We start from the raw sequence: 144,179 nt of genomic DNA, 5'->3' as shown, positions 1-144,179 counted from the left end.
CATCATGCCACCCTCCCGTTTTCCTCATCTTCCCCTCGATCTCCACGCATTCCTCTTGTTCTTTTAGTGTGCCTCTTTTCTTCTTGTATTTCTTTAATTATCCTTGTATTCCCTTTGATATCATTGTACTCTGTTTTCCTTGCATTCTCTTTGTTCTCTTTGTAGTCCCCTTGTTATCCCATTTTCTCGTCTTCTCTATATTCTTCTTGTATTCCTCTGTTCTCCTTGTATTTACCCTGTTATGATATTCCGTTTTCTCTCTTTTCATTTCCCTTGTTATCCATACCTTCCTCTTTTTCTTGTATGCACCTTGTTCTCCATGTCTTCCCGCATTTCTCCTTCTAATTCCCTTGTTTCCCTTGTATTTCCCTAGATCTCCTTGTACTTCACTTGTCTCCTTGTATTGCTACTCTCGTTCTTCATGCATTTCCCTTATCATTGTATTCCGCTCGTTCCTCTTGTTTTCTTCTCGTTTCCGTTATATTCCCCTTGTTAGCCTTGTAGTCTCATCGATCTACTTGTCTTCCCTTGTTTTCATTGTATTCATCTTTTTGTCCTTATATTCCGCTTGTTGTCTTTGTATTCCTCTTGTTCTCCTTGTATTCCGCTTGTTCTCCTTATATTCTGCTTGTTCTCCTTGTATTCATCTTGTTCTTGTATTCCTCTTATTCTCCTTGTATTCCTGTGTTATCCTTGTATTAATTTTGTTCTCCTTGCATTCTTCTTGTTCTCCTTGTATTCTTTTTTGTTCTCCTTGTATTCCTCTTGTTCTCCTTGTATTCCTCTTATTCTCCTTGTATTCCTGTGTTATCCTTGTATTCTTCTTGTTCTCCTTGTATTCCTCTTGTTCTCCTTGTATTCATCTTGTTCTCCTTGTATTCCTGTTGTTCTCCTTGTATTCCTCTTATTCTCCTTGTATTCCTGTGTTATCCTTGTATTAATTTTGTTCTCCTTGTATTCATCTTGTTCTCCTTGTATTCCTCTTATTCTCCTTGTATTCCTGTGTTATTCTTGTATTAATTTTGTTCTCCTTGTATTCATCTTGTTCTCCTTGTATTCCTCTTATTCTCCTTGTATTCCTGTGTTATCCTTGTATTAATTTTCTTCTTATATTCATCTTGTTGTCCTTGTATTCCTCTTATTCTCCTTGTATTTCTGTGTCATCCTTTTATTAATTTTGTTCTCCTTGTATTCATCTTGTTCTCCTTGTATTCCTGTTGTTCTCCTTGTGTTCATCTTGTTCTCATTGCATTCATCTTGTTCTTCTTGCATTCCTCTTGTTCTCCTTGTATTCCTCTTGTTCTCCTTGTATTCCTCTTGTTCTCCTTGTACTGCTTTTTTCTCCTTGTATTCCTCTTGTTCTCCTTGTATTTCTCTTGTTCTCCTTGTATCCCTCTTGTTCTCCTTGTATTCCGCTTGTTCTCCTTGTATTCCCCTTTTTCTCCTTGTATTTCTCTTGTTCTCCTTGTATTCCTCTTGTTCTCCTTGTATTCCTCTTGTTCTCCTTGTATCCCTCTTGTTCTCCTTGTATTCCACTTGTCCCCCTTGTATTCCACTTGTCCCCCATGTATTCTATTCTCCTTGTTAACCATGAATTCGCCTTGTTCTCGTATTCCTTTTGTTTTCTCCTCGTTCTCCTTGTATTCTCCTCATTCTTCTTGCATTCTTGCTAGACAAGTGACGTCAGATGTCAATAATTCCGTAACATTTTATCCACCTAACCCTCGAGCATAAACGTTTCACTTTAAAAATAAACATTTGTTCCAAACTCTAGTATATGATTACCATAATGTAATTAAAAAAATCAATGTTGTAAAACGTGATAGTGTACATCAAAATGCCACGAGAAAATCTGCTCTTCCTTTAAGAATCTAAATGCTCTATTCCTTTTTGTTGAAAATTCGTCATCTGCCTTAGCTACGACCGGATTGTATTCCTTAATCGTCTCTTCCCATGACGTTTGCAGGCTTCGTGGAATGGAATGCGTTGTGCCGGTGTAATCCAACCTTTCAGCTGGCTGCGGTAATTAATATGTCAGTAATCCATAGCAACGCAGATCAAATTCGAGAGGCGGATGCAGCTCGGATCCTCCCCCTACATTATCCTGCCTTCTACCACTTCCCTCAGAATCTAATCTGCTTACATGATTAATTAATACTAGACATCGTGGCACAGTGGATATCACTACCGTCCTGTATCCTCGAGAATCACAGTTCGAAACCCTGCACAGTTAACCAATAACGTAATCGTAACTCCAGGCTGTGCCAGAATAATGTCTAAATTTTCGAATATCATCTCAAGACGAAAGCTGAAGTCGCGGCCATTCCTCGTCACAGAAATTCCACCATATGTCTGTCTTCTATACAGGGTGATTCTGAAGGAAAGGACTATACGTTGGGGGTGATAGTATGGGCTATTCTAAAAGAAAAGCATTATATAAACATAAGTCTTATTGTCAATGGTTTGCGAGAAAAAACATTTGAAAATAGCTGGCATGAATCTTTTTTTTTTCTTCCGCGGTAAGTGCTCATATTGATGTAGACGCAACCAAAACGATATTAGGTTGCACTATTGCCTTTAGGTTTGTTTCTACAGCAGTATCCAACGTTTCCAACAGTCATGAGCATGCGCACATCAACTTTATTGTTCGTGCAGCAATAACTTAAACTCTGACTTCTTGCTGATTAAAGTCAGGCGTTCTTATAGCATTTCAAACTGTCACCAAACCATTTTCTGACGGTCAGAAAAATTTGCGAATCAAGCGCAAACCAATCTCAAATCATATTGACGCATGCGCATTAAGATAGTTATGCTGTACACACACACACACACATATATATACGAATTTATAAATTATTTTACAGTACAAGAGCGTTTGTGCAGGGAAGGTTTGAAATTCGCTGATCATGCGCTATAGTTGAGAATGATAAGTTTTCAAACAGTTGTCAAATCATCACAAACTTGCTGCTCCACGGAGTGTTCAGTTGCTCGGCTCTGCTCTAGTGATTTCAGTATTACGACGGCGTTACTGTGGAAAGAATAATTCGATCAGAAAACTAATTTATCGATAAGATGTCACAATAACTGCATGGCCATTTGCATTCCCAAAAAAATTGGACCTATTATTATACCGAACGTCAATATCCTGCGCTAAATTGTCATCTTGTGCCTATGACTCACATTGCCGGGAATTCGTTAGAGACTCTAAGAATTATGTTGAGACATATCGTAGAATCATTTCCCTCTTCGGTGAAATCTCTTGGCCAGTCTATTCACTTAATTTGAGTGCTTGTAACTTTTTTGTCTTGGGGGTATTTAAAAGCAAAGTCTTTGAAACTCGTGCGGCAAACTTAAATACTCTGATGCATAGAACGAGGCGACAAATTGAAGAAATTCCTCTACCCATGATACTACGCGTCATGAAAAATGTCATGCATCGGATGAAGAATTGCATCAGTGTCAATGGACGACACATGGTGGGCGTTATTTTCAAGAATATGCCCTAGTTTAATTCATAGGTCTTCAACAAATGTTAATGTAAGTTTCCTGAATAGTGAAGATTTCACAATCACGAGTTCATTCTTCCTCACCCGGTATCATTTATCATTAGATATATTATGTAGGCTACAGCCTAATGTGTTTAATATTCAGAAAATAGTAAAATTTTTTGTTGTTCTATATAACGTCCAAATTTCACGACAGGATCTCTGCGAGGGGAGTATGGTCCTTGCGGGGTAAGAGGAGAGAGTAAGCCAGTAACTCAGCGTTCTTCAAGGAGCAGGTGGATGGGAGTGATGCCATTGGCCGGCTGGGACAAACAAGGCTCAGTCATTGGCCGGCCGCTTCCATGTCGGGGAGAGGTTATAAGAGTGGGGGAAACTCGCATTCCTTGCTCGGATCCTCTCGTGAAATGCGTACAGTACACTTTTAACACACATAATCACTGATTAACTTTACCGTTGTTAAATTTTTAGAAAATTACCTGGCTGACTAGTTTCGAAGTGTTATTCTTCATTGTCCAAATCCCTTGGACAATGAATAATAACATTTCGTAATTTCCTAAAACTTTAACACGATAAAGAAGTTGTAAAGTTAATTAGTGAAAGTGTTTGGTCTCCAGGTAGGCCTATTCTTATATTATTGCAGTATCAATACATAATTTCGAGTCACGGATAGACAGTGAGTAGGCCTATATTTGTACTGCCAGTGTAAGCCCTATTGACTGGCATTGTTTTTACGTGAGATTCGAGTAGCCCACGTGCTTAGTACACGTCACCGAAATCCTATCTCGTTTCCGAATGTTTTTGGTATCGAAAAACTCCGGATATGATCTTACCTGAAGGTATTTCGAAGCCTCTAAGCGCCGGCCGGCACCGCAAGAAGATGGGGGAGAAAAAAACGACAAGAAAAAGATTTAATGCCGATGTTAGAACTTTAAAGAGCTAGATATCATACAATAACAACAACAATAATAATAATACTAATAATAATAATAATAATAATATACGTAAAGTAAATTGTAATTCCGTACTATGGGTATTTTTGGAAGACTGACACATCCAAATTGAAGGACATTGGACGTAAATGATTCACCACAATATGCGGAAATCCCACAACATGTCCTGTTTTAAATGTTAACAGGAAGTGCAGAGATTATATAGTGAAAGAGGCAATTAAGAGTAACGACAAATTAAGCCAAGTTGTTAATTCAACAACAGTGACACGATGGGAATAGGGAAAAAGAGGAATCAGATTAGAGAAACTGTATTACTCTGAGAAAACCTACTCCACTATAGCTTTATCCAACTCAGGAGATCCGGGCAAAAATTCCAGTCCTTCTGTTCAAATATCATGAGTTGACTGACTGACTGACTGACTGACCAACTAAAAAACGAACAATCGACTAAACGACAGAGTGACTAACATACTAATGACCGACCGATTAACTAGCTGACAGACCGATCAATTAAATGATCGAGTTGCTAACCGACAGATTAAATAGCTGACAGACAGATCGATTAAATGATCGGGTTACTAACCGACTTATGACCGACTGACCGATTAAATAGCTGACAGACCGATCGATTAAATGATCGAGTGACTAACCGACTAATGACCGATTGATTAAATAGCTGACAGACCGATCGATTAAATGATCGAGTGACTAACTGACTAATGCCGACCGATTAAATAGCTGACAGACCGATCGATTAAATGATTGAGTGACTAACCGACTATTGACCGACTGATTAAATATGACAGACCGATCGATTAAATGATCCAGTGACTAACCGACTGATCAAATAGCTGACATACCGATCGATTAAACGATCGAGTGACTAACCGATCGAGTAAATGATCGGGAGACTAACCGACTAATGACCGACCGACTAATGACCGACCGACTAAATGGCTGATATACCGATCGATTAAATGATCGAGTGCCTAACCGCCTAATGACAGACCAATCGATTAAATGATCGAGTGACTAACCGACTAATGATCGACGGATTAAAAGCTGACACACCAGTCGATTAAATGATCGAGTTACTAATGGACTATTGACTGATCGATTAAATAGCTGACAGACCGATAGATTAAATGATCGAGTGGCTAATCGACTAATGACCGACCGATTAAATAGCTGACAAACCGATCGATTAAACGATCTAGTGACTAACCGACTACTGACCGACCGATTAAATAGCTGACAGATCGATCGATTAAATGATCGACAGACTAATTGACCGTCTGCCACAATTACTCGTACTAATCAACCAACTATAACCAACTAACCGACTGACTGACCCACCGATCGACTAAATGACAGACTGAATGACAAACGACTGAATAACCGATCTACTAATGAACTAAGAGAGTGACCGACTGAATGACTGACTCATCAGAGTTACACTCTCTGATTAAATATTTGAACAAGTGCATTAGGAATCATTATGCATGTATGTTGCACCCTCGGACTTGACTACTTATACTGACAGTCTCTAAGTTTCAAGTACGCAAGTAGTTATTTCCATCGTAACCTGAAGCCAAGTCGTCTCTGAATTCTCTCGCTATCTGCGGTGTTCTGCTGTGCTAGTGTTGCGGTTTTCTCGGAATTCTGAACATTCGTCGCACTGGAATTATTAAATATACAGGAGTCGGAGTGGCTTCCATTAACAGTAACTAGCAGTGCTGGAAGACAATCACAAATAGGTACATTATCACGTGGGAGTAAACACATTTACGGCGTATGAAGTCTCTCTCAAATGTTCATTAGACTACTATAGCAATGCGATGTATTCTTAGCCATATAGTGTTGGCTTCACATTTGGTCAGCTAATACAGCTTAATGCAAGATAAGTAAGAAAGAAGAAATTATGAAATAAAAGCAGACGGGGAAAGAATGAAAAAATAAGAGATTAAACAGAAAGAAAAAAATTAAGTCGGCCTAAAAAGGAAGAGCGAGAAGGGAAAAGGGAGGAAGAGAAAGAAGATTAAAGGAATGAGAAAAACATAAGAAAGGCAAGGGAGGTAAATAATCAACAAAGAAGGAAAGAAGGATGAAGTAAAGAAAGAAATAAGGAAGGAAGGAGGCAGAAAAAACAGAAAAATAAAATGAAAGAGAGAAATGTAAAAAAGGATATAGGAAGAAATAGACCTAAAGAAAATAAGAAAGAAAGAAAGAAAAGAATAATAAAAGAATAACGACAACCGTGTAAAAAAGGACACACTGAAGAAAATACGAAGAGAAGAAATTAAGACAGGAAAAAGGAAAATTAGGGAAGGAAAAAGGAAAATAAGACAGGAAGAGGAAGAAATGTAAGAAAAAGGAACTAAAAATCAAAAGGAAGAAGGAGAAATAAGAGAGGAAGGAGGAGAAAATTAAAAAGGGAGAAACAACCAAATTTCAAATGAAAAAGGAAAAACTAAGAAAAGGAGAAGGGAAAAATAAAAACGGAAAGAAAATATAAGATAGGAGAAAGGAAAAATACATGGAAATGAAAAATTATAAAAGGGTAAAATATAAAGAAAAACTAAGAAAAGAGGAGAAAGAAAAATGAAGAAGAAAATAACATGGAAAGAAGAAAAATAAGAAACGAAGGAAACCATAAGAAGGAAATAAAAAATAAGCACAAAGAAGTAATAAATAAGAAAAATAAAAAATATGAATGGAAAGAAGAAAAAATAAGAAAGTTAGCAAGAAAAATATAAAAGGAAGAAAAAAGTAAGAAAAGAAGGAAAAGATAAGAAGCAAGAAAATAAGAAATTCAGAAGAAAAAATAAGAAAGAATGGAATTAAAATAAGGAAGGAGGAATGAAAAATAACTAAATAAGAAGAAAAATAATAAAGAAATATTGGTGAAATAAAAAGGGGGAAAAAATAAAGGATAGGAAAAACAATAAGAAAGGAAGGTACAACAAATTAAGGAAGTAAGCCGGAAAAAATAAGAATGGACGAAAATGTAAGAAAGAAAAAAAAATAAGAAAGGATGAAAAAAGAAGAGAGTTGGAAACGTGAAAGCGGAAAATATGAATGAACAATATACATTATTTTAATGTACCGAAGTACATATGATATTTCCATGCAGATATTCTGCGTCATCATACGATGAAAGAGTCATGGAACGGAGAAAAATTCTCAGGCGCCGGGATTTGAACCCGGGTTTTCAGCTCTACGTGCTGATGCTTTATTCACTAGGCCACAACGGATACCCACCCCGGCGTCGGACAGAATCGTCTCAGATTAAGTTCCAACTCTTGGGTTCCCTCTAGTGGCCGCCCTCTGCACTACGTCATAGATATCTATGAACGTAGGACTGAAGTCCACACATGTGCTGAGGTGCACTCGCTATGAGTGACTAGTTGGCCGGGATCCGACGAAATAAGCGCCGTCTTAAATCACGAAGTGATTTACGCATATCATATATATTATTTTAATGTACCGAAGTACATATGATATTTCCATGCAGATATTCTGCGTCATCATACGATGAAAGAGTAATGGAACGGAGAAAAATTCTCTCCGGCGCCGTATGAATGAACAAGCAAAGAAAAGATAGAGCATAAAGACACAGAAGTAGGAAGCAATAGAGAATAAGAACGGGAGAAATAAGAATATTAAGAAAAGAAGAAACGAGAAGAGAGAGAAGCAATAAATCATATATTGAAATAGAATTTAATGAAAGAGAAGAAACCAGGGAGAGGTAAAAATCAAGTGACATCTAAGAAAGATGGAAATAAAAATATTATACGCAATGAAAGAATTAGAGTACCGGTGAAGAAAAAAATCTTTCGTCTGTGTCCGCAACGCAACGTCCTGGACGCAATGCATTTGCACATAACATTTCCTTGATTCCATTACGCGGCCGCAAATGAACCGACCTTATAGCATCTGTTTCTAAATAACGTTACTCATCGCGCACATTACTAATGCAAGGCGCCTTCTTGTTAAATTATGCCATGCTTGTGTTTCACGGTAAACAGGTCGAAGTTTTATAAGGCCATGGAAATCAGTAGCGCGAATAGAAAGCTCAATCCAATCGTTCTGGAAATCGATTTCGCCTACACTTCTCCCCGTGACTTTGGAGGCGTATAAGGGTGAAAGGAGGTCGAGCTTTATGCTTCCTTTGTAATCGTAATATTTTAACGCAGCTGTCCTCCGTATTCCTTCAACGAGACAAAAGCTGTGGCCCTGAGCCATGCTGACCACATAGTCAGGTACTCCTAACACTTGTGAATATCTCATTCTGGATCATAAACCTCAAAAGAAAATAAGAACGAGCCAGACCAAAGAATACAATCCTTCCGAAGCACCTGAAATTGCACTATTTTTTTTTATAGAACAGTGTTTCTCAATTATTTTAATGATGAGAATCCTCTTTTTTCTCACGTTAGTATAGTTCGACCTACTAGCCTAAGGTGTAGAGTAGAATGTAGACCATAGTAATGTGATATTTTTAATCAAAGATAATTTAATTATATTTTATATAAGGCAAAATATTTAGAAGTTCAAATTTTCATAGAACAACTTTTTAAAAGTAGGTATTATTATTATTATTATTATTATTATTATTATTATTATTATTATTTATTTATTTATTTATTTATTTACCGGAGCGTCCTTAAATCAGAGGCTGCCACTAGACAAAGCACAAAAAAAAACAAAACAAAAAAAAAACAAATAGAAAATGAAAGATAACGGAGTAAGAAAACTGACAGACAAGTAAACAAACAAACATTATGTTCGCGGACACCCTTAATTTTGCAGTCAACGTAAGACCAAAGGACGTCCTATGTATCCCTGTAATCTTATTAGGAAATTTGAGAGGCTGGAAGCGTAAAATCGTCCCACTCATATGGTTAATATCGGCAAGTCAAAGAGTTATTGTTGGCTGTACCGCAAACAAATACTCGCGTATCTCCCTTGCAACACCGACCAATTGTTTTAAGTTATTACAAGTCATCCGATATGCGACAATCAGCTAAGGTGAAGAGATGACCTGAATACTGACCTCGAACCGCTCTCTCCAATACTCAAAATAACTGTCTATAAATGATGATTGGCGCGGCGAATAAGAAACACGCGGGTAAAGTAGCAAACATGTGGTGAGCGGTGTAAGGTTGACTATCAAATGACTGCCACACGTTAACCGTTTGAAATGATTATAGTAGGATGAAGGGATATGTTTTCACCCAGGAAATTCTAAACATTAAGCTTATAGCATGTGATATAGACATAGAGGATTTTAAATTAAGCTATGCATTTTATTTCCATTTTAACGTAATATTATTATTGGTAACGAATGGTCGTCCAAGAGATTCTTTGGTGGACCTTATGACGGAATCCTGTAATGCAGCTGCGAACAATGGAAGTGCCACTAAACGCTAAAAAAAAACGTAACATAAGCGTACAGGCAGTGCTAGCGTTTTTGGCGCGTGTCCTTGATTAAAAAGCCAGTCAGTGAGCGCTTATTGTCAGCGAAGCTGAGAACGGTGCCACCCAAATATACGTCAGCAATCTGCCAATCATAATTGTCAGTCTTATTGCCTACTGATTGCGTCAAAGGCAAGACATTCGCACTTTGCGTTTCTGGGATGTGTCCTTGAGTACACCATAGATCATATATACCCAGATTGTTCGGCGTTATAGGCGTTGACGGTAACAACTTTTGTCATGTAGGGCTCTGAGTTCTGCATTCACGACTGGCCTACGCCTGTGTTCATTATACAACTGAGTAGGCCATGAAAATTATAGCGCTCCTTGGCAACGGTTTGTTGTTATTTGATTTGTATCTTTCTTACTAGAAATAAAACTGTTCCTGAGTTTGATTTACTTATTATATTGTATTCACACTACAATATTGGTGGCCCCGACGTGATGGAAATAGCGAACATACACAAAGATACAAATCAAATAACAATCTGTTGCCGAGGAGAGCTATAGGCTAATTTTCATGGCCCACTCCGTTGTTTAATGAACACAGGCGTAGGCTAGTCGTCAATGCAGAACTCAGAGCCCTACAGTCAGGTTTACTATGCTGCCATCTAGTTGTTACATAAGGAGTCACGTCATAACTCCCATTTGAATTGCATTAGCGGCTGTACTGCCATCTCGTGTTCGTTTACGGCGAACGGGTGGCGATCCAGGCGGTTGTTCTCTTCAAAAAAGTGCAACCGATTTTAACATAGGAATGATCAATCTATATGTGATCTGGGAGTACACTGTCCACTCAGTGGCATCTGATGCTACTTCGGCTGGGAGTGGTACTATCTCCTAAACAGATGTGTCGTCAGCAATCTGTCAATCACAGTTGTCAGCTTTCTCGTCCACAGACTGTGGCAAAGATAAGATACTGCTCTCAAGGTTCCCATTACTTGTTTCACGCGCCAGAAACGGCGGCTTTGGTTATACTGCATAAACATTTAGGTTTATCGACAAGAAACTTACATTTAGCCTAAAAAATTAAAAGTAAATTGAGTTGCCTCGTCGTTCAAATTTGTTATTTTTTATTTATTTATTTATTTATTTATTTATTTATTTATTTATTTATTTTTTTTTTTTTTGCCATTCGAAGTTAACTTGTAGCTTATTGAATTTTATGAGCACACGTCAATCTCTGCACTGTTTAAATGGCTTTGACTTTGCAAGTTCGAATATGTCTTATTCATAACAGGACAATCACAATTATCGTCTTTGGATGTCGAATTCCGAACTTTGGGCATTCGAAACGATGGTATTGTAAAGGTAAGCATAACTTAAACACTATTTCCAGATAAGTACTTCGGCTCTGAGATTTCTTGAAACTTACTATTGTACTAATTTTACTCCTTCAAACAATTAAGCTCACTTACGAGAACTTCTCTTATTCTATCTTTGCCGTATAGCTATTTCAAAGTTTGCTGGTCAAACTTAGAACTCTGACTAGGCCTACAACAGCTGAGTTACCCTAAGTTTAACTTCAGATTCTCTAAAATACACCATGACCTTCTCCTGGAAGTTACCAATATTGAGTTTGTACATTGACCTAAGCATAACGGTCAACTTAGCGTCCCTATCTTCTTAACAGTTGGATATAATGCCTATTTCCGCAAATATCTCGCTAATAGTTTTGAAGCGAATTGTACAGGGACATCACTTTATTTTTACTTGCATTTTTATTGCACCTGCGTTTCTGAATGTACTTGACTCCAACCCCTTTCACTAATGTTCTTGCTCCCGTCAGCCACACAAACTTACGGCCGCTGTAGCAAACGAAGTCTGCTAGCAGTGAAGTAAATAGTACAGAGTATAGTGTGTTTCAGAAATATGGTTGCGTTTTCCATAGAAGGGAGAGCCTATATTATTGAAGCTTATTTCCAAGGGCAGGTATTTATGGAGATTAAATTTATCATTTGTGTTTTTTAATATTGGTGTTAGCGGAGATTGTTCGAGATTGATTTGTACTCTTGTTGGATATTAATGGAAATTTTGGAAAATAGAACTATTTTGAAATTGGAGTATTAACTCAGTATGAATATTACTTTCCAAATAATTAAAATTAAAGATTCATTGGATTCTGGTAAAGGTGCGGTATGGCCAATAGACAATATTTGTTGGATAGAGACTGTATTTAACACACATTAATTAAAAACGGAAAAAAAACTTGCAGCCCTCAAATAATACTTTCAAGTTATTAGTGAAATGTTGAATTCTCCGTCTTTTGAGTTCACTAATGTAATTAGAACACCTGGAATAGCATGTAATGTAGCCTACTTGAATGTGCAACAAATTCAAATGAAAAAAAATGTACGAAAAAAGAACTCAGAATATGAAATTCGCTATAAAACGACCCAATAATAATAATTCGCGAATGTGTTCATATTTCGCTATTAGAACTATATTTCGCGATTTGTCGTGATTGTTTTATCCCATATTATTAATCAGAATCACTTAATTCGTAAAGATTAGTAAAAATCTATTGTATATCTAGCCTATTAGGCCTATGGCGTGATATTCGAGATCTCCATAAATACCCGCCCTGCTTATTTCGCACAGGTAGTGTGTATAGCATGACTTTATTTGTGTGGACTGAGCAGAAGTGAAGATTAGAGTTACCGAAAGTACGGTAATATGCTGAATAAAGTAGCCATTTATAATGAATAAAACCGCCTGAGGAGTTGAGTTTGTGGAGAAAAAATGTTACTACTCTACTGTATTTTGATAAAATACCTTAAAAGTAATGATCAAACTGAAAATCCTAATATCGTATTTCCCTGCAACATAAATGGATACACTACTTTTCTCTCCTCCTATAACTAGTAAAATGATTTGTTTACATATTGCATTAGTAACACCAAACTCCTGTAATGGAAGGGGGTAACAGTGTTTCCGAGTATAGCCAGGTTAATGTTAAAAATGTTGGTAAAAATAAAATGATGTCCCTGTACGTTCTGCGAAAACATTACTCTTTGTATCGAAACGAGTTTACACATTCTCCGAAAAAAAATTCTCTCACTATATTGTGACAAGACATTTATCCTATTGTATCGAAACAAATGAACCGATGCGTTAAAATTTAACTGAGCAAGCCTTCATGAACAAGCTGCTGAAAAGAGAGAAGAGTGTTTGACAATATTAGGGTCTATGATTGGATTGTAATTGAATCGCCAGGACAAAAGCTGTAATCGTTCAGCACAGTCTGTCGAGAAGCGCTATCAAACACCGCGCGTACCGACAGAATCTTTATAATAATTATATCCTGGCTTCATTATCTAAAAACTACACTATACCCGTATTAAAACACACATAATATATAGACCCTATTATACACGTAAGCCAGCGGTGACCAAAGCGGGTGTCGTGATTACATCGTGTAATCACAGACATTCAAATGGGTACGAGGAGTTTCCTGTACATTGGTGTGTGTTTCATTCACGTACTGAAGACAAGCAGTGGTGGTATCATGTCGCTCTACAAACTCTGTCTCTACAAGCAGTAAGAGATGGTTTCGTAAAGAATGAAGAGAACTTCTTTGTTGTTCTTCGGACAAAATATAATACTGTATGTTTACTTTGCTCAACGGTGCAATTAGGAGTAAGTTATATAGAAACATTAATTGCCACGCTGAATAATGTATTATTATTATTATTATTATTATTATTATTATTATTATTATTATTGACCACTAAGTATGTGTTTCTATAATTCTCCTGTACGTGCATGAATATTGATATTTTTAGACCTTCTACCTAGAATGATGAAATTATTAGGTTTTATCTCAATTTTAATCTTCTTAATCTTTAGATGAGAGTAACTAAATATTAGTTATTAATTTAATAATAATATTGTAGAAAAACTGATTCAATATTATGTATCAACGAACTGTTAAACGCCAGGAATTGACATGTCTTAAATCATAGCCCGGAAGAGAAAGATGAGATAAATAAAATGTAAGGAAGTCAGTTACTTAATGGGGTTTGAAATATCTCGTGCTTTGAAGCCTTTTAACAGAACAGAATTTCTCAAAAGAGTAATGATTAAAATAGCTTAAATAACTTGTCCATAAGAAGTTTTTAATTTTTAAAAACTACGAATTTTTCCTCCAAGTATCGAGAGAAGAATTTAGAAAATTCATGATTATATTCAAGAGGAAAGTTAAAAAAAGAAGCAAGAAAAATGGTATATAATTCACTAACTCTTGATGACAGCAGTGACATTACTGATAAGTTACAGCAAAGCTTGAGATTTTTATCCGCAGGATTGATCAAGATGTTAGTACAGGAACCACCACTGGTTGTAGTTTTCATTCCAAGTACCTTTCCTCCGTCTCCTTACTTCGTAGGCTGTCTGTCGCATGTAATCACTGCAGTTCGAGTTTTGGTCACCTCTGACGTAAGCTCACATGCATTATAGCAAAACACAGTCGTAAGAAAAATCAAAATGATCAAGAAACAAGAGACGCAGTGATTTGCCTACTCTCAATAAGTTATTATCAAACATATGATTCTGTGCCTTTGAAATTAAAGAAAACTAAGCAAACGGGGAGCCGGCAGATGTTCTGAAGGCTTTACCATAGATTTCAAACTTAATATGTAGATAGCTAACAGGTTATCTCAGAAGCTTTATGGACTAAGGCCGTGGATTAACTGTTCCGCCATTTGTCTAGCGGGAAAGACTGATATGGATACATAAGTGTTCTACCCATAGACAGGTCTTTCATTGCAAACCCAGCATTCTCCAATCTTAATGAACTATTAATTTTTATACCTGTACACAAGGTAGGTTTTCTTCACCTGACATAATTAGGAACATTAAATCCAGACGTTTGAGATGGGCAGAGCATGTAGCACGTACGGGCGAAACCAGAAATGCAGATAGAGTGTTAGTTGGGAGACCGGAGGGAAAAAGACCTTTGGGGAGGCCGAGACGTAGATGGGAGGATAATATTAAAATAGATTCGAGGGAGGTGGGATATGATGATAGACAGTGGATTAATCTTGCACAGGATAGGGACCGATGGCGGGCTTGTGTGAGGGCGGGCTTGTGTGAGGGCGGCCATGAACCTGCGGGTTCCTTAAAAGCCATTTGTAAGTATAAGTTGTAAGTACATAAGGTAGGTCAGTTGTAGCCAAGGTCTCAAGGTCAGCTGCAGTTTGTAAGGCGACATTGCTTACTAAATGACTCGAAGCAAGCCGAAGTTCCGATAGCACTCTCTTTCATTAAATCGTAACACATTAATGTAAATTCTTTTTGAATGTTTGGCATCCTTTTATATCATAAATTAATAGTACTGTATAACAACTTTCAATAGTGTAAATTCAACTCTTGGATAACAACAAAATAGCGACATAGGTTGCTCAATCTATTTAATCTGGCTGTGTATAACGTCACAGCGACACGAATAACCCCGAAGACAGCTGTCTTTGGCTGTGTTCTTACGTGTAATTTCGGTGACTATTACACTTCTACTACGTCATGTAGAATAGAATGTTTTATTTTCACTGGCAGAGTTAACCCTTAAAAGCCTGAATTATTTTTCGTCAAGTTTTTCTTTTATTTCGTTATAGACTGATTAAATGGATGTAATTGAACACAACAATACTTTTGTTTTCAATTGTTGAAGCGAATATGTGGAATTACAGGGCGTTACCATATGGTAACTCTAGGTCATTATGTTGTCAAATCCTAAAGAATGAGTTGTTGCCTTATAATAACATCTTTCAAGCAATTTATTAAACTTAACTGAACTTTAGCATACAAATAATATATTCATCATTCATTCAGTATTCTGCCCAAGGTCAGATCTTTCACTGCAAACCCAGCATTCTCCAATGTTTCCTATCTTCTGACTTTCTGTCTGTCTTCTCGTATGATCCATATATCTTCATGTCGTCTATCATCTGATATCTTCTTCTGCTCCGAACTCTTTACCATTCACTCCCGTTCACCATTCCTTCCAGTGCATCCTTCAATAGGCAGTATCTTCTCAGCCAGTGACCCAACTAATTCCTCTTCCTCTTGCTAATCAGTTTCAGCATCATTCTTTCTTCACCCACTCTTTCCAATACGGCTTCAATTCTTATTGTCTGTCCACTTAACATGTTCCATTCTTCTCCTTATTCACATTTCAAATGCATCTATTCGTTTCTTTTCACTTCGTCGTAATGTCCACGTTTCTGCCCTACACAATACCACACTCCATACAAATAATACAAAAATAAGAAAATTACTTTCACAATACCTGAAGAAATATACATAATAGAATTATTGTCGCAATATACTCGTATGAACAAAACACATTTTCGAAACATAACGTTTACATTTTTTTTTTTTTTTTTTTTTTGTGATTTTCACATATTTCGGTAGTAAGGTAAAACATTTCTTATGATATGACAAAAAACATGAGCTACATAAAATTTTGAGGAAGCTGTAACTTATGTCGGAAGAGCATTCTCACTAGCACATCGCTGTCTTTTGTTTCCGGATATCGGAATCACCAATGTTCCATTCTATTGTATTTTATATAATCAGATGTTCTGCGAGTGACGTCCAGAAAGTAAGTTTACCCGGAGCCGTTTACAGAAAGAAAACACAGTTTCATGAAAAGATTTATTGGAACAGATACAGCAATTGTTTAACTATTTTTCAACATATTTCCCACCGGAACTGAGAGATTTGTCACAACGTGGGAACAACTTTTGTCCCACGTAGAAGTCTCCCGCCTGGAATCGGAACCAGTGTGTGACAGGCGTTTGCACCTCTCTGTTGATACCACAGTAACAAAAAGTCTCAATTCAGGTGGAAATATGTTGAAAAATAGCTCAACAATTCCTGTGTCTGTTCGAATAAATCTTTCCATAAAATTGCATTTTATTTCTGCAAACGACCCCATGGAAAGTTCCTTTTTGGACACGTCTCGTAGCTCCAATATCGCTGTATTTGGAAGTAGACGGTCACCCCTTGCCTCTTGGGGTGCTCCCGACTTCTTCAAATCTCCCATTTGAATTCTAATTCATTCAATGGTGAGCCAGATCTTCTACTTGGCTGCCAAGCACTTTGTATAGCTACATCTAACAACCATGTGAAAATGGGCTAAAACAGTTTTTACATAGGCGAATTTTTATAAAGAAAACAAAATTTGTCACATCTCTGTCTTTAAAAGTCACTCTCTGGAGAAATCGATTGAACTGTTATAATATACTGTTTTATCCACCTACGTTTCCCTGATGGCACCATTTCCATACATTGCAATGTTAACGGTATCATTCTCTTTCTATCACAGATGACTCTTCAACTTCCTCTTCTTCTATAAAAGGAATATCATCTGGTGCACCTATTCTGTCGCTATTAACAAAAATAACCCCAGCTTCAGTACTCGGTTTCCTTCCACTTAGGTTGTCGAACTTGCCACCCTCTACATCTTCAGAGTTCTTGTCAGATACAAAGTTAGGCTTTGGTGGCTGTATGTAGAATGCTCTAATTTTTCGTTTTCTAATTCCAAAAGCATCTCATGCACTTTCACGCACCTGTTTGTAACATTCATTTTGTTACTTGTACTTTCTTGCAACTCCTCCATCTTACTGTTAGTAGCAAGAGAGCACAAAAAATGAGTGACAACATGTTAGTCTAGCGTTACCATATGGTAACGTAAGAAACAATGTATTATATCCACAACAATGTTACGGATTGTAAACTTGTGTTTGATGTACATGAATACTCAATCAACAATAAGTAAAATACCACAACAAACATTACAATCAAATTAATCAAAGTAACAAAAAAATTATCTTACTTCTTGTTGCTCTCCAAAATTGCTGCTGAGAAAGCAACATCTAAATCGCGCAGCTGCTCTTGCCCAACTGGTATAATAAATTTGTAATTTCATAATGTAATAAGAAAGAACCAATCATGTAGCTTGGATTCACAAAGAAAAATTCCAGTTTTATTAATTAAGAACGTGTATGAAGCAAGTTATATTGCTTTCTGCACTGCGTTACCATATGGCAAAGCTAGGTTAAAATGGGTTAAGGTCGTAAGGCCTTCTCTTCCACTCAACCAGCCTTAATCAATACAATACATATTTAAATTACGAACATTTGCACTAAACTTAAAAGATTCTCCAGCAATATTCTTCAGTTAAATTTTAATGACTAGTACATGTTTATTTAAATTTAGATAAACCTATAAGATACTGTAATGTAATAACTTAATTTATGAGCTAACTTAATTCAATAAATTATAATTAAGTTCAGATAGCTAGTAAAATGATGAGAATTAATTTAATATAAGTTTACTAGAACTATGTTAGGCCTATAGGGGGCAAAAATATAAATCTAAAATATATTGATATAATGAGAATATTAATGTAATGAAATTTTGCCATTAGAGATTTTGTATTCTATGTAGAGAAATTAATGATAATAATAATAATAATGGACAGATGTTAGTTTCATTATAAATAACAAATATTAATCAGTAATTAATCCGTTAAATAAGAATTTGTGTAATTTTTACTTAAATGAAATTATTGTCCAACAACCCCTTACATCACTCGGAAGCGAGTTCCAATATCTAGCAAATAAAACTGTATAGGATGAAGAATATAAAGATGTCTTGTGGTAGGGAATAATGAGTAAATTGTTATGATGAGACCTGGTATTTAGCTGATGATATGCGGATAAATTTTGAACACGAGAAGCCAAATAGATTGGGGTAGCGGTGCGCAGAATTTGAAATAAGAGAATGCAGGGCTCGTCGGTCACTTAGCCTTACCAAGACAGATTTTGGAAAGACGGGGAAACATGATCAAACTTACGAATATTGCAAATATAACGGACGCACGCATTATGCACACGTTATAGCTTGCTGCTCAAATTTGCATTTAGGTTACTTAATATAATATCGCAGTAATCGAAGTGTGGCATCACGAGTGTTTGTACAAGGATTAATTTTAATTTATCAGGAAGAAAGTGCTTCAGTCGCTTTAATGAGTGAATAATAGAAAATAATTTTTTAGAAGTGTGATTCACTTGTTTATTCCATTCCAAGTGACAATCCATATAAATGCCAAGGTTTGACCAATAAAACGGCACGAAAAGACGTGTTTCGGCTGTTTATCTCTACAATTTTTTCACTTCCCTAGCGTTTGTTTCTTTGCCAACATTTCAAACTGCAAATTCTTTACAGTGCACTACAATAAAACATGCTTTGCGATCGTCATTTGTTTACCGCATAGATATTCGACTGAAAATGGCGGCTCCGTTCAAACGTTTTGGTGAAGGTAACAATAGTAAAATAGAATTTCAGTAAGTCAATTAATATCTATTTTACTGTGCTAGAGTATTACTTCATTTCTGCTAATCTTTATAACATACTTTCTTCTGTTCTTATCACCTCCCTACCATTTGTTTCGTTGTTTGCCAACATTTCAAACTGTAAATTCTTTACGGTACTATAAAACATGCTTTGCGATAGTCATTTGTTTACCACATAGTCAACTGAAAATGACGGCTCCGTTGAAACGTTTTGGTGAAGCTAACATTAGTGAAATAGAATTTTAGTAAGTCAATATTTTATTGTATTAGAGTACTTTATTTCTTATAATCTTTATATGGGCCTACTTTCTTCTAATCGTGTAGTAGTCAATTAAATCCCACTCGAGTTTTGATTTTCTCTAGATAAATCAAAACTTCTAGTGAGATTACTGTTGTAATCAAGTTCCACTGAAAACAGAATGGACGTGAAAAAAAAATAATGGGTTAGTTAGGGCACTTAGGGCTAATTTGTTGTTTTAAACGACTGATATCTTATTTATACTCATAACTTATAATATTATTTTATATTATTTCATATTATATTCTTGAAATAGTCTTAACAATAATTAACATTCGTGCTGTGCGCAGCTCGTGAATTTATCACCGGATGAACGGTATGTATAATTACAGAAGAAAATCTGCCAGAAGTCGAACTCTTGCATTTGGATAATTAAAAGAGCAATATTAAGAACTTATGTGTAGAGAGGAGGAAAAACTTTCAGAATTTGACTTCGCTACTAGAGGATTTCGTTTATTGTTACCATGGAGACTCCTAAGCGTTTTCGTATTTACATTAAAGCAGGACCTCCTATATTACTGGACCTGACACTGTAAGCGGAAGTAAACTAACATGGTGGACAATAGAGTGGTTAACGCAACTGTGAAAGTATACTTACTTCATGTGAATGTTTATTGTGTTTCTTGTATCATTTGCCTCTGGTATAATCGTTGAAGGGTTTATAAGTTAGTATATAATAATAGAATTGTGACATTATAATTAATATACATTGTTTTCGTAGAGATCAAAGCTTGAAAGTGTTATGTTGTTAATCTTAAAAGCCTCACACGTGTAGTGTCCCAGGTTGCAAATCGAATTACAATAAAGAAAGTCCGTTTGTACATGTATTTTTGTTTCCAAAAGATATAGATTTAAGGGATAAGTGGACAAGAAGCATTCATCGTGAACATTTTACCCCAACCCAATAACTCAGTGGTAAGAAAACTAGCAGTGAAGTGCAGCAAGATTTTGGCCAACTTATTTATTAATAATTACTGAAAGGTCCAAAATAAAAAGCAGGTATTGAAAGACAAAAATAAAACCCACCGAAAGTGTTTCAAGTTCAAAAAATAGGCTGCTGTGCTCTCCAAGCCGTGAATTCTTCATCGTTTTTAGTTTACAGCCTATCTAATCCCTTGTGTAGGCCTTTGCATAAGTGGATATTACAGTGATAAGCTATAGTGAATAGTGTCATTTCATTCTGAATTAACATTAGTGGATACAGTGAGAAATTACAGTGCTGTGCTCTCCAAGCTGTGAATTCTTCATCGTTTTTAGTTTACAGCTTATCTAATCCCTTGTGTAGGCCTATGCATAAGTGGATATTACAGTGATAAGCTATAGTGAATAGTGTCATTTCATTCTGAATTAACATTAGTGGATACAGTGAGAAATTACAGTGCTGTGCTCTCCAAGCTGTGAATTCTTCATCGTTTTTAGTTTACAGCCTATCTAATCCCTTGTGTAGGCCTATGCATAAGTGGATATTACAGTGATAAGCTATAGTGAATAGTGTCATTTCATTCTGAATTAACATTAGTGGATACAGTGAGAAATTACAGTGCTGTGCTCTCCAAGCTGTGAATTCTTCATCGTTTTTAGTTACCAGCCTATCTAATCCCTTGTGTAGGCCTATGCATAAGTGGATATTACAGTGATAAGCTATAGTGAATAGTGTCATTTCATTCTGAATTTACATTAGTGGATACAGTGAGAAATTACAATGCTGTGCTCTCCAAGCTGTGAATTCTTCATCGTTTTTAGTTTACAGACTATCTAATCCCTTGTGTAGGCCTATGTATAAGTGGATATTACAGTGATAAGCTATAGTGAATAGTGTCATTTCACTCTAAATCAACATCAGTGGATATAGTGAGAAACCACAGTGAATAGTGTCATTGCATTCTGAATCAGCATCAGTGGATATAGTGAGAAACCACAGTGAATTGTGTCATTGCATTCTGAATCAGCATCAGTGGATATAGTGAGAAACCACAGTGAATAGTGTCACTGCATTCTGAATCAGCATCAGTGGATATAGTGAGAAACCACAGTGAATTGTGTCATTGCATTCTGAATCAGCATCAGTGGATATAGTGAGAAACCACAGTGAATAGTGTCATTGCATTCTGAATCAACATCAGTGGATATAGTGAGAAACCACAGTGAATAGTGTCATTGCATTCTGAATCAACATCAGTGGATATAGTGAGAAACCACAGTGAATAGTGTCATTGCATTCTGAATCAACATCAGTGGATATAGTGAGAAACCACAGTGAATAGTGTCATTGCATTCTGAATCAGCATCAGTGGATATAGTGAGAAACCATAGTGAATAGTGTCATTGCATTCTGAATCAACATCAGTGGATATAGTGAGAAACCACAGTGAATAGTGTCATTGCATTCTGAATCAGCATCAGTGGATATAGTGAGAAACCACAGTGAATTGTGTCATTGCATTCTGAATCAGCATCAGTGGATATAGTGAGAAACCACAGTGAATAGTGTCATTGCATTCTGAATCAGCATCAGTGGATATAGTGAGAAACCACAGTGAATAGTGTCATTGCATTCTGAATCAACATCAGTGGATACAGTGAGAAACCACAGTGAATAGTGTCATTGCATTCTGAATCAACATCAGTGGATATAGTGATAAACCTCAGTGAATAGTGTCATTGCATTCTGAATCAGCATCAGTGGATATAGTGAGAAACCACAGTGAATAGTGTCATTGCATTCTGAATCAACATCAGTGGATATAGTGAGAAACCACAGTGAATAGTGTCATTGCATTCTGAATCAACATCAGTGGATATAGTGAGAAACCACAGTGAATTGTGTCATTTCATTCTGAATCAGCGTCAGTGGATATAGTGAGAAACCACAGTGAATAGTGTCATTGCATTCTGAATCAGCATCAGTGGATATAGTGAGAAACCACAGTGAATAGTGTCATTGCATTCTGAATCAACATCAGTGGATATAGTGAGAAACCACAGTGAATAGTGTCATTGCATTCTGAATCAGCATCAGTGGATATAGTGAGAAACTACAGTGAATAGTGTCATTGCATTCTGAATCAACATCAGTGGATATAGTGAGAAACTACAGTGAATAGTGTCATTTCATTCTGAATCAGCATCAGTGGATATAGTGAGAAACCACAGTGAATAGTGTCATTTCATTCTGAATCAACATCAGTGGATATAGTGAGAAACTACAGTGAATAGTGTCATTTCATTCTAAATCAACATCAGTGGGCACAGTGTTAAACTGTACGTAGTGAATAGCTAGTTTTATTTTTAATCAATCTCAGTGAATACAGTGACAGAGTTTAGTGACTAGGAAGACAGGACTCCATATTATATAATTTCCAGTTGCTGATGAAATCTATTTGTATAATCCAGGTAAGATTTCCTAAATCCTGAAGTAGCAGCTATTCAGTATTGTACTACTGTCTTCTATTTCCTCACAAATCTGAATTTTACAGGAGTTAATTGGGCATTTGCCAATATTCATATATAAAAACATATAGGCCTAGGCCTAATATAATATCGTATTGAAGCTTTTAATCAGTTGTTTTCTTTTATTATTGGTGTATGTAGGCATATTTTTATGTTACTGATTGTACTATGTTCATTTATGTAGGTAAGGACTTTATTATCAATTGTTTCATTGAGAATTTTGTTAAAATAATCTCATCGATGCCGTATTTATTTTAACTCATTGCAATCTACGAAATCCCTCTCCCGGCCGCCATCTTGGATGCCAGTGTCAGCTCCGGTAATATAGGAGGACCTGATTAAAGAGACACACCTGCTTCAGGCATCTCGCTGAAAACATAATACAATATTGCAATAGTAATATGCGTTACATGAGCGGTATGTTGAAGTTTTCACGTTCGAGGAAAAGTTTGAAAAAGCGAAACGTAGTTGAGTTTTTTTAATTTCCGAGAATTGAAAGAAAACATACCGCTCGTGTATCATACATTATTTTGTGCGAAGATCGTTTATTACATACCTGAAAGAGGAATTTCTAATTAGTTGCAATGAAATCTTCATCTTGATTTCTGTTCAATGACGGCAAATTTGCAAAACAAAAATATCTATCTTCAACATTGTTGCTTTAAAATGTTTTCTGTGTTTACTATACTCCAGCAGGCCGTGATATACGTCTGTCTTCCCCCCCCCCACCCCCAGTCTATGATGAGTCTGGAATCTTGTTGATTTTGTTATCACGGCTTCCTTAATGTTAATTGCATCACGAATGCAGTAACTTTAGTGGAGTTGTAGAGTTTACTTAATTTTTGCAAATATTTAAAAACAATAATTAACAGTACAATTTAGGTGAAATTGCAGTGGTAAGTTTCCAATTTATAATTATTACTATATTGAAGGTCTCTAAAAATGATATGTTAAAAGCCTAAAGTAGTAAAATCAATATGTCACTTAAGCGGTAAGAAGAGGGATATTGTTGTGTGTGTTAGGTTGGGAATACTGAATGTGGAATTTTAGACTTACCGCGGATTGGTTTTGTGCGGAAACCAAGCAAATACGCACGATCTCGCACAAACAGTGTTTTCTGGCTCTTGAGAATTTTACTATTTCTTGCGGCTAATCTAAGTATTACATTATATGTATTCTGTATATTGTAATCAAGTTCCTAGACGTAAGCTTAGTCCCACGTGACGCTGGACGGTGGTTGTTGACAACAAAGGGGCAACTGTCACAGCTGTTCACTTGCCTTTTGTCATCTAATGGACTTAACTACTGGCTGTAACAAAGGTCGTAGTGTTAACAGATTTTCACACCTGCTGTCAATCACACCAGACAGCATTACCTTCCTTCTACTTTTCTTACGGCCTGACAACTGGACAGACAATTGAATCTAATGCCTCACTGAATACTTTTTTCAGAGAATTCACAGAAAGGTAAAGATTTTAGTTCTATAATAGCTGTGGGTATTAACAAAGGAGCGACACTGATTTAGGGACTGGACAATGCTGTTCATATAGAAACGCGGTAAAATAGTTTCGTTATTGAGTATTTATCACCTTCCTGTTAATGTCCCAGTAATATTAATACAATAGAATAATAATGAACTTAAATTAAACTCATTATTATTATTATTATTATTATTATTATTATTATTATTAAATTAAATTCATTATTATTCTATTTTATTAATATTATTACTATTAAATTAAACTCATTATTATTCTATTTTATTAATATTATTACTATTAAATTAAAACTCATTATTATTCTATTTTATTAATATTATTACCACTAAATTAAGCTCATTATTATTCTATTTTATTAATATTGTTTCTATTAAATTAAGCTCATTATTATTCTACTTTATTAATATTATTACTATTAAATTAAACTCATTATTATTATTATTATATTTTATGAATATTATTATTATTAAATTAAACTCATTATTATTATACTTTATTAATATTATTACTATTAAATTAAGCTCATTATTATTCTATTTTATTAATATTATTTCTATTAAATTGAACTCATTATTATTCTATTTTGTTAATATTATTACTATTAATTAAACTTATTATTATTCTATTTTATTAATATCATTACTATTAAATTAAGCTTATTATTGTTTCATTTTATCAATATTATTACTATTAAATTTAACTCATTATTATGCTATTTTATTAATATTATTACTATTAAATTAAACTCATTATTATTCTATTTTATTAATGTTATTACTATTAAATTAAACTCATTCTATTTTATTAATATTACTGTATTATAATATTATAGAACTCGCGTTACTGAATGCGCGCTGGTTCGAGTCCTCATGGGGGAAGAAATTTTCTCATGGAATTTCGGCCAGTGTATGGGACCGATGCTCACCCAGCATCGTGATGCACTTGGGGAGCTACGATAGGTATCGAAATCCGGTTGCGAATACCAGCTGTAACGGCTGAGGGGATCATCGTGCTAACCACACGATACTTCCATTCTGGTTGGATGATCGTCCACCTCTGCTTCGGCATGTGGACGTGAGGCCAGCAACCGGCTGGTCGGTCTAGGCCCTTCACGGGCTGTAGCGCCACGGATTATTATTATTATTATTATTATTATTATTATTATTATTATTATTATTATAAATAACAAAACACTGAATGAATGAATGAATGAATGAATGAATGAATGAATGAATGAATGAATGAATGAATGAATGAATGAATGAACAGGCGGACGGATTAGGTTGTGGAAATGAAGAAAAGTTTATGCAGACTAAACTTACGTCAAGGAACTTTAATACAATATACCCATTACGCATAATATAAAACCTAGGTTAGCCGCAAGAAAAGTTAAAATTAGTGGGTTTTCAGTGATGAGCGACATGCAATATCCTAATGAAACACGAAAAAATATCAGACAATCGTAATAGCTTGTACTACATAATCAGGGTTACCATACGTCCCGGTTTTCCGGGATTCTCACCGCTTTTGTGTCCACTGTCCTGGTGTCCCGACAAATTCGTTCGGGACGGTCAGATGTCCCGATTTTGAGTTGGTTTACAACTTCTTTGTATTTTAAGGTTACTACAATATACTGTATCTATTTAGCCGAATTTGTTTAAAACATTAAATAGTGATATAGACGTGATATAATGATATAGAAGAGACATTGACTTACCTAAAAACAAAAACAAAAAAAAAAAAAACTGCAGCTTTCAAAATCTGAAGTGTTTGATCAGTTTGTTTGCTTGAAAATCTGAGTACAAACTTGAGTGTTCATGAATGGAACAGTGGAAAAGTTCAAGACAAGTGGCTTAAATTTTTTGAGACTGTAAACCATAGGCCTACAGAACAGTGTTCAGAATTATTGGAAATCGACACAAACACAAAAGAAAGAACACTCACCAAATCGCTGACAAGCAAACATTCTCATGGGGGCAGATAAAAAAAAAGTTGATTTTTTTCTTCCACCGTGTTAATAATGTCAATACAAGTCCTTTTACAAATTTTGGCCACTCCACTGCAATTACAAGGCCGTCCGGAATGTGATTTCCCGTGGGGCCATTTACAGAAAAAAAACACAATTTCATGGAAAGATTTATTGGAACAGATACAGCAATTGTTGCGCTATTTTTCAAACATATTCCCCACCAGAATTGAGACATTTGTCATACTGTGGGATCAACAGAAAGGTACATAACACGACACAAGGATACAAATATTGATCCCATGGTATAACAGATGTCTCAATTTCAGTGGGTAATATGTTGAAAAATACACCAACAATTGTTGTAATAATAAGTAATTTATTTAACGACGCTCGCAACTGCCGAAGTTATATCAGCGTCGCCGGTGTGCCGGAATTTTGTCCCGCAGGAGTTCTTTTACATGCCAGTAAATCTACTGACATGAGCCTGTCGCACACTTAAATGCCATCTACCTGGCCGGGGATCGAACCCGCAACCTCGGGCATAGAAGGCCAGCGCTATACCAACTGCGCCAACCAGGTCGACCAATTGCTGTATCTGTTTCAATAAATTTTTCCATGAAATTGTGTTTTTTTTTGTAAACGGACCCAGGGAAATCATTTTCTGGACGGCTTCGTAATTGCGGTGGAGTGGCCAAAATTTGTATAATCACTTGTTTTGATATTATTAACATGGTGGAAGAAAAAATTTAACTTTTTATCTACCCCTATGAGAATGTTTGCTTTTGAGTGGAAAACAAATATCCACTATGCAATCGGAAATCGAAATCTGGTCCACTGGGTTTGAAACTACATGAACACTAAACTTTTTTATCAACAGCTAAGCATCGCCGGAAATTTCTCGAGTAAACCGTTTTCATGCGAGGTTCTATTTAGACATGGAAATGCAGAACTAAATGTAGTTCCTCTTCTATGGTTGAAATTCAATTAAGGCCACAAGACTGCAACGTGTTAGCTGCGGTCCCCACTTCAACACTGCGCGTCAGCGCTAATTGGTACACCTCAGTTAAGTAACAACGAATTGACTGTCAGTCAACGTGGAAGTGCATGTGGCTTATACAAATTACAGAGTAAATCCATTCAGTTCAATTCCGCGTACAGTATCGATACGAATATCACTCAAAAGTAACAGGCCTACTTCTTTTTAATATGAAATAGGATACTAGTGGAACGAGGTCAGGTCTTTATAGCCTACAAGTACAGATTCAGATTTATACAGTGAAACCTGTTCAAGACGGAAGTGACATGGTCCTAATTTTTTTTCCGTTGTGGACAGGTTTCCGTATTATTCAAGAGTGACATTAAAATGGAATATTTTGTCATTCATATACATGAAAAACAAAATGGCATGCCGCAAACTGCAAGAAGTACAAAATATTCCATTTAACACTCATCACATTAAATCAGCTTTCTGTCGCTCATTACGTTGGTGAATCATCTTGATTAAAATCTCATTTTCTGTATAAATATTATCATATCTCATTCTATTTAATATCTAACATTATACTCTGATACTGTACTGCATATCACTGCACATTATTAATTAAATGGACTAGGAGCCATCTATTAGAAGCCTTGAATTCTGGTTTATCTAATTTCTTTCCCAGTTCAATAGCTTGCTTTGAAGAATAGATCCAGAAATTGGCTTGTTCTTTGAAAGGTCATGAAGAACCCACTCCCACAACAGTTCATTTATTTTCACATAAACAGTTGCTTTCTGGTTCCTTTTGTGTCACCAATATTGGCCGCACGCAACTCACTCATTATGATCTTTATTTTTTAAAGTGTCACACCTGAGTTTTCCACAACTGTAGGCCTACTTCTATATTATTTCACATAGACTTTGTTTCTAATTTTCCTTTATTTCGATAACTTTTACTTCATCACTTAATGTTAATGCCACATTTTATGCAACTTTTTTTTTTACCTGAAAATCACTACGCTTGCGCTCTGTTTAGCTACGACAGTATACGGGTGTGAAGCATTGAAAATCTTTGAAGGGACTCGTCTGCCTAGTCAACAGGGTAATAAAATTTATGACCGACAGGCCAACACACCCTCGTACCCTCTAGAATTTTGCAAAGAAAACTTGTTTTTATCTTAGTGACCTACATATTTCGTATATTCCTTGAAATTACACGCTGTTTGAAAATATAGTTACAAAATATAGTGTGTCCAAAATATTGTTTCCGTTTTGAACAGTAGCAGACAGTTTCCGTTTCCGCGTTGGACAGTTTCTGTTTTATTCAGGAAAAATTACACATAATACATACAAATTTCACCTGGACCAATAAATTATTCCGAAATTGACAGGATTCCGGATTAGCCTATTCAGGTTCCGATTTGAAGAGGTTTCACTGTATTTTCCTATTTAGGCTATAGAGTTTCTCGTAATTATAATAGATATATTTTGGGTGTTAAACACTTCAAAGACTTCTAAGATAATGTTTTTAACATTATATAGCTCATATCTCATTGTATTGTATTCTATTGTATAAAGATTATTTATGTAACTAGCCATATCCGTGCACTTGGCTGCATTTGTTAGAAATAAATATAAAGTAATTACATGCTGCAATTAAAATAGAACATTTGGTCCAGGGAACATCCGTGTTTGATAGAAGGATAAATCGTTTAATATGTTACCTAATTGAAATTGTATTTAAATAATTAAAATACGATCTTTTGGTCCAGAGAGCACTCATTTCCTGCAAGGATAATTCCTTTAACATGTTTCTTAATTGTTGTTACGGTACTTGCATATAATTAAAATATGATCATTTGGTTCAGAGAACATCCGTTTTTATTGCAAGAATAATTCGTTTAACATTTTTCTAAATTAGTCTTGAATGCATCCTTTAATAAATCACTCCAAATTAATGTCAATATAGAGTGGATTGTGTACGAAGATAATTTTTATGTCAACCTCACTCAGCTTTTTTTTTTTGTTAAGTTTATTTATACACGCTATAACATATGTGGTCATATTGCGTGTTTAGCAAGTGTGAATATATCAGTAGACCGTTTTTACTCTTGTTGAGTTCCTGTTTCTGTAAGTGTGTTGTAGATGGCTTGTGTTCACGTAACTGATTATGGATTTTGATTAATTTTATCGTATCTGTAATTGAGGCGGTGATGAATCATGACATGTAAATGTCCAGTCTGACATTTGCCTTTATGACTAAGGGAAACCATGAAAAACTCCAGTCAGATTGGTCGGCCACAGAATTTGAACCAGTGACCTCCTGAATACGAGTCTCAAATTCTACCGTCTGAGCCAACTCGCTCGGGTGTGCATAATTTTATGTAAATAAAGAAAATAAAAATGAATATGACATAAATATTATTTTAATAAACACAGGAAACGAATATCGGTAAATTATGAGTGCAGAAACGCCATTTCGTGACACTTTTTAAAATAACTCAGCTCCAGTGAGCTCAACGGTATTATGCTTATTTGTTATGTTCTTTTTGCTTCAGTCAAAATACTCGTCTTTACGACAAAGCTCTTAAAAATACTATTATGTTCTGTGGACAAAAAGAAACTTGTGTATAAAATTAGAATTTTTATGTGGACCAAGTAAAGTTGTTATAATTAAGTTATACAATATTTCGACAGAATATTAAGTTTTCTGTGCGTAAAGATCTATTTTCATGTTATCTCAGTCCTCATATTATGTAGAATTACATCCATCTAGACAAACTACAAATTTCAAATGGTGAAGGAATTATCCAAACCGGTTAATTAGCTTCTGAGATTACTTCTCTGTAACTTATATTAATATTGACACACGTCAAGGCCGCCTTAAATAGACGGAGTCATTTGTTTTTGTTTCATTATAGCCATCGTCGTCGTTCCTGCAATAACTCCTATGTGACATCGATTTTCAGATTTTTGCTCTTAAATAACTTAAATAGTGATACATACATACATACATACATACATACATACATACATACATACATACATACATATATAATAAATAATATATCATATACAATAAAAAAATACTTACTTACTTACAAATGGCTTTCAAGGAACCCGAAGGTTCATTGCCGTCCTCACATAAGCCCGTCATCGGTCCCTATCCTGTGCAAGATTAATCCAGTCTCTATCAACATATCCCACCTCCCTCAAATCCATTTTAATATTATCCTCCCATACAGCAAATAATAAAATCTCCTAAATGTAATTATGTTTCTTTCTTTCGAAAATGTAAGAATTCACGATCTCCTTTGTACCACTGCCATAGAGTGAATAAATATGTTTTTTCTTCCTACTGAAAATTTTTATATTTTGCACATAGGAGTTATGGAACAACGACACTATAATCTGATGCGGCGGTGAAAATGTATTGTATTGTTATTTTAAAACTGTTTTATATCCTTAAATATCAGAGAAGTTACGAGTAATATTCCCTACTTTTTGAACACTCTGCATAGAGCTATATTGTTTGAAGTTTTCTGTAATGAATAAGGAAAATGATGAGAAATACCATATTTACTAAAAATAATGTCGTCGACATGCAAATGCAAGGTCAACAGTTACGTGAATAGATCTAGGCCTATGTAAAATCCCACATCTGCATAATTTGTCATTGACAGTGACGAATTTGTGTGGATAAGAATAATGACCTTGAAAGGCTTCAGCAGTATTGGTTATTTTCATCTATGTTGTTTCGTAAGTACACAAAATTCCTCAGTAATGATCCGAGTTCTTGTATTTGTATTTTAAGTTTAAGCAGAGAAGAGCTGATTCGTCATCAAAGAAGAACTAGCTCATTTAACAGCAACTGTGACGCAATATTTAAGAACAGTGAATAATGGTACGTGAGTTACTCGCCTGCGAAGTGACGATTCCTTTCGTTACGATCGACATAAAGACATTAATAATTATTATGCACGTCTGTCTGAAGATTTTCACAAAAGTAAGACGAAAATCTTACTATCTAAGGAAGGGACAGTGTCGTCGAAACGCTAAGTTAGTTGTTACTTAACGTTGCTTTTCAACGAAAGTAACATTTCCAGGATGATTCGATAATAAAAAAATTGTGAACTGACAATAGTGAAGGAAACCGTAATAATTGGATAAAATCTGATACGTAATATATAGCTGTGCCGAGAAGAAACCCAGTCTGTAGGCGCAAAGGAAAAAGGAACGAAGAAAAAGGACGAACTGGAAAGCAAAGAGAACATACTAATCGGGAAGAGGAAACGGAGGAGTAGAAGAAGGGAAGAAAAGATGAAGACGTAAAAGAAAAGACTGAGAAAGAGAAAAAGATTAAGGTCGAAGAAGTAGGAAAGGAGAAGAATAATAAGAAAATACCATTGGAGAAAGAGTAGAAAGAAGAAAATACGAGTAGGAGAACGAAAAGAAGAATAAGAAAAGACAAGTCCAAGAAAGAGGAGGATAAGAAGAGAGGAGTAGGAGGAAGAAAAGGCGAGTAGCAGAAAGAGAAGAATAAGAAAAGTGGAGTAGGAGGAAGAAGAGAAGAAAATACGACTAACGGAACGAACTCAAGAGAAAATACGAGTACTAGGAGACGAGAAGAAGAAAGAGAGAAAGAGAAACAGAAGAAGAAAATATGAAAAGGAAAAGAGAAGAAGAAAATACGAGTAAGAGAGAGAAAAATATGAATAGGAGAGAGAGAAGAAGAAAAGACGGGTAGGAAAACAAACAGAAGAATAAGAAAAGACCAGTAGAACAAGAGAAGAAGAAGAAAAAACGAGTAGGAGAAAGAAGAAAAAAGGTGAGTAGGAGAAAGAGAAGAAGAAAAAGAAGAAAATATCAGTAGGATAAAGAGAAGAAGAATAAGGAAAGACCAGTAGAACGAAGAGAAAATAAAAGACGAATAAGAGGAAGAGAAGAAGAAAAATGAGTAGGAAAAAGACAAGAAGAAAAAAATGTGAGTAGGAGAAAGAGAAGAAAAGAAAATATCAGTAGAATAAAGAAAAGAAGAATAAGAAAAGACTAGTAGGACGAAGAGAAGAAGAAAGACGAGTAAGAGAAAGAGAAGAAGAAAAATGAGTAGGAAAACAAACAGAAGAATAAGAAAAGATCATTAGGAGAAAGAGGACAAGAAGATAAGACGAGTAGGAGAAAGGGGAGGAGAGAAGATGAATAGGAGAAAGAGAAGAATAAGAAAGAACGAGAAGGAGAACGAACAGAAGAATAAGAAAAGGCGAGTAGGAGGAAGAGGAGAAAAAGGTGAGACGAGTAGGAGAAATAGGAGGAGAGAAGATGAATAGGAGAAAGAGAAGAATAAGTAAGGACGAGTAGGGGAACGAACAGAAGAATAAGAAAAAGGGAGTAGGAGAAAGAGGAGAAAAAGGTAAGACGAGTAGGAGAAAGAGAAGGAGAGAAGATGAATAGGAAAAAAGAAAGAATAAGAAAGGACGAGTAGGAGAACAAACGGAAGAATAAGAAAAGGCGAGTAGGAGGAAGAGGAGGAGAGAAGATGAATAGGAGAAAGAGAAGAATAAGAAAGGACGAGTAGGAGAACGAACAGAAGAATAAGAAAAGGCGAGTAGGAGAAAGAGGAGGAGAGAAGATGAATAGGAGAAAAGGAAGAATAAGAAAGGACGAGTAGGAGAACGAACAGAAGAATAAGAAAAGACGAGTAGGAGGAAGAGGAGAAAAAGGTAAGACGAGTAGGAGAAAGAGGAGGAGAGAAGATGGATAGGATAAAGAGAAGAATAAGTAAGGACGAGTAGGGGAACGAACAGAAGAATAAGAAAAAGAGAGTAGGAGAAAGAGGAGGAAAAGATAAGACGAGTAGGAGAAAGAGGAGAAGAGAAGATAAATAGGAGAAAAGGAAGAATAAGAAAGGACAAGTAGGAGAACGAAGAGGAGACAAATTAAATATATCTAAAACACAAGCGATCTTATTTAGCAGAAGAAATAAATTCAATAGACCGGGTATAAATCACACGAAGTTAGCTATAAATGGATCACAAATCGAGTGGAAAACCTCAGTTAAATACCTCGGAGTAACACTAGACAGACGGCTCACTTTTTCTGAACATATACTACAAAAACTCAGACTAGCCAATGCTAGAATGGTGGAGCTTTATCTAATATTAAATAAAAGCAGACATCTAAACATACATACAGCTCTAACTTTGTATAAAACATTAATTAGGTCAGTAATACTATATGCTTGCCCTGCTTGGGGACATGCACCTATTACAGTCCGTAAAAAATTACAAGTTTTCCAAAACAAAATTTTAAGATTCATCACAGGATTTCCTAGAGTAACTCCTGTTAGATTGATTCATGAAGAACTAGAAATTTCGACCATTCAAGAATATATTTCAAATCAAGCCTTCTGCACGTACACCAAGTCGTACAGCAGCACAAACCCACTAATTTCTTCACTAGGAAATTACAATCCTGCATTAGATAAACATAAAAGACCTAGCTTGGAACGACAACGTACAAGACGAATACCAACTTGAACTCTAAACAACCATTTGACTCCTTAGACATACATGCCAATTAATGCACTAATAATTTTATTTCTCTGTTCCAGGGTCATCACGTTATTGGCTGCATAGATGCTTTGAATTCTTTGTAACGAATTAATATGTATTTTAATGTTTGAGTACTTCAAATGATGATTAAACAACAACCTCCCACCACAACATATTCATGACCCCATTGTAGCCAATTGGCTTGTCGTCAGCACGACACCTCATCCTGCTCAAGGTTTTTCCGTGGTTTTCCTTGAGTAATAAGACAAATGTCGGGATGAGCCCTAAAAGAAACGGGCCACGGACCACTTCCCTTCCCCCACTCTTTCTCTTCTACTATCAAAAAGAACTTGCTAATTTCTTAGATAATAAACCTGTATTATGATAATAGGGGAAAATAATTATACTGTAAGTTCACAGGGCTAACGGCTTCGAAGCTGGGTACCTGGTTCTAATGAAGTGCACTGGAAGCAATTTAAAACATGGGGGCATGAGATAGTTACTCTGCCTGCCATAAAAATTCACTTCAATTAATCCCCAAGGTAAAAAAAAAAAACGAAGAGGAGAATAAGAAAAGGCGAGTAGGAGGAAGAGGAGAAAAAGGTAAGACGAGTAGGAGAAAGAGGAGGAGAGAAGATGAATAGGAGAAAGAGAAGAATAAGTAAGGACGAGTAGGGGAACGAACAGAAGAATAAGAAAAAGGGAGTAGGAGAAAGAGGAGAAAAAGGTAAGACGAGTAGGAGAAAGAGGAGGAGAGAAGATGAATAGGAGAAAAGGAAGAATAAGAAAGGACGAGTAGGAGAACGAACAGAAGAATAAGAAAAGGCGAGTAGGAGGAAGAGAGAAGATGAATAGTAGAAAGAGAAGAATAAGAAAGGACGAGTAGGAGAACGAACAGAAGAATAAGAAAAGGCGAGTAGGAGGAAGAGGAGGAGAGAAGATGAATAGGAGAAAGAGAAGAATAAGAAAGGACGAGTAGGAGAACGAACAGAAGAATAAGAAAAGGCGAGTAGGAGGAAGAGGAGGAGAGAAGATGAATAGGAGAAAGAGAAGAATAAGAAAGGACGAGCAGGAGAACGAACAGAAGAATAAGAAAAGGCGAGTAGGAGAAAGAGGAGTAAAAGGTAAGACGAGTAGGAGAAAGAGGAGGAGAGTAACTGAAGATGAGTACCAGAAAGAAGAGCATAAGAAAAGCGAAGAGAAAGAGAGAGTGGAAGAAAGCGACAAGAATGTGAAAAGGAGAAAAGTAGGATAAAGAAGAGGTAATGAAAGGTATTATACTAAAACAGACGAATAATAAGGATGAGAAGAATTTGGGTACTTCACGACGAGAAGGAAAAGAAATGGAGGAGAAGATAATAAAAGAAGCGAGCAAAGAAAGCAAGGTTCGCTAAACCTGTTTCGATTATTTTTGCGGCCGAGTTGGGATGGGTTCAGTTCTAACAAAGCCAAGGGACTACACGAAAACTATGTAGGTCATCTTTTGCACGTACATTTGTAATGATTCTATTTTCTCTTTTCTAACTGCCTCCTTTGCTGTTTCTTCTCTGCATTTGTTGTTGCCTATATATGTGTTTACCCAACTTGTGTATGTAAATTCATGTTTTTATCAGGGACTAAAAACCTGTCGTCGTCGTAATAATTTCACAAACTCTTCTAGGAAATACAAGTAATCATCGTGCACATAACTGCGCAATCCCCGTCTTGTATTCTTGATTTCTGCAGCTCGAAGGCTCTCTCTGCAATGTATAATTAGTTCTCAGAGAACAAAAATGATCATGGACCTTGTGGAATAAATCTCACGACACAATACTTTAAGATACGAAGGTAAGCGACCAGGCTACAATGTACAGCAATGGTTAGGGCCTAGTTTGAGAGCCGAAAATATTGTGTTAATATTCTTCGTAGGTCTTGTACAGTCAACGCATTGGATTGTTGGAGAATGTAAACGCGTCGTAGCCTCTTCCCTTCCCCTACGGGCCAACTACACGGAAGGTAAAGAACGTCATTACGTCTGAGGACAGCAGGTCTAATAAAACATGAAGTCTAATAAAAACAAAGTCCAATAATAACTCGGGTCTGAAAGAAAAATGTCTAATGCCTAAATGTCTAAATAAAATTTACGTCTAATGTGTAAATGTCTAAATAAAATTTACGTCTAATGTGTAAATGTCTAATGCCTAAATGTCTAAATAAAGTTTACGTCTAATGTGTAAATGTCTAAATAATATTTACGTCTAATGTGCAAATTTCTAAATAAAATTTACGTCTAATGTGTAAATGTCTAAATAAAATTTAAGTCTAATGTGTAAATTTCTATATAAAATGTATGTATAAATTTCAAATAATTTTAGAGAGAGAGAGAGAGAGAGAAATAAATCGTGCGACCTTAATTAAGGATGACCACGAGGATCCAGAAATTAATAGTAAATAAATATAATTATTAAATTGAATATTGTTATAAAAATGTAATAAGGACCATTGATTATCAATTATAAAATAAAATCTTAGAAGATGACCTTAAAATTATACTTATAAATAAAATATTTTTATTTAAAATTAGCATATCCTTAATTAAGACTTTGTGAATGGTATAAATGAAATTGTATAATCTGCAGGGAATCTTTAAGAATTTTCGAGATGATTTTTTTTGAATTTCAAAAGATGGTATTGATAATTGTTTTAAAAAATTATATGTAAATTTTGGTAACAAACTCCGAGCACCAAAACTTAAACCTGTCACTGACCAATTGAAGAGAGGGATGTTATACTTGCCACTAAGTTACGGAAAACAAGGCTTATAAATGGCCCTCTTTTCATGATCAACCTGATGAGCTTGGTTGAAATCTCTCTCCATGCGTATAGTTGGATCTATGATAATAGCCTTAATAAATAATAATAATAATAATAATAATAATAATAATAATAATAATAACTAAAAAGTTTATATTGTTACGATAATGACCATACGTTTCCTTAGTAATACGGTATACCTTACCAGTTTCAGAACATTTTTAACAAAATGAATACATATACTATTAATTCGCCTAAAGGTAAAAAAATTATTGTTCATAATTTCGATTACCACTTAAGAGTCCAAAGAACTATAAATAGTGTTATTTTTCGTTGCTCAACTATTTCAACATTAGGCCTACTGTATTTTACTCCTGAGCTATATTTTTTTTTTAAATTTAGTAGGTTATTTTACTACGCTTTAGCAACATCTCTGGTTATTAAGCGTCTGAATGAGATGAAGATGATAATGCTAGTGCAATGAATCCAGGGCCCAACACCAAAAGTTACCCAGCATTTGCTCATATTGGGTTGAGGGAAAACCCCGGAAAAACCTCAACCAGGTAACTTGCCCCGACTGGGAATCGAACCCGGGCCATCTGGTTTCGCGGCCAGACTCGCTAGCCGTTACTCCACAGGTGTGGACCCCTGAGTTATATGTAATGAACAATAATATGCAGGTATAACACATGTATTATTGTTATAATTTAGGCATAATAATATAAGACGTCATTGCAAGTTAGACTATGTAGTATGAGACATTTTTGTAAATTGGACTAGGTTGTATTAGACTTTGTTCCACAGACAAAATGTCATTAGACTTAAAATCCTTAGACCTACTGACCTCTAACCGATGTTGAATACCGTTTACATTCTCCAACTGTTCACTGCGCTGACTGTATGTTTACTTACTGTCAATGCGAAGCCCTGTTTTCTTAGGTGGGGTGGTAATATTCGCCCAACAAATAAAGAGATCCAGTGATGGATAGATTCACAAGTTACCTTTCTTCCCCAACTCAAGTATACTCTTTTCGCTGTAAGAAAAATCCTAATGTAAACACAAGCACGTGGCTGTCATACCCGTGATTGGCTCACATTCGAAACTCTCACACGACGCAGGAAAATATAGCCCGTATTTGAAAACTATAATCTTGTATTATATGAAAATAAAAAATTAAATTCTAGTTGTTAAATACAATGAAACATATAACTTCACTCATATGCAAAACGATATGTAAAAGAAAAGCTACTTTTATATTTTGTTGTGTACTATGAACGCGGATGAATACAAACAGTAATACCGAGGTAGTCTGTTCTTGTAACAAGGTGGCGTCACTTGAGCTTGTAGTTGTTCACGTTGTAAGCACGTGGTACTGAAGTATAGATCCTGCATCCTCGGTGTGATTGGTTATTAAACTTAAGAGTAGAAACCCTCTCAAAAGCGGAGAAAAACAAATAGTCTTAAATGTATATAATAAGTTAAATGAGTTTTAATCACAGTTATTATAAAGTAAATGTTTCCTAAGCAAATGAATGCATAGTAGTGAGGTTAGACCTACTTGACGAGTAACGGGAAATGTTTAACATGAAACAGAATGTACAACAGTAGGCGGGAATATGTACTGAGAATCTATGGCGTCTATCAGCGGCCAATGAAGCCTCACTTCAGTCACGTGCTATTGTTTATTTTAGGATTTTTCGTACAGTGAAAAGATTATAGTGACACATCCGTCAGCTTCCTTCACTTCTATATAACACTAGAACTGACATAAAGTTAGGCAGTAAGAACCATATTATTGTTCGCCTAAGAAATAAAGACAATCGTTGAACATTTTCAGCGGTTCGAGAGAGTGAAACTAGTATATTGAGAATAAGTTGTAGAAAGCGGTCAATAGGGAAGAAATCCGGTAGCGGGATATAGTAGGCCACTTCAAAAACGATATTGCTATTAAAAAGCTCAAGAACGGATAGGCGGACTGTCATTAAAGTATGTTCAAGTCTAGAAGAGACGTAAAATGAACAAAGCATTGACTGCTTGGGGATGAAGCAAAAGCGGAAGATTTATTATTATTATTATTATTATTATTATTATTATTATTATTATTATTATTTAGCCGCCACGGTGGTCTAGTGACTAGAGCGCTGGACTTATAATCCTATGGTTCCCCTGTGGCATCCTAAAAAATCTGCATAATTATCTCGTCTCATCGCGGGTGTAGTGTAGACCAGCCTCCTGTGGCACGCTCTGGGCTATGACTGTCGGTAAATGGGCTTCATAGGGATGAATGACGAAAAGTCAAGTACCCGCCATTAGTAAAAATTATTATTATTATTATTATTATTATTATTATTATTATTATTATTATTATTACTAGTCCCGCATCGTAGCGTCGTGGTCTAAGACATTATGCCTATACTACGTTCCGCAATGTCTGATAGGCGATGTAAACATTTCCGACAAGCGAAGGGAGAGGGATAATTGTTATTCAACCAATGGCAGAGGTCACATCCCACGTTTATCTTGAAGTTGGGCGGTCCGGAGCGTTCTACCTCAGCCCAACATAAAGACAAGCCTGAAATGTGACCTCCTGAGTCCTGAGACATTTGTTGTTTTATTTTTTAAATTCAATATAATTCTACGCTTCAAAAAAAATCACTAACATGAAGAAAAATGCTGAAAAAATTCTGCAGGTTACAATTATGGCACAAATGCAGGTATATGTATTATACCCTAGATCATTTATGTAACAGGTCGGCCTTATAGGCTTTGACGTTAACAACTTTTGTCAGGTTTACTACGCTGCCATCTAGTTGTAACATAAGGAGTCACGTCATAATTCCCATTTGAATTGCATTAGCGACTGTACTGCCAACTCGTGTTCGTTTACGGCAGACGGGTGGCGATCCTGGCGGTTGTTCTTTCAAAGTGCTGCCGATTTTAACATAGTGATGAGCTATCTGTTACATATATGATCTAGGATTATACTATACTTCAGATCTCTGCACATACGAGTACATCTTATATCACAATCACGTATGAAGTATGGTATAGTATACTACACTTTCAGAACTCAGGAGGTTATGTCGCCTGTCAGACATTATGGAACGTAGTGTAGATCTCGCGTTACGGAGTGCGCGCTAATTTGAGCCCTGTTGGGGAAGGAATTATCGCTTGAAATTTCGGCCAGTGTAATAGAACAGGTGCCCACCCAAAATTGTGATGAATTTGGGGAGCTGCGGTAGGTAACAAAATCCGGTTATGGAAACTAGCTATAATACGAGTAACTGGGAGGATCATCGTGCTAAGCACACGATATCTTCATTCTGCTTGGATGATCGTTCACCTCTACTGAAGCATGTGGACGTGAGGCCAGCAGCCGGCGCATATTGGTATGTAGCCATTTGTGACTCTGCTTTTTACGCAATTATGTTGAAAAATCCTGTTCTGAGCTTAGGTCTCCCAGTCGGATTGAATTCAACCCGTATGACAGAATGACATGAACATGCAACTTGTTCCAACCAGGATTCGATCTGAGACCGTTAGTTTCGCAGTCAGAGTCGCTGCCCACTATTCCAAAGCAGTAGCCTACCCCTGTTATAATTATTTTGATAAATAAATAAACTTTTATTTTCAGCACCGCAGATTTTTTTTGCCAGATGTATTTTCAGCCAAATGCATGTTCAATTATCCTTGTTAGAACATTAGCAGGCTAAAGTGAAAAACACGTAGGTTTTATGTGCAATTAGTCGTGAAAGTATTGAAATAGAATTATTTCAGTGGATTTAATGTTTTCCCAAGCACTTAATAAGTACAAAGCTGTTACAATTAATTAGCTCAAACCATCTGCGTCAAATAAGCCTGTCGGACTATATAAAAAATCAACAGCTTATGCAGAAAGCTGATAATTCCGCTTAACGCTAACAATTCGTAGGTGTAAAGATTATACAAAATTTAAATCCAACAAATACCCTAACATTTGCAGATACGCATTTGATCTACTTTTCCGAACGAATTAAGAAATACTACGTCAATGAAAATATTATTCCTGTATTTGTTCGCCCTCATTAACCACGAATTCACAAAATACAGCATAATAATGCTATGGATGTCACTTTTAACTTAGAGAGATGTATGGAAATTAATAGACTGGAAATTAATAGACTAAGGCAGTGGTTCCCAACCTCTTTTGACTGACGACACACTTTACTGAATGCCCACGATATCGCGACACACTTCTTATTATTAATAATAATAATAATAATAATAATAATAATAATAATAATAATAATAATAATAATCAGTACTTTTCTTCTGGAGAAAAAAGCGAATATTTTATAACGGACGGGGAGATGATTACTATTCACTGACTGGAATGGAACAACTGGATAATACCCACGGCAGAGCAATGTCGATAGTCGACGTTACTCCCAGGCCACTAGTCACCGAGTCGTACCGAGCCGTGCCAAACAAAACACAATCGAAATGGTGGTAGTAAAATTCGCGACTATATTCTTAAATAATTCACTGCATTAGTCAAGTGCAAGACTTCTGGCTTCTGTTGCATTCAAACAATTATAAAATACGATAATTTGGTCCAGGAAGCATCCGTTTTTGATGCAAAGATAATTTGTTTGGCTTGTTTCTTAAATAAACTTACGAAATGGCGTTCCTGTGCTTAACATTTAATAAAAAAAAAAGAAATATAGCAAAACTGTTTTGTCCCGAGACTCTCATCTAAGTCACGTAATAAGTCACATAATCTACTTCAATATATTTGCGTCTACACCTGTGGAGTAACGGTCAGCGCGTCTGGCCACGAAACCAGGTGGCCCGGGTTCGAATCCCGGTTGGGGCAAGTTACCTGGTTGAGGTTTTTTTCCGGGGTTTTCCCTCAACCCAATACGAGCAAATGCTGGGTAACTTTCGGTGCTGGACCCCGGACTCATTTCACCGGCATTATCACCTTCATATCATTCAGACGCTAAATAACCTAGATGTTGACACAGCGTCGTAAAATAACCCAATAAAAAACATATATATATATATATATATATATATTTGCGCAAATATATCTTGTAGCTAACAGTGGTGCTATCTCTCAGTAATGTTCAGAACGAAGGAGGTAGAGAGAGAAAATAAACAAATTTCTCCCTCCAACGACGCCACACTCCAACGTCGTGTTCTTATGTTGGCGAGATTGTGTATTTACTTAAATTTGGTGCTAAACGTAACGGCACGGTTCAAAGTTACCGTGGGAATTCTCCAGTTTAGCGGTCGTTTTTTTAACCTCGTTTTCGTCCAACTAAGACTTTCAAGATCTAAACTGAATTCAAAGAAACATTATATTTAGAACATAGTTATTCACACATATTTCGGTTCCATGATGAAAAATGCAACAAAAACGTACCGGAACGCCGTTAACATGCAGTCGAAAGCTCTAAAAGAACAAGCAGCAACTTGAGTGGCATTAGAAAAAAAAACAACAAAGGTAATTATGTGTAAAAAATTCCAACCTATCTATACTGGATGTCTGACAAAAATTTTTATTATCGTTTTTTAAATTAATGTGAAGTCTGCGCCTGGTGGGTTGCACAGAGTTTCTCTATACCTGGCCTTATGGTGGAAAAACTGAACTGAGCATTGTTGCAGGTTTTCACGTTTCATTGGTACAGTCTGTCTCAAAATAAAATGTACCATATCAAAAACTTCGTTGCAAATAAAAAATACGTTGTAAAGAGACTTTCTGGATGGCATACAATTTATTTTTCCAATTCCAAAATTTCGCTTCATACTCCTGGACTAAGGGGCAAAAAAGTAACGGGGGATGTCCCTTGGATTGCATGAAGCGTTTTTATTCTTTGTGTGGAATTAAGTTCACAGATTTTGCATATTGTTTGTCCCACAGCCTGTCACACACATTACAAATGTAACCAGACTTATTCTCAATAAAAATCTTCACTAAAATAACCAAATAGTTACTTATGTATTAAGGGAGGTAAGTAGCTTTTACTAGTCGAGGATGAGTTTGAGCCCGAGCGATAACGAGGACTACAATTAAGTAGTCCGAGACTAATAAATTCTATTTTACTCATAAATTGCATATAATGTTTTTCCACTTTCACATTTTACGTAATACAAATATATTTTTCCCCACTACTTAAAGAAGGTTTTGTTTAGTCCCTCTCACAAGCAAACATTCTGATAGGGGCAGATAAAAAAGTTAAATCTTTTCTTTCCACCATGTTAATAATGTCAAAAGAAGTGCTTACACAAATTTTGGCTACTCGACCGCAATTACGAGGCCGTCCGGAAAGTGATTTTCCCTGAGGCCGTTTACAAAAAAAGCACAATTGCATGGAAAGATTTATTGAAACAGATACAGCAATTGTTGCACTATTTGTCAACATATCCCCCACTGGAATTGAGACATTATTTTGTCATACCTGGATTCAATTTTTGTATCCTTGTGTCATAGAAGTCAGCCGCCTTGGATCGGAACCAGCGTTTGACAACCGTCTGCACCTCTCTGTCGATCCCATGATATGACAAATGTCACAATTCCGGTGGGGAATATGTTGAGAAATAGCTAAAAAATTGCTGTGTCTGTTCCAATAAATTTTTTGAATCAAATTGTTTTATTTCTGTTAACAGCCCCTGGCGAACTTACTTTTTTACGGCCCTTGTAATTGCGGTCGAGTAGCCAAAATTTGTATAAGAACTTTTTTGATATTATTAACATGGTGAAAGAAAAAAAATAACATTTTTATCTGCCCCCATCAGAATGTTTGTTTGTTAGCAACCTAAACAATGACTTTAATGCAAGAATGAATAAAATTTGTTTTATTCAATGCTGATATTTTATTAACTCCTAGAAATGCATTTAAAATGTAAAGCAATTACTAAACTAAACACAACAAAACGAACTAGACGACAAGCAAGAGCTCTTACATTTTTTCCAATTTTTCTGAAAGGTACGCCAATATGATTTCTTCGTCAACGTTCCTACTTTCTTATATTCTTTCTGATAAACAGATGCAGATTTCTGCGGAACGAAAATATTGTTAAAATAAATGTATTTAAATGTGAGCATTCACAATTAAGGAGAAGCTTGTCGGAGCCCGGGAACGGGAACGTGAAAATTAATTGTGAGTGCTCACATTTAAATACATTTTAACATTTCCGTTCTCGTTCTCGTTGTCGTTTCCGTTCCCTGTTTATTGTGGACCAGCCTTAACAGATTTGGAAACCAACTCCACTACAGTCATCCAGGAAGACCCACAAAAAGATAGCGGGGCCAGTTCTGATGCAATTCTGATTAGAGTTGAACAGTATTGTGAAGGTTGATGAAGATGCTGATTTCTGAGTCAATATTCATCAGACAGTAACAAAATACCGGGTGACAAGAATGATTCTACCTGAGATAGAGGACATATTTGGTGATCTTGAACTGTGCTATGTTGCAATACTAACTTCTAAGTCACCACAATCAGATATGCTGAAAATGTTTATCTCACGAAAAACTCGAAATGGATGACTTGCAGCATACCACTACTTTCTCTATTTATTTCTTATATCGAGAAAGTAAATCGAACATCCCTACCTCAAGAGGGGTTTAAAGCTGCGCCTTCAACATGCCGTACAAAAGTCTAAATCGAGTCTAATTAACATGTCACTGCATAGTGGAGTGTGTAAACGACGTAACGGTGTGTTGTGTGCTTTCCGCGTTCAGTCCACACGCCACAGCTGAGTTCCGCTTCCTGAATGAATACAGTAATTACTGGAAGAGACGCCCACTGGATGACTAACGATCACAACAGCGTTCATCACCGAGCTGTGCCTCGTTCGGGGAACGATCACCACACAGCTCCGATACACATCATCACCCCTTCCCTGGGAATAGGCTACCATAGAAAGGAAGTAGTCAACAATACTGGCAAGTACTACGAGATTTGTGACAGCCTGTACAGAATAATTTCAAGGAAAAATTGTTCCGGGGCCGGGTATCGATCCCGAGACCCTTCGCTTAGCGCACGAATGCTCTACCGACTGAGCTACCCCAGGAACTATACACGACACCGTCACAATTCTTCCTTTATATCCACACAACTCAAATGGGCTGACAAGACGCCAGAACCCAACTCTGAGTGCACACAAATTCTGTGTGATTTAGATCCCATTCACAATGAAAATTAAACATAACCGTAACATAAACACAGAAGTTTGCGCCCAGGCTACCAAATGGGATAATTCACAATGATTCACATAAGCACAGACATAAACATTACCGTAAGACGTTAACATGAAAGTTTGCAAACTCCAAACTTTTGTGCTTATGCTTACGTGATTTGCAGAAAGAACACAATCGTGGAGCGCTGAAGTATACGACAGAATATGAGGAAACGGCGTCGTTGTTATGTTTCCATGATTACCAAGTATGTTTGCGGTTATGTTTATGTTCCCATCGTGAATGATCTTGATTTTACCGAAACGTTTATATTCTTAAGTTAACGCTTGCGTTATGTTTAATTTTCATTGTGAATGAGCCTTTAATCTGCTTTACAGGGAGCTACTATCTGAAAGCAAGATTTGCATAATATATTCGTTACTGGAGGTACGTTAACAGGAAGCCACAATTTAAGTTATAACCTGCTTTACAGGGAGCTACTACCTGAAAGCCAGATTTGCATAAAGCCTGTACAGTATTATACGGGACTCACCTCACCGGCTCTGTGAAGAATGCAAAAGGAATGCATCATCTGTTACTCCAAGGCTACTTGAAACCACGCCCATATTCACCAGCTTCCGAACTGATAACGTTTACAGTACAATCTTCATCTGCTAGATGAACATGGAGAACGCTGAAAGTGCCTTAATTACTTAATTCTAGATTTTCCATGGAAAGCAATGAATGTGCCAAGGCGAATAACTTGGGAAAGGCTGTAAGTATCAAAAAGGTTTCTTTGTAGCTCAAAAGGCATCTGTTAGATGACCAACTGAATGTTCCAAGGGTGCCTAGCAGTGTTGGAGAGAATGTTGTAACCTGTTTCCCGCTCGTGCACACATCACACTAGTGCATTAAGTGCATCATGTAATGTACAAATCTGGCTTTCAGGTATAGCTCCCTATAAAGCTGACTTGAATAATTTCAAGGGAAAAATTGTTCCAGGGCCAGATCGAACCCGGGACCTTTGGCTGAACGCACCAACGCTCTACCGACTGATCTACCCAGAAACTACACCAGACCCCGGCTCAATTATTCTCCTTATATCCATATACCTCAAGTCGGTTGACAGAACCTCAGAGCTAGGCATTAAGAGCACACTTTCTGTGTGACTTAAATTTGCGGTTTTCTGTTAACGAACAATATCGTATATTATACATTAGGTATTGTATTATGACTCAAAAACTCCGAGTAAACGATTCACGGAAAGCCATATTCAACATACAAAGGGTCAGGGGTTGCTCAGAAGCAATCACTGACAAAGTTGGAACCATTATTATTGCACTGAGTAGTAGAGTATAATGAAATAACACAATATTATAATAATTATTTATTTTATTAAGCAAGGATATTTTAATAGTAAGTTATTATTATTATTATTATTATTATTATTATATCATCATCATCATAATCACGTTTCTTTCGGTAAACTGAGGGCTGACATGTGCCAATTATGCGATAAGCTGAATATGAAGATAAAAACCACCTTAGTTGAAGGACCTATTTACCATGGTTGAATTTTTTGATGTGAAATACAGGGGATTTTATACCTTTTTATATCAGTGATATTAATTACCCTGTAAGAATTTTGAGTGTGGTGACGTAAAGCACATTTAGACTTTTCTTGGCAGTGTAGCATAGCACATTCAGTGTTTTCTTTGCAGTTCAGCATAGCACATTCAGCGTTTTCTTAGCACTACAGCATACCGCATTCGGCGTTTTCTTGACAATGCAGCATAACACATTCCTCTTTTCCAAAATGTTCATTTTTATACGAGAATGCATCCTAAAATTAATGTGATTTTGAGACTTTAAGTTAGGTGTTAAAAGTGATGTGAAACTATAAGAATTTCTATTTTAATTACATAAAAATTATTTGTATAATTAATTTTTATGTTTTTTTTTTTTCGTGTTTCGCGATAATTTAATATTTTGCACTTCCAGCGTTTCCCATTTCCAATCTTCAATTTAAAAAAAAACACATTTGAAATGGCTGGAACATTTCTTTAGAGTTCATAATGATAAGACACTCAAAGCATTGGAAGGTGAACCAAGAGGAAGGGAAACCAGTCCAAGTGAAATATGGTTGGATGGGGTTGAGTATGATTAAAAAATGGATATCAGAAGGTGGAGGAAAGAAGCTGAGGACAGGAAGACTGGAATGACAAGGCAGCCAAGGTTCTTACTCTAGTGCTACGGAGTGAATGAGTGAGGTAAAAGATAGAGCTGTGGGACATGCGCAACCAAGCCTCAGCTCTTCCTAATCGAATCTGCGTGGACGACTTCCCTTAACTGTATTAGAGTGAGGTCAGTCCGAATCTTATTAGGTCGGCTGCAAGCAAGGGTTCCGGTAGAGAGGACTTACAATACTAACTGTATTTACAGATCCGGCCCGCAAAAGCGAATGAGAACTTAATGATATTAGCTGAATATATGTCGAGGAGCATGATGTTCCCTGACGTCACGGAGTGCAATGGTTTTACAGTTTAATTTATAAGCCTATTGATTTACAGAATAACTTGTACTCTGTGAATAGGCTATCTAGTCCTCACGAGAACAAACATGAGAAGGTCTATTAAAGAAAAAAGAAGTCTGATACTTGAAACAGAGGTCGAACGGTTCATTAGTCTAGGCTCCTGAGCGAAGATGTAAATGACAAAAATATGATTTGACACACAGAGGTCGAAACAGCTCTGCGTTGTAAGCTGTACAGATCTCGTATTTTATCTCTGCCTCTGTGCATCGTCATATTTGCGGTGGAAAGGAAAGGAAATGGAGAAAAGTTGTAATGCTTTTCAATATGCTGACGCCCACGTTGTAAGATAAGCCACTTGAAATTTAACGGCCACTGACCGACAAAGATATAATCCGAGATCAGTAAGTGAAATGACGACGTCCTGACACTTAAAGTCAAGGTCGAAAGAGTTCAGTGACGAAACGAGTGATGTTCTGATATTTAAAACCCAAGTCCGAAACAGCCAAGTGTCAAGGGAAGTGACATGAAGATACAGTATTTTGACACTTAAAACCGAAATCGAAATAAACCACTGGCATGAGTCCTAAACTTAAGAAAAGTGTCATAAAATGCTTTGCTACAATTAAAAACAAAGCCAAAATAGGCCAGTGGCATGAGTGATGAAGTGAAGTGATATAAAAATGGTATGGCACTTAGAACCAAGGTCGAAACAGGCCAGTGGCGTAAGCCTTGAAATATAGAGAAGCGATGTATGGATATCATTAGGCTTAAAGACCTAAAATGAAGAGAAGTGACAAAAATTATCTGACACTTAAAACCGATGTCAAAATAGTTAACGGTGGTTTATGTCTTCATGTATGGTTTGAGACTTAAAAGTGAGGTCAGAAGAGACCAGTCGGAGGTAAAAAAAAAAAGAAGTGACATGATGATGCGCTGACACTTAAAAACTGAAGTCGAAAGAGATCAGTGCCATAAGCCTGAAATGAAGAGAAGCGACGTGAAGATTTTATGACACTCAAAAACGAGGTCAAAATAGTTGAGTGGTCTATGCTTGATGTATGGTTTGACACTTATAATCGAAGTCGGGAGAGACTAGTCTGAAGTAAAAAGAAGTGACATGAAGATGTAGCCCTAATGATACTTCAAAACTGACGTCGAAGCACGCAAGTTCCGGTACACTTGAGACCGAGGTCAAAACAGATCTAAGTAAGTTATATTCTGATGTGAAATGAAGAAAATGATCAAAACAGGCCAATAGTCTATATTCTAAAGTGAAATGATAAATGAAGATCCGACACTCGAAACCGAAATCAAAACAGATCAGTGGTCTATACACTAAAACGAAAAGAAGAATATGGTGTGCTACCCAAACCGACGTCAAAACAGACCAGTGGTCTATATTTTAAAGTGATATGAAGATGTTCTGACACTCAAAACCAAGGTCGAAAATGTGCAGTGACGTAAGCTCTGAAGTGAAGTCGTCAAGTCAAGACAAGAAACACGCTAATGGTCTATACTTTAAAGTGAAATGAAGATGTTCCGACACTCAAATCTAAAGGCTGGTTCACAATAAACCGGGAACGAGAAGCAGAGGACGTGAATATGAAATTTTTTTATTCACAATAAACCGAGAACGTAGACGACTATGCGTATCGATATGTATGTCAATAACGATATGTAAAGTTGATATTACGCATTCTGATGTTATTTGTGTATAACTGACGAATGGCGTTCTCTTATGAGTACAAGGCAGCCAACATAAACACAGGTTAACTAACTTCGAAATTTCAACTGAAACATTTCATTAGGTACGGTACTATAAATATGCCCATGCATCTTTATTATCACAACCTATTTTAAGTCTACCATTACGTAAAATAATTAGAGAAGAAACATTTGTAATAGAACAAAAACGAACACAACAGTAGTTATTGAATTGAAGCATGAATATGTAGTGTGTAACACAACCAATACAGTAATAAAATATGATTCACTTCCGATCGGGGTTCAAAGATGAAAGCCACGTATTCTCCGTCATTTTCTCATCTTTATACGAGGCGCGATGCTTATCGTAAACGTGAGGATTTGCCTCAACACTCAATATTAGAATCTCATCAAATAAAACTTGCTCCATGATGCACAGCACAGAACAATATAATGCATAGGTTATGTCACGGTCTTCTTGCTACAAAATATACGACGACAAAATAGCTGTTAGATGGCAACAGAATGAATCTAGTGGGCTGTGATCGGAAACGTGAACGCCAAAGTTGAAACTTGGCCAACTCTCCGTTCCCGATCCCGGGCTCCGGCAAGCTTTTCGTTAATTGTGAATGCTCACATTTAAATGTATATATTTTAACAATTTTACCGTTTTCGTTTTCGTTCCGATTCTCGTTTCCAGTTTATTGTGAACCAGCCTTAAGAGTCCAATGTTGTATAGTCCGAAGTGAAATAGAGATGATGCGACACCGAATGAGAGGTCGAAAATGTACAGTGACGTAAGTAAAGTGAAATCAAGTCAAGTCAAGTGAAGAAACAGGTCTATATTTTAAAGTGAAATGAAAATGTTCCGACATTCAAATCTAAGAGCCCTATGTTCTATACTCTGAAGTTAAGTGGAGATAATGTGACGCCCAAAACAATACGTTGAAAATGTACAGTGACGTAAGTCATCCAATGAAGTTATCAAGTAAAGACAAGTGAAGAAGACAGTCTGACACTCAAATTCTTGGTTTGAAGGCGGTAAGTGAAGGAAACAAAGAAAATTTGGCAGGTAACTTAAAACTATGATAAAAAAATACCTGGTACCTGAACTTTGAATTGAAGCAGAACAAATCAGATAATGAAAGAAGAGCACGGAAACCAGGAAAAAAACAGAAACAGGAGTCGGATCCCCTTTGGAGAACAGGTTAATGTCCTCGAGCCAGCAAGGTGATCGCGGACAACAGGTTGCTAATTAATACGCCGGTCTAAATGAGAAATTGTGCAAGCAATAAGGCAAGGACATTCTCAGCAAACCTGTCCGCAAGAAAAAGCTGGACGGGTCTCTAGCTTTGTGTGTTGGGTTACCTGAAATACCCAACCTCTCTTCCCTCTCCCCGTCCCCACTAGTCTGCGGCTGGGTTTCTATGTAATTATTTACTCCAGGACAGGTCTCTGGTGTTCCTGGAAGTGCACCAACACCGCTTTATAAAAGTGCCAAACAGTCTATCCCTTCCTTGACTTCCTGCAACCATTCTTCTGTTATATTAGGTTACACAATAATCAATGCAATGTAAGCCGTTGATAAGATTATTAATTGTTATATTTTATCTTCACGAAATCAAGATAAATTGGCTCGTAATATTTAGTTTAGAAAAAAAAGTTTGAATTACTGAGACAGACATACATAGGCCTACACAGGTGGCCTAAAGTAACATATTAACATTTAATGTATCAGACATAACATCAAACTGCCCTCTTAACTACTACTACTACTACTACTACTACTACTACTACTACTTCTTCTTCTTCTTCTTCTTCTTCTTCTTCTTCTTCTTCTTCCTCCTCACTTCGGCACAGAGACTACAATGTGTTCATAATATGTGCGTCCGTTTCGTCTGCAATATTCGCCGGGCTGATCATGTAACACCATCCTTCGAAATGTTGTCCTGGCTCCGTCTAGAAAATCGTGGGAAAATCCACTGTCTTTCCCTCCTCTTTCACATATTGCATTTCTTCACTCCTGTCTATTTTAAGACTCGTTTTCAAAATTTATCCACTTACCATAACCTAGACACACGATCACAACACTCCTCAATATTATCCATTCCCTCCCACCGAACATCCTCATATTCATCTTCCTTCACTGTGGCTGTTCCTCGGCTTTGGAATTCCCTACCGAGTAATGTCAGGGACTGCCAGACATCAAACCAATTTAAGAATAGACTAACGAAACATTTTTCTAACAATTCTTCTTAAGATATCACAGAATAAATACTTAAATTATCTCATTATTATTACTATTATTAATATTATTATTATTTATTATTATTATTTATTATTATTATTGTTATTATTACTATTATTATTATTATTATTATTATTATTATTATTACTATTTCCTACCAATGTTTATTGTCTCACTATCATTACTTATCGAATTTTCATGTTGTTTTATGGTCTAGATATTAATGTAATAACTATGTAACCAATTGAATAGCTGCCTAGAATAACGTTGTAAGTGAGTTTTTACAGTTCGTCAGGAAATTAAAAATATGTTCATTTCATACTAACATTGTTAAATATTACAAAATATGACAGTGTGAGGTCTGTATTAATACTTCAGTAAGTATTCACACCATTTATATATATATATATATATATATATATATATATATATATATTGCCTTCAACTTCCAGATAACACAACTTTTCGAACATTTATAGTAGAAAACATTGTAAGTCAGTCCAGAAGAACAACGTTGTAAAGCAAAGAAACTTAAATACTGTCCATATTTTCTGGTAAATTCTTTATGGTTGTTACATTTGAGTACATTAAATAATAATAATAATAATAATAATAATAATAATAATAATAATAATAATAATAATAATGACAAATTTATATCATAAGAACTTGACACAAATTACGCAACTTAAGATTGTATGTTTAGGCATACAGGTATCAATATTACACACACAAGAATCCCTTTTTTTTCCTTATATTGTTATTAGGTTATGGTAGAATTCAGAGTAACTATGACCAAGAGGAAGAAAACTTGACATTACAATCAGATCATTTTTTTCTCTCTTTTGTGATTGGAATAGAGTCATGATAAAGACGAGGTAAGTTATCATGTGAAATATGATTTAATGTCTTATTTTTCTGCACGTTTGCTCGTTTTTTTAGAGAATACACTATCCATGGTAACAATATATCGTGGAATTTCCGCATTTTCAGAGACATAGGATCGTCTAGACTTAACTGAAACCAGGCAGCTGTTGTTATCTTGAGGTCTGGATCATTCTTTATTGTTTCTCTGGTAGCCCTATATCCCTAAAGTATTCTTGTTGCATAAGAACAACCTCAAATGGTTTGCTTGGTCTTTCTTAGCAATAACTTCTACCCATGTGAAAAACTACAAGTATGATTGTCCGCCATTTTATTTGCGTTACAACGTTATTCAGCTCGGCAACACAATCAAAATACTGCAGCTCTCGAAGTAGTGTGAATATCAGCAAGAATGATGGCAGCTCATGGTGCAAGATGTGCGATATAACATTTTTCAGCCGAAAACTCATTTTGGTCGAAAACGGACTCACAACGTTATTCTAGGCAGCCATTCAATTATATTAAATTAGAATTAGAGTCTGGCTGGACGGAAGAGAAGGCCTATTGGCCTTAGCTCTGCCAGATTAAATAATAATAATAATAATAATAATAATAATAATAATAATAATAATAATAATAATAATAATATCTTAAGGGAAAGGGTATTAATGCCTATCTTGTCTTCATCTGATTTTTTCATGCTCCTGCGTAGTCTCCACTCATCTCTTTATGTTAATTACAGCGAAGTAAATTATCTTGTATAGCCATCTTCGTTTTATATCGTCGTTTTTATGAAACCTCCAATGTGACAGTACAGAAAATAATTTTTCAGAAGAAAAAAAAATTAATTAAATAGCAATAGAGCTACACTGATCCTCGATGATGTCATTTATGTTCACCATACTCACTAACGTTTTGTACCAAATTATTTCATTTTCTTAAGTACGCCCATTGATTTTTAATTAATTATTTCTTCATCTTAAAAAATTATTTTCTGTACTGTCACCTAGGACATTTCATAAAAACAACAACGGTGATATATATTGTTTTAATGTACCGAAGTACATGTTATATTTCCATGCAGATATTCTGCGTCACCATACGATGAAAGAGTAATGGAACGGAGAAGAATTCTCTCCGGCGCCGGGATTTGAACCCGGGTTTTCAGCTCTACGTGCTGATGCTTTATCCACTAAGCCACACCGGATACAACTCCGACGCCGGTTAGAATCGTCTCAGATTAAGCTCCAACTCTTGGGTTCCCTCTAGTGGCCGCCTCTGCACTACGTCATCACTACGTCATAGATGTCTATGAACGCAGGACCGAAGTCCACACATGTGCTGAGGTGCACTCGATATGAGTGACTAGTTGGCCGGGATCCGACGGAATAAGCGCCCTCTTAAATTACGAAGTGATTTTACGCATATCATATATATTATTTTAATGCACCGAAGTACATGTGATATTTCCATGCAGATATTCTGCGTCATCATACGATGAAAGAGTAATGGAACGGAGAAAAATTCTCTCCGGCGCCGGGATTTGAACCCGGGTTTTCAGCTCTACGTGCTGATGCTTTATCCACTAAGCCACATCGGATACAACTCCGACGCCGGTTAGAATCGTCTCAGATTAAGCTCCAACTCTTGGGTTCCCTCTAGTGGCCGCCCTCTGCACTACGTCATAGATGTCTATGAACGCAGGACCGAAGTCCACACATGTGCTGAGGTGCACTCGATATGAGTGACTAGTTGGCCGGGATCCGACGGAATAAGCGCCGTCTTAAATCACGAAGTGATTTTACGCATATCGTATATATTATTTTAATGTACCGAAGTACATGTGATATTTCCATGCAGATATTCTGCGTCATCATACGATGAAAGAGTAATGGAACGGTGTGGCTTAGTGGATAAAGCATCAGCACGTAGAGCTGAAAACCCGGGTTCAAATCCCGGCGCCGGAGAGAATTTTTCTCCGTTCCATTACTCTTTCATTGAACAACGGTGATATTTTTTTTATTATCTTTTAACTTTCCCAAGGAACTGTATTTCCGCACACTGTTATTGTGGGCCTCTATGGCCTATAATAGGGACAACTGGCGTTTGAATAGCTCAGTTGGTAAAGCAACTGAGTATGGACTATAGGTGCCAAAATTTCCAGAAAAACGCCACGGTACGCTCAGCCCTCTGTCAAGTCAGTACTGGGTCTTTTTCGCAGGTTAAAGGGTGATCAGTGAGTGGTTTATATTTTTAATATATTTTTTTCTTAAAGGTAACACTGCATTTTGTGCAATGGAGCATTAGTAATGCCCTACTCTAATTTGTTCATTTTCGTAAAAAAATATACAATTTCTTCACTGTTCAAACGTTAATAAAATATTAATACTGCTTTACATATAATTCTCTCGCAATAAAACTATGTTAAATACAGCCAACCAAATGCTCCACTTCACAACAGAGATATTAATGAATAAGTATCCCAAGTTTCATCACTCTAGATTTAAGGAGTTAGGTACAGCTTACAACAGTATAATTTTTGGAAATATTCAACATTTTTTTTCCTCCATTATTGTATCTTGTACAGTATTGGCAAAAAAAAAAAAACCGGACCGATTCATGTAGTTGATTTCAGAACCATGTTCACTCCTGAGCACGATAGACTGGTAACTAAGACTTTCGTGGTTTCAATACTGCCTGGGAAGGAATTTTTTTTTATTCCTTGTTCAAATTTATTCCCAATACTTTTCGATTACAGCGATATTTTACTACTTAATTAACTTATTATTCCCAGAATATGAATTTTACCACCAATCGAAAAGTATTGGGAATAAATTTGAATAAAGAACAAAAAAAGTTTCCTTCCCAGGCAAGATTCGAACCACGAAAGTCTTAGTTACCAGTCTATCGTGCTCTGGAATGAACAAGGCTCTGAAATCAGCTACAAGGGTCGGTCCGGTTTTTTGCCACTACTGCACAATAATTAAAATTGGTATGTGTAAAACACTGACCTTCTGCTATATGAAAAAATGTTTTTACGATTTATTATTTTTTTTTTTTCAAAATTCAAAATGTGCAGTTCACTGTGCAGTGATGAAGCGTTTCCCTCATAACTCATAAACTTGTTAACTTTTTCATGTTATTTCTCTTTTATTTTATTGCTGAAACTCATGTTTACAATATCACACTCTTTCAGTTACATTCCTTAATAAATAACTTTTTTTTTTATTTTGTGTTAGAAGAAAATATTGATATTTGACCATTTTGTAAAATGAATTTATTTTTTTACCAAACAATCTGTCAAAGATAGAAAAGTAATCTTGCATCATATTGTAAATACGACATGCATTAATACACACAAGAAATTTCATCACAGAATGTTGGCTAGCTTTTCAGTTATATGGGAAATACTTCATCACTGCACAGTGAACTGAATTTTGAAAAAAAAAAAAAAATGTAAATAATTTTTTTAAATCGTAAAAATATTTTTCTCATATAGCAGAAGGACAGGGTTTTTACACATACTAATTTTCATTATTGTACAAGATACAGTAATAAAGGGGGAAAAAAAATGTTGAATATTCCCAAACTTCTACTGCTGTAAGCTGTACCTAACCCCTTAAACGCTGAGAAATAAAACGAATAGGCCTACTTGTCCTTGAAAATATAGAAAATTTATTTCTTGAAATAATTAAATTTAACATTTTGGTAACACATAACTCGTACATTAACACAACTTCTACTGATTATATAACATTATACTTATAATGATGATATTAAGACTATTACACTTTTACTACGTCACACTACTTTTGACCAATAAAACGGTACGAAAGGACATCTTTCAACCAATCATGGCTGCTTATTGCACAATTTTATCGCGTCCCTAGCATTTGTTTAATTTTATCGCGTTCCTAGCATTTGTTTATTTTTATCACTATCCTAACATTTGTTTCTTAGTTTGCCAACATTTCAAACTGCACTGGTCTGGACGTCAAAAAACATAAAATTACAAACCACTCCAGTCGATGCACAGCACTTTCAAATATGACTCACATTGGCATTCAAGAACAAGAATTAATAAAGATCACTGGTCATATATGAAGAGCACCATTCGGAAATCCTGAATAAGTTGAGGGATACACCATGTACATCAACGAGTTCACTTCTTTTACGCACACGTCCAATATAACATCAACTGAACCACCAACCACTAAAACATTCAACTTTGAAAATTGTACTTGCAATAATTTTTTTCTTTTAAAATTATTCTTGTTTATTTTTTATTTCATCATCGTTAATTAAAACGTTTCTTGTTTATTTCATCATCCCTAATTAAAACTTTTCTAACACTTATTTATATTATTTAGATTATGTTTGTTATAGCTTCTGCTATATGATATTATGTATAGTCACGTATCAGAGATTGTTTAATACTAAGATTTATTGAAAATCATCCGTCAAGTGACGTTGATTACTGGGATTCGGATGATTGAAGTGGAATGCAAATGTTTTAATACAAATAAAACTGAATCAACAAAGCCTTCTTGACTAGTAACCATCCACAGAGTTCAATGAAGATTCCATAGTTGGCACAACTGATAACAGGAAAACATAATCATAAAACACTACTGCCATCTAGCGTAGGCTAATGTTGAGATGGTACAATAATACATTTGAAGACAGTTGTATTTTCGTAAGCCAATTAATATTTTATTGTATTGGAGTACTTTGTTACTTCTAATCTTTATATACTTTCTTCTAATCGTGTAATAGTCAATTAAATCCCAGTCTAGTTTTGATTTTCTCTAGATAAATCAAAACCTCTAGTGAGATTACTGTTGATAAAATTTTAATGAAACGGTACGTTTTTAACGCGAAAATAAAAAAGTGATAAAATTTGTGAAAATTCGACTCGACTATTTTCAGTAGCGCATCGCCTTAAGAGGCCAGAATGACGAATCAACAAAATGTAACCTATGATTTGTTCAATGAAGTACATTCGGATACAAACATTGTACAATCAACAACAACATAGTACATCAAGAAAATGCCCTTGAAGATCCACATAAATCTATTGCTCAGGACAGGTGGCATTTGAATACAATGTCAATCGCGCATCAGTATGGAAGTTGCTGAAATCAGAGAAATGACATCCATACAAAATCAGGCTCTTGCAAGAATTTAGTGAAGGCGATTTTGACAGAAGGAATGAGTTCTTTGAAACTTCGAGAAGATGAATCGAAAGCCAGTTCTTGTGAGACACACCATATTTTCTGATGAAGTAACTTTCTGTGTAAATGACAGCGTCAAATCGCTGTGACTGTCTATACTGTCTTCTGACAAACCTTGCTGAATGGCACAAGCGCACACACAGGATCCTCAGAAAGACAATGTGGGCAGATTTAGTGGGAAAAGTGAAATTGGTCAATTTTTCATGGAATGAAATTAAAACTCTCATAGCTACATAATATAGATCGTATGCGGAAGCAAAGAAGAAGACAGAAAATAGGAAAGACTGAAGAATGATACCCGGCCCCAGAACAATTTTTCCCTTGAAATTATTCAAATCTGCTTTACAGGGAGCTTTACCTGAAAGACTAGATTTGCATATTATATACGTCACTGTGTACGTTAACAGAAACCCACAATTCCAAGTCACACAGAGATTGTGTGCACTCGATGTGGGTCTCTAGCGTTTCGTCAGCCCACACGAGCTGTGTGGATATAAAGGGAAAAGTTGAGACGGTGTCGGGTGGAGTTCCCGGGTAGCTCAGTTGGTAAGAGCGCTAGTACGTTCAACCAGAGGTCCCGGGATCGATACCCGGCCCCGGAACAATTTTTCCCTTGAAATTATTCAAATCTGCTTTACAGGGAGCTTTACCTGAAAGACTAGATTTGCATAAGACTGAAGAATCCTGGGTTTGCAGTGTCCGCGTACAATGTGGCTATGTGGATAGCGCATATATGTACTTGCCAACCAAACGGTTTCGACGCGTACAATGAAAGAAATTTATATTCGTCTACGGGACTGGGTGTTTGTCCGTTGTCTTGTAATTGTCCTGTGATATGTCAGTGGTGGCTCTGCGTCATGCCGATCAGTGGCGATTCCTCCATGAAAGATGAAGATGATCCTACAGTTTAATTTCGTGCTACTGAGGATAGAAAACATTTTAATTACAGATTTTATTTGTAATGCGTCCCGTTGTAATAATTTTTTTCAAACTTCCACTTTCTGTCGTGAGTTGTCGCCACTGCACATCTCAGACCTTAGGAATACTTTCCGAGGAACCATCCAAATATCTTACAGCAAACGGTTATTTCTAGCAGTGAAGTTACGGACAGGGGTGAGTGCGGAGGGCGGGGTATGGCTTGACTGAAACTGCGTTTGAGGATATGACCGTATATCCTAATACTATGACTCCTTTTTTCTGGGTGGTGGTGTGGAAATCCTGTCAGAGACTACAATACGAATTTTCAAATACCCTTATAACCTCCTTAAGTGCAGTCAATTGATCATTTTAAAAGAATAGAATAAACAAAATAATAAATAATTTAAAATGATATAATATAAAAAATAAAATGAATAAAAACCATAATTACATAAAAATAAATATCATAAGCTATAATAAAACACAAGAATTAACAGGACTTTCAGATAATAGGACTCCCGAAAGAATATCTGAAGTTGTATTTGATCATTTAGAAGAATTTAACTGTAGCAAGAAATTAGTTGCGCATGCTCTATTATTATTATTATTATTATTATTATTATTATTATTATTATTATTATTATTATTATTATTAGTTTCTGTCTTGTCATCAGTCGTCAATCTCATATTCTACAAACAAAAATATTACGAGTCGCCACTGATTGCCGATCCCATGGCCAGGGAGGCCTGCATTTGAGAGATGTGTAGTGTACAATCAAAAGAATCTCCTTTCCCTACCTGCAGTAATGCATAAGTCGGATAAAGGAGAGGTAAAATAGAACCGACCTAACTAAGAAAGTACGGCATATCCAGCTTTTGCGTGATTATGTTATACCTGCATGCAGACTATTGAATAATTTCAAGGGAAAAATTGTTCCGGGGCATATTATATACGTCACTGTGTACGTTAACAGAAATCCACACTTTCCAAGTCACACAGAGTTTGTGTGCACTCGATGTGGGTCTCTGGCGCATCGTCAGCCCACGCGAGTTGTGTGGATATAGAGGGAAAAGTTGAGACGGTGTCGGGTAGAGTTCCCGGGTAGCTCAGTTGGCAGAGCGCTGGTACGTTCAACCAGAGGTCCCGGGATCGATACCCGGCCCCGGAACAATTTTTCCCTTGAAATTATTCAAATCTGCTTTACAGGGAGCCTTACCTGAAAGACTAGATTTGCATGCAGACTATTGTTTCCCGGTGTCCTTTGAGAGAACATCTACTATCAGCAAGATGATGCCGCTGTGTATTTTGAGAGAGAATTAACGACTTTTATGATTCGAATGTTCTTGGAAAATGGATCGTAAGAAGAGAACGCATTGACTGGCCGCTAGTTATGCTAATCTCAACCCGCTGGATTTCTTTCTATGGCTCACTTGAAGTTCGGGTTACATCGGGATAAATCAAAGAAATATGAGCACCCGAAGAAAAGAATTAAAGTCGAAATGCAACAGATTAATCATGTAATTATGAGAAGTACAATGGATACTTTTCCTGATAGACTGGGGCATTATTTGGCTGTGAATGGTTGCCATTTTGAGAATCTTCTGTAAAGATTACAGAGTGTCTTTCAACTATGTTATTTGATTAGTAATTGGCAGGTAACAACTTAAAAATATGTTATCTAATATACTCAAAACTTTTAGATTTAAAATTTATACAACATAAGCCCTATATAAAATGTTCCTTTCTAAACAAAGTTCAATGAATATTGCAAATATATAAATATTAATAGCCTATATTGTGACAATTAAAAATATTTTAGTCACGTTTACATAATAAAATAATTATTTTTATGCCATCTTAGCATTATAAACAGGTTGTACATCCAGTATCGTTAGTAATCGGTTTATTATAGCACGCGTGCCAATAATAGCAATGACGTATTCGCTAAGACGTAACACCGGAATGCTTGGGTCGGGATGCATCCAACTCGTCTATCTTGCTTACCGCTTCTACGCGCCGTATAACAAGAAATGAAACGCAGGACATAAGGTAACGTATCATTTATTTCCAATCTTTAACATTTTTATATCACTTCTGTAATATCACATAAAACAGTTTTGTGGTTCAGAGAAACTATTTTAACCCATATCTGCCTAGTGTTGCGTTTTCGCAACAGTCTGCAGTAACTATTTTTCTGCAAAAATGCAAAGGAATGAATTACAAAATTAACATTTATTTCATTGCTGTGTATACTAGAAGAATCAAAGGAGCCTGCAGCACAATAATTAACCTCCATTTCAGTTTCTTGTGGCGGTGCAAAAATTATGAAAATATTCAACAAAAAAAAAGTCTTGGGCATAAATGGGTTAACAAAATAAAGAAACATTTGGAACATAAAATTTGATACCTAAGGTATAACTAGAGTTTGTAATACCTGCAAGGTCATCCATTTCTCTTTATCCAATGCCAATGCCAGGCGCAACTAATCGATACGAATATATGAAGACTTTGTCAGCTATGGATTATTTATAATTTATTTCCTACAATTTATAATGCTAAGATGCCATAAGTGTTGTATCCAACTCGTGGATAATCTTATTTCGACACTCGTGAATATTGTCGTACGAACGATAGTGAGTGCAACATACATTCACTCATGCCATAATCGTCAAGATTATCCACTTGGTGCATAAATAACTATTGTAAGATACAAACATAAAGTTACTTATTGTATTTTCAGCAACTTTCGTATGTACTATTTTATGGTAATACACCAAAAAATTATAAAGTTACCAGTAATCTGTTTTTCTCTCTATACAGGCCTACACATAAGCCTACATACATATACGTACACAAAGAGGATAAAAGGTATTACATTTTACGTAAACTTACTTACAAGTAGTAGAAATGAGAGATCAATAAGAATGAAGAATGCACGAATATGTAATATGTACCTATATCGAAAAAGAAAAGATGATTTGGGAAGCGAATTGGAAAAGTAGGCCTAGGCCTATGTCCTAGAAGAGACATTTACAATCGAAAAGTACATGGGAAAACCATACACAAAAGATTGAAAATATTTGCACTCCAAGATTAATTCATTTAATATCAACATCGAAAAACAAAGAAGCTGATAATACGATGGAGTGAAATCAAACGTAACAAAATGAGGTCGAAATAGGAGTAGCTTCTAATCCTTGGATGAGACAACGGCAATCAGGCCTACTTTTCCGCTTTCTTTTGCATCTTTTTCCCGATGAGATATTCACTCTTAACACACAGAAACGCAAATTACTTTTAAAATGTCACAGAAGTTACTTTACAATCGTGGGATTTCATGGTGTTACTGTAGTTACTTTACAATCTTGGGATTTCATAGTGTTACTGAAGTTACTTTACAATCGTGTGACTTCATGGTGTTACTGAAGTTACTTTACAATCGTGTGATTTCATTGTGTCAGTGTTTTCAGTAATTCTAATTACATATAAATCGGCAATGTCTCAGCCACTACTGCATAGCGTGTAGTCTAAACGAACTAGTACAGGGGCTACATAAACTTCATTCTGGTCCAAGATACATGCACCACGGCAGAGATTATTATTATTATTATTATTATTATTATTATTATTATTATTATTATTAATCTACTATTACCATTATCATCACTACTACTACTACTACTACTACTACTACTACTACTACTACTACTACATAACTATCTTCACGTTTTGGCTATTATTAGACACATTTTGAATACGAAGACACAAAGATTTATAGATTTTGGACAATTCTGTTCACAAGTTAGCATAGTGTCATACCTTTCTGCAATGTAGTAGCAGAGTAGTAGTAGTAGTAGTAGTAGTAGTAGTAGTAGTAGTAGTAGTAGTAGAAATAGTAGCTGTAGTAGCAGTAGTAGCAGTAGCAATAAAGGGAGTAGTAGTAGTAACAGCATGAGTAGTAGTAGTAACACCAGGAGGAGGAGTAGTAGTAACAGCAGGAATAGTAGCAATAACAGCAGGAGTAGTAGTAGTAGTAACAGCAGGAGTAGTAGTAAGAGCAGGAGTAGTAGTAACACTAGGAGTAGTAATAGTAGCAGCAGGAGTAGTAGTAGTAACAGCAGGAGTAGCAGTAGTAACAGCAGGAGTAGTAGTAGTAACAGCAGTAGTAGTAGTAAGAACAGGAGTAGTAGTATTAACAGCAGGAGTAGTAGTAACAGTAGGAGTAGTAATAGTAGCAGCAGGAGTAGTGGTAATAACAGCAGGAGTAGAAGTAACAGCAGGAGTAGTAGTAACAGTAGGAGTAGGAGTAAGAGCAGGAGTAGTAGTAGTAAGAGCAGGAGTAGTAGTAGTAACAGCAGGAGTAGTAGTAGTAACAGCAGGAGTAGTAGTAACAGTAGGCGTAGTAGTATTAACAGCAGGAGTAATAGTAACACTAGGAGTAGTAACAGTAGTAGCAGGAGCAGTAGTAGTAACAGCAGGAGTAGTAGTAGTAACAGCAGGCGTAGTAGTATTAACAGCAGGAGTAGTAGTAACACTAGGAGTAGTAATAGTAGCAACAGGAGTAGTAGTAATAAGAGCAGGAGTGGTAGTAGTAACAGCAGGCGTAGTAGTATTAACAGCAGGAGTAGTAGTAACACTAGGAGTAGTAATAGTAGCAGCAGGAGTAGTAGTAGTAACAGCAGGAGTAGCAGTAGTAACAGCAGGAGTAGTAGTAGTAACAGCAGGAGTTGTAGTAGTAACAGCAGGAGTAGTAGTAGTAACAGCAGGAGTAGTAGTAAGAAAAGGAGTAGTAGTATTAACAGCAGGAGTAGTAGTAACAGTAGGAGTAGTAATAGTAGCAGCAGGAGTAGTGGTAATAACAGCAGGAGTAGAAGTAACAGCAGGAGTAGTCGTAACAGTAGGAGTAGGAGTAAGAGCAGGAGTAGTAGTAGTAAGAGCAGGAGTAGTAGTAGTAACAGCAGGAGTAGTAGTAGTAGTAACAGCAGGTGTAGTAGTAGTAACAGCAGGCGTAGTAGTATTAACAGCAGGAGTAGTAGTAACATTAGGAGTAGTAACAGTAGTAGCAGGAGTAGTAGTAGTAACAGCAGGAGTAGTAGTAGTAACAGCAGGCGTAGTAGTATTAACAGCAGGAGTAGTAGTGACACTAGGAGTAGTAATAGTAGCAACAGGAGTAGTAGTAATAAGAGCAGGAGTAGTAGTAGTAACAGCAGGCGTAGTAGTATTAACAGCAGGAGTAGTAGTAACACTAGGAGTAGTAATAGTAGCAGCAGGAGTAGTAGTAGTAGTAAGAGCAGGTGTAGAAGTAACAGCAGGAGTAGCAGTAAGAGCAGGATTAGTAGTGGTAAGAGCAGGAGTAGTAGTAGTAGTAACAGCAGGAGTAATAGTAGTAACACTAGGAGTAGTAATAGTAGCATCAGGAGTAGTAGTAACAGCAGGGGTAGCAGTAAGAGGAGGAGTAGTAGTAAGAGTAGGAGTAGTAGTAGTAAGAGCAGGAGTAGTAGTAGTAAGAGCAGGAGTAGTAGTAGTAACAGCAGGAGTATTAGTAGTAACACTAGGAGTAGTAATAGTAGCAGCAGGAGTAGTAGTAGTAACAGCAGGAGTAGGAGTAGTAGTAGTAGTAGTAGTAGTAGTAATAGTAGTAGTGATAGGGCCTAGTGATACTATTAGTAGTAGTATTAGCAGAAGTGGAACTAGTCGTAATATTAGTACTTGACCTGGTGTTAATAGTACTAGTAGGTAGCAGTAATAGTAGTAGCAGTAGCAGTGAGAGTATTTTGGCTTGGCTTTTCGTAGCTCGGACCCGAAACGGATCCATTATACGCCCTATGCCATTGGTATTCAATCTTTTTTGCTAGCCTACCTTCAAAATAACGTTGTTTTACCTTCGTAACACCGAACTCAATTTCAATTACACGCACTAGTATAAAAGAGACAACACAAGACTATGATTGATGTTGTATGAGAAATTATTATTATTATTATTATTATTATATTATTATTATTGTTGTTATTATTATTATTATCATTATTATTTGAATATATACAGTAGTTACTAATGCAGTAATGGTAGTAAGCCTAATGAATTATGTAAATGTTATTGAAGCAAGGGAAAACAAGAGTTAAATGTCTGCATTTTTACATACAGTGTAGGCCTACATAGTCAGTGGGATGCGTACCCATTTTTTGCCTTCGTAACTTCAAACTTAATTTCAATTACGCGCACTCATAGGCTATAAAAGACATAGCACAAATGGCATTCATTGGGAAGGACCGTAATAGGATTAAAACTTGTGTAAGCAAAAAATTCAAGAACAAGTCTCTACTTTGAAATTGGTCTACTATTTAGGTTACAGCCTCAATTCTTCTGCAAAAGAAGAACTTCAACACAAAATAAATTATAGATATCAAAGTAACAATAAACAGTGCGTTTAAATCATCGCCTACCAGGCTATAACAAAACTATTTAATTTGCTTAATTTTAGCAGCCACCAGGAAAGAATCAGATGTGTCTCACACAGAAGAGGAGAGTTTCATCTTCTCTAAAATATGACATTCTTCTTTGAAACTCGCATTAAGCACGGAATGTAATTCCAGCTACAAGTTACAGTAACGCCATCTGTGAAGACGATTGCGCCAAGTATCCAATGACTGTCTCGTCGTTCTATATGACGGAGAGGGTCACGAGGAATTCTATTGCCCAATGCTACTTGCTAATCCCTTGTACTACGAATCGACAATGCCTTCCTAATTGACGGCGGACACTTGAAGGCGCATGTTCCTAGTAAGTTACCACCATGGCGCTGCGCTGGGACGTTGCCAGGAAACGAGTCTTCCTCTATCCAACACCATTTATCAACTTCGCGCCTAGAGAATACGTTTCAGCTTCTACGTCATAAGATCTATACATCGAATTCTGTCAGTACCATTTGTTCTAAGCTTCTTTTCTATTTTACTAATCTGAATCTGTATTCAGTTCAGTACGGTACGTGATTTGTATATTTATTTCTATCTTTATAATTCTTTGTATATCTGTTTTCCAATACGAAGCACCTACTAGGTATGAACAGAAAGATACGGTATGTTACAATACTCTCTGAAAATGCCGAGGTAAGTAGAACAAATTCGTGGAATGATGACAGAAGTGCACGCCGAGAAAATATCACATACATAACGTACGTTTTAACTAAAGACGCAATAAATCATTTACTGTACCTACGAGAAATAATAAAGTAATAATAAAATGTATGTACAGTATGCACAGTATGTATGTATGTATGTACGGTACGTACCTATGTACAGTATGTATATATTCACACTGCAAATGGGTAAATACCCAGTGGCAGTGGTAACTAATTACTCAGTAATAACAATTAATAATAAATTAATAATATTATTAATAATAGTAATAATAATAATAATAATAATAATAATAATAATAATAATAATAATAATAATAATAATAATAATAAGGAACATCCTAAGTTAAATGAAGCACGATCACTTAAAATAGCTTTTAAAATAGGCCTACTGTAAATCTAATTTGTTTCTTAACCCTAAGTTCGAACTAAAACCCACAAGTATGATATGTTCATACATGCACAAGTACCTTTCAGCACTACACTCATTTCGCTGTCAACTCACTCACTGCACTGGAACTACGACACATTTCACTGATACTATCCTGATTTCACTAACACATCAAAAATATTTCACTGTTCAAATACTTTCCACTGCCACTATCAAATATAAAACTTCATTGACACAAACACACTTCATTTACACAACACACTTCACTGACACAACACACTTCTTCACTGATGCAACACTTCAAATAAGAAAACATCTATTACGTCCTTTAAATAGTGTGTATAATATACTACCGTCTATTTGTAAAGTCCTTAAGCCTATCTATCCGTAATATCTGTGTATTTTTCAAAACGTATTTTGTCCACGACTAAGTAGGCTACATTTTCCATATGAGTTGGTATGTTACAATATATCGGGAGAGATAATCAGCAAAGAATGTTAATATTAAAAGCTGAAACCATTGGTATCGAGGAGAAGAACAACTGCAGGCGTTCCTAAACAATTCTGCAGATAGTTCGTCAGGAACACAAGTTTCGCTCACGTAAATGTGCCATCTGCCTTTTATTGATATGCATCGAACGCAAATCCAGTGAAAATAGTGATTGGTTGATTGATTGATTGATTTATTGATTGACGCGTCATTAAAAATACATTACAGATTTACATGTCAAGTAAGTTAATATTATATATTATACCTAGGCCTACTGTAATTTTAAGAATTCTTTCACAGAATAAAATCTTTCATCAGTTAAAATTAATTTGTTTCCCTTCGATCGAGCATGGCACGGTTATGTGCCGAGTAATATGGATAGACAACACAGGTGAAGGGATGTCAAGGTTACAACATTAGTATACAGCTGACCCCTGTTCAGTGTAATTCAATTTAATTCATGGCAATACAGTAGATCCACGCATTACAACTACGAATATTCATTTATGATACGTAGGTCTAATATTACAAATAAACCGTAACTACAAAACGTGTCATTATATAGCTATTTCTATAGAAATATTCTCGTGTTCAGCAACCTTCTGATTCAACAATCCAGAATTTAGTGAAAAAAGTGAGAGAAACTACCTTATTTTTTAAATAAAAAAGAGGGCATATAAATCGCATTCCAAGTGAAAAAAAAAACTCGCTCACACAGGCAATAGACTAGAACCACAGTCTAGTATATACAGTCACGAAGCTTGAGTTGTGAGGGTGCTAGGAACAATAGACTGTGCCGGTTCTATTTCGCATTGTCTGTAATGAGGCGATATTAGCGATCCTAGTGGTTAGCAACTATCTATGGATGCATATTTACTACGTATGGGCTATTCCATCTCAAATCGATCGAAATATAGAGAAAATTGACCTTGCAATTTTTAAATTCAATGAAACTTTTTCTGTCCGTAGACAACTATGATACAATGCTTTGTGCAAAGTTTGAGGCATCAGAACTTCATAGTGTTTAAATTAAAAATATTTTAATTTATCGTATTTTCATAAAATTAGCAAATTTAAACTGTTGTGGCTCCGAAACCCTTTCACCCAATGATCAAAATCATGGTTTATTTTGATGCTGAAAAGTTAAAGTTTATATTGACATGTAAACAGTTTTTCTTACTTTTCATTGAAATGGAGAAATTTAGATTTTTCTTAATTAAGACACTTTTGCCCACGAAAAAATATTTTTTAAATATATGGTTAGATTCCGCATTGAAAGTACAAATAAACACATATTTTTTACTGGTGCAACGTTAATAAGAGAGTATTGAAAAATCAAATAAAGAAAATAAATAGTACGCGCGTGAGCTAACCAGCTGACTGTGACGCGGGAGCTAGCCTAGGCAAGCAAGGCCAGGAGATATAAACACGTGATGTTTCGTCTAGTAGCGCATAGCTGGGCTAGCTTTATCACAGGTTTTCATAAACACAGGAGTAAAATGACGCCCAAAGCTCGCTTACCTTCATCTCTCGGCCAGTGCTTGCTGTGTTGCGCCTTTCAAGTCTAGGCGTGTGAATATAATTGATTTAATACCCCCGAAACTTATTGCCGTGACACTAAGCAAACAATGCCGAATCCCTCTTAATAATGCAAGGTTTTTTCTCAATATTTTTTTACATTTTTACAAATGGGCAAACAGCCTAAAAGTAAGTAAAATCAGATTATCTGTCTCTCTGTATACAATAAAAATAAAGATTACTTCTTATCATAACCTACCAAATGTCAGCTTCAAAATGAGCTCTCGTTCAATGTTCTGCAGTAAATGGTTCCACAGTTCTGAGCGCTGAAAGAGGCTTGTTTTTATAAAATACGCTAAATTTGTCGCTCAACAATACGAAAACCGTTTGACTTTCGATAGTATATTTTTGCAAATGCACTCTCCTCAGCACCTTGTATAAATAGGGAAAAAATTAGAGTATAAAAAAATGCGAGGTTTTTTACTGATCGATTTCATATGGAATAGCCCGTATTGAGCTTCGTGACTGTATATACTAGACTGTGCTAGAACTATCCCCATGAATCGTTAAGGGAGTTACATCAACAGGATCCACTGCTGTGGAGTAACGGTTAGCACATATGACCGTGAAACGAGCGGGCCCGTTACTGTTTTATCAGCGACAAGTTATTTTTAGAAGAGTATCAACAAAGAGTTATTTCTAATATTTCTCGCTCCGGTTCCGTCGTAGTCAGAGAGGCTTACTAGGTAGGTGAAAAAGAGCCAATTGTTAGTGATTTGTCGTGTTGTGAGACACGGAATCTGTTCAGATAGGAATGTTCTTACTAATGTAACTTCAATTACAAGTTTGTAAAGTATTTTTCTTCGTACAGTACGGTTTAAATATTATAATGTAAGAAATACATTTTTTTAAATTTCTCCAAATATGATGTAAGTTTTAGTATAGCCGGTCACGTCCGGTTACAACAATTCTTTTACCATTTAATACAGCATCATTTAGTGTTGAATCCTGGTTTTAAAGTTTGCGCGTTCTTGCGCATTTATCAGTAATTTTTTTTTCAATGGTGGGACATACGGTAACCAGGCGGCAACTGTCCCATGTTTGGCTTAAAAGCAGAAAATAATCATGGAATAAGGAAGTTTCTAATCACTGTGTGAGTGTTTTAGGCCTGCGAAATTATTCATATGACATCGAATATCAAGTTAAAAATGTACTGGACACATTTTTATCTAACCTTAACAAACCAGAACGCAAATCTAGTAGCAGGACAAAATTAATAATTTCTCTGCATTCTCTGTTATGAAACTTTATACAGGCCTTACAGGCGGCACATAGGCTACTGTTTGTAGGCTATACAAACTCTATTTACGTTTGCACAAAAACACGATCCCTTTATAGCGGGTGCATTTAGACAAAATTAATAACTTCTCACCTACCTAACAAATATTTATAGAACATTGTACCGAAGTTACAGGTAGGATATATTTTTGTCTACAAAGTTTGATTATGTTTCTATGAGAGAAACTGTCCTTTTAGAAGTGGTGCACTGAGACAAAATTAATAACTTCTCTCCTATATAATATGTTTTATGAAACTTTGTACAACAATTAGATCTACAGATAGCATACAGATGTAATCAGAGTTTGTACACAAAACATATATGCTATATGTAACTCCTGTACAAAGTTTAATAAAAATCTGTTATGTTCAACTTCTATATAAAATGTATTCTATGAGTGTCAAAAGAAAACTTTTTTTTTTGTGATCAGTATAAAAAAGTGCAAATAATTGAATGATGTGGAGAAAAAGAAACTGTGGCTCATCTCGCATCAGAATAAGAGACTGATGTTACAACTGTACGCGATTTAATAACAATCAAGGATAAAGTATATAGAACTATAGAGTATGTAAATCTACAACATGATACCTCTAGACCAGTGTTCCGCAACCTTTTTCTAATCACGGCACACCCTAGATATGCCTAGACTCAACACGGCGCACTAAAATGTTAATCCCCTCAAAAATGTATGATGTGACTCTCCTAATATAATTACGTAATGTAATCAAATTTACTATTATTGTTATTATTATTATTATTATTATTATTATTATTATTATTATTATTATTATTACTGTAATAAAACAAAAATCAACTCTTAATTTATATTAGTAATAGAAATGTGTATTTTCTACACATTTCTATTACTAATATAAATTAAATAACTCTACTCATACTTTTAATGTGATACTTGGGCCTGCTTAGCTGCACACAGGTGGCTGATCCGCGGTAGAATCGTTGACAATGCAACCCTAATTCCTTCATCGATGGATTTGAGTTTCTCCCTCTTTAATATTTTAATTTCAGTTAACTTCGAGAAGCCCAGTTCACACATATATTATGCAGTTGAAAATGGCAGTAACATATTAACTGTCATCTCAGATATAGCCCGGTATTCACTCCTTATTGACAATCAAAATATTTCCAAAGGCACTTCGAGAATTTCTAATTTCAATGTAGAAGGAGTGTAGTGTACTCTGATCCCATTTCCTGGCACAAAACAGAAAAAAAAAAAAAAAGCAGCATATTTAGGGACCGCGATTTGATGAAGTTCACGACTTCTACTACTTCGTCCATCACAATTTTCAGAGGAGATGGAAAACAATGGCTTCGCGGTGAATGAGACAATGGTCGCCCGTATGTTAGGGTATAGACCTACTTCACGTAGCCTATTTTAGCCATGAATTCTTTCACTCAGCCTGTCATAGAAGCGGCTCCATCTCTAAAACACTAATGCAATCCCCCCATGTTAATTCATTTCGGACCACGTATTCATTAGTTATACGAAACATTTCTTCACCGGTTGCTCGCTCGGACAGTTTGCACAAAAAATATTGTAATTACATCCCCATCAATGTATCGAATGTGGGAAAGAAGTTGTGCATGACCGCTAATATCGGTGGACTCGTCGATCTGAAGTGAGAACTTCTGACTGCTCTTTATTTTAGCCTTCATAATGTCTTGGATGTCTTTGGCCATGTCACTAACTGGGCGGTTAATTGTGTCAGCAGAGACAGGAATTTAATTTTAATTAATTTTATTAACTTCTTACAATAACAGGTAAAAGTTCGCGTCACACCTTTCACCTTGTGGAGGCACACCGGTTGCGGAACACTGCTCTAGACCTAAAAAAAAAAAGGCCTCTTAAAAGCACGTCGTTGACAACCTAACTTAAATAGTGAACTTCTGAGCCTCTACCTAGAGTGTTAAACATAAGACCATGGAGGCAATTATGAAACTTCAGCTCTTATTCACTTAATTTACGAAAATACAGTATTTTATGGTAGGCCTACGGATTTTTCGATTAACCGTCGTCATTATCACGGGTAATAGAGGTTCTACTGTAATGGCAGTAACTATTCTGACCTCTTATGCAAGTGACGTGATAACTGGAAGCTGAATCGAACATATAAAAAAAAAAAAACATCGAGTCAGCAGAGTTAAAGTTTCTTACGTTCAATGAAGGAAATTCAACAAAATGCTTCGAAATAACACAAAATTACAAATTCTCACAGCACCGAAATGTCGGACTCCCTCTTGACTAGATCTGAGGAAAAACTCTCTTGAAGTCGACATATCAACAAGTCTAAATTAATGAAATGAAAATACGCAAATTAAGCCTTTCCTCATATCTTCCACGTCATTACACTAGAGGGAGTTATCTTAAGCCCCTCCTTTTTTTTTATTTTACACTAAAGTCGAATGAGGTGGTGTGGTCGGCACTCAATTGATAGATAGGAGGCTAAGCGAACCTCGGGACCGTTATGGATGTTTTGATAACGAGAAAATCTCGTTAGCACCCAGGATTGAAATCAGGACCTTGTAGTCCGTTCCTCTGCCAACTAAGTTACTCGCCTTACAAGGGTTAGCGTAAGCATATTTTTTTTCTTTATACTATGGACACGTGGTAAAACTTCTGTGGTTTAGATAGGATCATCGTGATGCCATATAATAACTTGCAATATAGACCATCACGTTGACAATGGACAAACATGTAAGCTCTAGACCCGAATCAAACCCATGACCATGGTTCCACGCAACATCTTAAACTCGTCTTAGCATTGCATTATCGCGGCCTGCTATTTTAAAGAAATTCTAGAAATGCCTCAACACGTTTCTCATGAATTGTTACGTTTGATAATTGATACATTTTACACTTGCTAGTATTGGCTTGAGACGTACGGTACCACGAAATCTGAAAACTAAATTAAATGAACCATGACTGACATTATTTCACTCCATACTTGGAAATCATCACTTTGGACTTTAAAATCACAAGTTGTGAAAGACGATTGTTATCTATCTTAACGTAATATTTGCAAAAACCATCATGCAACAGTACAAATTTCAGTCAGAATCCTGTTTTGTGACATGAACTTCTTCAGAAACGACTTCCTTTACTTCTAATCTCTTATTTATTCTCCTCTTCAAAAATCTTATCGCAGAATATCAGCTTTGTGTGCATGCACTTAGATATAACGTCCTGTCGCCAGAAGACGCGAGAAATGAAATCTGTTTTCTCTTCACAGATACTAGTAAGAAACATATATTTCCAACTATTGTTTGAATGCGTGCGCATCGTAACAGGAGGCCTTGCCCCGTGCCATGGAATGATGATTCCTGGCAATGTATCCATTTAGCTTAGTTAGCTATCTCTGTCATATTTCCCCACCACATTCCCCTACTCCGCTTTGAAATTTCCCCCTCACAGCTGGCTGGCTAGCTGGCGTGAGCGAAAGAATGGGTTATCTTCAGTCGAGAACCCGCTTGTTGCAGTCAGTAGCGTTGGAGGCCTGGAGTCGATAGGACGGAATCGAGCACGGCCTACTAGATGCATACTTACGCGTTGCCGTGTTGTTAAGGAAGTAATAACGCCAAGTTTTTGTATTTTTTTTTACTTCCATTCAAGTTCAACGACTTTTTTTATTTAATACTTATGTGTTGAAAGTATTTTCGAAGGAAGATTCACTTTGCTTGCTTCACGCTCAGAAGAAATACCTTGGAAAGTGACTTACGTACGTGTGTATAGATTTTCTCACCTTCAGAATAAGTGCTTATACTGCATTTATGATAATCGCTGTTTAACAATCAAGTGTAAATTTTTATAACCGTGTGTTAGTGCGCATAACTTTGTCGAAAGGAAATACAAGTGACATGTGTTGTGCAGTGACCACTAGCCGTGATCGCTACTGTTTCAGCTTCAGTTAATTGTTAAAATGTAAGTAGCCTTATATACATGTAAGAAAAAATAAAAACACTTACTTTAAGTTAAGGAGAACGTAAGATTTTCTGGACCGCATTACTAAAAAATATAATCTCACTATTGAAAATTCGGTTACATGAAATCCGATGAAATGTGGTTATGTAAGCAGAAATAATTATTTTATACATGTTGTATTGTATAATCGCAACAAGATTGCCTTATCGTTTGTGAATATTGTTTTACATTAAAATGCACAACGAATTAATATGTTTCTTGCGGAGAGGCGCAAAAAACTCTTTCGATAATTACGATAATAGGCTATATTCATTTTCATAATTTCTGTAGTGGATTACATTGTTTACGATGTGTCAATATGCTCACATGTTTAAATTTTATCGTTATCAACGATTGTACTGAAACAGAACACGGTTAAGTATAATTAAAAGAGTTATTACTGCCTGTAATTTATATCTCATAAAACAAATTTACCGAAGACAAGAGACTACATCACAAAATGTCTTGGTAACCAATATCTTACCTGAGTAGCGAATTAAAAATAAAAACAATTATTTTTAACAGTTGAAAGTATCGCATACGTTCATAAATAAGGAGAAATTACATATAGGGTTCATTTTAGACAAATTACTGATTTAGAAACTTGTTTTTGTTTGTAAAAGAAATGAACGAACAATGATTGTGTGACAGTTGAAAGTGAAGCATATGTTAATGAATTTAATATTTAATTCAATTACGCTATCGAGATGAGTTCACGATGATAAAACATTTAATACGTGAAACAACATTACACGTTAGCATTTCTTGCCATCTTCAAATAATTCACGAATTCTGAAAACTAGCCAAACGTCACTTATCATTTCGAGAAACATTCTTAAATCAATTTTTTCCCCAGTTCCCAGAACGCCAGTTATCTAGAGAGAAAGAGAGAGCGCTAGCAAGAGGTAGGGAGGGGAAAGGCAGGAGAAGAGAGAGAGAGAGAGAGAGAGAGAGAGAGAGAGAGAGGGCTTTTACATCGGAACACTTATGTACAGTCTGTGTTCTATTGCAAGATCACCAGACACGGTGTTGGCACGAGGCCGTGATCTATACACGTGATCATTCACAGTTTTAAGAAGAACTGTGTTTGGGTCCATTAACACCTCTCAGAACTGTATAAGAATTATTACACTTCAAAAGGACGTGCAATTTCTCAACATAGACTCATAATCAATATGGAAGTCTTCCGTTTAGGAGAAACCGAACTAAAATAACGCAGAGTTTGGTTTTAAACTCATAAAACTTAATCTACTGAAGTAGCCTATAACACTCCTGCAGTCGCAATCTGACCTTAATAAAAAAAAAACTCACTACGACAGTATTCATAAAAATTTCAGTACAGTAGGCCTACTTTACTTAACCTCAAAATATATATTTTATTTTTAGCAATTATTACTATCAGTATCGCTATTTGTGAAAGTTTAATGTTCGATCAAAATCTTCAGAGACGGTACGGGTAAATTACCCAATTCTCAAATCTTGTGCTATGCAAATGGGCATAATTCTGACCTGATGAGTGTGATATTTTCGCCAACATATCTTACAAAATTTAAGAAACGAGATTTGTGTTTTCGTAATGTCGATTATGTGACAAGTTAGGTTTGATAGTTCAGACTTTTAGTATGCCTTGCATTTCGGTCGGTAGATGGTTTTGGATAGATATCCGCCATCCACTGGTAACGAAAATATCACCAAGATCCTTGACAAATAATTAAAAATAATAAAAGATCCCTAAAAAAAATTAAGTACAGTGCTGTGACGGGTAGTGCTATTACTTAACCCACATCAGAAATCACATTATTCTGGTACTATTAACTTAATATTCTCACTAAATTTCATAAAATACGGGTGTACTGTCTTTCTTGGTAAGCAAAGTACGAAAAAAAAAGAACGCGTGTCTCAACTGGAATGGAACGTTATATTTGAAATGGTATTGATCCAATGACGTTACGCTAAGCCAAGTTTCAGGAACTGAGTGATGCACAATGTCTAGGAAATACTCAATTCCCGTTTGCGTAATCGAAAATGTTCGTATTCCATGTATCCTAGGCAACGGAAAATCAAACACGTAAGAGAACTCTAAAATCGTGTAATTAATTTTATATGGAAGAAGTTGCAATTTTATTAGGCCTATGTCTTTTAAACCAAGAAAACTTGGGTTTAAAAAAATACGAAACTGTATCTAGAAGTGGGCGTATTTCTTTCAGTGAGGCTAACATAAACAATTTTTTTTAAGGAATTGACTGCAATCCTTTTGAATTTTATTGTTCAGCCTAATAAAGTGTCTATTCTCGATAAAGTGATTCCCAAATAGTGAGAATTAATTAAATTTCTTTCACAGTTTAGTAGTGAAAATTGTGTATATTGCAGGCGTGACATTTTTCGTTGTCGGAGATACTTGAAAGCGCTATAGTTCCTTCCAAAAAAATTTAGCCTATATTTTTACAATATGGCCATAGCCTATTCCCTCCATATTTCGCATAGTAAGAAAGTGAAAAATGTAATATGTATATGTTTGAACATAAACTAACAGACATTAAAAAAAATAGCAGGTTATGTCAGTGTGTCAATTTATACACTCTTTATTACACTATGTCGACTTTACACCTACTAATGAAATAATGTCGCAGACCCCCTTATAAAGTTGTATGAAGGTAGTTACATAAGCATAAATTTAATTTAACAACTCTATTTTAGTAATCGGGCTGTTCGGCCTCCACGATAAAATCTTAACTCAGATATATTTATTTTATTGATTTAATCTGGCGGAGTTAAGGCCATCAGGCCTTCTCTACCAAACCACTCAGATGCAGGCTAGTTCATGACTTTTGGCCACATCGACGGGGTTCTGTCCCGGATAGAACCCATGTGATTTATGGCGGAGTAACACCTGTGGAGAACATTTCGTCAGGTTATTTCGGTTCCCCTAGAATTTTCATTCCTCAATTGCTCCATCGTAAACTTCTTATCGTCTACAGCCTCTGTAATTAAAAAATTGCGTTACTGTATAAAAATTACAAATTACTGCGTGAATTTCAGAAGCCGATAATCAAATCCCTTTCGGTGAGAAGCTGTCAGATGAGTCTCAGAACCTCACCACCACATGTACGTTCAACATTTAAATCTTATGGCCCATTCAGGAACACAAAATTTTAAACTGATTTTGCCATTTTCGCTCCTCTCATCTGTAATTTCATAAGTAAATCATGGCGCTACAGCCCATTAAGGCCAAGACCGACCAGTCGGCTGCTGGCCTCACGTCCAGATGCCGAAGCAGAGGTGAACGATCATCCAACCAGAATGGAGGTATCGCGTGGTTAGCGCGATGATCCCCCAGCCGTTATAGCTGGTTTGCGAAACCGGATTTTTCGCTACCTATCGTAGCTCCCTGAGTGCATCACGATGCTGGGTGGGCACCGGTCCCGTACACTGGCCGAAATTTCATGAGAAAATTTCTTCCCCCATGAGGACTCAAACCACTGCGAAATCCGTAACGCGAGTCCTAGGCAGGATGCCTTGGACCACGATGATTTTTCTTTTTGATCTTGCATCATGTATTTTTAATAGTTAGGCCTAACTTATATATAGTTGAGGCCCATTATTTGTATATGCAGGTGTAGTAAAGTTAATAATGTTACAATTCTGAAGTTATTCTACCTAATAATTTACCAAAGCATTTGGTCTCTTAAACCAAAAATGAAATAAGCTTATAACTTTTTAGTAGTCTACTTCTGAGAAAGCTATTCGTATCTTCTCCTTGCACTGGATCTGTAACCTCAGCAATAGGGCCTATTAGTATCTTCATCCTAATTTTATTCATTTGTTTGAGACAGCTAGCCTGAGAAATTTCATTTGTTGGGTTTCTAGTCTTCGCTCTACGACACAAGTTTCAGAACAGGGAAGTAATTATTATTAGTTCCAATGTAATATTCCGAAATAGCTTCTTTAATTAATGTACAGTATATTTTTCATTTTATCAAGATACTTCATTCTATCAGCCTGTACTTTTACTTGACCTTTGAAAGCCATTTTTTTGAGCATGTGTTTTGTTTTATTTTGTTCGTTGCGATAGTCATTCCGTATTGTATATTAATTTTTAAATTCCTATGTTTTGCTCTTTTTTATGTAAGATTGCATCGCCAGTCTCATCATTTTACGTTTCCTTGGTTACAAGTAATGAAATTGCAATTCCACCCACTATACACATTTTTGCTGTTATCTTGTTTTTTTTTTTTCTGTTGTCTAGAATAGCTGTAGGCCTAATATGGATTATCTTTCTCATTGTAATTTAAAATAAAGATGGGTTACATCTTTGTGTGTTTCCTATGGCTTCAATAACCTTAATTGCGCTCTTACCACAAAAAAAGTTTAGAAATATAATGGGAGAGGGGGGTATAAAAATCCTTGTACGAGGACATTAAACTTTTGAAATCGAGGCCTGTGAAATGATTGTTCCGTACGGTTGCTTGTCGCACTATACGTATATCGTGACCCCCTTTAGATTTAGCTGGAAATCGGCAGCAGCAAAACTGCGTGACCTACTAAGTCAAGCAAGCAAGAGCGGCTAAGCTATGGAATTATGTGGAGGGGGGAGAAGAAAGCGGGGTTGGGGGGGGGGCTTGCCGGCATTTGTACGAGATATCATCTTCATCATTGTTTTAACTATTTTGACTTCCTAGTATTCCTAAATAGCTTGTAAAGTGGAGCGATTGCCAGCTTGCGTGTTTCCAAAGAGTGACAGCTAAGTTGCTGGTAAAATTCGCTGTACCCCTCTTGCAATAGCTGTCAAATTAACTCCATGACACCGAGATATCCCACTGTCGTATCACAATTACGAGCGTAACCCTTTGAGCTCCAACGTACAGCTTTAATCGAATGAATGTGACTTTCATTCATCTGCAACAGTGCTGCTTTTCCTCTAGGCCTTGGACCAAGTATCGTCGTTTCTGGTTGTGACACATTTCAGGCAGAAAATGCTAAGTGCGATTTCGATCAGATGAGGAAGTAAAGACACTGCCCAATGGAATCCAGGCCCTATCATTCTTAACTAGAGATTGCCGATAAATCACAGTGATATTTTGTCACATATGTGTCTGTCATTTAGATATTTGTGACTGAAGACGCGAAATGTCTGTGACAAAATATCACTATTGATCTCTGCTGTACTTAATACTAAAGCTTACTTATTGAATATTAAGTACTCTTTGACTATCTGATGCTTTTATGACTTGTGGTCAACTTAACCCTTACGACTAAATAGAAATCAGTCACATAACCTCAATTTCCCCAAACCCAACTCCATTTCAAAATTACCAACTGATTCAGTAGCTACAATATACCTCATGGCACAAGAGCTTAATTTTTGGCACCCAATGAATCGATTGATATTTATTTATGGTTAACGGTATGTGTACATTATTTATTTATTGCATTTTCCAATATAAACCACTGATCTGTTGCATGTAAGGAACTTAGTTATTATTTGTGAAAGATGTAAATAAAAGCATCCATAGAGATTAGAGAAATCGTATTCACATTTCACTGTTCCTGGATATTTCATCTATGTATCTACCAGTGTCACAAAATCCCCGATAAAAATCACAGATACTATTGAAAATATCGTTTGAGCTCATCTCTATTCTCAACATTTGCTATTAGTTCTCACCGCGGCGACGATTTTGGAATTCTAGCCCTATGTTGAAAAAGTTTGGGAGCATGTCGATACAAAATTTTACTGTTCCGCAACTTTCTGCTAAACGTTGCATATGTATCTGGGGGAAATAAAGAAGAGTAGTGAGTGATATATTATTATTTGTCACGTACTCGGGGTAATCGAAGCAACAATAAAATTATTATCAAAACGATTAGGCAAGTTTTTAATATAGATATTAGAAAAGGTTAATTAAAAATATATACAGTATCTTTACAATAATATGATCCAGAAACATTTCGTAGCATCAAGATCCACTCACAAGTATTTTAGAATCCATATTTTCCTGATGATAAGCATTGTACTAGAAGTAAATGAAAGAGGTAACAGTAGCCTAATTTCGAAAAACTACAAAAATGTGTAATCTAAATAGGAGTTCGATTTACATTGAAGCAATCGATATTTATCTTCCTGCCATTGAAACAGGATATTTCTCCTTCTCTCTCTCTCTGGTTTTGTACTTATATCACAGTCTAGTACATACAGTCACGAAGCTCAATATGTAAAGAATATGCATCCATAGACAGTTGCTAACCACTAGGATCGCTACTGTCGCCTCATTACATACAATGCGAAATAGTAGTCTACCGGCACAGTCTATTGTTCCTAGTACCCTCAACAACTCAAACTTCGTGACTGTATATACCAGACTGTGCTTATATTATATTGTTTTGCCAGTGACCTTGTGTTGGCCACATAATTAGTTTTGAAGGTCAAATTTTGTATGATATTCTCAGAGAAAAGACATAATGGGTCAAAAAGCACAGTACTTGGAAGCAGACCATGAAAACAACCACAAAACAGTACACAAAAACTGTTTTAAATAAATTATGATAATTGTTAAGTCTTTCAATATTATTAAATCGTGATTAACTTTCGAGGTTATGGAAATATAATAAAATTTCTTCGGCGTTTCGGAACCGCATAGTTTCCATTCTCAAGAAGAAGAAGAAGGATGATGATTATGATGATGTCCGGGAAGAATCGCAATAGACTATGGATTTGCACCCCTCTGTCGTGAGACGAGAGAGAGAGCATGACTAGCAACCACGGTAAATGAAAGCTTTCTATAAATTTAATAATGATGGTTAAGTATTATCATTACAGTTAATATAACTATTAACAAAATTTTGTTAATGAAGACACTTTTATAAGCTGACCAAACGAGGAATATTTAAGAATAAGGCATTCGGTGATGGTTTGACAAGATCTGCTGATTTGTGAAGTGCATACAAAGGTCAGAACCCTTTTATCATTGCTTAAATCTTCGTATAGTCACAAATACGAGTACAAACGTGAAGACAATAAACTATTTCTACAGACAATAACATTTAGAACACCTTCTATTTACATTGTTAATATGGCCTCGGAAGTCCATACAAAACCTCCGTAACCTTCTATGACAAATAGGAAATAAATATTAATAGGCTTGCTTCCATTGTCTCCTTTTACCCTTACTCCTAAACGCTGTTACACAACGCTTCATGGCCAGAAATTAATTTCACTTCTTGGGCGTGGTGTCCATATTGTGTATGACTTACGATTCGGAAAAGATGACGCTTGGCTTACAACAGACGCAAAACGGATATAAGTGATTGATAGTTTTGTGCTCTATTTTTAAACAAATTAAATACAAACTCATTTCCGGTATAGCTCTTTGCCTCTAATCATCTCTAAATTTAAGTGACCAATATAATATGAAGTAGGCCTGCCATTACTTTTTAATGTGTTAAAAATTTGTAGGTTCTATTTGCATAGTTTTAAGTTGAAAAACGTCAATGTATACGTCACTGTAAGTTTAGCAATTGAGAGATTGAATTTGTAGGCGAAAACGCATGCATAGATACAATATTATGTATATTTCAAAATATTTTCACAGACATAGGCCTATTCCCATTTTTTACAAGAAAATTCACACTTTTACTAAAAATATGTTCTTCTTAAAGTCCATATTTTAATAATAAACTTGCATTTTTATTTACGGTTATGGCTACGGGAAGAAAACCCTAATCTTTTCTCCACTTCATGCACAGTGAATTCGTCAACCCTGCATTTTTTCTTTCTGTAAAGTGTAGGTATTTGTGACGCCATCTGATAATGTTACTTATGGCATTTAAGCAACCCGCCATCGGTCCCTATTCTATGCAAGATTAATCCAGTCTCTATCATCATATCCCATCTCCCTCAAATACATTTTAATATTATCCTCCCATCTACGTCTCGACATCCTCAAAGGTCTTTTTCCTTCCGGCCTCCCAACTAACACTCTATATGCATTTCTGGACTCGCCCATACGTGCTGCATGCCTTGCCCATCTCAAACGTCTGAATTTAACGTTCCTGATTATGTCAGGTGAAGAATACAATGCGTGCAGTTCTGCGTTGTGTAACTTTCTCCATTCTCTTGTAACTTCATCGCTCTTATCCCCAAATATTTTCCTAAGAACCTTATTCTCAAATTCACTTAACCTCTCTTCCTTTCTCAAAGTGAGAGTCCAAGTTTCAAAACCATACAGAACAACCGGTAATATAACTGTTTTATAAATTCTATCTTTCAAATTTTTTGACAGCGGATTAGATGACAAAAGCTTCTCAACCGAATAATAACAGGCATTTCTCATATTTATTCTGAGTTTAATTCCCTCCCGAGTGTCTGGAAAATGCATATTCCAGAAGGGTAATGTGTGTCTTAATGATCTTAAATAAACAACCCCTTAAGAATACCAAAGTTACAGATCGCAAAATATCGCAATAGTTCATAAAACAAAAATCAACGCTGTTTAAAATATGCTACTTTTATTTAAATTTGAGTAAGGGCCAAAATATTTTCTGGCCAACATCTTTAGATTACTGTAGGTATCTAGTATAACTTAACACTACGAATACCCAACTACTTGCGTCAATATCTAAGCTGTGGGTGTAAAACCAGCTGAAATTTGATGTGGTAATGTTGTGGTGAAAGTTGTGAACACACTAACAGCGATGTGGGCGCGATCTATCGTATATCTACGTTACTATCACCTTCGTATGTCTATACCTCGTAATCTTGCCCGTTGCATACCGATGACATAGGAAGATGCGTGTGTAACAATTAGGTTAGAAAGTCATCCCCTATCGCCTAAAGGAATTTCAATTACAATGCACAACTGTCCAGTTATTACGAAATTAAAATAATTATATTAAATACTTCGCTCGAAATAAGACATAATAAGTAGCCTAAACGACTTGTTAACCAAAAGGAACCTGACTTCGTTTCCGACCAGATTCTTTTAGATTTATTGTGAAAAAATGGCTGTTGCGCAGATTCTTTCCCCCAGAAAATAATGATTGATTCATTATTGCAGCACTCTTAAATAAGTACTAATAAACTTATTTTTTAATAAATAGGCTATTTCTTGTCGAGAATAGACTAAAATTTAAAACTCGAAAACAGTGATGTCGCTGTTTTATCTAAGTGCCTCATAACACATTTTACCGCAATGTGTTAACATTTGGTTTCATGGTGAAACACTTACTTACTTACTGGCTTTTAAGGAACCCGGAGGTTCATTGCCGCCCTCACATAAGCCCGCCATTGGTCCCTATCCTGAGCAAGATTAATCCATTCTCTATCATATCCCACCTCCCTCAAATCCATTTTAATATTATCTTCCCATCTACGTCTCGGCCTCCCCAAAGGTTTTTTTCCTTCCGGCCTCCCAACTAACACTCTATATGCATTTCTGGATTCGCCCATACGTGCTACATGCCCTGCCCATCTCAAACGTCTGGATTTAATGTTCCTAATTATGTCAGGTGAAGAATACAATGCGTGCAGTTCTGTGTTGTGTAACTTTCTCCATTCTCCTGTAACTTCATCTCTCTTAGCCCCAAATATTTTCCTAAGCACCTTATTCTCAAACACCATTAACCTATGTTCCTCTCTAAGAGTGAGAGTCCAAGTTTCACAACCACAAAGAACAACTGGTAATATAACTGTTTTATAAATTCTAACTTTCAGATTTTCTGACAGCAGACTGAATGATAAAAGCTTCTCAACCGAATAATAACAGGCATTTCCTATATTTATTCTGTGTTCAATTTCCTCCCGAGTATCATTTATATTTGTTACTGTTGCTCCAAGATATTTGAACTTCTCCACCTCTTCAAAAGATAAACTTCCAAGTTTTATATATCCATTTCGTACAATATTCCGGTCACGAGACATAATCATGGTGAAACACTATGAATATAAAATATCAGACCGCCTTCTTAACTGTAGACCATACGTAAGCATACTTTCCTTCAGAATAGGTAATGAAAATCTTCAACATGTGATGAAAGAACACTTAATATTAAAATAATATATATTAATATGAAATTGAAAACTCGCCGATTTAGTTGAATACTCAATAAGCACACTTTCCTCCAAGATACGTGGACCCTTCACCCATCGCAAGCCTCCGTACGCCAACTTAGGAATGTGTTAAGAGGAGTTCCAGGAACGATTGTTTGGTTAACTGTACACAAGCGTTTACTGAGAACACATTCTCTAAGAATCGCATCCAGGAAATAGTAGTTTAGTTTATTGTACTTCCAATGAATTCGTTAGCCAGGTCACACACGTTCCCGCTTCCTGAGCTGAAGAACAAAAAAGAAGCAGCAGGCAGCTTGACATCATTTCCAAATATCACTTTATTGCTGCTCTTCCTCATAACCCATATCAGACATTTAGCTGTATTTTTTGTACAAATACTGTAAAATCAAGACTGTTTTGTTGTACGAGTTCTCTGTTCCTCTGACAAGATTTAAGTACGTAGTATTCCTTGCCATGCATCTGTCATCTATTACCCTAAACTGTGGTCTTGTTTTATGTTGGCCAAATGACCGTGTCTAATCCATGGTTTTGGTTCTAAAGCATCACAGTAGAGAGCTGAGCATGTCAAAGGGCTTTAATCCACAATGAAGTATCCAACCTTGTTATTCGGTGCAATAATATTTTGAATTCAAGTACAGCGTCTTACTGTTTCAGCTGAAGAGAGATCAATAGGATCACAAGAAGCTGCACATCAAATTCTGTAGGTCTACTTTATCGTTCATTCGTAGTTTTCTGCCTAAGGACAGATCTTTAACTGCAAACCCAGCATTCTCAAGTCTTCTCTATTTTCTGCCTTCCTCTTGGTCTCCGCATACTATCTTAATGTTTTCTATCATCTAATATCTTATTCTGCCCTGAACTTTTCTCTCGTTCACATTCCTTCCTTTCTTTCAGTTACCCAGCAGATTTCCTTTTATCTTCCTGATCATCTTAGACGTTAGAAGATATAGCTAACGCTAAATAATGCAAAAGAAAAAAGGAACAGAGAGAAAAGCGAAAAGAAAAATAAGGAGAGGCACAAAATAGTTGTTTCCCCATTTCCTTAATTTTCATTACAGATCCTACTGAACCTAAATGCAGGGGTAGACATGGCAGGCACCAGTCACCATGACGCCTAAAATTTTTTATGTGACGCCTTGTTTTTTTTATTGAATTCTAATTTTTTTAACACTTCGATTTATTTTATGTTTTTACGACTAATACATAATGCTAATAAAAGCGGTTCTAGGAATAGGTGTGTGTGATGTGTTTCATCAATTGATTATAATATTGTTTAATATATTTTAGTAAATGTATTATTTATAATGGTCTATGGCTTAAAAATATATAATGGTTTGCCTCATGAAATTAAAAATACGAATGATTTAAGATATTTTAAAAGTTACATCAAAAGAATTTTAACAAACCTCTGTCCCTACAATTTAGATAATACGTGTGGGTTTACATTGGTCTTAATTTATTGTGTAATTATCTATTTTAATTATTGTTTTCTGTTTTAATTATTGTTTTTCTCTCTCTATCTTTCACAAGTCCTATGAGTTTAACTCTTTTATGGACTAATAAAAATGAAATGAAATAATAACCTTGCTTACGGCAGAAAGAGACCGAGATGGTGTGATGAAATCTTATGCAGAAATTTAAACAACTGGGTGAAGATATTTTTAACCTGAAAACTAAAGTAGTGAAGTATAGGTCTAATTTTCATTAAATGTCAACGTATTATCAAGAACGGCCTTAGTTACAATAACCAGAAAGAGACCGACATTATGTGACAAAATCTTTCTCAGCATAGAATTACGCAGAAATTTAAACAGCTGACTGGAGTTTTTAAAATCTGAAATCCCAGTAGGCCTAAGTAAAGTTTAATCAATGAGGAGTATAGCAATTATTTACAATGATGACTTGATGCCTAGCTATAACAAAACTTTATTTCTCAAATATTAAAAGACGTGACATCACTAGACTTGTCCTCGATTGGCAGTACTGTTACTGAGAAACGAGAAATGTGTTTTCACTCTTCTTGAGAATCACAAGTTGAAGGCAGACCGACAAGCGTGCAGTAGAAATCATCTTAACAGGTAGAGAGAGAGAGATGGCGATAACTTGACTACCTCGCCACAAAATTCCGTCTCCATGCTGTTAACAACCTGTTGTATGTACACTCCACTAAACGTATATTCCAGGAACAAATGCTTGTACAACATTGCATTCTCGGTAACACAGCCTGTTTAGAAAGGATATTCAACGTCTCCAAGTCTCTTACTTGAGAAAGCTGTTTCAGCAGGAAACTTGTCACCATGGCAACCGAAGTCTACTATCACGTTATCGTCATTTCACAGCAAGCGAAATCTTGGGTCAGTCGCGAAATCTCGATTATCTACGTAACAGTAAAAAAAAAAATCGTGTGTTTTTCGTTTATCCACGAAAATTTTAGGTTTCATTGTTGCGCTGTCATAAACAACCAAAATCGTACGTTTACCGAAAACTGTGATATACAATTCTCATTTTAGTGTTAATTGTATTGTATTGTATGTATTAACATTCCATGGTATTCATACATTCCTTACAGCTAGAATATGGAACAAGTCAAAAAACTTAATACTATTATAAAGTCTTAATTTATAGTCACAGTCTAGATGAAATATATACAGATGAGATTTACAATATAGTCTACTAGTACAACACAAAGTTTTACTATCAATTTCATGAAGTGTTATTGAATGTCATGAATTCAACTACAGAATAGAAGGCGTGAGAAATTAGGTACTTCTTTAATTTGGCCCTAAATAATTTTATGTTTTGAGTTTCATTTTTTATATCGATAGGGAGGCTATTAAAAATTTTTACTGCCATATAACGCACTCCTTTTTGATAACACGATAGACTTGCCGACGGAGTATGACAGTCATTTTTTTGACTTGTATTTATGCTATGAACTATTGATTTAGTTACAAAGTTTTCACGATTACATACGAGGAAGATTATTAATGAAAAGATATACTGACAAGCCATGTGCATTATTTGTAGTTTTTTTTAAATAGTCCTACACGATTCCCTAGATTTGGCACCTACTATTATTCTAATTACTCTTTTTTGTAATAGAAATAGGCTATATTGTTACTATCTGTGGAATTTCCGCAGAATATTATTCCAAAACTCATTACCGAGTGGAAGTATGCAAAGTATATTGTTTTTAAGGTATTGATATTTACTATCTTTTGCATAGATCTAATAGCAAAACAAGCTGAATTTAGTTTGGGGGTAATTTCTTTAATATGATTTTTCCAATTTAACACATTATCGATTTTTAAGTCAATAAATTTGGTTGTTGTTGTTTCTAAAAGGGATCTATTATTAATTATTGCGCTAGAAATTTGCGACGTTGAATTTGGACAGGATTTAAATATCAACCATAGTCATAATATGTTATCGTATTCTTATGAACTTCAAGTATTCTATGTGTTGCATAATACAGTATGAAACTTGAAGCATTATATCTATTTGTGGTATACATAAGCACTCGAAGTCTTATGTTTATCATACTCTACGCCATCTTAAGTAGCCTTGTTGTTATAACATCTTAGCAACGAGAGTCAAATGTTTAGCGCATATATGAAAATTTTACAACTCATAGTCTAATATCATTAAAATCCCTTCCCAGTTCGTACATCTATAGGGCAGTAGGTACGAAAATTTAAATTTTAGATCTCACTTATATATCACAGCAACCAATGTAATAGGCCTACAATGATTTTAATAGGCCTAATATGGCTGCTTTCTATTACTTTATACACAAGAATTCTCTTAACTTATTGAAATGATGTGAAATGTACTACGCAAATGAAAAGTCATGTTGATGTTAAGGATCTCCTGCGTGTGAAACAAAATTTCATTTGAAATAAGCATAACCTTGTTTCTTAAAGCGAAGAACCCGTCATCGAGTGGTCTGTGTCTCTGAATCCCACCGCTCTGACCCATGTTCGATCCCCATCTAGGCCAGGTGGAATTGGTGGTGCACAAGGCAGGTGCTCAGCGGTTTTCTGGTGGTTCTCCTATTACCTCCTACCATTATCAGTTCACTAATAGGACCTCCTCCATAATCCTTCACTTTTTTAGATCCCGAGTCAGGCCTTCGGAATAAATATAAAATGGCTGAAAGTTGAACGGCTACACGCATTTATGTTTAATAATAATAATAATAATAATAATAATAATAATAATAATAATAATAATGATAATAACAACAATAATAATAATAATAATAATAATAATAATAATAATAATAATAATAATAATAATTAACGACAATGGCACAGACTTAGCTGTTCCATTATTCTTGTCGTTTTGCATTCTAACAGTTGATCAGTTCACCAGTTCTGAATATATTTTATAGTTTTTATCAAATAGTTGCGAAATAAACTAACGGACTTTACGTTACCTTATTCTAAATTAAACTAATGATTTGTGTAATATTTAGGCAACGTATGCTGGGAAAACTTAAATTTCTAGAAATTAATCCACCATAAGTATTTGTTCAAGGTTATACAAAAACTGGAAAAAAAAAAATGCCTCTTGAGAGGCTATTAGTGTCAACTCTTGAATGTATTACCAACCTTCTTCCTCTGCCATATTAATAGTCAATAACTTGATCACAACTTGTGAAATGTGGGTCAAGGATCTGACCTAACAGGAAATCTTACTTTTAGAGAAAACAAACATTCTTTTTAGTCTTTCAGTAAATTCACTCTGGTTAAAAAGAGGCGGTTGTCAATTTCTAATCCTTTTTCTTCTTTTTCTCTTTATATTTATAACTTAATCTTACATGATTATTTCTATACATTTCGAGAAGCAATAGTAACGACCCTCTGAATTGCAGAGGTTATTCAAGCGTTGAAATTCGACGTGGGGGAGAAACGGCTCATAAATTTTTCCCAGAGCCCTCCTCCCCTATTAGGTACGGGGTTTTTCACATGCCGTAAGTCTGCTAGTCCGGCACTACTCCCTTTTGGAGGAAATCGTGCTAAGAAACACTTAATCACTCTTTAAAGTTCATGGCTCTAGACTTCCGAGGACTGGATTTTGAGGAAAAGTTTTTAACACACATCACACTTCAGAACACATTCCCTAGTATTTCACTGTTGTAATACATAATCCTAAATTATGATAAAACGCGGCGACAAATAACGAATGATATTTTTTTCTGTTTACCAAATGCTCCAACAATAAACATTTGCACTTTCATCTGCCCAAATTAAACATTTTATGGAATAAAAAAAAACAGAGTAACATTTTAAGCATAAAACCGTCATAGACCTACCATTTATATTTCATACAAAAGTAAATCTCGGAAAATTGTAAAGAGAAAAATCATTATATCAAACGAATGTTACAATAAAACCGCATGCAAGATTACATTGGTGTGTAGGCTTTAATTCTTTGTTAAAAAAAAGTATATTACAAATCCCAGCTGTTTGAAGCTATTAAGGGGCATGAGAATTTCGATTAGCAGACGGCTCTATTGACTAGATTTGAATTGGTTTGGCTGATTTTGTGAGGCAAAAAAATTGGTCAGATCCTAATACCCCAATTTTGTCGAACAAAAACACACAAAAATGGACGAGAAGCGGGAGAAAGAGGTAGATAAATACTGAAGTAATTGACAAGGTAAAACACACTTTGTTGGTTGCCATTGGAAAGGGCCTAAATATACGCAGATTTCACTACACACAAAAAACAAAAGAGAAGGTATTCACAGTCACTAAAATATTATTCGCATTAAATCCTTTTGAATCTTGTTATTTTTGTCTCTCCATTTTACATATTAACATCTAGACAAATACGGCATTCCGAGAAGTTTGAATGGTGTACAGTTCATAGTTAGGTCAAGTTTTTTTTTATACAATTTAAACTATATGATAGCCTATGGTGGCCGTAATTGAAGAAGGAAATTTCACTTTAAATCCCCGTGGCAGCGAAACAAAACAAATGAATAGCGTTTTCATTTATAATGCTCTTTATTAGAAATACTTTATCTCTTACTTTTATAATGATTGGAGTGTATATCGGTCGTGTTTTCCGTTCGGTACGGTCTATCATATGAGAGGCCTACCCGTTACACAGAAGCAAAACAATGGATTTATGATATGTACCGTACTTAATATTTTTTGCCATATACTGTAGGCTACATAGTTGTGATATTTCATTATTCGAAATACGATAATTGTATACTTACAATTTTTTTTCTCAATTTGATTGTATTTTTTTTTTTTTTTTTTTTTTCAGTTTCTGTTAAGCTTCTTAAAGTGAATGTCACAGGCTTACTTTTTTATGTTAGACAACTTCCCAATCCATCTTTTGAGCTACCACACTGAAATATTGATAAGGTAGAGCTTAACTAGAATTGATGTTTCACTTACAAGTTATATAGGTTGTGTTTGTCATTAGTTCTCCTAAAGGAACTTTCACTTGTGACATGCTTGCATTGAACTTTCTTAGATACATTATCATTCCCAAAAATCTCAAGATTATTACTTTGTCTGCCTGCCATTAGGCCTATAATTCATTCTGGTTCCACCCATATTTGTTTGTTTAATCAATTTTTTTTATAGTCTAAACTTAACGGTCATTTCATTCGGAGCAAACTTCAAGATAATTGCAGTTCAATAGTCAACATTTACCTCTTGGTTTAAGATTTAATGAAGACTTTTAAGTCTTGCATTAGACTCTACCAATGAAATTTAGACTCGAGACTACAGATGAACGTTTTACATTTCTGATAAACCAAATAGTATATAGGTCTAACTCTTTTCCCATTTCCTCAATAGAGAATATTTGGTTCTGAGTTATTCGCCACAAATTTCACTCTAGGGCTAATGTAACATAATTGTAGATCACTTTACAGCATTTGGACTTGTCTCGGGTGCAATATGGAAAAATGCTTAGCCTATGTTTAATCGAAAAATTGGTGGAATTCCGGTAGGTAAAAAAAGAAACAGGGCTCCCCCCTCCCCCAAAAAAAAAATATCTGCCCTAAGTATCGTCTTCATCCAACATGAACTTATACTATAGCAGAAAACGTCCCCGATTACTTGAAATAAGAGTATAAATCTTTATAAGTTATAAAAACACGAGAAAGCTAGTATAATTGACAGATGTACCAATATTTGAGGTAGTTGCGTAAAAAGATTTCTCGCTTTCATTTGTCAATCATTCTCAGTGCTGATCGCTTTCCGCACACTCAAGGATATGATGCACAAGATTTCTTCTGAACAGACAAGGAATCAAGGGATTAGCAAATATCTCCACGAATATTGTGGGCGGAGCAGCTTTCAACTGTTTGAGTGGGTTTTCCTATATCTATACCTCGTTTCTATGGAATTCTTCTTTGTGTCTCACTCTACTGGAGAGAGTATCCGTGAGGAGACACGAATAAGGAGGCCGGTTTTATTTTGGACCCATGACGTGTTCTGACACCAGCTTGCTTATACACTGTGAAATAACAGAGGCACCTCTAAAACTCGTTAGCTTCTCTCCGTACACGAAAAAAGGAGAGTGTACCGTTATACTACACAATTCAGAGCATAGTAAATTAATTGTAACTGTAGCGACAATTGAGGAAATAAAATTATTTGCCGTGGTAAGGTAGAGAAATGTTTGCTAGAAGAAGTATGTAAACAAGAAGTATTATGGCTCAGCAAGGTTTAGAGACCGGTACATTATGAAGCTTAAATATTTTTGTTTCTAGTTTTTCAGCATCATCAGATTCTTGCCTGAATGTAAGAACTCGATTCTGCCGAGAACATCACGGAGCAGTTTTTAAATATTACGAAAATATTTTCATCTCTATTTTAATATAGACCTACTTGATTTTGATAACAAATGAAACAAATTTTTGTATTTTAATATAGACCTACTTGATTTTGATAACAAATGAAACAAATTTTTGTATTTTAATATAGACCTACTTGATTTTGATAACAAACGAAACAAATTTTTGTGAATATTTGTTAACTCCCACAAACCGACAATACTGTATTATTGATATTATACTAGCTTACACTTACAATACACCAGTGGTTCCCAAAATGTGGGTCGCGACCCTCTGGGGGTTGTGTGAAGAGCAGAGGGGGGTCACGACATGGTTTACAAAATGAAAAAAAAAAACGCCTTATTGATAGCACATTTATTTTGTATTTAGAAACATAAACAATCTTGAACATAAAAATAAAAAGAATGTTTCGATAGATGTGTAAAAAATAATTAATGGGATAACTATGTCTGTGTTTGAGATGGTAGCTTCTCAAACTCTACATTCGATACACACACTCACACTGGTAGGGTTTTCAATTTTAAGGACTTTTCGCTTCTATTACGATAACAATTATGGCGAGAAAATTTGCATGAATACGAGTTTGCAAATGCTATAAAAAATTTTAAAAGTTCTTTTAATCTCGAGGTATTCTTACATTCTTTTCATCCAAAACTGGTCAAAGCTCTATGAAAAAAAAATTATAGGCTAGTTTGAGTATTCCATCAGTAGTCAATGGGTCTTTTCTTAATACTGAATTTCAGCTAGTTGAATACAATTGTCTAAAAACAAATTCAATATGCATCTGTGATTGATGTATTTATTTTGTTTTGAGTTTCTTTCGGAAAATATATATAAAAAAATGTTATTTCGAACTGTGCAAACTTAACAGTATGCACGCAAAATCATACTCGGTATTTGTTGTAGCTTACCACAAACTTTCCAGTTCTTTAATACTCTGGAATGAATAAAATTTCTTTTTTTCAAGTGATGTCGACCAAAAACCAAGCTTCCTCATAAATCACTCGATTGTATCTCTGGCTGTTATTATGTCAACATCTTGGCCTTGCAAACTACTTTTCAAAGTGTTTTAAGTGTTCGAAAAATATATCAGCAAGGAAGGTCAGTCTGAAAAGCCAAAGAGAACTGGAAAATAGTTCTGCATATTCCGATTTCTCGTTTTGCATTTATCGGTACATTAGAAGTTGGATGGTATCCATTGGTTTTGAATAAAATTGTCGTTTTCGATTTTACAGGGATTTGTGTTTTTTTTAATGGAATTAAATACCGGTACGCCATCTTGAAAAAGTTTGGGAACCACTGCGATACACAATTTATCGAAACACGCCTCGATTGTTGCGTAAATGCACACACAACCTGTTACACATAAAACTAACATCCTCGACAGCTAACACCGTACAATTCCTTATTGACTCGTAACTATGGCAACAGTTATATTTGGATTGAATACGTCAGCAAACAATCTATATATAGGAACATCAGTATCTACACAGTATTGTCATAATTTTACCGTATTTGTCTAGTAACAACTAGCAACTGAAATGTAAACTTAGGTCTGTAGGTATTGTGGTCGATCCAAACGTCTATTTACTAACATTAATCAAATAACAATGGAGGCAAGTGGATATTCTAGTCCTGTAACATTTGCACGGCCATTTCGGTTTGAATGGAATAATAAAGTCGCGTACTTCCTGTGGCTGTAATTGCGATGAACATAGTAATTAATGAAGTCATCTTATTTGGTGCCATTAAATAGTGCCTACATATTCTATGAAAATTATTTTGTCAACAATTTCAGGTTCTTAAATGAAACATCTTAATTTTCGTAATATTATTTGGCCTGAGTTTTATGGTTTTAGTTCATTAATATTATATATCCAGTTCAAATACAGAAAGACAATTGCTTATGACTCCTAAGTCATATTTTAAATCACACGACATTAAGGTTGATTAAACATATTCAGCTACCCTTTAAAACTTTCATTTCCGTTAAATAGACAAATATAGTTTTATATTTAATATATTTAAATAGATGATTATAAATAACAGTGTTGTTGAAGAGGCAAAAATCCTGATTCCGGATCAGAATTGAAGGGTTCAGAACCATAGTGGGCCAAGCGCCATTTACTAAAACCGTAGAAAACAAGGGTTAAAATGAAGTTATCGTCATAATTCAATGGAAACATATAGTAAGTAATATAAAGTATACACATTCAAACTAAATGATATGTCAAGCTTCCTTAAACTATGGTATTCACTTAACTTTAACCCTTGCTTTCTCCGTTTTTAATAAATGGTACTTAGCCCACTATGGCTCTGAAACCTTCAATTGTTGTTACGCAACCAACAAGGACGAGAACAAAGTTACAATAATTATTGTAAGTAAAATAATCAGCAACTATATGAGAATTGTTATGGCAGAAAATCTCTGAAGAGCTATCAGTTGGCAGGTTGCAACTATGGAAGCAAATTTATTGTATCATTTACAAGTAAACATTTGGTGATTATTTGGGAATTGTTAACGACTCCAAACAACGGGAACAAATTGACAGCCACAAATGAAAGTAAAAAAGTGTCGGTAGGAATTATTAATGATTTTGAAATTGGACAAACATTAATGACGACAAATTGATAATCACATGACACATCCTTTTACGTAGGACTATTCTATACATGCAAATATGTTTGTAAAATTAAGAACAATTTCCACAAAATAATTATGTTCATTGTAAACAACGAAGCGTTTATATTTAATGTAGCCTAGCTTACAGTATATCCGTTTTTATATGCTTAACATCACTTTAAGGCAGACGTTGATGAATGATCAACGCCTGTATTTTGACATGCATCACAATTTGAATTTACTTATCTGACCCAAAATACAGGTTTGCGTGAACATACAGAATAACAAATAGTAACATTTTTTCAACTTAAAAAAGATATTAGGCTACATAAATAAAATGTTATTTTGAACAATGTATGTGTTATGTAGGCCTACAACATACAAGTAATTCCTTATTATAAGTATTAAGTACTTAATTACCGGTAAAGCAACATCCTGTTCGAGTTCAGCAGGCAATTTATATTTACTACACCCCTAAAAAAAAAAAAAAAAAAAAAAAAAAGATAGTTTCTCGCGCCCCGAGATTCAGATCAGTCACATTGGTAGACTATTCTTTATGCTTTTGTGGGTTCTAGAAGGGGCCTTTCATGGTGAAATAAGAGTAGAAATCCAATATTTTCAAAAGGAAGAGAAAAAGTAGACATTAAGATGTCAGACAATCAAGATATCATATCGGAATATAATTTCTAACCTTTTAAATGACAAAATAGGCCTAAGTATTTCTGAAGTGGAATTAGCTTGAATAAAAATATCCAGTGTGGACTGTGCTATTCAAGACTAAAGATGAAGTCTTAATTTACAACGTAAAGTAAAGAAAATGTAATAGTCTGAAGTCGTTACGTCGTTTCTGTAAACAGGCCTCCCTGGACATGATTTTGAGTTAACGTTACGATAAACAAAGATAAGTGTGGTAAGATTCGTCTTAGGTCGGAAAATAGAAATTAATATCTATCTTCTACAGTCCCGCGCCGTGGCGTCGTGGTCTAAGGCATCCTGCCTAGGACTCGCGTTACGAATGCGCGCTGGTTCGAGTCCTCATGGGGGAAGAAATTTTCTCATGAAATTTCGGCCAGTATATGGGACCGGTACCCACCCAGCATCGTGATGCACTTTGGGAGCTACAATAGGTAGCGAAATCCGGTTGTGAATGCCAGCTATAACGGCTGGGTGGGATCATCATGCTAACCACACGATACCTCTATTCTGATTGGATGATCGTCCACCTCTGCTTCGGCATGTGGGCGTGAGGCCAGCAGCCGGCTGGTCGGTCTAGGCCCTTCACGGGCTCTAGCGCCACGGATTATTATCTATCTTCTACATATCAATAATTGTTTAAAGTCACTGTCGTCATAGAAATTACGCATTCGTATTATCAAACTCGTCTGTTATAATATTTTGAAAGCCACATATCCACATACTGCTATGGTAGCAGTAAGATATATGTATAGTAGTAAAGCAACCAGTCCGTTTCACAATGTAAGTCAGGTTACAAGTTACATATAAATTATGTATGATATATTGAATGATATTTGTGACTTTCGTGAATAAGGAAACAGAAAGTGTTTCTGTTCCGTGTATTATTTATGGAACACACTATGTGCAGTGTGAAAGAGAGCGAGGAGAGGGAGGAATGGAGGTGGAGGAGGGGGTAAATATGGTCGACGCCCACTCTATTCCAGGAGGCCATGGGCCTGAACCAACCATTGCATGGCAAGTTCCCATTTACCTTCACCAACTTCTTCTCATCCAATGTATATTACAGGGCTGGCCACACCTAATTTAAACCAGCCGCAAATACCCTAACCTTCACGTGCTATATCCGGACAGTGTATGAAGGATTTCTCATGCTTTTGCGGGTTTTAGAAAGGGGCCTTCCATGGTGAAATAAGATAAGAAATCTAGTGTATTGCAAAAGGGAGAGAATGAAGAAAGAAAAAGATAAAATACAATATAAAATAAATAAACTAAGAGAGAAGAAAAAAGAAAAAATCGAAGAATATGAAAAACTGCGAATGAAAGGAAACGAAAAAATAAAGGACAAAGACCATAACCATCTGCTTTCATAATGAGGCCCTTTAGCCTATTCCGTCCTCACTGAACAAACACTAGATATTTACAAACAGCGATTCCGGTAATGTAGTGAGCATGGTGCAAGAAGACCACTTAAGATAACATAGTATTCCACTCATTATCACGGACGGAAGACAGGACGAGCTCCAACCGCACTTATGCCATTAATGGGCCTAACGTGCTAGCTCTAAATTTTGAGATGGCCACGCGTGAGCGAGAGAAGGCCGGAAAATTTTGCCTAACTCCACTTATTGGAGACGAGTTCTTCTACATACCACAAATCAACGACACGGGATTTCCAGCTTTATTTCCCTCCCTAAGGAAGTCATGCAATGGATATTTTTTTAAATTTGGTTTGAACCCGCGAACTTCGGGTACAGTGGCATTCACGCTAACCACTAGACTACGAGGACGGTAAGATAGCGCAGGACAAGCAAGATCAAAGGGAGATAAATTAATCTTAATGTTCCTGTCGGAAATCGAACCCGGATTTGTCGAATTTGTAGCCGACCACGCTACCACTTGAGCCACCACCGTCTAGAAGATAATGATTTATATTATTATTATTATTATTATTATTATTATTATTATTATTATTATTTGAAGTATAAGAAGAGATTAGGTCTACACCTTGGTGTTTTGACACTTTCCTGGGTCTACACTCTACACTTCCAAGGTTCATGCTGATCTAGGGCGGTTCTATGAAATTGCATTCTAAAATTAATGGAGAGGAGGAAGTAATTGTATGCTAATATTGCGAGGTAGTGGCTGTGAGAGCCGACTTGATCGAACACGAAACTACCCCCATTATAACTTATAGCGAGAAATTATGTTAATCGATTTAGCAAATACATTCGACGATTCTTAAGCTTAACAGGGGCTGTCATCACTTTGTTACTGTTCTTCCTTGCAGTGTGTCGTATGATGGTTATCGTGACGTACAATATTGTCTTAATAGGCCTATATGTTAAAGATTTTAGTCTTAGAGCCCTGAATCTCACTTAATATCGTTTATTTTCTGCTAATTGAAATTTGTACTTGTTGAAAAGCACTAAGTCAATTTTTGGCGAAACGGACATTTTTATTTATTTCTTAAGTTTTTTCTGGATTTAATAGGAGTTGAAATAAATCAATTTATACTTTTTAGCTTAGTATTATTATGGTGAGTGGTACGTAAACATAACAGAAGTACAACTTTAAAATTATTAAGCTACTGCAATACGGAAAGAAATGACATGGTGCCTGTGAACAATGACCAATTCAAATACTGAGTTTGATTCCCAATTGACAGCATATTATTTTTGTTTCTTCTTCAGTTACACCTGGAAATCTAATAACACCTTTGTTTATGTTACAGCTCTTTCATGTTATTCATAAAAAAAAAACAGATTATTGTCGCTACATTATTAGCCGATATCTTGTCATGAAAATCAGGATCTTATCTTTGGATATGTTACGAGTTATTGTGGTTGATGGAACTGTTTACCCAGCCATTCGTTTTCAGTATTTCTCCATATTTACCTTATCATGTGACTTGAAATTTAAAATAGTCGTTATATTAAGATCGTTGTAAGTTACATCTTATCGTCGTTGTAGAAACTTCTAAATTTCTAAGTGCATGTAGATACAGGCATTACTTTCATAACTTTTTTTTTGCATTTGTCGCACTTATGTAGGCCTAATAACCTAACAAAAGCATATATATATATATATATATATATATATATATATATATATATATATATATATACCTATACATTCCTAAAACTTAGAAGAGAGTAGGCCTATAAATTATTATTTAAAACTAAAAATTCGTTGATTTTTAATTTATGTTTTTTTTCTGAGAAGTATGAACACATTCCAGCGTTTTAAACCAAGGTCAGTGCCTTTACAATACGACTGAATACATCCAAGACCCGCGTCTAACGATATGAAACGAGAAAAAAAGAATTCTGAGAAAATTGCTTCATTTGCCAACTCACTTTAGTCTATTGAGCGCGCTTTAGTAACCCCTGTTATATTAAAAGTGGCTTCTAATCCTGGTGCCTTTGCCTCGTTGACTATCTTTTTCGTTTCTCAGAACTGAAAAGGCTTTTGTATAATGATGTTACTTATTCACTGCCTGCAAAATACTAACGGTGGGTAAGAACAAAAGAGAGACGGCGGTTACTTAAAAAGAATAAGAAGAAATAAATGCCGCCCGCATCTCCAAACACATACTGCAGCACCAAGAAGTCCGTGAACATATTTCACTTCGTTTTCAACGTCGGGAAACAAAATAGTTGCTACAAAAATTTAAATTAAAGTTCGTGTATTCGTTACTAACAGAAAAACACGAAAGTTAATTTAAAAATGAAATGTAGAATAATGAAATTACGAATGAAAGTTTATTTGCTTTCTGTTAGTCAATGTCTTCAGAAAGCTAGAAGTAGAGAATTTAAAAATGTGTGTACACATCGCTGACAGGTAACGTAGTTCACTAGTTTGACTTCAGGGGCCGTATTCATAGGTAGACATTCTTAGCGCGGGCTTCCGGTGGATGATCAGCGAACTAACGTTTTTCGTATTCATAAACCAGTGTTAGCGATATGATATGATATGAATCCTGTTTAGCACGCTCTTAGCGCGGGCTAGCGAAATGTCTATCAATAGCACCCCAGTTGTTCTACCTCTGACACATACCAAGTGAGATGTAGGCCTACCGCCTGATAGAATGATAGATGTATCAGCCATAACCTCAATCAGAGGATGTAGTTCATAATATAACAATTATATAGGCCTATATGCAATATATATCTAAGTTATATAATATATAGACTCGTATTATCTTATGTAATTAAGAATCTTCGTTTTTAGGTCTATCTCCTTTCGCTTCTTCATTTTGTTGTCTGCCCAGCAAATAAAGAGAACCGTTGACGATAGAACTACAAGTTCCCTCCCCCCGTTTATCTTTCCCCCACTCTAGTAATGGCAGCTTCGATCAGCTTCTTTCACCCTCTTAGAGAGGATGGATCGGGTATTGCAGAAAGCGGTAGGAAGGAAAGAAATTAGAATAGCTTGATACTGTATGGTACTTAACAACATGACTTTCATACTCCATCGGCAAGTCTACCGTGCTATCAAAAAGGAGTGCGTTATATGGCAGTAAAAATTTTTAATATCCTCCCTATCGATATAAAAAATGAAACTCAAAACATAACATTATTTAGGGCCAAATTAAAGAAGTACTTAATTTCTCACGCCTTCTATTCTGTAGGTGAATTCATGACATTCAATAACACTTCATGAAATTGATACTAAAACTTTGTGTTGTACTAGTAGACTATATTGTAAATCTCGTCTATATATATTTCATCTAGACTGTGACTATAAATTAAGATTTTATAATAGTATTAAGTTTTTTGACTTGTTCCATATTCTAGCTGTAAGCATGTATGAATACCATGGAATGTTAATAAATACAATACAGTACAATACAACGGTGCTACCATGGAGCTGAAGATAGATGGACGAATAATTAAATTTAATGTTTGTATAATTATAGCATTTTTGGTTAAAATACCAATATTTTTAGTTCGTCAACTATTCAGCTCCGGATACACTAAAGCCTATCGACTTTGTTCGTTCTAATATTTTATATTTGTTTCCTCTTTTATGCGTTAACATTCCTTGGCGGTTTCACGTTGATATTTTCCTGCAGTTTCAATTAGAATGTTGGCCCTCAAAGAAATACATTATTCGCGAAAAAGAAACTAGTGAAGTTAGAAACATGTAGTTATTAAATTTTCCCCTTAAGTCTCTAAGCCAGTGACAGTTTTTACTTATTGTGAACCACAACACAGCATTCCCTGCGTCACTAAAGACTTTTACTACCTCTTACAAAATGCACTAATTCGAGTTTGAACTCACGACCTTCAGAACCAATGACAAGTAGTGAGAGTGACTGCATCATCTATGTAAACATATTATGTACGTGGAATATGAACTTTCATTTCTATTTGAACTTTATAACTTACTATGGATGTCAACACGTTTAGTCTATCTTTAACATCTGACCATGATGAGACATCATTCTATGTGACGAAATGTGTATTTCATAGAATATTGAATTTTCATATTCGAATGAAAAAAAATAATTGGTTTCTGGAACACCAAAGCATACTAGTCGATAAGGATCTTCCTGGTATCTGTTAGTGTGACAGCGAGATACTGATATCTGATGTCAAGGGCACCAGTAAAGCGGATTTCATTCACCCGATATAGACCTACTTTGTAAATCTACTTCCCAACTTTTCATCGCTTTCGGAAAAAAAACATGCTATGGATTTTAATCACTTTCAAAATAGGCCTTGGCCTAATTGTATCGTCTATTGCTGGATAGACCTATGAATCCGGGAATCTCGAATAAGGCCTACTATTCTATAATCATGGATGCCTTTGTATGAAAATTAAATACCACGTTTCCAATAATTAATCATATATAATTTTTCTTTCTGTAATAGCCTTAATTTATTTTTCAAAATCATCAATTATATGGATCTTAAGAAAGATTTATGTAGTAGCATAAAATTTTGGTACTGTAAAATTTAAGACGAGAGAAAAAAATACGATTTCAATCACTGCGAAATTCGTAGTAATGGCAATTTTGTTTTCTTTTCTGACACCGCCTAATATCAAATGTCTGAAATTCAGCACATTAAGAAAGCCAGAAATGTAGAAATATTGTAATTTTGGTAGCGGAAATGGGAGTGAACCGATCGTACGATGTGGAAAAAAATACACAATTACTTGAAATGCAATAAAATCTATAGATTGTCTATGTTTTGACTAACATTTTTGTACTTTGATCTAAAATAAGTTTTTACTTAGTCTACATGATAATGTGTTGTTGAATATCTGAACATTGAACTTCAAGCCGAAGCTTCGCAAGGCAACATTAACATTTAATTTAAATTATTTTAGTCCTAGTAGCTTATTTTAAAGATTTTATACTACTTATGTTCTTAAAATAACGCATGATTTTCTTCTGACTTAACTTGAATTTTTTAATTAAAAGCAGGAAGCGACAAAGTTCACAAGCCAGTGCTTGTGTACGGTAATGAATTAAGCAACCTTTGTCTTTTCTGCAAGGCCGAGCGCTGAAGTACGTAAGGAGTATTTACTGTTCTGTTTCAAGGTAAAAGTAATACTTTGAAATATGACCTTACAAGTTAAATATTTAATGTAGTTGTTGTGAGACTTTTAAGCGTCCTTTACAAGATTTTAGTGATTGTACCTTTGAACTTTGAACTCTGTACAAAATAGTCACTGGATTTGGCCTTAAAATTAATGTACTAGTCTACTTGACAAAAGTATTGTCTTAGGATAAATATCGCCAGGGGTTATGGAAATTTTAGAAGAAAATTAAACACAAGAACGATAAAGTTGAAGTTCACTACATATTTTCTCCATTCTCTCGTTCTGTCACTCCCTTGAGATTTGTATTAATTTCATAGTAGGCTACTAGAAGTAGGCTAATTTATAAAGTTTCCCATGATTAGTGGTTAGTATACATCCGTACAAAACAAATAAGAGAACAATTGTACAATATTCTAACCTTCACTTTTTAAAAAATACTGTAAAGATCTTCTGTACGTTGTAGCGCCTATTGCCATTCGTCAAACGAGCTGTTTTATCTACTATATGCAAAATAATGAATCCAAGTTCCAAACTTACGAAACAAGACACAAATGTACGCAGAGTTTGATTGCCTTGCATTAAGCGCCTGTGAACCTTCCGTATGCGTAGCAGATGTGATTTGAGGGTCAGTATAATTCTAGGGATTTGCGAAATTATACAAAATAACATTAAACATTGACATAATTATGATTTCAAATGTAAAAGTATAATAATGATTTAGCAAATAAATTGAAGTTGACAAATATTTAATTATTATTATTACATTCAAAATTATTTACGCTTTTTGTTGTCATGGTAATTAATTGACATTATGGCTTTGCTGTCTTTAGTGTTTATATTCATCAATTCCACTTTGTACACAAATACACATGACCTACTCTGAATTAGAAATTTTACGAGTGTGTAAAACTGAAGTTCGTTACAATACGCACCAGATAGCAGCAGCATACGGTTACTAGTTACATGCTACAAATGAATTTATGACCTTTCTCTGAGTCAAATACGTCATATACGTATATACATACACGTGTGTAGGTGTATACGCAATAATCGTAGAATAATACATTCAATTTATTAAAAAATAGTCACAAGTTTTTAAATAGCTATTTTCATTTCAATTTTTTTCATCGTTGTTCTTTCTGAACAAAGATTAGACCCAATGCTTTTCCTCGAAATATTTTTAAACTTTGCGTTATCCCACACATTTTTGGGGTGTAAGGTTCAAACAGTCTTCAACCTAACAACATGAAAATGTAGAATTTCTTCGGTTAAAATAAATAAATAAATGTAATTAAGATTGTATAATTATACACTGTGAAAATCGGAGTACTGAATATGGGGATTTAACATTGGAAATCAGTCATTTTTAAATACTTTCTACGCTGTTTATTTCACAGGCAAAATTTATAAGGAAAAACTGTCAAGGGTTTAAAAAATATATCGAAAAGCACTACATTTTTAATAACTATTTCAGTTTTTTGGTAATCTGAGATATAACTTCATTTACTTTATTTAACAATACACATAGTGTCTTTAGAGTAAATTATTTCTTTTTCTTTAATTTCTGTTGTATTTAACATCAAGTTTCATGAGATCATTGCTACTTAAATTAGTAAAATTCTTTAGAATTAATGAAAGCATATGAAAGAGTAATAATATCCAACAAAACAAAGAACATTAATTCGTGGCCTTTATTTGTTATAAAATGTGTAACATCGGTATGAATTATGGCCCACATCATTGAAACAGGTTTCTTGATATAAAAGTTGTTAAATGTATTGTATAACATTCCTATTTTTATCTAACGGTAAATAAAAAAAAAATGTTATTCTATTCTGATTTAGTCTTTAATTCTTAAAAAAACATTTCCCCTAAAATGAACAGGGGACGGAGTATTTTGAGAATAAGTGATTTCTCATGTTCAAACCCTATAAGCCTATCCAGTATTTTGATTTCCATAGTGTATATTTATATCAAAGGGGGTAGGTAGATCGAAAGAAACAATCTACAAATAAAAATAATATATTATTATTAATAGACTCTCGTGAAGAATAATTAAAATGCATTCAATCAGGCCTAATAACTTAACGTACGTTACGTCGATTTTCCGTTTCCAACATATATTGAATCCTTAATCACACATCTCCCTCCTAACAAAATATTATTTCCAACCTTAAATGTTTGACGTCTGTATCCCAAATTGTAGTTAAGTTCTCTCAATTTATATCAAACATAAACGTAACTTCAAAACATCATAAATAGTTTTATATTCCATTGAGACGCAGACATTTTCTGGAATAGTCTAGTAGCCCAACCATTTCGCGATAATACGTAAGCGTATTAAGTTTGGCTAGACCTGCAAACATAATACTGTATAACAGTAGAGCTCAATGAAAGCAACAGCTTCAAAGGCAGGAACAGTATGAATATAACAATCTGTGGTATCTACCTTAACTTCCTGATGTTTATATTACTGCAAATGTGGGTCATCTGCTGGGCATCGAACTCAGGATCTGCGTCCTTGAATATGTCACGTGCCTCTTCAGAGATAAGACAATGTCATCCGTTACTCACGCTAGCTGCCACAGGCATCGTACCTACGGGAAAGAAGGAGTTATGTCTAATCAATACATGTCAGTTATGTAACGAGACATTTTTAATAATGCACTTGCACCATGCGCGAGAACTACAAAACTTCCAAGCAATCTGCATGCCACAACGAGCATTATCCTTGCATTAATTACAAGAATATGTAATATATTACATACGAATATTAATACTTCACTTTTATGCCCAAATTTTTAATTTTCTTGGGAGATACGCTTGGGAATTGAGAGTGTATCAGCAGTGTAGGTCAATTGATACACAAACCGATCCCATCCATTGTTGGCTTTCAAGATACAGTAGAGTCTCATTAAGCCGAACTAATTGGGACCAAGACCTATTCGGATTACAAGATTTTCGGATTAACCGAAATACAATGCGATCGAAAAGTCTCTCCGCAGTGCTTGTGTAGCCGAGAATCCACTAGGCAGAGAATTCAGGTGTAGGCTATTCGGTAGTGAATTCAAGTGGCAGCACTGGCCGCTAAGCATATGATGAACTGAGGGTGTGAGGTTGTCAAAGCGGAATGAATGGTGAAGTGCCAACTTTCTACAGAATTGTATTTTAGGGTTACTAGAACTAATAGAGCTGCGGAGGGACTTTTCAATTGCACTGTATTTCCTGTAATGCAATGCATGCTATTCACGAGCGCTGAGAGACGGTGGTGGGAGTACCCTGTTGCTATTTTTAGAACCACAACCAACAGGTTCACTTCATTACGACAACAGAAAATTACTGATTTTATGAACATGACAGATGTGTAAATTATGTACAGAAAACACTAATTGTTGTAAGTACCCTGGAATGTGCTATTTTCGTAATTTTTTTAAGTAAAAGAAATTGAGTGAATTTATACATTTCTTCTTTTCGCTGCTTTGTACTACTACAATAAATTGAGTTTTTTCTTAAAATAATTCTGTTCGGATAACCCATATTTTCGGATTAGCAAGACTCTACTGTAGTTGATGATGTTCAGCGTTGTCCTCAGAAGTTGGCATGACACATAACGTGTACAACTTTGTAATAATATCTACACCAAGTTATTCTCTGTGTCAAGTTCAGGAATAGTCGTTTACAATAACAATCTATAGCTTACAATAACAACTGCCATTCATAAGATAACAAAGAATTTTTCCTCATCAAGGCGCGCAAGGAAGGCATATCGTTGTTGTTCCTGCAGTAACTCCTGTGTGACATATTTATCGATTTTCAGTTTCTTCCTCTATTCAATAACTTAATAGTGATACATCAAATAATAAAATCTCCTATATGTAATTATATTTCTTTGTTTCGAAAATGTAAGAATTCACAGTCTCCTATGTACGGCTGCTATACGATGAATAAATGTGTTTTTTCTTCCTACTGAAAAATTTTATATTTTGCACATAGGAGTTATTGTAGGAACAACGACGATATACTGGTGTAATTTAAAAATAAATATCCCTACTTCTAGTATTCCTGTACGCAGTGTTATTTATTTCATCTGCATTCGTTTCTTTAAAGAACGAGAAATTAAGACATTCTTTTATTAAAACTTTTCGAGCAAATTTCGCAAACTCTTACGTGGACTTCGTATCAAAAAGGATGCACATCTTTCAAATTTCTTAACTAATTATGGGGCCTACATTGCACTAAAACGGGTACTTACATTCGTAAAATGTGTGTTACTTCAGGCTTATTCCGTCTAAAATATATAAGAGGACTTCTGACATTAATTCATAAAACCAGACTATTGGAAATCATAAATTCAAGATAATACTCAAAAAGCAGGAAAATAGTCTCAACCTTGGTAAGCTTTCAGAACACAGTTTGCAAAGTAAACGACATTTTAATTATATACGCAAAATGCAGCAAGAGAAAACAAAATTGAAGAGCATTAAAGCAAAGTAAATATTTATTCATAGAAGCTGCTCGTAGATAAAACTCAGGCGCTTATAAGATTGAGGAATTTCCGAGAAACCAGCAATATTCATTTACCTGACAACAGAACAGGGATCTTTCTCCAAGCCTTGAATTCAATTTCGTAAGGTCTTGATATCAAGGCCCCTCTTTTACATTTCATTATTGTCTTAAAAGCATAGTTACTGTAAGAACATGTATCGATTTTATGCGTAATTGCATGTAAGTGACATTACAGCGTCATTGGTGCTGACTCGAGTTGGCTTCACTTGTATTGTAAATACGAATAATTGAAACTTTCAAGATAAATGTTTTGTTTGTTTCTTTTTCCTTCTGTTTATAGATCAAGTGTTATAAATAATATATAACAAAAATATATTCAAGGAGTAGATTAAGGTGCAAATAAACATTCTTTCCTTAGTCGTGTGAATAGGCGCTGTCCGAAGTGGACTGAGACAAATTCACGCTACAGGGGGTCGGTCATTTTTTTTGTCTAAGTAGGCCTATATAAAATGTAAAATAATGCTCTAAAAATTAAGGGGTCATATCGAAAATCATGATAATTTAAAACTGAACAAATTAAACCAATTATAAGAAAACACTACAGATAGAAAATAAAATAAAAAGAAAGAAAAACAAGAAAAATAAATAATAAAAGCAGTGTATTTTTTAATTTATAAAAACACGAAATTAGAAGACCTAACGTCACAATTTCACACAGTCGTTTTCTCTAAATCTACTAAGCATATAACGAATGTATTCTTGATCTTTTAATCGTAGAAGGGATAATGTTAAATGACGACGCTGTATCAACATCTAGGTTATTTAGCGTCTGAATGAAGTGAAGGTGATAATGCCGGTGAAATGAGTCCGGGTCCAGCACCGAAAGTTACCCAGCATTTGCTCGTATTGGGTTGAGGGAAAACCCCGGAAAAAACCTCAACCAGGTAACTTGCCCCGACCGGGATTCGAACCCGAGCCACCTGGTTTCGCGGCCAGAAGCGCTGACCGTTCACTCCACAAGTGTGGAGGAAACAATGTAAACCTTATGTTCTAGTATATACAGTCACGAAGCTCAATACGTAGTAAATATGCATCCATAGATAGTTGCTAACCACTAGGATCGCTACTATCGCCTCATTACAGACAATGCAAAATAGTACCGGCACAGTCTATTGTTTCTAGCACCCTCACAACTCAAGCTTCGTGACTGTATATACTAGACTGTGGTAATAAACTAACAATTTACTCGCAACATCTCATGCTGGTTAATAGGATTGCAACATAGAAAAACGTTTTACTCTTCTGGAAAATAAAACCATAACTGGAATTATCCGGCTTTCATAGCATTCATCTCAACTGTAGGGCCTACACCGCATATGAGAAAGCATAAAATAATAAATGCTGCAATTATCCTTTCACTAGCACCATTATTGCTTTCTTTGGCAGTCATTTTCGGTAGTTTTGCGGTTCTCACGCTGATAGCTGTCCAGGGGATTAAATTTGAAGCATGGTTTCCTCCGTCAGGGAAGAAAAAGCTGCGAGACCGTCGTCATAGATTTACGACATCCTGTCCTAATATAGGACTTCAGCTGGAATTTCTCAGTAAATCTACTGACATGAGCCTATCGCATTTAAGCACATTTAAATGCCATCGACCTGGCCCGGGATCGAACCCGCAACCTTGGGCATAGAAGGCCAGCAAAACACTGCTACTGCTTTGTTTGGAAAATGCTTAAGAAGTCTGTCGTTCAGTCATATAAAAAGATTGGACTGCTAGCGGTATCGTAGCAAGATTCGGCTCCACTTTGTATATCCTTGAAGTCCTACGTTGCGCGTGCGTATCTTCCGAATGCAGTTACTGACATTTGTCTTTGCATCACATGCACGTCCTTGACCTTGACATAAATAATTAGACCGCTTGCCAATGAGTTCTGTAAACTTGCGTACAGCACTTGGCAAAAACAATCTAAAACATTCGGGAATTTTTAACAAATATAAAAAAAAAATAAAAAATAAATTGTCCGTGGTGCGATATATGCTTCCTTTTGCTGCCGTGGCTGAGAGTTCGGATCGCATTTAACGCAACATCTATTGTCGAGTAATTCTTCTTCTTCTTCTTCCCCATTTGCCGTCAAGCATTGGGGCCCTTCAGCCACTTTCGAAACTCGTGTTAAGTAATTCTCGCGATAAAATTTCATAGCATGTATGTAGTCCTCAAAGAGAAGTAAAACCATAAACAGTGCAATAAAAATAACCTTGATGGAGACAACATTATCAGTGAGTTGTTCCTTAGTTCACCAATCATCAAGGCTTGAGGGTACTCAACTCGAATGAGACAACATAGGCCTAACATGTCTTCAGAGCAACGTTTCCTGGGATCGCAGAGATCTCTGGCGGACAAGTAGGAAACAAAATAAAATCAACGAAACTGAACAAAAGGGCAGAAGTCACATTGATCATGCTATCGCAAAACGTAACTGCAATAAAATTATTGTCTTTGACTTTTCTGGTCCACTGTAAATGTCGTCGTATCAAGCATAACAGAATCGACGCCGTGCGCACCTCACATTACAGGAGACCTACCGTGTATCAGTATACAGTCAGGTCGAGAAATACCGTATTTGCTTAAATAAAAATTCCACTAACAAGTGAGAATACTGAATTTTTATATTTTATGTTTGTTTCACGTCCGCCTTGTATTCGAGAGGTCATTTTTGTGAAATCGTAAATTATACTATCACACGTTTATTAACATTTCTTACATCTATTACTAATTAACAATACGTAGTTTATGTAACAGCCGATATTCTGTTGTTTTAAAGAAGACTCCATATTACATGTCATATTTAAAAATGTTTATGACGCTAGACTGAACCGAAAATTACACAACACTAGATTAGAAAATAAGTACTTATTTTTATCACATTGGAATACTGTACTGAGAGAAATTATTCACATAAAACATCGTCAGTATAATTTTCATATAGGTCTACTGTTATTAATGTGTGATAATTGTTTCACTAAAACGGACATAATTACACATAATGTAAGCTTAAATATATTTAGTCTAAGTTCGTTCACTGAATTTTAGATAGGGAAAAGTTTCAACAATTTTTAACGTTGTTGTATGTTATTTTTCGTTATCGAGACGCTAATCTAGTTAATTTCAATGGTCAAGATGTCTGCGTAGGGTTGTCCATTTCTCCTGCAGAGGTCTATATTAATGCCCGTCTTTGACTTTATCTAAGAGACGTGCAAGCGGTGGGTTTCTTTACTCAATATATGGTAAGGTACCAGGAATCGAAGATGGCTGGCATTTAAATACTACCAACCTTGAATTTAAAGCACTAATGTTACTAAATCACTGTTCATAGCGTAAGAAAGTTATTAGGTCTATTCTTACTGAAGTTACATTACTTTACATTCATTGCTATTTATTATTTCCATTGATTTTCCTACATATATAAAATACAGCATACACATAACATGGCACATAATTAAAATTGGAGAATTTGTTGAGTAGCTTGCCTCCTCTGATCAGCATTTCAGATTGTGCCAACCTAACAGTTACAAAATGACTAACAATCGTCATATCTGTAAATACGTGTATTCGGGAAAGTGTTGCCAGTAGTAAAGTGAATTTAACAGCTAGAAAATCGCTAAATTTAAGCAGGTGATCAAGTTATGTGGGGAAAATGTTTAATTTGGAACTTAGTACCTCACGTTACATTTTACTGACTATAATAGGCTTACTTGTGAATGTATAGGCCTAAGTGGGTGCAAATTCTCAGTACAGTGACGGAATAAAACGGTACAAACAACCCTATTCTTGAAAGTAAATTATTATTATTATTATTATTATTATTATTATTATTATTATTATTATTATTATTGTATCATGATCATCATCATTAAAACTTCCTGTTTAATAAAAATTGTAATTTCTTTCCTATATCGCCTTTAGTTTTTAGAAATGCAACTAAATTAGCGTATTTTATATTTATTGATAGGCCTACTGACATTTTTTCATGGACATCAAACTCAGCACCATGGAATAGTAAGTCCACAGAGACGAAGGTTTATAAGATTTTGATGAATATTCAAAATAAGCTAGCACATTTGTCATATTATCCACTTTCTAATCTTTGCACCATTTGAGAAAGCGCTCATGTGCCAATTCATATTTAACTCTCGATTTTTCTAGTAAAAGGGACGAAATAACAGTTTAAGCTGCTTCTTCAATATGTGAAGGAAAGCCTTCTTCAGAATTACTCATTCCAGCGGAAGAATCAATATTTTTGAGTTGCAGCTAGGGTCTATGTCAATTGTAAATATAATGAACATTATTAGGCTTACTATGATCTATGGTTTCCAAGGTCTAGCCTACATTGAATGATGATATCTTTATTTTAAAAATAATTATACTATTTAAAAATAAACATTATCGAACGATCGTGATAAAATATTGTATCCAACTAGTGGGGTGCGCCTTATTATCTTTGTTGTGTAATTAAAGAAATCCCCTAACGCCTCATTCTTGTAAAACACACTCGAGTGATGATAATGCACTTCTCACTAGTTGCATCAATAACTATTAAAATTCGACACAAAATATTATAGCACTTATCTATTCCTGACAGAAGGAATATCAATATTCAGTTGCCTACGAGGAATCAAACCCAGGTCTGATAGTTCTGTTGCCAGAACCCGACATCGTGACGTCATATCAGTATTTTAATAATTTTAATGTTCCCAGTGTGAATGTAACCTCATCTCCAGAACCTTATATGTTTCTACAGAGCACTATTTCGGGAATCTTATTCGTTCGACCACGTGCTCTGTCTAGAAATACAGAATCGACGTTTCCTAGACATTCAGTCCGTTAAGTCAGGCAGTAATCGATAAAGAAATGCGTCGCTGGTGAACGCTCTCGTCTGCTAAGGTGGGGGATGGCGGGGCGCTCTAGCCAGTTACATGCGCCATTACGAGACGTTCCCGTTTGACGTGAATCATTTCCTGGTACCGCTGGAAGATTGACGAAATGGCTTCCACGAGATGCGAACCATGCCATCTCTCCCCCTCTCTTTCACACCCTCCCTCTCCCGTGACGTAAGCATCTTGGCAACCAAAACTGTGTACCGACTGCGCTAACTGGAAATTATTTTCGGGGTTTTGTTACGACAACAAAAGAAGGCAAATGGCAGTGTTTATTTTCACACTTCTTCGAATGAGTTGGGTGGTATTTTTCTTCTTAAAGACTAGGCGCCACTTTTTAACGGAAGAGAGACCTCGTGATACTTTTCTCAACATCGGGATTGACTCTAAATTTATACCTTCCAACTTGTGTTTTCGTTCTAGCGGATTATTCTTATCCGTCTTTCGAAGAACTTTATTTAAAACGTGCACAGCATCATGTCATCTCAGTCTAAATTCGTCGGCCGTTGAGGTAGTCACTCTGGACCATATATTACGCGCATATTAGTTTAACAACTTCTGGCATGAGAAGGTAGGCGTTTGCTTCCATAACGACATATTTCATTGTAAATTATACGACTTTTTGATCTATGAAACATCCGAAAATGGCCTACCTACAGCTCAGAATTATTCTACTGTAATGAGACATTTTCGTGAACATTTTACAAATTTTACATAGGCCTATTTTCTTTATACTTACATGTGGAAGTTCGCCATTCTTCTTCATTCCATGGCCTTCATTCATTCATTCATTCATTCATTCATTCATTCATTCATTCATTCATTCATTCATTCAACCTCTTATAAGATCTTCCAGGATCACGTTCTTTGAGTTTATAGTGTAGTCGCAATTTGTGTTGACATTCTAACCATATTTAAATTGTCATCTATTTTTATGTTTCATTGGGTTTACTTTCAGTACGTGTCTTATAGGCTATTATCATTTCTAATACCTACAGTCTAGCTGAATGCATCCTCTTATTGCTCTTAGGCATTTCATTTTTTTGCCTATTCTTTACTTTTGCTTGTTTTTATGGTATAATTGTACTGGAAATGCTATGCTTTTGTAAGGCTTGATTTGAGTTTCTTCCTGTCATTTGTGTTGCAGCTTCTTTTGCAGTGTAATATAGGCCTACTATTAAATTCATCTAGTTTGTTAGTTAAATCCGTTTCCTATAGATACAGTTAGGTCTATTGGCATGGAATACCTTGTCTAATCTTAAGTTATCAATTATCATTACTTTTTATATGATAGAGAACTTTATTTCAAATGATATTTATTGTTTTTCCGTCCGGATATATTAATTTTATAATCTTTAATGCCGCGTTTAAAAGAAGAATGTGTCGTTGAGAGTTTATTCTTTGTCTTGTATTAAAAATTCATCATCTGCGAACAGCAGCGACTTATTTTAATAGCCTACCTTATATTTTACCTCTCAATTCTCTAACGTGATCATTCATATATTAGACCTATAGGTCTATGTTAACCCCAAAATCAAATTTCCCGGACCTCCGGTTGAAAGATTCTGTTTTAGGTTTAGTACCTATTCAAAGAAATAGTACTTAGACACTTCACAAGAATAAACCGGCCGTTCTTTAAATAATAATAATACATCTAATCGCAAGGCAAAAGTAGATGTTTAAATATTTTCTGCTTACAGACAAAACATAAAAAATGGCTATAAACATGTTTTTAATATTTTAACTATCCAAACTCTTGGCTACTAAAGACATTTTTTGTTTCGGAATGAAATTGCTTAATTTCAATTCAATTAGCAATGTATGCGTATGACATTGGTAATTTTTTGCAATTTTTTCTACCTCTTAAAGAAACAAAACAATGATATTAATAAATTGTTTATTTTTCATACTGGTTTTGAAAGAAAAAAGTTAGAATTTGGCGCATATACTCGCTGTGTATAGTAATGTAGAGTTGCATATATTATCGATAAGAATTTCATTCTAGGTGGAATGATCCTGTAAAGTCTGATAATATGGAATTCATTCATTAATGTCCATTTTAATAAAACAATTATTCAAACCTGTCAAGAATAAAAGTCCAAAAATTATTGTGTAATGGTGGCATGGAAATAGTTAAAAAAAAGTAGTTTAATAAAACTGTCTTACAAACACTTGTCTGCTACAACTCTCACTGATGTAGCCTAGATTCGAACTATGTGTTCTTTTAGTAGAGACTAAACTGTTCTATTTTCTCTCATACTTTCGCATCCGAGGCGAAGTCCAGCTACAAAGCAGTGAACTTCAACAGGGAGAGAAGATAACAGACTTGTCAGAGTTACAAGAAGTTCCCCACCCACCTCCGCAGCCAATGAGGTTAAACTTTGAAGAGATTGAGGCCATTCATAAGTTTGTAGAGCATTCCTTACACTTGAGATCACTGGACGGTGACCCGGGCACTAAATCTTGGAAAAACAACCGAGGCTTCTTAAGTAGTTTACCATCCAGCGTCAGCGTCATCGACTGACGAATTCTTCGGCCATACTTATCATAAACTCAGACTGAATTTGTCTTTATGCTGTCAAATAGTTAAAACATATTAGTTCTTATGTTCAAAATTCTAGGTTAGAACACAGTCAAAGGTAATAAAATAGTTAGAAACAGATTGCTTAGTCTACAATACTTGTAGATTCGGGTAGCTATTAATATAATTACTAAAGGTATATTAACAAATCAGCTTGTTGCTTAGCAACCGTTCTGAGTTCTAGAAGTTGCATTGCATCCCATGTGTTTGTACTGTAGATGGTGTTGGGAATACAAGACATTCATTACACTATGTGAAACAAATGAACGTCTCGCATTATACATGTTTGCCAACTTTCTTGGAACTCCATTTCCATCGTTCCTTTCTAATCTCAGCCTTCGTTACGTACATCCATGAGGCCAAGACATTTTTTGTCAAGATACAAAAAACTCTTGTCTATCCGTCTTTCCCCCTCCTCGTCCTCCCCCTCCCTTGCCGTCTCTCTTTTTCTCTCTCAATGTGACGTGCTCTCTTCTAATGTCATAACAGAACCAAGAAGTACGCAAGTAGCAAGTCACAGGTAGCAACTTCAAACCATTATCATTTCTTGGAAATGTAATGCGTTGTATTTTCTTTCTTTGCGTTATTGCTGTGTTTTATAAAGGGCAAGAGAAAAATTTATGTCGCTAGATATAGAGTAGGAAATGTATTTTCCCAGCACAAATTTGATTTCTTCTTCGGAGTAAATATTATAGACAGTTGCTTAGCAACAGCTAATTTGCTGTAGGACTAGTTCTATTTTCGTTCGTTTAACGGTATCGTATCAAATACTGTTTCTCTTTGTCGATGTAGGAAGTAAAAAATTACTGTCTTATGTTGTTTTTAAGTATTCCTCTAATTCTAATAGTTATCTGCATGTTAGCTCCTTAATTTGTTTCTTTTCTTCAAAGTTTTTAAACTACGGAGAATATTCAGATCTTTAAGATGATGTTATGGCGATATTAGAAATAGCCGGAATAAAGATATGGGAAACAAAATTGCTGTCTCATAAATTAACTTCATCTAAAGATTATAGGGAAGTTAATTGATATTTCTTTACTTAACGTTTCTTTTTAACTTCGAGACCATTGACAGACAATAATATTATAATGGAGCAAAGAGGAAATGAAAACTGTAGAAGAAATCTAAGTAGTCTATCAATCACATATTTCGTAAAACTTGTCCGAAATCGAAATTTCTTTCTCTTCAGTGGCAAGCTATGGGCTAACAGAACGAGGCTGATGTAACTGATCAAAACTAACTTATATTGCAATTTGATAAGACTTATCTATACATTCTCAAGGAAATATCGTCTTTCATTGAAATGTGATTATACGTTATCAGATCGTTTCTTCTGGAAATATGAATCGACATTTATTTTTTTCCAAGAGTGACTGATAACATAGCACCTCCCGTGTCGTTGGCTTTTAGATTTTCTCGAAAGAGTTATATAACCCATCTGTCTTCGTATATAGGTAGTAGTGTCTTAGCTTGGTAGGCGCACTGAAAATATCACGTTCTCCTAATTTCATAAGGGAAGCCTGTCTTCGCGGTTCAGTACAGAGGTAACTGCTTTAGCTCCAATGTATTCTCTGGAGATGATAAATTTTGTTAATGTATTTATCGCAAAACGAGACATTATAATTGTATTCACAAGGTGTATCACTAGTCATATTTATTTTTTGAGCAGAGAGAGAGAGAGAGAGAGAGAGTGAGACTGGGGCAGGGAAAATTCTCTATAAGCAGCGCATCTTCATGCAAATGACTAGGACACTACGTATCTTTACAGTTTTTATCACAGTCTAGTATATACAGTCGCGAAGCTCAATACGTAGTAAATATGCAAACATTAGATAGTTGCTCACCACTAGGATCGCTAATATCGCCTCATTACAGGCAATGCAAAATAGTACCGTCACAGTCTATTGTTTCTAGCACCCTCAAAACTCAAGCTTCGTGACTGTATATAGTAGACTGTGGTTTTTATCTTGAGTTATCCTGGAATTTCATTGCAATAGGGTAGCATGCTTTTGTAATGTAGTAGTAGTAGTAGCAGTAAGTTAGTAGTAGCTAGTAGTAGCTAATAGTGATAATAGTAGCAGTAGTATCCTACTAGTATCACAGTCTAGTATATACAGTCACGAAGCTCAATACGTAGTAAATATGCATCCATAGATAACTTAGTTGCTAACCACTAAGATCGCTACTATCGCTTCATTACAGACAATGCAAAATAGTACCTGCACAGTCTATTGTTCCTAGTACCCTCATCAACTCAAGCTTCGTGACTGTAAATACTAGACTGCTAGTATTATGCTCTGAGAAACCACCATAAAGGTAGAAAAGGCACTTATCCTGGAAAAAATCTTATGTGTAGCTTCATTTCGCATAGCTCAATATAATACAGATTCGAACTTCCAACTTGAAGTAGATCTAATCATCTGATTTATACTATGTCCAGATAAATGAGACTAAAAAATAATGTGAATAAGAACGACGATAATATGATTTATTCTGGAAAACAGTTTAATGTCGTCAGTAAAAAATTTGATGATGCTGATGATGATGATAATAATAATAATAATAATAATAATAATAATAATAATAATAATAATACAAAGTCAAAATGAGTGCAATCTCTAACAGTAATAATAAGGACCCTCATGATAAATGAGTGTGATAAAAATACATTTAGGGTTTCAAGTAAAATGGTAGTTTTCAACACATTATACTAGTGTCTCCCAGAGTGATACATGTTCCAAATGAATGCAAAAAACAATAAGAGACGAAGTATTAATGAATACTTATAATTAGATATTCGCCTGTGCCTCATACTGAAATAGGCATACGGTGCTGTGGTGACGTAGTGATGAATTTTGAATTTTCCACTCTGAACTGTCTACTGTCAAATTAGTGTCTAGTATAGATGTTATATCTCATGATAACTAACAGGATCTGTTTTGTGTGTTGCAGTGCGCTGAAGGGACCGAGTCCTTGTCAGCTGAGAGCGCCGAGCCAGAGCGTTGATTTCTTCCCCAAGACAGCCCGGCACGACGGTCAGTCGCGTGTCTGGCATGGCGCAATGTTGACTACGTGCCCTAACTGCCTCCACGTGTTCCACAACAACAACAACAACCACAGCCTACAGCACCGCATCGTTCTCCAGCCACAACAGCAATTCACGACGCCACTCCCCTCATCGTCGTCAACACCGGCTGTCCACTTCACGACGCCATGTTGCGAAACAAACACACAACCGCTGTTGGTGTCCTTGCAGTTACCACCGACAACAGTTGCAACAACCTGCACGGTGTCGGTATCCACGTCAACTGGTTGTCAGCAACACCTCAACAACGGCTTCAACACCAGCCAGCGTGTTCTTGCAGGCATGGCCGGAGGTGGCATCATCCTCACCAACACCCCAAACCAAAACACCACAAACAACAACAATGTTGTCGACAACCCTTCGTCTGTGATCCTTCAACAAGCAACCCAGGACGAGAAGGTTGTGATTCCTCCTTGTTCGCCACAACCGTCGCCTTCAACCCCTCTGTCCTTCGTCCTTCCGTCAGCACCGAATGTCTTCACGACTACGAGAACTTCCACCCTACTGCCTTTCCAGTGGTCGATGTCCACAACTGCGGGGTCATCGACGGTGACTACGGCGGCAGTTCAGCCAACTCAGCAATGGAATCTTCATTCGCCGACGTCCACGCCGTGGGTTCTGAGTCTTCAGATGCCGCCCGCGGAGCCAGTTCCTCAAGTACCCCAATCGGATACGGATTTGGTGCGCCTCGCGGCGACCATGAGTGCATTGAGGACGTCGGGGTGGTACTACGAAGGTCTGTCTTGGCAGGAGTCCGCGGAAGCCCTCCAGTCGACGTCCCCGGGAACGTTCCTGGTCAGGGACTCCTCGGACCCCAAGTTCCTGTTCTCTCTGAGCGTGCAGACGGAGAGGGGTCCGACGAGCGTCAGGCTTCACTACGTCTGCGGCCAGTTTCGACTAGACGCAGAGCCGAGGTTGGCACCACTGATGCCGCTGTTCGAGTGTGTGGTACGACTGGTGGAGTATTACATAGAAGCGACCAAAGACAGTGCAAGGACTGGTGCGTATGCAGAAAACAACGGCAAGGGAAGCAAAGGCAGCCAGCTGAGACACAAGGAACAGGTGTGGGTGGATGCCAGAGGACACATGTACTCTCACATACTCCTCACGACGCCACTGTACAAGAAACAGCAGTTGCCGTCGCTGCAACATCTTGCGAGACTAGCCATCAACAAGAGCCTGAAGGCGGCGACACCCCAACTGTCGGCGAGGAGTCCGCAGTCATCCAGCCTGCCTGTGAACCAGTTACCCCTGCCAACACCACTGTCGGATTACCTGAAAGAGTACCCCTACACCCACTGACCCAGTTCCAGCGTTTTCTCTATGATAACCAGAGTAACTATGACAGGAGCGACAAATTTGTTGATCTGCAGTGCTGCAAACACTCGAAAAGTATTACCAGTGTCGTACAAGTTCCCATTGTTGACATTTTTGCTAATAACTTTAGAAAAGATGATGATCGTTGTAGTATGCAACAAGAAAGCGTAAAGTTTTCCTCTCTAATAAATTTGTCTTCCGTGAAGACTAGTATAAATGTTGTAGGATCTTATTTTTCACTTGTATTCTTCTTATTAGTAATCTGCAGACTTCAGCGGACAGAACAAGATCATTATGCAAGCAGATATAATTATGAACACAACAAATGGCGAAGTGTAATTCTCGAAAGGCTATGGAATTGTTTAGATTGTTTTAGCAAAACCGTTAAACTGAGGAATTGTGAATCTTACTTGTTTGCTAGAGTCGATAATAATAATAACGGTTATCGTATCAACAATGTCGTATGTTGAAAATATTGTTATATCAGTGTTTTTTTTATGTGGATAGAAAAATCTTGGAGGGAAATTTTATGCATTTCAAAATATCATTCTTATGAGAGCCAACAGTTATTTTTCAAAAAGTATTTCCCATAAAATTTATAAATTTTCATCATAAAAAATTATACATATGACGTAAGTTGGTACGGGTTTTAATTTAACAATATCCTTTATCTATAAAATGTAATTAATTTTGTGTGTGTATGTTTGTGTAAGAGGAAAAATGACATACATATTTATTTTCCACTATATATTGTATGGATAAAAAGCGCTTGCATTTGAAATGTGTATGCATTATGAGAAAATGACACCTGAGACAACAGAAATATCTACCACTATTATTGTTACCGTATTTATGTTCATGTTATTTTCTAATAATGTTATTTTCATACTGTTATAAAAAATCTGTTTACCAAATAGGAAAGCAGCCTAACGAATAACAGAGTTTTAGCTCACATTATAAAAAACTGATGCCACTTTTAAATTCTTTAACTACACAAATGTAGTGTATTTTGGCTGTCATAAATAGACATTCAGCAGAAATCGAAAAAAAAACCATAGTTACGATTCTCCACAAATAAATTTTGGTCAGTATATAACGTCACTTTTCTTAGTCACACAACAAGAAATTGGTAAAGTATATTATTTTACTTACATAGTAGAAAATGTAATCGATTTCGTTGTCAGTAACTAGTTATTTACTTCTGTTTATTTCTTAATATATTTCAAGAAGTAATTCTTGTGAATATAAGAGTAATTTTTGTACTGTAAATTCCGAATTTCCTAGAATAGAATCAAGTTAGGCAATATTTCTTCACGTCATACGGGACGGCCTAGTTCCATGGGGTCACTGTTCTGTGAACAGAGAGAATATATCGATTTCGTTTAGGTACTATCTTTCTCATATTTGAAATGTGGGAAAAGAAATATACCAAGAAAAATAGTAAGTTATATATTTCTTTTAATTTTTATCACTAAAGTTAACACATCACATGAAATGTGATTATCCCTACTAACTAGGCAGTACGTACCAGAATCAAAGAAGAGCTTTAATTCTCCTCCTTACATTCTAGTAGGATAACTTTAGCCTTTGCTTCGTTATATTAAAAATTTAACTTGAGCAATAACACTTAATTAAATTAAACAAGTGCTTTAAACTTTGATATTCCAGCAAGGAACAGATCGATAAATGATGTATCTTAAAAGTATTTTAAAACGGAAAACAGGGTTTAAAGGTACTTAAATATATAGAAGCAATATGTCACAGTAATTACTAATTTGCGTGTATCGCCTTTATATATTTACTCTTAAAAATATTCCCATTGCGTATGTTTTTGTTATACTATAATAGTGTTCTTGGAAATAGCATGCTAAATTCTTCCGCGAAAATATTACGTCCCTTAATAAAGCGTTGGCATGACGATGCTGTCTATTCCAAGGTTCCGGAGTTCTTAGAAGTGATCAATCAATGCCAGCAAATGACAGAAACATTGTGACATTTTTTCCCTCCCTTCATACAATGGCTTCACATGATCCACTTTTACAGAACCTACATTAATCATTCTCTTCTCTTTTACTGCGTTAAAATGCTATAATTAAATGCAAAGTGAATAATTAATATGATCAATATTATTATTATTAAAGCTAAGTAATTCTCATACCACATATTAAAACACTTTTCCAGACTCAAGAGTGTTTATCCATTCCTCAAAATTCAACTAAAACGTTGTCTAAAATTATATAAAATATAATCCTTTTGTAACAGTTTCAAATTCAGAAATATTGACGAGTTTCTTCTGTCTCTTTCGCGCTTTCCCTCCCTTCGTATAGCCTGTCCCCTTCCTTCAACACTTGGCTCTATCGACTTACGATTCCTCGAAACAAGTGAAGGTAGCATGAAGGGTCGTCATGAACCCCTCTCATAAAACCTTTAGTAACTAGGTCATGCAACACTGACGGAGCTTACATGAGTCTTCTCTCACACTTGTCCATATTTGGCACTGGACAAACGGTGAATCTGTTACACCAAAATTCACAAGCATCAGGACATATGTCACATAAGGTACATCTACACGGTCCAACTTTTCTTTCAACTTCAACCACTCTAGCAATGCATGCAAGAGTGAACGAAACGCATTCAACTGTGCATGTTTTTTCCACTAAAAATGAGAGCGCATGCGACACTTGAAAGCTACCCATAGCCGGTGGGTATCTTGTGCGTTATTTCGTTCACCAGCAGCCTGTAGCGAGCAGCTGATTGTTGTAGGTGGCCTTGAATAAACTGAAAATTATTTTGTTTAGTGATGGTGAACGTTTTAAGCTGAAAATGGCGGCAAGTACGATTAGCTTTATTGAAGATTATCGCAAATACGAGTGCCTATAGAGTGTTCAGCCACAATTTTGAGAATCAAGTAGGCCTAGGTATTGGATTGATATTTAATATTTATTAATTAATATATATATATATACGTAGTGAAGATTACGTTCAACACGGCGCATCATGTAGGCAAAAAAATCTGCATGGACCTTAATTGAACGTTCGTTTTCAACTTGATTCTTTAATTTTCCCCAAATTGCATGTGTAAACGCATGGAAAATGGAACTGTGTAGATGCATCTATAGCCTATAGAAACTTTCAGTAGTGTCGGAATAGTTATCGAAAACTGCGGAAGATTTAGCTGGAAGCAAAAAAAAAATTAATACATGTCACATAATATCTCCTCTTCAGCCAATTATTCCAATTTAAATTTCGAGTTTTATTCTACTGAAATTAGTCAAAGAGGTCTGCAAAGGACGCCTCTTAAAAAGAGCCATGCAAAATTACATTTGAAAATAACTGAAGTAGATTAATAAATTGAAATAAGTTATTACTTTTCCATTGTATGAGAAGTCAGGAATTCTATATTTTGAATATTATGTAATCAAAGGAATTAGTTTTTCTTATCACACAAAAATTCACTGATAAATGACACAAAGTAGTCCGTTAGAGCAATTATTTTATAAAAATAGATAAATATTCCATAAATAATCACTTCCATGGTTTTTGTGCAAATATACATTCATATTGCGATCCTTGTCGATTAAAATTATATTTGTACCAAATTTTAAAAATAATCGTTTCATTTTTGTTTCCACTGAACAGCCGTTTTTGTTGATTGTTTGGCAAGAGTTTTAATTGTATTATATTGGATAAGATTCTGTACGTTTATTCCAAATACTCTATGTAACGAGTCTGAATTAAAGTCCTGATCCACAGGTAAATATCTTCATGTTGCAATGTCATGGCTGTTAAAGCAAAAAAATCGTGAATTATGTCTTAAAACTTAGGATTGTTTGTAGTTCAATGTTATTTATGTTCACCGTTTTGATATATTTAATGTAAAATGTTTCACTGTCAACCTATTCTAAGTAGTTTCTATTTAATTCAATCACACTACTGGAGAGTAAGATTTTTCTAAACGAATTCTAGTTAACAGATCATGAGACCAAAAAATCCATCTGTTACATCCTTATCAGTTCAGAATTTCTCGTCAATATTATGTGAAGTTTTATATTTTTAATGAATCAAGGCATATTCCTAATTTCAACTGTACATATACTGAACATTGAAACTTCATCATGCCAACTAAGGGACTAATATTTCAGATTTTCTTATTGTGAACTGGCTGGTCATAATACAGCGGAGACAAAATTGTTCCCATTTTAAACATTAGATGATTTATCATTCCTGTTGTCTAATACTAACGAATTCCAATTTCCATTAAGTTTTGTAAAACCTTATTTTATCGAATAGTTTGTGAAATTAAACCAAAAGTAAAAATGATAAATGTTTACTGAGACTGTAGTATATCAAATATAAGGTTAATTTTCTGAGCCCCAAGAGTGTGTTATAGTGGAGTTCAAGTGTAGCCTATTTTGTGATAAAACAAAAGCTGGCTCTAAAATTGATACAGAATAATAGAAACCTAAAATGAAGGAAAAAATTTAGTTTAAATATTACAAAATTAGTTATAATCTGGCATTTACTCTTAAGCTGATACAACCCACCAATAGAGAACCGCTATTACTTTACTTAAATTACAGATTTACTTTTGTGCAGTGAGATTGCCACATGTTTGAACTTGTGTAACTCTGAAAGAGACAGAAATATAAATTTATCCTTGCACATTTTACAGTATATAAAAATGAACTTAAAATGATACTTAACGAAACAATTTATTTTTAAAATCAGTGAAAGCTGGTGTGGAACTCACTTTTGGCAGTTTTTTCTGAAACAAGATTTCCATTTCTAATAAGCATTTATTTGATATGAATTAAAAATTACACCACATATAAGCGTTGACAAAAGAAGCATTTGAAAATTATGATCAGCCGCTAGTTGGGACCAAATCGACAGGTCAAAAATAAATTGACAGAAAATGTCTAGCTGAGAATATCAGAAATGTAATTCTTAAGAATATTGTGTCTTAAACTTTACCAATATTACCTGGTGACCTTATAATTTTTTTTCTCCAATACTTATTTTCATTCCTCCATTACTTTTATATATATGTTACTGTGAACGTAAGAATGCACCATAAAACTGCTGAATTATATGGATATGGGACGTAAAACTCGAAACTCAGGCGTAAAGTTTTGGTGTGAATGTCTGAGATTTAAATACAAACAATAAAAACTTTATGTTAGATTGCATCCGTCGAGAAACAGATGACTTCCTTAGCTACCGTACATGCTGCTTCCTCGTCACTGTAATAATGTCATATAGATAGGTGTGTGAATGTAATTTTATGTCTGGAGACTTGAGTGTTTTAACGTCTTTCAATTTGTATTTGAAAGAAAATATAAATTATTAAAGTATTTATTAAAGAATGTTCTGCTGTGTTTACATTTCAGTTTTCCAACAGTCACATGAAATTCCGTTCCTATGCCTTTCCTATAGTGTTAATGAAACTGAACTCTACAAATAGGAACCAAATACGAATGTAAGGGTAAAGACTAGAGATGAACAACGATCGGGAAACAAAGACTAACAGCGCCCGCAAAGCCGAAAACCCGCACAACAATGTTCTATATGTCGCGTCGTTGACGTAAAGACTGCCGAGATTGATCACTCCCGAAGTCCCGAACGTCAAGCAGCCTTGAATAGCCACAGTTGTTATACCTGACTGAACTTTTATCTACTTTGGCAACTGATGTATAAAAACAATCAAGCAGCCTATTTGTAACATCATCTCTACCTTTCAGTGTATAACAATCCGTTTCGCATTCATTATTTAATTACTAGGCCCTTATTAAAAGGCCAGGAATTTTCTTTCCATATGTTTGGAATCAAGTGTGCAATCTCAAATAAAAATATGTTTTATGTTTCTTGGAAATGCAAATTTGTTTGAAAATTATTTTTTTTATTGATATAACCATAGGTAATATCATATAATAGAACCAGAACATTTTGATAACTAAGATACTGTTCTGTTTTGTCTTTTTGTCTCATTTATAATGTTATTTATTTCAATGATGTATGTTATTCAAAGTTATGAAATCTTTCCACGCCGACAAATGCTATTTCGAGAATGATGAGCGAGACTCGAAGCGCAGGAGAATGACGAGACGAGACTCGAAAGACAAATGCAACGAACACAGCGAGCGAGAGCGGCAGTTAGTGTTGTTCATCTCTAGTAAGTAATAATTGAATCGCAACCACATAAATAACGTAACTTTTATTTTGCTTAGTCTGAAAAGTTAAATTTACTGTAATAGATCTGCACTCTCCTGACCATCATGTTATTATGGAATCCAGCAAGGAGAAGTAAATTTTAGTGTACCGAAACTACACGTACCATTATAGGAGGCAAAACAAAAGCGAATCGAAGAAATACTGGAGGTGTGTATGGAAGGACACATCCATTACCAGCATTGAAAATAACTTTGACATATATGGAATAATAATTTTCAAGGAAAGAAATGTTTTTCAGACGTTACATTCATCAGCAAAGCCCACTCTATGTTCATACGTAAAGGTCCACATATGAAATGCTCATACATTTAGGCCTAATGTCCTACAGTAGTTTCGTTCAACAGAGGAAAAGTTCGACAATGAAGTTGTCCAGCACACGTTAAGGTCCAGCAGTATAAAAAGCAATCTAACATTCAGTTGTGAAAAACATTGCAATGTTGTTCTGTAATTGAAATTGCTTCAAACAAAATTCCATTTGACTCATGGAATGTTTATGAATTAATTCTAAATGGAGGACAAAGGACAAACAACGTCGTAGAGGGATTCCATTCACAACTCCAAAGACTCGTTGTAGCTCATCATGTTAACATATGGAGTTTTATTTATCACCTACGAGAACAACACACAGATATATAGAAGGATTGGTCACTCAAGTGTTAGCAGGTCTTTTCAATATAAAGCAACCTTAAATCGAAGATATCTGATGAATCAAATTAAAATTTTCAACACTGTCGGAAATTATCAACAGTATAAAGATGAAAACTATACAGGGTGATTCACGAGGATTTACCGCCCTGTACGGAGCTTATTTCTGAAGACATTTTGAGCAAAAATATCATATAAACATGAAGAGTCCACTGCAAGAATGATGAATGTCACTTTCTTGTCGAAAATGAACCAAGACTGTCAATGCATAGTTTAAGACATATAGAATGTACATAGAGTGTTATATGGCATTAACACTGATAGCCATTGTCCAGTAATGATAGGAAAATCACAGTTAAGCTTTGAGCGCTAAGCATTTCAAACTTTCAATTGCTTCTCCTGCAAAATGTATTCCAAATGACATCCATCATTCTTGCAGTGGACTCTTCACATAGTTCCTATTCTCAATATTTTCAGAGTTCCACTAATTAAAGTTGTTTGTAAAATACGTTTTTTCTTTAGTCTGAAGATAAAAGAATAATACAAATAGAGAATGAACTATTCATAAGTATCATTTCCTTAATTGGCAAGTATTATGAAGCTAAAAATGTGCTGTGAATTCCTTAGTTGCTTCGTACAGACATCTTTCTCTATGTTTAATAGAAAGCCTCAAAGGTTGAAATCTAGCCCGGTTTGAAAACATGGATCAGAGGACGTGCGACCTGGATCACAAGGGAAGGACTAGTTGAGGTTATGAAATTAATTTTGTTTTGTTGTAAATTTAATTATGCGCACTAACTCCTTTCTGGGACTTATGAAATATCTGTGCGACAAAACGTTTTTCTAACACTATACAATAGTGAGGATCCGGATAACTAAGGTCCGGATAATCGAGTTTCTACTGTATAGGCTTCTTAAGTGCCATAAGGTCAAACCGTTTTAAAATGTCTTGTACACTAGAAATAAACATTTAAAACCATCTGAAATAGTCTTTATTAAACATGAATGTGTACAATCTTCACCTGTTTTTTTTTTTTTTTTTTTTTTGTTCTGAAGGCCTGGATGGGAGGTGATTGTGGAGTGTAATAACGATATATGTTTATTAAACATTGCACCTTTCCCCTCTAATTAAGACTACAGAATTTATTTCAAGAATAAAATGAGCCAATACTGTATGTTCTTTATTACAATAAGAATAAATAAGAGTTTTGTAACGGAATGCTTTACAGAACAACTTCAAGTTCATCTAATAATTACAGAGTTGTTACTATAAACAGAGTTAATGGAACTGTGAGGGGAAATTATTTGTAAGCGACAGACAGACTTGTGTAACTGCGCAGAAACCTCGAAGTAAATATCTTCAAGATAACGTGTTGACAATGCATATAGTAATCACAAAGTGCGATTATTTAGGCTCCAAAAATAGAATTAAAATGTCATGAATAAGCAGGAAGATAGATAAGATACATTCAGAAATTACAACTAATAGGTAGTCTGTGTTTTCTGTAAATAGAATTCTCTGAACATAAAGCAAAATAATTATTTACAACCATTCCAAGTTCAGAATGTATTTTTTTTACGAAAAATTATTTCAAACGTAGGTACTAATCAATGATAATCAAATGAAAGGGTAGAGTAGGCTAATTACTAGAACACAGATCTACATAAAATTTCTAATACTGAAATTAGAATGCAAATAATTACAAAATATGTTCCAGATATCTACAATTATTATAATTATAATAAATCCCGCGCCGAAGGGTTGTGATTTAAGACATCCTGTCTAGGACTCGCGTTACGGAATGAGCTTTGGTTTGAATCCTCACGTTCGTTTGAGGAAAACAATTTCTCATGAAATTTGGGCCAGTGTATGGGACCGATGCTCACCCAGCATCGTCTAGAATTTGGGGAACTACGACAAGTAGCAAAATCCGCTTACGGAGACCAGCTGTAACGTCTGGAGGGTTCATCGTGCTAACTACGCGATACCTCCGTTCTCGTTGAATGGTCGTTCTCCTCTGCTGAGGCATGTGGACGTGAGGCCAGCAGCTGGATTGTCGGCCTTGGCCCTCCATGGGATGTCGTGCCACGGATAATTACAATAAGACGCACTGTTAGCCGAAAGGCTATACTTAATATTCAATAGTTCGGGTGTGGGTTTGATTCGCGCTTGGATTGATTTCTGATTACATATTAATGCATTCGAAAAGTAATGGCAATATTGTTACTGTTTCACACTAAATTTATTTAGGATACTTCTGACATTACTTACTTCAAATACAGTCCCCTGCCATGTGAACAATACGTTGCCAAATTCTTGGAAGACGGCGGACTCCATCTGCAGCAGCATTTCTGGATTTCTTTGTCATTGATCAATCTAAAGCTCTTCGAATGTCAACACTTGATTGTAAGTGAATACCTCGCTTCCACCCAATTCTCAATAGTTCAGTATGGTGGGACTTCTCTCCCACAGGTTTCTTGTAATGCCCTAAAGCACTGAGTTGCATGTTTTCCTCTTGCAACTTGGATTTTTATGAAGCACCTTTGTTCGTACTTTTAGATCTATATTGTTTACTACAAATCAGAAACAGCCACTGTATTTATAAAATATGGCTACTTCGAGACTTCAAATATTGCAAATTTATTAAACAATCGCTTCTCTATTACGTAGTACAAGATTTCAATGGTCACCACTAGGAGCACTGATTTACACCATTGTTGCCATTACTTATCGAATGCCCTAGTAGTTGGTTTTCCCTGAGATTTCCCAGACCGCAAGGTGAATTTCAGGTAATCCGTGGAAAATCTTCGGCCTCATCTCGCTATCACCAATTCCACTGACGCTAAATAGCCTAGCAGTTGATACAGCGTCGTTAAGTAATTGATTAAAATAATCAAGAAAGATTTTTTTAAATGTTGGATACATCTACATATCCCTTTAAAATTGAAACCGAGACAATTACAAAAAGACATGGACAGGATCTGTCCGTCTTTCGTTTATTGGTTATTTTACGACGCTTTTTCAACTACTATGGTCATATAGCGTCTGAATGAGTTGAAGATGATAATACCAGCAAAATGAGTCCAGGGTCATCGCTGAAATTTACCCAGCATTTTCTCTTAATGAATTCAGAGAAACCCCTAGAAAAAACCTCAACTAGGTAACTTGTTCCAACCAGGATTTGAACCCGGACCCGCTCATTTCAAGGTCAGGGATGATAACCGTTACTCCACAGCGGTGGACTCTCCGTCTGTTAATCACATGTTTTAGATTTTGTATTCAGATTCCCTCAAGCAACACGTCTTCAGTACAGGTATTTAAAATGTAAGCAATAATTAATACCAATGAAATTTTGTCTACTTAGCAACGTGTTTTTCCTTCAACAAAACTCTCTGTTCACATGGAATTTATAACCACTGTTTACACAAGTCATATTCGTCATCTAACGAGGTGTAGAGTTTACAAAACTTCAGCAAGATTTAAATTGAAACTTAGCAATGACGCTTCTCTTATACGCAAGCAAGACGAAAATAGGACAACAGACGCAAATACTAAAAATTATAGATCACATCTGGATGTAGGCCTATTATAGAACAAGGCAGAGAATGGAAAGAGTTAAAAATATGATCTATGAATTTATAAATTTAATGCACATTGTATGCTATTTAAAAACTGTGCTAAGATTTCCTTGAAATAGCGCGCTGGTCTTTTATCTATATAAGCCGAGTTCGATACCCGGTCAGCTTGTGGTGGAATGATTACCAGCCAATGTCTTACTTACAAATGGCTTTTAAGGAACCCTGAGGTTCATTGCCGTCCTCACATAAGCCCGTCATCACTATCCTGAGCAAGATTAATCCAGTCCCTACTATGTCCCTACAATTATATCACACCTTACTCAAATGCATTTTAATATTATCCTCCCATCTACGTCTTGGCCTCCCCAAATGTCAGGCATATAGAATTCAAATCAGGGTTTAAGCCACAGTCGCATTTGTCGCATTTTGCTACTCCACTTCTAAAAATGCAGCAAAGTTTGAGTGTAAATGTGCAAAAATGCGTCAACCACATTGGACTTCAGAAACGAAGATGGTAATGGAGAAAATGAAATCAGAGATGTGTTTGAACTAATCTGAATTTAAATAAAATGCTAATGGCATGGGCAAAGTTCAGAAAGGTATTAAGTAATAGATGTTTAGGAATTGATTTCAAAAAGTTGGTGCAATTCATGTAGATTGAGTGAAGTATTTCTTCCAATTGATTTATATAATTCCATCGCATACTGCAAACTGTGAGCAAGGATTTAGTTGCATGAATCGTGTAAAAACTTATATTAGAAACCGCCTTTCAGTAAAACTCTGCCAACAATAAATCTTCAAGAACCTATTAGTAAAGAATTTCAATGTTTAGAGTGCCCATAAAATAACATATTTTAATGTGATTGAAATTCAGCAGTAATTGATTTTAAACATGCCTACGTCTAATGATTTACTTACATAAGTATATCTAGAGCAGGACTGCAGAACCCGTGAGTAGGGGAAATATGGCGTCAGCCTCACTCCACTTCTATTGGAGATGATCGACTTCTGTTTAGAGTTGTTGACATTCTTTGTGTGTGGAAGGTCCATCAGTGGCGGCACTGTAATTTTCAAAAAGGATTGTAATAAAGTCATTGTATTTATAATGCATTACGTCGTTTCGAGGTTTAGATTATGCTAGATTTTCTGTCGGTAGTTTCTTTGAGTTTTCTTTGCACCTAGCCTGCTTTAGATTTTTCAAAACTCTCATCCTATCATCACCTACAGAAACATAAATTTGTAGCATTTAAATACTGAACCTTGAAAGTTAATATAAATGTCACTATTCATTTCCATACAAAATGAACACAAAGAGTGATGTCCTAATTTAACAGTAGGCCTATATAAATAGAGATTCAATATACAGTTCGTAATAATGAACTTACCCGAAAGTTTCTATATTCCATAATTCTTAATATGGGCTTTGTTGAAATGTCGTTTAATATTGAAATGATGCGTAGAAGTAATAAAACTCCAAGAAACAAATTATATAACTTTTTGTTTCTGCATACTTTATTAATTTAATTTTTTTTTTTGCACAATAATTTATAATATTGCACAAGTATTTCGGAATTTGCACAAATATATTTTCATTTGTGCATTTTTGCGACAATTATTTATTTACTAGTTTAAACCGTGATTCAAATCAATAATGCCAAGATTTGGTGGCAGAAGACGTACACAATGAGGCGAATGCACATTTTTAACAAAACTCATCCAAATCGGCCACCTATTTCTCAGTCAACTGTGTGTGGATTAGAAGCGAAATCTAGAGAACATGGGCATGTCACAAGAGAAGACTGGTAGACTGTCCACTAGAAAGAATTGAAAATTGACGATTTGTTAAGGGTCAGAGAGACACCATTTCCTTCTCTCCGTAAAACAGAATCTAGCCTACCTGTCACCAAATTCTATCATCACTAGGATCTCAATTCTCTCATTTTCTGTTAAGAACATATTATTTTATGTTGATGTCATCAATAAAACTGCTTTCATAACAAAATAACAAACGAAATGTATCTTAAGTGCATTTAAATTTAACAAGGCAGAACGAGATGGGGATTCCAAAGAAAATTGGTGTGGATTGGAAAGAGAGAAGACTGTTCATTAATCTTTATATGAAATAACGAGTCAAAATCAGGATAGGAGAAGAAATGTCAGAAGGAATAGAAATTGGGAGAGGAGTACGTCAAGGATGCCCTTTATCACCTACCCTGTTCAACATCTACTTGGAGGATTTAATAAAGAACTGTTTTCAGAACATGGGAGGAGTAATAGTAGGAGGAAGAAGAATAAAATGCATAAGATTTGCTGATGATATGGCGTTGTTAGCAGAAGAGGAAATATATATTATTTTAATGTACCGAAGTACATATGATATTTCCATGCAGATATTCTGCGTCATCATACGATGAAAGAGTAATGGAACGGAGAAAATTCTCTCCGGCGCCGGGACTTGAACCCGGGTTTTCAGCTGAAAACCCGGGTTCAAGTCCCGGCGCCGGAGAGAATTTTTCTCCGTTCCATTACTCTTTCATCGTAAGAAGAGGAAATGATACTAAAGGATATGCTACTGGAGCTAAATGACAGCTGTGAGCAGTATGGGATGAAGATAAATGCCAACAAGACGAAGAGCATGGTCATAGGAAGAAAAATACAGAAGGTAAACTTGCGAATTCTAAATGAGGCAGTAGAGCAAGTGGACAGCTTCAAATACTTGGGGTGTACTGTAAGCAATAACATGAGCTACTCAAGAGGAGGATAACAATGGCCAAGGAAGTTTTTAATAGAAAAAGGAGCATCTTCTGCGGACCTCTGGAAAAATAACTAAAGAAGAGACTAGTGAAGTGCTTTGTGTGGAGTGTAGCATTATATAGGCAGAAACGTGGACATTACGACGAAGTGAAGAGAAACGAATAGAAGCATTTGAAATGTGGATATGAAAAAAAAATGGAGCGTGTGAAATGGACAGAGTAAGAAACGAAGCTGTGTTGAAAAGAGTGCATGAAGAAAGAATGGTGCTGAAACTGATTGAAAGAGGAAAAGGAATTGGCTGGGTCACTGGCTGAGAAGAAACTGCCTGCTGAAGGATGCACTGGAAGGAATGATGAACGGGAGAAGAGTTCGAGGCAGAAGAAGATATCAAATCATAGACGACATTAAGATATATGGATCATATGAGGAAACGAAAAGGAATGCAGAACACCAAATGAATGAATGAACCTTCTCGTTAGTTACTTCGTAATTTCTTCCTTATTCCATGAAGTCTAATCTCAAGACAATGCAAATGACAAAGAAAATATTCACACATTATGACGCCACTGGCTTGTTTTAAATTGTTATGAATAGGCTAATAAATAATATATCATTACAGAGAATTGAATTAATTTGGAAATTGGTTCCATGGTTTAGTTCTTAATTTAGATTATGTTAAATTAACTGTTTCTGTTTCTATTCTCCCCGCATTTATCAATCATCCCCATTGATATAGGAATAATAATGAATGTATTATAATGTCACATTCATTTCCTTCCCCTTTAAGTTCTATCACGACTGGCTGGATTCAAAACTACTTTGTTTTAAAAACATTATAATTTCAGACATTTCAAGACCTACTGTAATTAATGACGTCACAGTATTAACACAAAATGTGACCAGATTTCTGAATGCCAAGAGCATAAATGTTTCACGTTAAAACGTACTTGAACTCAAAAGCTGGATATCCAGTAATCTTAATAGAACGCAAACTACCTCGCAGCATAAACAAAAGAAGTTCAGAACTCAGCAATGAATTATTTTAACACCATGACCTTTGCTTAATGGATGCGTTGTCCTCTGAAGCAAATCTGCGTTAACATGGATATGCATTACGCCGTGACAGCAACCCGCAAAGCATCACAGATAGGCTCGGCAAACTCACGATGTGCTGAATGATTGATGGGAACGTATGTAACTGATGAATCGCAGAGTGGAAGGGGCGAGTGATCTTTATTAAATTAAGTGGACGTAGACACCGCCACCAACCTACGCAACGGCTGGGAAAGGCCATGAAGATAGTGAAATGCATGGCCGTATCGCGTAGCTCGAATCCTTCCCAAGGCATGCATGACGTAGCCTACAGTTATCCAAAGAAAGATTGGGACGTTGGAATATTCAAAGTACCAGATATAAGACACTGCGCATGATCGGAGACCCAGAGTACAGAGACACAATATAACGAGTAATTGAGTTATTTAAATTCACTCCATTGTTGGAATTCGTTCCGAAACTCACTTGGAAAAGTAAAAGAAAAATGTCAATTTCTTGTAAATAACAGATAAATAGGTCTATCACAAAAATGTATTCTATTAGATTTTTTTATGGGTTTCGAAACGATAAAGTGGCAAAAAGATAGGTAAGCAGCTAAATGAAAGATACTTCTCAATTTTTATTTTGTTTTCATTCATTCATTCATAGTGTTCTGCTCAAGGGCAGGTTTTTCACTGCAAACCCAGCATTCTCCAGTCTTCCCTATTTTCTGCCTTCTTCTTAGTCTTCGCATATGATCCTATGTCGTCTATTATCTGATATCTTCTTCTGCCCCGAACACTTGTCTAGTTCACCATTCCTTCCAGTGCATTCTTCAGAAGGCAGTTTCTTCTCAACCAGTGACCCAACCAATTCTTTTCACTTCGTTGTAATGTCCATGTTTCTGCCCCATACAATGCCACACTCCACACAAAGCACTTCACTTGTGTCTTCCTTAGTTTAAAGACAAAAATAACAATATAGAAAATTTTTTATGCTCGACCATGCCGAAATGTAGTAATTATACACCTGTTAATAGCCCTTTAATGCACCTCATTAAAGTACACCTATTCATTAAAGTTCAGGTGTTCAGCCAATGACAAGTCACCTTTGTACTGTTATAAAACCGCAAGTATCGATTATTCTCGGATATGCAATCGAAAGACAATTAGCGAAAAATCACGGAGGCTGGATATCCAATACTGTCGCAGAAGGTTATGTTCTGTTACTATAATAATTAGCGTTAATTGTAAATAATATTCAAATAAATTCAATTTGTCATCTCGTTTTTCAATTCTAAATCAATTTCCAGGTTATATCAGACTAATGTTCATCTTATTCTCTATCAAGGTCAATGACATTCGGCCTCGGAAAAAATCAATACTTTCGCGTCTGCGCACATCTCACAATTCAGGTCAGTTCGCACATAACCATAACATGACCTAATTTTGAATAATTTCAAGTTAGAAATATGGTCGAGCATAAAAAGTCGTATGAAACTTGCCTATAAAGGAAATTAAGACGCTCGTATGAAAATTATGAAACTCGCTTGCGCTCGTTTCATAAACGAACATACTTGCGTCTTAGTTACTACCATTATAGGCTCGTTGTATAATGTACTATTAACCTTCATAAGGGCTTATACGATCTAATAGACTTTCAATAGAGCTTCAATATTCTTCATTCAGGAATCAACATAATGCTCTATTATTATTATTATTATTATTATTATTATTATTATTATTATTATTATTAACCCTGCATTTATTGAGTTCAGGATCAGCATAAATGCCTTCTTTCTTCTCGCCTTTACTTTTCCTTTCTTTCTTTTTCATCTATGCACGTTTCGCAACTATTTGTCGTGAACAGTTAAGTAAGCGACTGTCATTTCCAGTCGTAGACTCTGTTCATTATATTCGTAATAGAGTTTATTTGGTAAAATATTAATACAAATGTCTAAATATACCACGTATAACCCTATAGGCCTATGTTTTTGGATCTGTATATTATAACTAGAGACGAGAATTTCATGCACTATAAAATCCCAAAATATGCATGCTTTCATGCGCTGTCAAACTATGAAATATGCACGATCAAGCGAAAAATACATTAAAATATGCACTTTCATTTTTGTTCCAAATTTCTTATTTCACTTCACTTCACTTCACTTCACTTTTTTCTTTTTTTTTCACAATATTAACAACTAAAAGCATTTCTAAATTGGTTTCTGTGAGGTTCCTGCGCTTGTCAGTCAATATGTTTTTGTAGGCAGGGAATGACCCCTTTACATCGCAGGAAGTTATAGGTGCAAACTTGAATGAACCTTTTTTCTGTTATTTAGTTTTTTATTTCTTTTCCTTTTCCAATCCTGATTCCTGAAGTTAAAATGATGGTCATAAAATTCGAGAAACTGAGGTGTCCACTCAAAACCATTAAAACATGCATTTAAACTGAATATAATGTATATTATATGCATGATTAAGCTAAAAATTTCTTAAATATGCATTATGCACGTTTTTATCTCCACATAGGCCAAAAAATGCAAATATGCACAGAAAAAGTACACATAACTTATTTGAAACCAGAAATTAATGAAATGGACAAGTGCTAAGTTTGAGCTATGTCCTATGTTCCTATAAAAACATGCATTTGCATGGAATTCTCATCTCTAATTATAACATATACTCTTAGGGTGTTATTCATAGACATTTCGCAGCACGCGCTACAAGCGTGCTAAACTAGCCCCGGCTATCGACTGGTTACTTGTACAGAATTCAAATCATATCCTATCGTTAACGCTGGTTTATGAATACGAAAAACGCTGATCATCCACCGGAAGCCCGCGCTAAGAATGTCTATGAATACGGCCCTTAATATTTTATTTTATATAATGACATGTGAGATTCTTAATAAACTATATTTGCCACATTCATTCTTGCGTTTTTTAGCATTTGTTATTTTATTTTATTTTTTTTTTTTTGGTTTTTTGTTTTCTTTTTTTTTTTTTTTTTTCGATTCGGTTGCTATAATCGCCCGAAGATGTAACTATGAGTGTAAATGTATCTTTTCATCGTAATCCGAACAGACGATAACTCCATGTCAGAAGAACTTTCATTTTCATTTTCATTTTCAGCCGCCATTTCACCCCGACAACAATGAACAAAGAACAAGTGTCGGCAAAAAACATTACAGAGTCACTGACAGAATGGTCACGTCTGTGACTGAAGTGATACGCCCGGCCTGGGTTCGATCCCCGGTCAGGTCGTAATGGAAATTATGGTGGACGAAGCAGACAATGCAGAGGGTTTTCTCGGGTTACTTCCTTTTTCCTCTATCATTCCACCAATACTCTCCACCTTCTATCGTTTCATCTGTCACCTGCAATAGTTAAAAATAGACTGGGTGAAGTGTTGGGGGTAGTACGGGTTTCCAAAACTGATTCAGGACGGGCTCGGGGCTTCGGGCCTCTGGCGCTTATCAGATATTAGTCCGCGAAAAGGGACCTGGTTCTATCAGAGACTGTGGGAAGATGGTCCACCTTAGCATCGGATTCATGAATGCCATCTGTCGGACTTGGACAATCATTGCATATCTATATAGGGCGCACATTGGGCCACAACGTGCCTCGTAAAACCAAGCCAAAGATAGATGTCGGCGGCGAGTTGCCGGCGTGTCGCACTGTGCGAGTTGCGCTCAATCACCGATAGCGACAATTCTGTGGGTGGTACCGACCACTCATTGCGACAGACGTCGACACTGACTTCAGTTAGTGGTTCGTGTGAGTTATCATCTATTTCCGTACTACAGTCCGGGTCAGCTTACTTAATACCTTAAGGGTGAAACTTAACCATTCCCCCCCCCCCATTACTACATAAGCTAGTGGATTATGGTGATTTTCTAGTTTGCAGGTTGAATTTTCTTTCGACAACTTCGTTTCGAATTTCGGTACTGAGAAATACTACAACTGGTAGTGATTTTATAACTGTTATGTTGGCAGCAGTGACACAAGTTGTCGGTAGTTTAAATCTGAAAATTCAAATTGTTCTAGATTTCTGAGCCTATTACCTACTGAAAGCTAGTGAAATTTGAACATACTAATAATTGATTAATATCAGTATTAATATTAATACATAATAGTTAGCCTATTGTATGTGTTGTTTTGTGTTGTGGTTACAATTTCAAGATTAGAGTTAGGTAGGCTAAGTGTAAATAAATATAACATAATCCGTGTGATACATGCCCTTGGGTAATCGATAGAAATACCATTTCACATTTTAATTAATTTCTTTCGTGTTTAGACTTTTATTACAATAATGGAGTAAATATTCTAAAGCATACATTTCAAAGTGGTAATCGTTTTCGGAATTCACACTAATCATTTCACGTGATCAAACAAAATACATTTTTAGGTTAGGTCTCGTGAATCGTAAACTGTTTAATCAAAGCAATGAATTTCATGTTATCAGACAAAATACATTTTAATATTAGATCATACACTAATCTACTAACTACTAACACAATGTGCGAGAGGTCCAGAAGAAAAATGTACTCTTTCACAAATTATTGAACCTTTCAGAAAACACCTTCCCCAACATAAAGATGAGATGTGGTAAATAAACAAGACATCATTATTGTTAATACTATATTATTATTATTATTATTATTATTATTATTGTTATTATTATTATTATTATTATTATTATTATTATTATTATTATTATAGTATTTTTATTTTATTTATTTATTTAACCTGGTAGAGATAAGGCCATCAGGCCTTCTCTTCCCCTCTACCAGGGGATTACAACTACAATTTTAAGAATACAATTACAATTATAATTACAATTAATATTAAATTTACAAATACAATAAAAATCAAAGTACTAAAAGATTAAGTGATTAATAAAATCTAGACAGTTTGTTGTACAAGTTAAGAAGAGAGAAACATTTTTTTTCTTTTATTAATTAAGTAAAAATTATACCTACTCTACGCAGTAAGAAAAATGCTTAATAAGTTTGCTTTTGAACGCTACTATATTCCGACAGTCTCTGATGTCACTGGGTAGGGTAATCCACAAGCGGGAGAGCGAGATAGTGATAGTGTATGATGATGAATACGATGATGTCTTATGTGTTGGTATGGCTAGTATGCGGCTATTTTGCGTGCGTGTGAAGAGATTATGATATGACAGGTAACTGAAACGGGAGGCAAGGTAGGTAGGTGTAGAGGTGTGAAGGACTTGGAAAAGGAGAACAAGAGAATGAAAATTTCTACGTTCGTTAAGTCGTAGCCAGTTTAGAGTTTGGAAGGATGGAGTAATGTGGTCAGCGCGACGGACATCGCAGACGAAGCGAACACAAGAATTGTGAACACATTGTAATCTTTGCGACTGGTTGACATTGAGGTCAGTCAGTAGAGAATCACAATAATTGAAGTGGGGCATTACTAGTGTTTCCACTAGTATTTTCTTGAGTGATAGCGGGAGGAATTACATGGCATTGTGTGATTTTATCCTCTTTTGATGATATCTAGTATTAGTTGGCAACACTGAATAGACGGCCAAATTAGCCTTTTAGGAACTACTCTTACGTGATCCTCAGTATAATTCTTTACCGCCCACAAGTGAACCACTGTTTTGTGGTGTCGTCCGCGTGAGTTAAGCCTAAGGCGTAGTTTTGCCGCTTCATGTAATCACAGTCGTAGATTCTCGTCTGTGACATGAAGTTCGATCATTATCAATGTAATTTTCTGTGTTGTCGCGTATGCAGATATGATGTGCTGATGTCACATCACAAGTGACTCACCAAAGTTGAATAAATGTCGTCAAACTATAACTATGATAAAGACTTGATGAGTAGATACAATACGTATGCGAAAAACTGGAGTGTAGTACTTTCTTTCGAAATAAGAACCACGATTTCTTAGAACACGATTAAATGCATAGATGACAGCGGCTAGGTGGGGATCGCACTACAATTTCTTTTCTTCGTAACGCATGTACGAGAGTATCTCCTGACTCCAGGATGCTTTGGTTATGTTCATAGTTATTAAAAAAAAGTCATTATGGAACTTTTTCCAAGCCAATCATCCTTTCTAAGAAGAGCTAATGAAATACAGTTTATAATGCATGCAGATGTAATCTAAGCAGACGCTAAATCAAGGTTCATTAATCCAACTCAAACCAACAAACTGAAAATGTTTGCCCAAGAAGCGCAAGCTTGAAATAACACAAATATCATTTTAACATCATCATCTTTTTCTTCTTTCTCTTCACGAATTTTGACCTTCAAAGGTCTGCTTCGGTCTCCAATTGAAAGTCATCTGCTGATCTTTTTAGTGGACTGCCTTATCTTTTTTCTTTGGGATGGTACTTTACCAATATTTTCGGTAATGATATCTACTTTCATATGGTGAACATGCTTTTTTCCAATTCTTCATGTAATTCTGCAACTTTGCTAATACTGATGTAGTTTCTAATGCTCTTTTAATGTATATATCTATTTATCTTATGACCCTTCAAAGGTCCTACATCCCGCAGATTATCCTTAAAAATTTAATTTCTATTTCAATAATTATTTTTCTTCTTGTTTTCTAATTGCTTAAATTTTACTACTGTGTGTTATAAATGGAATAGCAGATCGTCGTTGTTCCGGCAATAACTCCTATGTGACATATTTATCGATTTTCAGATTTTGTATCTATTAAATAACTTAAATAGTGATACAGCAAATAAAATCTCCTATATATAATTATATTTCTTTCTTTCGAAAATGTAAGAATTCACAATCTCCTATGCACTACTGCCATAGAAGAATAAATATGTTTATTCTTCCTACTGAAAAATTTCATATTTTGCACGTAGGAGTTATTGCAGGAACAACGACGAGATGTATTATATATTTTTGTTTCGGTCCATTTTTAAACTGATTTAACAACCTTAATATATTACAATTCCCGTGCCGTAGTTTCGCGAACTAAGGCACCATACCTACGAAGTAGGTTATTTTACGACGCTTTATCAACATCTTAGGTTATTTAGCGTCTGAATGAGATGAAGGTGATAACCCGGTGAAATAAGTCCGGGGTCCAGCACCGAAAGTTACCCAACATTTGCTCATATTGGGTTGAGAGAAAACCCCGGAATAAACTTCAACCAGGTAACTTGTCCGGAGCCGAAATCGAACCCGGGCCACCTGGTTTCGCGGCCAGACGCGCTAACCGTTACTCCATAGGTGTGGATTCATATCTACGATTCGCTTTGAGTATGGCTTCAGTTATTTTTCTAAAAGGAAAAACAAAGCGTAAAAAAGTAGTTTACTCTTTCTCAGAATTCCAGAATCCGCAACGAAACCATTTTTTTCTTCCAACTCAATACTTTACCAGAGAATTTGTCACAAATTGATCAATATTTATAAGATTTCTCAAAGATTGTTTTATATTGTTGGTGATTTGACAAGACTATATAGGCATACCTACCAAATATTTCAATATAAAAATATAAATCCTTTGGAGAACAAATAGTCTGTACAAAACATTAGGCCTATATGTAACTCAACGGTACTCAAAATCGAAGAATATTATGATTGCATATTGTTTTAAAACAAAATATTTTTACTGCCTCCGTGGTTTGGTGGTCAGCATCAGCATGCTTCCAGTTCTGGAGGTCCCGGCTTCGATTGCCGTGCTCGGATCTCGAGGAATTTTCCTTGAATTTGTACCCTGGATATTTAGAAGCTGGAAATTTATATGAATGTAAGAGTGACTGCGAGTTTACCGGGTTATTAATTAACTAATCTTCAAATAAAATGCAGTAGCCTATAGCAGGACTGTCGCTGGGCAGAAATCTGAACACAAGTTTCAACGTCACATTGTTGACAAGTAACTTCATCAGCACAACCAGAAAGCACTAATTCTAGAGAGTTAACAATGAATTTAAAAAATATTTACGATTGATATTCTACGTTAAACAATTAAATGTAAGTAGGCCTATTGGTAGGTACTTAACTCGAGATATCTGCCTTGAAATTTCCTCATACGTAATACCCAAGGCGCATAGGCATGGTTTTAATTTATACACCTATCCCGCTTAGAGGAATCGAGAAATAAATGCTCACCATTTAAAACCAGATAAAGATATAGTTGAGATTTTCATCTGACAAAATAAAGAAACTGTCCAAGTTTACGCAACAAAGTCTGAAAACAGCTATATGCGTAACTTTCGTTTGTTTGTTGCTAAAACAAACCTGGCGCCATTTTATAGGAGAACACGCCATGGTCAACACGTGGACACCACAACAGAAAGTTCAGTGTGTGCTATGGCTAGCAGAAGAAAAATCTGTTACGAGAGTACAACGCCGTGTTCGTCGTGGCTAGGTGGATCGGAAGACGAGAATCATTTGCCTGGCCAATCAGTCACCCCCTTGGACTTTTTTTCTGAGGCTTTGTGAAGAATGCTGTGTATCAAAGAGGCAGAGCTAACACTTTGGAGGAACTGAGGCAACGCATCACAAATGCAGCTGCGCTAGTGACTCCACAAATGCCACAGAACACTTGGCGGGAGGTTCAATACCGTCGTTTAGATGTCTGCAGGGAAACTCAAGGCGCACATATCGAGTTGCATTCAGCATTCTCCGAAACTCTGAGAGTCTTTACATCAAGTTATGTAGAAAGTTATGTTAATAAGCCATTATTTACACTTGAAATTATCATTTATTTCTCGATCCCTCTAATCGGGACACGGTGTATAAGTAATTAAATGAACTCGCAAACAATTTCTCTGAGCCAGAATGTCATGTTTTTGTCGTTCTTGCCTCCATATTATTTAAGTTTTTCATTGGCCAATTCCTTCAAGAATTGTCAAGTATTTGATCGATTAGAGCATTTTTTTAAGACAATCAATGACTTTTAAAGTATTGTAATAAACTTGTGAAGTATTGGTACCGTAAGTCATGAAAAATCTTGTGAAGCGTTGTATTTGACAGAAGTTTGAACGTATACAAGCAGTTAAATGTTTAATTAACAAAGATTTGGTATGTGAGTATCATCTGCCGAACTATCTGTCCTAAGTGTTATTACACGATATTTTAACCGGTACTGTAAACATAAGCGAAAACTTTTCAATAGCTTTCAAGAAATCGCTGTACACTGACTTCATAGCCAGGATTTGCTGGGCATGACAATGCTGAAAACGTGTACTTCCTTTAAAATCTCGAAATTAACAATCTATAGTAGCCTATCACAATAACCGCTACAAGATCTTGATTAGATAGGCTATCTAGTTACTCAACGCGAATTATGGACTATGCCATTCTCAGATAAGAATTTTTCTCGAGTCCTTGGAAAAAACAATAGATAGTAATGTGAAGATGTCACATACATTACTTTATCTTTACGCATTTTACGTGTTCCGTACATAATAAATTCTTTACCATGTTATCAACAGTGGCGGTTCCTGGCCGAAATTTTTGGGTTCTGCGGGTGTCAAAACTTTTTACATTTTAAAGTAGGGCCTATTCTAATAATTAAATATGTACATTTTTTTTGGTTAAATTATCGTTGCAATACGTCTGCCCTACGGTAAAAAATTGTTCTCAAACTTACAATAGCCCATAAATAAGAGTAGCCTAACCGTTTTCTTCCCCGCAAGATACTGGATTAATGCATGCAATAAAAATACGGTATTACAACATAACTCCTATGTATTGCGGGTCCCTATCACCACGGCATGGCGCGTCCTCAGGTTGCGGATAGAGGAGACGGCCTCCAGATATGGAGGGTAGCTGCGAATATATTGAATAAGCAGAAGTGGACAGTAGATAAGGGGTGGTCCTCCAGTTTGGGGTTTGGGCAAAGGGCTAACAACCCATCGCCATAAAACACAGCTTGTTACGAAACCTTACAATAAACCTCGGAATAGAACTGATTCTCTGGCACGACCACAGCAAAGGAATAAGACTAACTGTGGTAACTTCCGAGGAATATCACTTTTGTTGATGTCGTACAAAATGTTGTCCAATATTCTTTTGAGAAGATCAACTCCGTATGTAGATGAAATTATTGGGGATCATCAGTGTGGTTTTAGGCGTAATAGATCGACTATTGACCAGATTTTTGTATTCGACAGATATTGGAGAAAAATATTAGTATATGGGTACAGTACATCAGTTATTAATAGATTTAAATAAAAGGCAATATGACTCGGTTAAGAGAGAAGTTTTATATAATATTCTTATTGAATTTGGTATTCCCAAGAAACTAGTTTCATTAATTAAAATGTGTCTCAATGAAACTTACAGCAGAGTCTGATGCGTTTCCAATTCACTGTGGGCTAAAGCAAGGAGATGCACTATCACCTTTACCTTTTTAACATCGCTCTAAAATGTCATTAGAAAAGTTCAGGAAAACAGAGAGGGTTTGGAATTGAACGGGTTACATCAGCTTCTTGTCTATGCGAATGACGTGAATATGTTAGGAGAAAATCCACAAACGATTAGGGAAAACACGGAAATTTTACTTGAAGCAAGTAAAGCGATAAGTTTGGAAGTAAACCCCGAAAAGACAAAGTATATGACGTCTCGTGACCAGAATAGTGTACGAAATGGAAACATAAAAATTGGAGATTTATCCTTCGAAGAGGTGGAAAAATTCAAATATTTTGGAGCAACAGGAACAAATATAAATGACACTCGGGAGGAAATTAAACGCAGAATAAATATGGGAAATGCGTGTTATTATTCAGTTGAGAAGCTTTTGTCATCTAGTCTCTTGTCAAAAAATCTGAAAGTTAGAATTTATAAAACAGTTATATTACCGGTTGTTCTGTATGGTTGTGAAACTTGGACTCACTTTGATAGAGGAACAGAGATTAAGAGTGTTTGAGAATAAGGTTCTTAGGAAAATATTTGGGGCTAAAAGGGATGAAGTTACAGGAGAATGGAGAAAGTTACATAACGCAGAACTGTACGCATTGTATTCTTCACCTGATATAATTAGGAAATTAAATCCAGACTTTGAGATGGGCAGGGCATGTAGCACGTATGGGCGAATCCAGAAATGCATATAGAGTCTTAGTTGGGAGGCCAGAGGGAAAGAGACCTTTGGGGACGCCGAGACGTAGATGGGAGGATAACATTAAAATGGATTTGAGGGAGGTGGGATATGATGGTAGAGAGTGGATTAATCTTGCACAGGATAGGGACCGATGGCGGGCTTATGTAAGGGCGGCAATGGAATGCGGGTTCCTTAAAAGCCAGAAGTCAATAAGTAAGTAAGTAACCTTCCATTTACATTTGGTCACCTTAATGTTTACTTATTTAATTAAACAATGGACCTAGTCATTTGTCACTCTTTAATTTTGATTTTTACACTTACATGTTGTATTTATATTTGTAGGCCAATTTATCTCTTTTCTTTTAAGGATTTCTTTTTTACGTTTTTAATTTGTGTGACATAAGTGGCTATTATTTTATACTGTCTATTGTAATTGAGATTTTCCTCTATAATAGAGAAGTAAATGAATAAATAAATAAATAAATAAATAAATAATACCCTAATAGGTTCAAGTTGCTGCTGAAAAAAAATGTAATTTAATATTATTCTCCCGAGATTGAGAAATGTAAGAATATAGCCATCACATTATCCAATTTTTGTACATTTTAGGGTATCGTACATTGTACCGACGTCCAAAATATTATCGCGTCCGCCCAGAACTGTCGCACCATGTAGCAAACAATTTCCTTCTTACCGCTTTTGCTTCCTTTAGTTCTCCGTTTCTTTGCCATCTTTTTTTAATCATTTATTCCTTCCATGCTATTTACATTTCTTTTTTAATTACTAATAATAATCTCCCCATGTCCCTGTACTGTATTACATTTGAATCAACAGCTGTAATTTAAGTTGTTGTCCTTCATAATTCAGCAGTACTTCCCCCATTTATGTATTTCTTACATGATAAGTTCGGGGGATCCCAGAACCTCTCCATTCTTTATCATTATCATATCATATAGCAAGTTATTCCTCCTACTGCCAATCGCCAGTTTTTCTGAGTCCATTTCCCAGAAAACGCCAATTATATCAATTAAGAAATGAAGTCCACTTTGGATGACTTCAACTGTTATCTCTGTGCGACTATCTAAGAGAATTACTCTGGTGCAACACTTCACGCAATACGCGAGATAAAGTTGGCGCCAGAAGAATCTTCTCAGACAGAAATCCAACATACGAGCTACATTGTGCAATTCAGTCTGTCTATCTGGTTTCAAAGCTTTTAATCTAGAAACCAAGGATGCCTAGATTGCCTAGTGAAAGAAAGAAAGAAAGAAAGAAAGAAAGAAAGAAAGAAAGAAAGAAAGAAAGAAAGAAAGAAAGAAAGAAAGAAAGAAAGAAAGAAAGAAAGGAAGAAAG

At 35.6% G+C, this 144,179-nt stretch overlaps 1 protein-coding gene across 2 annotated transcripts; it reads left to right on the top strand.

Annotated features, from left to right (window-relative positions):
- The first annotated feature begins 72,840 nt into the window (after positions 1-72,840).
- LOC138701701 (suppressor of cytokine signaling 7-like) lies at positions 72,841-122,904 on the top strand. Of its 2 annotated transcripts, none has more exons than XM_069828882.1 (2): positions 72,841-73,310; positions 116,089-122,904. In XM_069828882.1, the coding sequence occupies exon 2, from the start codon at positions 116,198-116,200 to the stop codon at positions 117,521-117,523; it is 1,326 nt and encodes a 441-aa protein (XP_069684983.1). In that variant the 5' UTR covers positions 72,841-73,310; positions 116,089-116,197; the 3' UTR covers positions 117,524-122,904. The 2 variants fall into 2 exon arrangements, with proteins under 2 accessions (XP_069684983.1, XP_069684982.1); XM_069828881.1 differs by lacking the exon at positions 72,841-73,310 and adding an exon at positions 111,104-111,126.
- Positions 122,905-144,179: the final 21,275 nt, after the last annotated feature.

Source organism: Periplaneta americana, chromosome 6 (genome assembly GCF_040183065.1).
Source record: "Periplaneta americana isolate PAMFEO1 chromosome 6, P.americana_PAMFEO1_priV1, whole genome shotgun sequence".
NCBI classification, from domain to species: domain Eukaryota; kingdom Metazoa; phylum Arthropoda; class Insecta; order Blattodea; family Blattidae; genus Periplaneta; species Periplaneta americana.
Note: the sequence above shows the minus strand (reverse complement) of the source record. Positions and strands in the feature narration are given on the sequence as shown.